The 144,179-nt window shown below is 45.0% G+C and overlaps 1 protein-coding gene across 1 annotated transcript; it reads left to right on the plus strand.

Annotated features, from left to right (window-relative positions):
• The first annotated feature begins 6,972 nt into the window (after positions 1–6,972).
• Positions 6,973–112,350, plus strand: LOC144769716 (uncharacterized). Its single transcript, XM_078653898.1, has 4 exons — positions 6,973–7,129; positions 51,547–51,741; positions 65,617–65,736; positions 112,169–112,350. The coding sequence occupies exons 2-4, from the start codon at positions 51,690–51,692 to the stop codon at positions 112,348–112,350; spliced, it is 354 nt and encodes a 117-aa protein (XP_078510024.1). The 5' UTR covers positions 6,973–7,129; positions 51,547–51,689.
• The last annotated feature ends 31,829 nt before the right edge of the window (positions 112,351–144,179 follow it).

Genomic DNA, 144,179 nt, shown 5'->3' on the forward strand with positions numbered 1-144,179 from the left:
CAAATCCACGTCTGCATTCAGTTTGGAAAGGTGATACTTAACCGCAGGTAATGTTGAATGTTTCAGCCAAGCTTGACATAACTTTCCCACAGAGTAAGAGGTGACTGTATGACTCAAATCAAAACGGGGATCCGATCTAACAGTCTTAAAACCGTCAGTTATATTTAAAAATCTTTTTTGGCAAGAATCAGCACTACGGTGCCAAAGCAGCCAACCCTTGGGATTTATACTGGAAATGTTAAAGGAGGAATTCAGAAGCAGAGCCTGTATATCTCTAATGGACAATTTAGTAAAATTACTCCAATCCTCATATTCCTCCAACTCTGGGAAAGACGGGGTGTTTAACCTTTTAGATGTAGCCAATCCAAAGCATGTGGTCTGGGAAATGGTTTCATTTAAAAACCACATATGATTTGGGATGAGACATGCACGGTGCAAAGCCTCAGTGCCTCGTACCTGCCAGGCCCTTGAACCCCAAACTGATTTAAGGTCTATTGTTTCCTTCCATAACTCATAGCCCCCAGTAACTAATTGATCTAGGAAGGCCTTCGAGTACAACAATTTTGTATCGGTGAGTCTAACCTTGGACAGTGGCTGTCTGCGAAATTTAAAATAAAAGGACTCGGGATTGGACTGGTTAAAGTCAGTGAAATAAGTATACTTTTTAAGAAACGTTTCTGAACTCCCTTGTGTAGGAGCTGGGCAATGTTCCCACTGAGTAAAATTAACCGCATCCCTTCGGGAAGATGTCTTGTGTAAGAAGTGATTGCCATAATGTTGGTAACAGAACAATTCACCATAATTAGCAGATTCTAAATATAAATCCTCAGCATCAAAAGCAGCATAGTATTTCAAATCAGAAAACAAACTTTCCACAGCATTAACATCCCAATCATCAGAACGAATGTTTTGTTTTACCACATCCCCCATATTAACTCTCAGTACATTAGGAACATTAACGACTTCCGTTGGACCATGAATCTGAAAACGAACTGCATCCCACGCGATTCCATCCAGAACAGGCCATGCTGTGATGTTAACCAAAGTCAAGTCTCTTTTTAATCTGTGTGTAGAATGTGAAGAGGAAAGTGGGGCCAATGTTCCATTTAAATGAGTAATGCAAGTTCTCTCCTCGACATAGTGTCCATTCATAATCCGAAAAAAATAAAACACAAAACCAATTGACATAAAAAGGTAAACCGAAAAAAGGACCAGCCAAATGTATATCCAAGGAGGTATCAAAAAATGTTTTTTAAACAGGCTAGCATATACTGCAATTTTAGAGGGTTTTTGCGAGGCAAGGGAAGCAGAGTCAAATGAAAATCTGGATTCCGTGGCTAAACGAGCTTGCAGGTCAGGCATGGACAAATCAGTGGGGTATGTATAGTCTGTCTCATCAAGGTTAGTTCCTGGTAAATTATTCAATAATGGACTGGAAACAGCAGGTAATTCGATGGCCACCGCAGGTTCATTATTAGAAGCAGTGGGCATAATTGAATTTCTCACAATGGAAGGACAGGAAACAGCCGGTGTCATGCTAAGAAGAATCGGCCACTCTGTGTATCTTGACATTGTCAATAGAAATAAACCTGTTTTCCTTACGACCTGGAAGCGGTGGTAAAATGACTGTTCTTGTGCCCTTCACTCCAAGCACTGGGACTGGAGCTCGATAGGAGGGACCAAACTCTTTCTTGTTGTCGATCTTCTCTCGAACCAGTTCGCCAACTTGGGGTAGCCAGCCAACTACCGGGATCTGCAACGCATCATCCGATGTGGAGGGCAAATGTTCCTTTGCAAGAGTGTCTCTGGACTTTTGTAGATTCTGTAAAACATTGCAATGTTCATCTGCGTCAAAGGAAGTGGCGCGAACCACTGAGTCTAGACCGTCAAGGTCAGGGACGAACATCTTGATGCCAAAGAGCATTTCGTATGGGGTCCGCCCACCCAGAGACCTTCTAGGGAGATTATTAAGAGCACGCTGCACGCCATAGAGGTGAGCCAGCCAGTTTCTGCCAGTGCCTATAACTCGGGCTGTCAAAGATTGCTTTAAATCACGGTTCATTCGTTCAACTACACTATTACCCTCAGGTCTGTAGGGTGACGAAAACTTGACTTGGACCCCCATCGAAGTCATGGCATCCTTATACGCCTTAGAGGCGAAAGCCGGACCCTGATCCGAATGGAAGGTACCACAGGCAAAAATCCCTATAAAGATACGCAAATCTCTAATGACAGTCCGTGAATCAGCGCTGCGATGTGGCCAAACCCACACAAAGCGTGTGCATGAGTCAACTGCTACTAAGATGTATTTATACGCAGTATCAGATGAAAATGGACCGCAGTGATCCAAATAAACACAGCCTAGCGGTTTATTAGAAATGTACAACTGAGTCTGAGGCGGACGCGTAGCAGTTGAAGGTTTAATCTGCTGGCATATGTCACAAAGAAGGACATAATCACGCGTCTGTTTGTACAGTCCCCGCCACCAGAAACGTAATTGTAATTGAGTTACAGTGGCCGAGACGCCCGCATGCGCAGACGCCACACCTTCATGAGCCGCTGTAATCAAGTCTGCTCTGCGATCCGAGTTGGGAATCAGCCGTTCCCCAACATCAGGAATTGTCACAAAAGGAACCTTTTCGGGACTTAAGTGGTATTTATACTTCGAAGGGAATCCCGAAGGATGTTTACTTCCCTTCTCAGAGGCAGCAATCGCTGCCAAGATGTCGCTATCAATCTTGGTTTTAGACCTAGTAACTGCTGCAACTAAGTATGTAGATACTGCTGATTTCGCCGCTTCATCAGCAAGCGAGTTGCCAACAGCGTGAACTCCTACGCGCTGATGACCGAGAGTATGAATCACATAAACGAGTGGCAACATAGCCTTAAGCTCTGCCACTCGAACCCAGATCATTTTATGTTTTATTGTGCTACCCTTGGAATCATGAAAATCATTTTGAATCCAAAAGAACAAGTTTTCATTGTAAGACTGGACACAGTAGTAAGAATCACTTACAATTAGAGTAGTAACACTTGGATCTGCGTACTCCAAAGCTAGTAAGAGAGCACGAAGCTCTGCCAATTGCGCGGTGCAATCGCCCAGGGGCAACGTGTGTACCTCCCTGGAAATGAACTCATCATTCAACATAGCACCGACCACAATGGCGCATGCGGAAACGTAGGCATGTTTAGAGCCATGCGCAACCTGCGCTGACCCATCAGTGTAAATGATGCAATGGAAGTCCTCCAAAGGTCGCATCGCCAGAGGAGCAGGGTGAACGAATTCATACTGCAAGTACTCCTGCGACCGTAAGGAAGCGTCAAAAATAAACATGACATCCGTGGATGACAATGACGCAGCCCACTGAATCCACCGAGGGTGCAAAGCCTTTGAATTTGGTACACTGGCTTTCGTGACTGCCTCCAAATGAGGACAGGGTGTTACCACTAGCATGCGTTTCCCCTGTGACAGAGCTCGTTCCTTTAGAATAGCCATCTGTACAGCAGTTAAAACCTTTTCTATGGTGGGAAACCGCATCTCAGCCGAGGTGTACAAGTGTGACTTGTAAGCAATAGGTACTGTGTCACCTTCATTAAAAGTGAGGTAGGTGAAACCCACCGTCCCAGGAATTATTCTTATTACCAGGTTGGTGTGGTTATCACGAGTCAGTAAATATTTAGAAGCGAGCAGATCAGCCTGCAAGGATTGCAAAATGGCTGAATGCTCAGGCAGCCAGCATGATTTTGAGAAAGTTGGTTGTATCAAAGCATACAAAGGCTTGATACGCTGGGCATATTCCGGAATGTAAGTTCTGCCGAAATTCAAAAAGCCCAGTAAAGATTCGGCTGGGTGAAGGTGCTCTTTCTGGCATCAACCTTCTTTGGCCTGAGTTCAATGCCAATGGCTGCTTCTAGATTCTGCGCAGAAATACCCTCCAAGATGGACTCCCCAGCCCAGCACCCCTCCGAGTCGAGGATACATGAAAAGTAAGCGAAAACAAATTAATACATGGAAGTGACGGTATGAAAAACACATCATTGGTCTTGTACTTCAAACTTATCATTATAAAAATATACTATGCAGTTTAAATGATAGCAACATATACACTGTCACAAGAGCATCACCACGTTATTCACGAAAGCTGTGTATTACGCATTCGCACCCTTTCCCACCAAACTTATAACTACGTCAGGTCACGTGAGTGTGACTGACGCATGCGCAGAAGCAAATTTTCCAAGCGGCGGCCATGTTTTAGAGACATGGATTAGTTGTATTAGAAATACACGTACGCAAGCTTCCTCTACCTCGTTTGAATATAAAAATAAAAGATTAGTAAGACGTACAAATTCTATTAATTGATTACACACAGGCGAGGTTCTTGACTCGAGCAAGTCGCGATGCGAAGCTTGCTCTATCACCAATAAAAGGTATATTAATTGAACTGGTTTCCATCTTTACAATTGGAGACGAAGGGGATTCGACCAACTTGGACATCTTCATGTATGGTGATTATTTTTTTGGGGGGAATTCGTTTTTTTTACTCGGCATTGGGAATTACAAAAAAAAAAGAAGAATGTGCATATTCATCGACGTAATGCTCCGTGAGGGAATGGTCGTCTGAAAAGGAAAATTTGGCGATTTGTTCAGTCTGGTAAGATTACCTTCATTGGTAGCATAAAGAGTGACTGTTGGAAATCACCGCCTCGGCTGCATTTTTCGAGCAGCGGCGGGATTCTGTGCGTGCTGCTTGTGACGTTGTGGATTCTTCTTTCCCTCAACACTGGATGCGTCAGGGAATTGTCTCCGTCATGAAGTAGAACGTCAGAGCGTCAATACGCGAGGTCACGCAGCGTGACCTTGCAAGGCGGCCATTTTGGTGGCATTATACCAGAGTTACCGGTACACTTTCAACTATTTACATGAGGGAAATATATACTTATATATTTAAAGACATTTATACATAAATAATACCGCCAAGTTGAGAGCAACCTCTTGTAGTCAAACAGGAATCTGGAATTGGCTGAATTTACAGGATACAGGTGAGGTGGTCGGGTGAGCCATTTTTTGGGATTTTAAAAGTTGTGGTAGTACTATTGAGAAGATTATTTTCATATCTATATTTACACTGTTTATGGAAGAAGGTGACTGCAGTGTAAACAAGGAAAAAGACATGGCTCAACAGAATTTTTCAATCAGCGCTCCAGAGCCATTTTGGGCTACAGGTTCACAACCTGGCATGAAATGGATTGAGTTGAAAGAGTATTTCACGAATTATATAGAGGCTATTGACGAAGCTAACATGATGAAAGCAGAGCAAAAGAAAAGAATTTGATTACATTCTTTGGGGCCTATTGGATTGAAAACACATTCACGCATGAGTAAAGCAGTGAATTCGGAAAGGGATGTGTTTGAGAATACTCTTAAGGATATGGATAAATATTTTGCTCCAAAGGTCTGTATAGGAGTCATTAGACATAAGTTCTTCCAAAGTAAACAGACAAAAGAGGAGGCGGTTGATGATTGGGTTGATGACTTAAAGAGGCTAGCTATTGACTGCAAATTTGGAGGTCTACACGATGACTTGATACGTGACCAGTTGGTTATGCATAACAATAATTCGTCATTGCAGGATCGGTTGTGGGTGAACGGTGATGCACCTTTAGATAATGTAATGGCAATTATGAGGAACTCGGAAATGTCAGGCAGGTGTGCTACAATTGTTAAGGAGGCGGATCCAGTTAAAACATCTGGGCTGTGTGCAAAATTCAACCACAGGTCAAGTATCGCCAGCAAGGGAAATGGACAACTCAACCCGCAAAATATCAATCTAAAGATTGGAAGATGGAGGAGAGAAGGTGCTATCGTTGCGACAGCAAAGAACATTTGGCTTTTAGTAGAAATTGTCCAGCATTAAAGAAGAAGTGTGAGATTTGTGGACTTATAGGCCATTTTAGTAAAATGTGCCATAGGCGCAGTAATGTAAAGTACATTTGGGATAAGGATGGTGGTGTGATGGATGAGGAAGTGTTGGAGGATGAGTGCATTAAAACTATAAGGAGAATTATGTTAATAACATCACTGAAAGTTCCTTGCAAGGTAAACCGGTGTGTGAGATATCCTTAGGTGGAGTCATAGTGGAGGTTTACGCTGATTCGGGCTCTCCATAGACCATTGTCAATGAGGAGGTTTGGAAGAAGGAATTCATGGGAAGTAATTGGAAGTCATTTGAATGTATCTGTTGTTTTCCCTGTGAGTTACACTGGTCAAAGAAATGAAATGTTGGGTTTCAGATGACTTATCTTTCTCTTCAAAGGGAGGACCACTAGGGGGAAGTTATATGTGGCAAAACTGGGACCATCGGTACTTGGGTGGTTAGATCAAAAGAATTTGAATATAATTTTGAACCCCAATAGTGTAGAAAAAGTTTTGATTTTGGACGAATGCAGCAAGCTGGGTGATGAGATGTGTAAACATTTTCCTGGAGTTTTTGGAAAAGAATTGGGAATGTTGAAGGGGTTTGAACATAGGATTGTTCTGAAAGCGAATTGTTGTAACTTACTCTGATTTCCCCTTGTTTACCTTTTCCCCCCGCCCCCTTGCCCTATTGGTACTTCCCATGGAATGTTGGAGTGAAGGCTGCGGTGGAATGTTGGGCAACTTCACTGAGAACCCAGGCACCACCGGCTTAGGGTGCGTCTGTATTTGTAGTAATAAACTTGACGTTTATGACAACCTGTACGTGGTCTACTTACCTCACATGGCGACGAGGACGGGATGCTGTGACAGGGACAGCGGCGCACTCCTCCCTGTAGCTTTCCTGCTGGCTGGTGACCTGTGGCACTGTTTGGTCGACTGGGTGCTCACCTCGAGTGAGGCATCGGACCAAGACTTCGCACTCTTTGGTGCAATTTCCTGCTTATCGATTCAAGAGGGTGCTAGCTTCCTGCTTCTCCTGGCGTTTCCCAGTCCTTCTGAGGCGACGGTGAATGGCGAGGGTGCCCTGAGGTCGTGAAGGCACTTCAACGGTGGACAGGCTATCGTAGGACCTGGTGCGGTGGCGATTCCCCGCTGTGACACCCATGGTGGCACTGAAGCGCCGCAAGGCTCCGACACCAGGCAGCTAAGGAGGTGAGGCGTCCAGCGGTGTGGGTTCTCAAGAAGGTTTTTTGGCCCAGCAGCTGTCGCGCTGTCAGAAAGCGCCGTGGTGTGTGGAAGAAATTCCGATGTAATGCACTTTCAAGTGATTTAAGGCCTTATTGTGTGAGAGACGGAAGGCTATCTCCTCATTAGCGCATGAAGGGGAGTTGGGAGGTTGGATTTCGAGCGCGCTGAGGCATTCTACGCCAACGCGCTGACAAACTCAATGTTTTGCTCTTCAGTCAGCTGTGTTCCTTCCAGGTGGGGCAGGCGCGGTAGCGTGTTCTCAGCACAAGAGGGCAGCCTTACCTCACTCAAGTGATTAATCTTTACAAATTTGACCGCAGTTGCAGTTTTTTTTTCTCTGGAGCTACACGAGTCCATAAGATTGTGTCTACATTATAGAGCTGCCGGTTTAAAGGAAGGAAAAAATTGAAAGTTTGCACTTGCGCAGACAAGCACTGCTTTTCAGTTTTCATAGATTGTCACTTGTATTTAACCGGCTGTCAGTGGATGAGACTGGTTCAAAGTAAGATAATAAGGTGGAATTACAAGAGGCTCTGTAATTTACATTCAAGTCGCTGACAGGCTCAGCTTTTCATTAAATTAAGCTTGTCTGCTGTTCTGAACTCCTAGCAATATACATCTATTTTTTCAACTTAGTAGGTGTTTAAGTTTAACAGTTTGTGTTATTGCAGTTCCTAGGGTGGCTAAACTCTTTCGTTTATGCAATTCAATCTGCAACTGTACTGTGTTTTCCTCAGGTAATTGTCCTTTGTGTTATTATCCTTCTCTCATTTGCTCTAAACACCACCTGACATGGCAGGGGCAGGCATGAACCAACCACCCCCATTTCTAAATGAACAAGGGGAGCCTGACATACCGTGGAAGAGGTGGGAAGGTATTTTTAAATCTTACTTAATAGCAATAGGACGTGGGAATTTCTCTAGTTTCAGGAAACAACACATCTTGTTGCACAATTTAGGAACAGAGGGAAGGAACATTTTTGAAGATAACCCTGGGAGGTCAGTTGAGGATGAAGGGCCTGCGGAAGAAGGTGGGGGTGATGCATATGAGTACACTTTAAGAAAACTTGAAACACATTTTAAGATTAAGGTTAACGTAGTATTAGAGAGACATGAGTTTTACAAAAGAGTGCAAAAGAAAGAGGAAAAGGTGTCATCTTATATAGCTGTACTTAGAGGAATGTCAGCAACTTGCGAATTTGGAGGTCTGACGGATTCCATGATTAGGGATCAGTTAGTCAGGTGTACTAATGACCAGAAGGTACAGGAGGAGCTACTTACCAGGAATCTGGACTTGGATGAAGCTATTAACATAGCAAAAGGTCTGGAGCACACAGCCATGTGTGTGAAAGAAATGAGAATATCTGAATATGTTAAGGATAAGGGAGAGTCCAAAGGGTCTAGTAGTGAGGAAGCAGTGTGCAAGGTGAGTTTGAAAAGCAAGGTGGAAGCTAAGAAAAATAGTGAAAGTTTTCAATGCTTTAGGTGTGGCAGTGGAAATCATTTAGCCAATAGTTGGAAATGCCCAGCTAGGAACATGATGTGCAGAAAGTGCAACAGAAGGGGACATTTCTCTAAAGTATGCAATGTCTTCGGATCAAAAGTACACTGGGTAGAAAGTCCAGAGGAAGAGTGGGATGAAGACAAAAGTTTCATTTTTCAGATTAAGGAGTCAGAGGCTGAAGAAGCTACTCAATACCCCACATGTGACGTGAGCTTAGATGGTCAAAGTATTGTCATGTATGCTGATTCTTGCTCACCATTCACATTAGTTGATGAGGGAGTTTTTGAGAAAATGTTTCCTAGTGCTTACCCAGAGATGGAAAAGCCAGACATTAATCCTGCAGGGTACAATAAGGAACGCATACCATTAGTAGGCATGGCTAGAATGAGAATAGCGTTCAAAGACAGACAAACGGTGGGAAAAGATATATAACAAAACAAGGTTCATGTTTACTTGGGTGGAGACATCAGAGGGATTTAGGTATCATTTTAGATCCTAAAAGGCAAAGGAGTACTGAGTTCCCCAGGGAAAAGAAAAGAAAGGTATGGAGGTATAAGAAAAATGGAGAGGGAACAAACGCAGGGAACAAGGTGTTCCCTTATTGGAACTAGGAGACCTCACACACCCAGAAACCTAGGTGTCAGGCTTCATCATCGGTCTCCTGCTCCTCGTCAGACTGGCGCTGCAATGTCCGACGGGCGCCAAAAGGCGCTCTTTGTTGGAGATCTTTTGTTCCAGCCAATGGTTTGAGTGCGTGTGAGGGGTCTGGTGGAGTGTAGTCGTGAAGGTAAGGAGTGAGGTTAAAAAGGGTAAGTCAGTCCACACAGGACTTTTATTCGAGTGGCTGACTCCCTATTTAAAAGGGGTGAGAGGGGAGAAAGGGAACTGCCTAAATTACAGTGTGCTAACTCAACCCTCTAGAAGGTCGACATGTTTCATGCCTCTCTGGCAATTCTTCAGGACCTCAAATGTTTAGTACTACACAGTGAAAAAAATTAAATTAAATGAAGAGTATATTTATAAGGATACAACCTCACTGGGTCAATCAGGGAGTAGGCCGTCCGGTCCTACTCTAGAAGGGAACCTAGAAAAAGCATGTAGAGGATAGCCAATTTAACATGAATAATGGCAATGCATCCTATAACTAGGTTCCGTCAAGTACTCCATACAGCTTATACCTAGCATACATCAAAAGCTTTCCTTGAATCACACACAGGAAGACAATTGGTTGATAGAACTTCTAATCATAACATTTTAGCAGTGTGCTGCAGGTTTGCTGAAATTGTGAACTGCAATATGTCAGAACAATTATATTCAATAGCAAAAATAGTGAGAATAATGAGACAAGGAGGTCAAAACAACATTACAAGGTAACTGGTCTAATGCTTACCCTAACAAAAACCCTAATGGGCCCCGCAGACTGTTCTCGTGGGACTGTCCAGAAAGGTAAGATACCTGTCATAGAGAGACACAAACACAGGCACCCAGGGGGTATATAATCATGTCAGGTGGATTATACTGGTCATGGCGAGGCAAGGTGGAGATGTGAACACCAAGCCTCGCAGCGACCAAAGGAAGTAAGTGGGTGAGGAGACCAGGGAGAGCCATGACAGTCCCCCCTCTCCCCCCGTCCCATGATACGTCCCTCTCAGTCGTGAATCCTGAGCGGGTATCGAGAAGACCGCGCTGTACACCGCGCACAATGGTTAGAGCCCCGGCGGCCAGGCGGGTCCGCCAGGATCACACCCGCCCATACACCGGCACAAGTGCCTGGGCGGAGAGACAATACACGGCCCCATCGTACCACCAATCGCCGCAGGGCACCCGACCGATGTGGGCATACCTGATGGAACTGGGTTGGAGGGGAACATGTAGAGGAGCCCGCAAGGAGGACCCCATCATAACATCGTCGTGGGGGGCTGCTGTACAACCGGGATTACCGCCAAAAGAGCTTACCTGCAGCAGTGGACAGCCTGGGTGGAAACCTACCCAACACGCGAGGCGCCCCAGCCGGTGGCGCAGAACAGCTGGTCCCGTCTCAAAACCGCTCTCGGGATTAAGAGCTGTTTGGTCTGGTCGCCGCAGCGCGGCACCCCACCCGTGGGCGTGGCTACCGTAACCCTAGCCGCACATGCGCAGTGTCATTTTAGCATGTAATGTGGCCGGAGTGAATGGGAGCCCTATGACTGTGGCGGCCATCTTGGAGTGGAGTACAACAAAAGGAGATCTATACAAGAATAATGAGGGTAAAGGTACTACACCCTCCACCATGTGAATGGCGTGTCTGCCGCGGTATACGGCTGTAAGAAAATGAGCCACTATTAAGCGGGGATGTCGTCCCTGGAGGGTCTGTAAACTAGTAGATCCAGGGGCAAGCTACTGTGCCTGTTTTTAAAACCGATCCTTATTTAGACAACCCATAATAGCCCAATCCGCTGAGTCCTGTTGTTCTAACTGAATAGGATAGTGCCTAAGCGATTGCATCTAGTGGACGGTGTCCTGTGCGGTGGGGTGCTTGTTAGTAGGCTAAGCCCCTGGTATTACTGGGAACAAGACTGGTGGCACCATGCAAGGCGTAATGACCTGGGCAATGGATAGTCTTCAGGGAGTGGGCAGGGGTACGGAATGGCTAGAAAGTCGTAACGGAATGTTAGTGTGCCAATAGTCCTTCCCCATGGTAACCAGTAGTGTACGAATGCTTAATGGGCCAAATGTTGTAGTCTGTAAAGTTGATAAAATGACAACTTGTGGTGTACCCCAAAATATAGTACACTTATGGTAGTTCACAGGGGCTCTCACAGTTGTGGAGGTGAAAGTGGACCATTACCCAAAACTATTAGGAGTCTTTTCTGTCAGGGAATGGTGTTAAGAATGACGTAACCAAAAGTGGAGGGTACCCCATGTTAGAGGGTCCGGTTATCTTGCTAATGATGTCCAAGGCACTGAGTCATTCAGGCCCCTGGTGTCCAACCGGAGACGATGTACCCATCGCTGTTCAATTCTGAACAGAGCTTGGTTAGTGATGGAGGAGTGGGACTCAATAACCAGCCATTTGATGTCATCTGCTTGGTGGCCATGCTGCACATAGTGTTCGTATAGTCTGGTGTGGGTCTTGGAACAGCGAATGTTGCTTTTATGTTCCATAATTCTGAGTTTAACTTGTCTCATCGTCATGCCAATGTAATGGATGTCACAAGGGCATGTCAGCAGGTAGATACATTTTGAGCTGTTGCAGTTCGTGTGTTTGTTCATGTGCCAGGTGAAATTGTCTGAGAATTTAATCTCCTTACATTGTGTCGTTTGTTGACATACAACACAACCCCCACAAGGATAATGTCCGACCACCGGTGAAAGCCTCCACAATGTACTGTGGTTGATCGTCATTTGTTTTTTTGGGCGAGTGTGAATGAGGGAGTCTTTTAGGTTTGCCGTACGTTTGAAGGCAAACCGAGGGCGCGGTATTTCCAGGTACCCTGAGTTTAAAAGATTCCAGTGTTTATTAATTATTTTCTTCAGACCGGTGGAGTTCTGTGTGAAGCAAGTCACGCAGGTGATCACATCGTCTGGTTCTTTTAAGCGTGGCACAAGCAAGGCCTCTCTTGGGTTATTGAGGGCTCTTTTGCGTGAGTTGCTGATCAGTCTGGAGGGATAGCCTCTATCTTGTAATTTATGTTGAAGTATCATTGATTCCCTTTTGTAATCAGAAGTTACGGTACAGTTCCTTCGAATCCTCAGGAATTGTCCGAAGGGGAGGTTCTCCCTTAGGGATCTGGGATGATGGCTCCCAAAGAGCAGTAAGCTGTTCCTATCTGTCTCTTTCCTATACAAGGAGGTGCTCAGTCCCTCCTCATTGAGGTTGATTGTGAGATCAAGAAATGGTATTTTGACGTCTGATATTGTGGCTGTGAACTTGAGAAATAGGTTTTGGTTGTTGATCCACACACAGAAGGCTTCACAGCTCTCCCGGTTACCATGCCACAGGACCAGGATATCGTCAATATACCTGCGCCACATAATGATGTTCTGGTTATAGGGATTGTTATCTGAGTAGATGTGGTGGTTCTCAAAGGTGGCCATATATATGCAGGCTAGGCTAGGAGCAAAAGTCGAACCCATAGAGGTCCCCTGGATCTGGTGGTATATCTGGGACTCATATTGGAAGAAATTTTCAGTCAACGCTATGCTTGCACATGCCATGATGAAAGAAATTGGTGTCGGTGAGCTCCAATCCTCCAGCCGGAGGGTGTGCTCAACTGCATCCAGAGTGGCTTGCTGTGGAATGTTTGTGTAAAGGGCCTCCACATCTAATGTTAGCAGGAGGTCCACATTCTCTTTACCCTCGATGGAATCGATGAGGCGAAGTACATCCCTGGTATCTTGGAGGAAGGATGGTATCTTTTTTACTATGGGTTGTAAGAATACATCGGAGAATTTGGATAATGGTTCGAGAAGTGAACCAATGCCAGACACTATTGGTCTCCCGGGAACTGGCATCGTTCCCTTATGTATTTTAGGAAGGGTGTAAAAGTAAGGGACGACCGGATCTTTTGTGAGCAGGAAATCAGCCTCGTTTTTCGAAATCCATTCGTTGGTTTCTCCTTCCATCACTAGACTAGTGATGGCGATGGTAAGTCTAGGGGTGGGATCTGATGTTAGTGGTCTGTAATGCCTGGTGTTGGCAAGCTGACGTCTGCATTCAGAATCATAGTCCGTGGTGTTTTGAATCACAGTGGCACCCCCTTTGTCAGCTTGTTTGATAACAATAGAGCTGTCGTTGCCCAGACTATGGACAGCTAATTTTTCCATTTTGGTCAAGTTATTGAAAACAGGTTTTTGGGGCCTCATCTCCAAGGATTTGAGAACTGCCTTCTCAAAGACTAGAATCTCCGGAGGAACCATGCCATCGGTGGGGGTAAACGTAGATGGTTTACGCAACCCAGTGTCCAATGAGTCATTTCTAGGGCTCTCTCCGAAGTATGCGCGCAGACGAATCTTTCTGAAAAGCTGTTTAATCTCACAGATTTCGTTGAAGTTATCAGGGGTGGGAGTGGGGACAAACCCTAAACCCTTTTCCAGGACTATCGTCTCTGTGGGGGTCAGTGGTCTCTGAGAGAGGTTCACTATTAAACTCTTCTCCCTCGAGTCGTGCTCCTCGTCTCCACTGATGTTGATGCTGTTTGTTGATCTTGGAATTGTACACCTTTCTGATTTCCTCGCCTCCGCCCTCTTCCTCTGCCCCAACCTCTGTCGTGAAAAGGAGGGTTCATGGGGAAGAACTGGGGTGGAGGTCCCTGGGGATAGAACGGATATTGCCAAGGAGGTATCATTTGAGGTGGCCCTTGGTACATTTGGTTTGGATTATAACCTTGGTTCCATTTTTGCTGTTGCTGATTTCTTTTGGGATTAGTTTGGTGGCCTCCACTGGAGTCACTACTGGAGGAGCCCCTCCGGTTACTAAAATCAGAGTTCTCGTCAGATGAGTAACCCGTCTTTTTATTAGTGTAGCCATCTCTGAGATAGGGATAAACCTTCTCTTTATCAAATTTAGAAATATCCTTTTGTAGTTTAGTCATTTTTTGTTTTAGCAAGAATTCCTGACTATCGGAAATTTCTTGGTTGATTTCTGCCAGCTTGGTGGTAAAGGGAGTTTTAGTCAGGGTACCCCTGATGGCAGTTTCCAGAGCTGTGATCTTAGCCAGCAGTATGTCCGCCAATCTCTTGGCTGTTTTAACTATTAGAAACAAAAGGTCCTTGGTGCACTTCCAAGACACCTGACACCATTCGCCCTTAAACTGGCTATCCTCAAGGAAGAGTCTTGGTAAGATAGTTACCAGAAGACCCTGTGGTGCTATTTTGGCCCTGAGGTATTCCGTCATCATGATACCATGGACAGTTATCCTCAACCATTCCTTTTTTAATCCGGTTAGTGTAGACCAGTCATCATTAGTAGAATTAGAAGCAGTAGCTCCTCCAGCACCAAAGGGTGGAGCAGCCGATCTTAAAACCTCAGCTATAGCCTCCTCGTCAAAACTCAAACCTGGAACGTCCTCCATATTAGGAAGTACCGCTGCCGGTAAATGTGAGTTGATATTAAACTTCGGACAATATTGGAAGTTTAGACTGAATAACAGGCGGCCTAATTGGGTAACCAGTGATGGTTCCACAGGCAGCTGGTCCTCACAGTGAGGTTGTCACTGTAGGTAACCCTAAAAGGTTCCGTGGGATAAACCCATGCTCAGAATACAGTACAAAATTGGGAACCAATAGTGGACAATATTTAACGGGGTCCACAGTACGTGTCCAGACAACTAAAAGGCAAAGGAGTACTGAGTTCCCCAGGGAAAAGAAAAGAAAGGTATGGAGGTATAAGAAAAATGGAGAGGGAACAAACGCAGGGAACAAGGTGTTCCCTTATTGGAACTAGGAGACCTCACACACCCAGAAACCTAGGTGTCAGGCTTCATCATCGGTCTCCTGCTCCTCGTCAGACTGGCGCTGCAATGTCCGACGGGCGCCAAAAGGCGCTCTTTGTTGGAGATCTTTTGTTCCAGCCAATGGTTTGAGTGCGTGGGACACTGAATGACCAAACGCTGAGACGCTGATACCTTTTTGCAGTCGGAGGAACTGAATCCGTGCAGCCTGCCCTCTCCCCCTTGCTGGGGGACACCGCCGCTTCCGCGCTACAACTCGCAGCACCCGCTTCGCGGGTGCCGCTTCACGGCTAGCGGTGAGGGGCAGAGGCTGCCTTTGTGGTAAAAGGAAGACCGGAGGAGCCTGGGAGGCGGAGCGCGAGCAGGGACTCTCTAGACCAGGAGTCCCTGCGCTGACCAGGTGTTGCTGTTGGACGCGCCCCCTGGGAGACACGCCCCACGCTTGCAACGGCGCCTATATAACGCTTAGACCAACGCTCAGCGGGACGCGAGCGGGACGCCGGGCGAAGCCCGGGCAAAGGGCGGGCCCTCTACAGCCCTCATCGGCCAGAGGAGGCTGGGCTGGGCCACCCCCCTAAGAGGCAGCACAACCATCAAACCATCGAGTTCACAAGGTAACTGCTCGTGCAACAAACCATTCATATCGCATTGCCTAGTGCTCTATTATGAGGAAACGGGCTAAAAAGTCCAAAATGCCCACATTAAGATCAAGAACAAAACCTAAATCAGACCCCCCACAATCAGCACCTACACTAACTGCCATTGACATTATGTTGAAACAAACAATAGGGGCTGTAACTAATGCTATAGCTAATACGGAGAGAAGGATGTCCTTACCACCTATGACTATTGTTCAAGATACACAGGAAGCTGCAATCAACCTCTCTGTAGTTACCATAGACCCCACAGAGGATCTTGATACTAGCCTGGCTGTTACCTCCTCCTCCTTTGTTGATCTCCCGTGCGCCCAGGCCCCCACCAAAAATAGGAGGGAGTCAATGGACACACATACAAAAAAGATGATATCAAACACCAAGGAGAACAAATGGCCCAAAGAATGTTCGAAACGCGGGGGGAAAAAAGGCCAAAGTAATACCAAAAATCACAACTTGGTGACACCTATAAATCCACTCACACCTGGAATACCCTGTTGGATTACTAATATGGTGGCTGATTTAAAAGCGGATCTAGAAGTAACCATCACGGCATCGATTAAACCCCTCATGGCCAAAATTGATAGGCTAACCTCTTTGATAAATAATAAGGGTGTTGGCCCAAAAAGCCAACCAGCACAAGATAATGCTTCTATAAAAGCAAGACAGGACGGGGGCTCAACCAAAAATCCAACAAAAGACAAGGCAAGCCCAACAACTGAACTGGCATCAAATAACCCCCCGGAAGCCCCACAAACGAATATAAAAGATGTACAAAATGTCACAATACCATAAAGTACTGGCAATAATAGTAGGCAAACAAACGCCCAAATAAAACAATCATGTCAAGGAACTGCCCAAACACCATACGGAAACAAAGATCAAACCTCAAAAGATAAACCTAAGGCAAACTCCACCCCACCAACAAAGGCCACAGAAAATAAAACTTCATCTCGATTCAGGTCCATTAATCTACCCCCTGAAGCTCTGCCTTTTGTAGTCGTGTTGACGGGAGTGCCCCCCTTAAGAGAGGGTAAAAGGGAAACACAAGTGGAATTAAAAAACAAATGTGCACAGTGGTTACAAATACATAGACCGCTACCCCCTAATATTCATGGACAAATTCTCTCAGTAAGAAGGGGGGAGTGGATTGGGAGAGGAACAAAAACAATAGCAGGGGACATAATAACAGTGAACTTCAGAGACATTGCAGCAGTAAATTTTATTTGCAACGCACCCCCTAGCATTGCCCACTCACAAATCCACCCTCTACATTTATCATACTTTTACCCTTATGCTCCCCAAAGACCTGTGCAGAGAAATAAAATTCCGATGAACAGGTTCTATCAGACGGAACGCCAATATAGATCGGCCCAGTGGCAAATGCCATACCATGCGACCCCAAATTATGATTCTTATTTTTTAATGCAGCATGCACATTGGAATAGGTTCAGTGTACTCGAAGAGGTTGATTGACACGTCCAGAGATACCCTTCTTATACACCCATAAGACCAAGGGAGGAAGGGCCGAAGATAACAGGAATGGGCACCGAGAATAGTATAGGACTCACGGACAGGAAAGGGGGTGGTAAAAAGAGTCTAAAAACTCAAAAGGGAAGGTGTAAATTGTTAAAATATCCAGATCATAGGATAACCACTGAACAAAGTACACCGGCTAGCAACACCATCCCACATCCCCGTACCAATATATCAACTACAGAAGTAGTCCAGGAAGTACACCCATTAAGAGGCTTATTAGAACAACCTAGAGTGGATACCCATGAAAACCTTCGAATTATATCCTGGAATATCGCAGGCCTAGCAGCCAAATTTGAATCTCAAGAATGGCACGACTATATAAATAAATTTCAAATTGTATGCTTGCAAGAAACATGGGTGGTCGAGCCAAATGACTACAGTCTTGAGGGATATAAATCTTTTTCTGTCCCGGCCACAAAGGTATCATCGGGGAGAGCCGGTGGGGGACTTACAATTTACGTAAATTTACATATTCAGGGAGTATGGTCAAAATTCAATTGGGACTCACATAATTTACAAGTAGAAAGGTTTCGTTCTAAAAGATTAAACCTCTTCCTACTCAATTGGTATAACGCTGTCAACTCAATAGCAACGGGAGCCGCCGTTAATGAATTGGACTCCTGTCTAGAAAAATTGTTTTCCTTAAATAAGACACCAAACCCTCCAAGTTTAATACTTTTAGGGGATTTTAATTGTCACCTTTGTGACAAATTAAAACCATTTAATAAAGATTGGTCTAGATGCACCATAATGAAAGGGCCACATTTTGTTCATGTAAGAGAGGGATGGGATCTCGAGAAATTAACCAAAAGGCATAACTTGGTCCACAATTTGGATCTTGCCAAATTGGGCGACAACGGAGACCTCAACCCAACATTTAGAGGCAGAGGTTGCCAGTCCTATATTGACTATATACTAGTCTCGCCTCTATTAAAAAGAAACATCAGTAATATGGCCATAGATGCAAGCATCTTCAGTGACCACAACCCTGTGACACTCACATTAAAAGGGTTTGATTTTAAAACAATCTCAAAGAAAATAGATGTGATAGAAAAGGCAGTGGATCAAGGAAGGAGAATTAAGTGGGCTAGGACTGACGGGTGGGTACTCTGCTGGGTATTTTTCTAAATTAGTGGAGGAAGTATCCCCATATGAGTCATGGGAAGACAATCACGAGTTTAAACGAGTCAAAAACTCGAACTGATGGCCGCCCGGGGAGTTTCTTGCCCATGAACACAATAGTTCAGTACGGCAATTACCGCTAAAGCAAACCCGAGCTCCGAGCCACCAGCAGAGTACGGATCCTAGTGACCTACACCTAGCTGGGCTACCCAAGGATCTTATTAAGACAAGGGTAACCGGTGGATCCTACTGCGACAGTCCTGAAGAAGACCAGGGTGACCTTTTGGGGTACATATCTATGGTCGAAACATGTTGACTCGAGCAGTGGTAGGAGGGAAGTCTTGAGAAACCTTATTTTCTCAATAAGGCATTTTCCCATCCTTTCTTTTCTTTTAATCCTGATAAGGGTACCATAATTGGTTCTAATAAAGTAATTCTTTCTTTTGGCACCCCTAATCAGTTTTAACACACGTCCTTACTGCACTTATTTGTGTCGCACTTTTGATCCACGAGGTGTTCATCTACTCACGGTATCACTTATGTATGTTACTCATTGTACGTATTTACGTATTGTTTTGTACGTCTTGTAATGTGGAAATGTATTATTTTTTCCCCTCCCTAATGCTCCGCCCTGGATGTGGCTACACCAGGGCGTTTGTAGCAGGCCCTATGATGAAGCATGTCACATACCTCGGTATGTGAGTGAGGGCAGTTTTTTCCAAATTGGGAATTTCCCTTTACCCTTTTTTGAAAAACTCTGTATATCCACTGTTGTTGCAAACATCTTACCTTTCTGGACAGTCCCACGAGAACAGTCTGCGGGGCCCATTAGGGTTTTTGTTAGGGTAAGCATTAGACCAGTTACCTTGTAATGTTGTTTTAACCTCCTTGTCTCATTATTCTCACTATTTTTGCTATTGAATATAATTGTTCTGACATATTGCAGTTCACAATTTCAGCAAACCTGCAGCACACTGCTAAAATGTTATGATTAGAAGTTCTATCAACCAATTGTCTTCCTGTGTGTGATTCAAGGAAAGCTTTTGATGTATGCTAGGTAGAAGTTGTATGGAGTACTTGACGGAACCTAGTTATAGGAGGCATTTCCATTATTCATGTTAAATTGGCTATCCTCTACATGCTTTTTCTAGGTTCCCTTCTAGAGTAGGACCGGACGGCCCACTCCCTGATTGACCCAGTGAGGTTGTATCCTTATAAATATACTCTTCATTTAATTTAATTTTTTTCACTGTGTAGTACTAAACATTTGAGGTCCTGAAGAATTGCCAGAGAGGCATGAAACATGTCGACCTTCTAGAGGGTTGAGTTAGCACACTGTAATTTAGGCAGTTACCTTTCTCCCCTCTCACCCCTTTTAAATAGGGAGTCAGCCACTCGAATAAAAGTCCTGTGTGGACTGACTTACCCTTTTTAACCTCACTCCTTACCTTCACGACTACACTCCACCAGACCCCTCACACGCACTCAAACCATTGGCTGGAACAAAAGATCTCCAACAAAGAGCGCCTTTTGGCGCCCGTCGGACATTGCAGCGCCAGTCTGACGAGGAGCAGGAGACCGATGATGAAGCCTGACACCTAGGTTTCTGGGTGTGTGAGGTCTCCTAGTTCCAATAAGGGAACACCTTGTTCCCTGCGTTTGTTCCCTCTCCATTTTTCTTATACCTCCATACCTTTCTTTTCTTTTCCCTGGGGAACTCAGTACTCCTTTGCCTTTTAGTTGTCTGGACACGTACTGTGGACCCCGTTAAATATTGTCCACTATTGGTTCCCAATTTTGTACTGTATCATTTTAGATCCTAACAACAAGGAGCACGTTTTGTTGATTGAACCACCGGTGATTGGTACTAGCTTATTAGACGAATTCCCAGATGTATTTAATGACAAGCTAGGATTGTTAAAGAATTACATGCATAGAATTGTTTTAAAGGAAGGGGCAGTACCTGTGGTTCACAAAACCCGTTCTATTCCTTTGATGATGAGAGAGCCTCTGAGACTGGAAATCGAGAAGTTGAAGGATCAAGGCGTAATTCTAGAAAAAGAGAGCTCTGCATGGTTGGCGCCCATTGTCATCACAACTAAGGATGGTGGGTGGAGCATAAGACTATGTGTAGATTTTAGGTCTCTTAACTCAAACATTCAAGTAGACAGACATCCCCTCCCGCAGATAAACGAAATGTTGAGCACAATTGAGGGTGCCAAATTGTTCAGTGTCCTGGATTTATCCTCGGCCTATTATCAGATCAAATTGCATCCAGATTCACAACATCTGACAGCCTTCACCACCCCATTTGGAAACTTCAATTTTCTGAGGATGTCGTTTGGCCTTGCCTCGGCAGCCTCAGCTTTTCAGAGGGTGATGCAGCATGTCTTAAAGGATTGCAAGAAGACTTTATGCTTTCAGGACGACATACTTCTTTACGGATCAAGTGAAAGTGAACACAACTTAAATGCGAGTAATGTGCTGAAGGAACTGAGAAAGGTTGGGTTCACGACAAAAAAGAGTAAATGCAAGCTAGGGGTGTCCTCAGTGGATTATCTCGGACATACTATATCTGAAGAGGGAATAAAACCTAAGATAGACTTAGTGGAGGCAGTCAAAAGAGCCCCTGTTACAACTAACAAAGAGGAAATCCTTGCGTTCCTTGGACTGGCAGAATACATGTCAAAGTACATTAAGGACTTTGCTATGATTTCACAACCACTCAGAGATCTTATAAAGAAAGAGGTGGAATTTACATGGGGAGAGAACCAAGAGAAGGCTCTTAGTAAGATCAAGGAAGCCATTGTTGCAGCGCCATATATTGGCAAGTTCAATGTAGAAAAAGACACTATAATAACAACAGACGCGAGTGCAAACGTTATTGGGGCAACCCTGGCACAAAGGCAGGGGTCTAAGTCTAACATTGTGGCATTCGCGTCTAGGGCTGAACTGAATTATTCAACTGTTGAAAAAGCGGCTCTAGCTGTGTTCTGGGCAGTTAAACATTTCAGTTTCTATATATGGGGTCTGCCTTTTGAAATTCACACAGATCACAAGCCTCTCCTGTCAATGTTCAGTAAAAAGGAGGTTGAAAATATGACGCCAAGGTTTGCCAGGTGGTCCATTGGCCTTCAAGGTTATAACTTTGTGATGGTACATGTTCCAGGACAACAGAACAGGGTAGCTGATTTTTTGTCGAGAGCTCCCATCCAAATGGGTGCAGGAGAGATCAAAGTAGTGGACCAAATATTGGAAATAAGACCTCCAGCAATCGACAAAGAACTTTGGATGGAGAGTTTGGAAAAAGACATGGTGATCAAAGAAGTTAAGAAATGCATAATTGAAGGGTGCCTGACAAATTTAAAGACCTCTCAGGTGTTTTGCAGCCATTTTGGAATGTTAAAGATGATCTGTCCATTGTGGGGGATAATCTGTACAAAGCTGGGAGAATTGTTCCTCCCGAAAGTTTACAAGGTAAAATAATTGACCTCACCCACGAGGGACATTTAGGCAGGAGTCTATGCAAGGCGAGATTGAGATCAGATTATTGGTTTCCGAAAATGGATCAGTTGATGGAAGAGAAAGTTAATGAATGTTATGCATGCAGTCAGAGTGACAAAACTAGAATTGTAAGAAAGTCTCCACTTAGCCCTGTGCAGATCTCTGAGGCACCGTGGGACAAGGTGGGATTTGACATTATGGGTCCTATACATATTAAGGGATCCCTTGATTGGTATTTGTTGGTGATGGTAGATTATTATTCCAACCGGGTATTCTGCAAATTTGTAAATAATATCAACACAAAAGCCATCATAGAGTTCCTTAGTGACACTTTCTCTAAAGAAGGCATTCCATCTACCATTGTGACAGACAAGGGGGTACAGTTAGTATCTGAGGAAATGAGAGAATTCCTCAAAGACATGGTTGTAAGCCATATACGCACTCCCCTATACTGTCCCAAGGCCAATGGGAAGGTAGAAAGGGCCAACAGAATGTTGAAGGAGTCTATCCAATTGGCAGTAAAATCTGGTAAAAAAGTGGAAGTGGCCGTTAGAGACATGTTATGGGCGTATCACACCACACCCTGTCTCAGTACAGGGTACTCACCTTTTGAACTGTTAAGAGGAAGGAAAGCAGGCTCAAAGGTCTCTCCCAACTGGTTGTGTCCTAAAGAGCCAGTAGTGGTCGATGGGGAGGAGTTTAAGAGAAAAGTTAGGACATGCCAAGAGAAATACAAAATGTGGTACGATCAAAAGTGGGATACCAAAGAGAAGGGTTTTAGACCGGGCCAGATGGTTCACATAAGGAAACCTGTAGGTCTAGGTAGAAAAGGAGACAAGTTCTTTGCCCCAGAAAGGATTAAAGAGGTAAGAAAAAATGTAGTCATCATGGAAGATGGTAAAATGTGGAGTATGGACAGAGTGACCTCAGGTGCCTCTAGAGCCACCAAGGACAGAAGAGAGGTCACTGGAAGAAATGTCAGAGAGGCGTCCCAGGAAGGGCAAGAAGAGGGGTCACCTTTGAGTAGAGGGTTTAGGCCATGCCAACCTCCCCGGTGGCAGAGAGAATATCACACAGAGTGACCTTCTATTTCTTCCCTTCCCATTGATTTACATTTCACCTTGTCAAGGGTGCTCTCCGTTATCCCCTGGGTACCTCATATCTGTACTATGTTTCCTCTTTTCCTCAGAAAGGAAGAGGTGTTGTAACTTACTCTGATTTCCCCTTGTTTACCTTTCCCCCCCGCCCCCTTGCCACTTCCCATGGAATGTTGGAGTGAAGGCTGCAGTGAAAACTTCACTGAGAACCCAGGCACCACCGGCTTAGGGTGCGTCTGTATTTGTAGTAATAAACTTGACGTTTATGACAACCTGTACGTGGTCTACTTACCTCACGAATGCAGAACCTAAGGTGCATAAAGTAAGGCCTGTCCCCATGTTAATTAGAGAAGAAGTTAAGAAGGAGTTACATGCGTTACTGACCAAGGGGATAATTGAGGAAGTGGAAACATCGGAGTGGATTTCTTCGATTGTAGTCGCGCGGAAACCCAATGGCAAGACTCGGCTCTGCATTGATCTTCGCCATTTGAACAATAATATTATAGTTGAAAAGTTTCCGCTGCCAAAAATTAACGAAATGGTATCTTTGTTAAGGGGTGCCACATGGTTCTAAACAATTGATCTCTCTGCTGCTTACCACCAGGTAGAGTTGGAGCCCGAATCTAGGAGACTCACGGCATTTATCACACCATTTAGTTGCTACCAGTTTAGGCGTATGCAGTTCGGGCTGGCGTCAGCTGCGGCTGTATTCCAGTGGTTGATGCACAGATTATTTGGGGAAATGGATATGGTTTCATTCTTTCAGGATGATATTTTGGTGGCAGCAGCAAACAAGACTGAACATGACTCTAGGCTGAAATAGGTTCTTGGTACATTACAAATGGCTGGATTAACGGTAGAATTGTCAAAATGTAAATCTGGTCAAAGAAGTGTGTCTTATTTGGGCCACATTATTAGTGAGGAAGGTGTTAGACCTAAGCCTGCACTGATAGAGAGTATTATAAATTCTACTGCACCCAGCACTAAAGAGGAAGTGACACTCACCTGTATCTAAGGACTACCTTATACCAATAAAAGGTATATTAATTGAACTCGTTTCCATCTTTACAGGGATGCTGATAAAATGTATCACCTCACAGCTAACTTGATGCTTAATAAAACCTCATGGTTCTTAAACATTTAATGAACCTGATCCTACATTACTTAAGCCTTATTTAATTGACTATGCTGATTTATTTGCTGTTAAACTGTTATCTGTAGGGATACATGTCCTCATATTTTCTTGCGGTTAACCCTGATCTGATAAAAGAGTGTCAACATTGGCAATGATTGCACTCTATTACACATTGAAATAAAGTGTATTAAAATAAACAGGGGAGATAATATGTCCCCAACATTCAAATACTACAACCACTTCATGGAAAAAGATATAGAACATCTGATAAAAAACGATGTTAAAAATTAGACAAGAAAAACAGAGTGTTTTGGCCCCTTCAGTCCTTTGGTGTTATAGTGAGCTTTCTTCCAGTGGGTGGTCAGCTGAGAATGCTTCATTAAAGACAGAATAAGTGAGGATTCCAATTGGAATTTAGAATCACTGCTGCCCTGAGGTTTGTTCAGATGAGCTGGAGAACACAGGACTGTGAGTACTGGACTCCATGAAGGTATGTCTATCTATATCATGAGATGTAGTACATATTCACACCACATTACAACTTTGTCAAGTCCTTTCATTGGAGCATCCTGCCACAATGAGCACCAAGGGATAACTCCTCGGAAACACCGCTTGAATCTCGAACCAACATTCAAATACAAACCACACATAACAACAGTTCCTAGAACATTGGTCATGCATTGAAATATTGGAACACACAAAAGAGAACACTCCAATATTCGAACACAATAGAAATAAAGAACTACTACTACACGAGACTCCTCGGAGACACTTGGGTAGGGTTTACGAAGAACCCGATCCTTCAATCTAATAATAAACCAATAGATTGTGAATACCTGTGAATAACACAGAAATAACTGTCCCTGTTCCAGATACTCCAGTTTCAACCGAAAGGCAAAGGCCTGATTTTAAAGCCCAAAGTGCGAAGTGTCACCTAAGGGGAAAGGTATTTTCCAGGTCTGATAAACAGGTCTGATTCGTAGTATTTCATCACCAAATTCTATATGTATCAAAATGTAAGCTATAGTCTTGCCTGTAAAAATGTCCTGGGGTGTGTGGTATTTTTAGCATAATTTACAACCAGATTTCTCTATTATGCAGGGATCAGAAGTTATGGTCCCACACTGATATAGTGCAGAAAAACTCTTAACAGTGATGTTTTAAACAGACTGAAAGCCAGTAGATTTCACAAAAATAATTTGTGCCCGTTGAGAACTTAGGGCACATGGGTTACTACATCACAATGGTGATAGATATTCCTTCGGCTGAAATATAAATTCCTTAGAATATAATATGATTAAAGTTTTGGCAGACAGGATATTTGTCACAGTTGTGATGAAGTAATCTGTCCACTAGGATCTAAATCAGGCGCTTTGTCTTGATTACTGATATATGCCTGCAAACTGGAGAAGCATATGCTTCTGTAAGTTACTCCATATGTACCAAGGTTAAACAAACGTACATATCTGTTTGTTATTTACATACTGTCTTAAAAGGCTCCAAAGTGTGCAGGAGATGTGGTCAGAGAAATTCCAGAGACCTCTTGTTAAAAATGTGCCAATTATACTAAGGGCTTGGGATGACCTTACATCACACAAGGTAATGCAAACCTTTGAATGGGATTTACTAAGCCATGCAAAGCCACCTTGCGTGGCTCTGCGTGGTTTAGTAAATTTAAGGAAATGCAAAGCAGTACATTTTGCTGCCTTACATTACTTTGCATCAGGGAGGAGTTCCCTGGGTGGAGTTTGGGGTTCCCATGCATCCACCCATGGATTTTGGCACATTCATAAATTTACAAAGAGTTGTAGCCTGGAAATGTGTCAAAATGATATGCCTCCTAGACCCAGGCATGAAGGAGACATTTCTCCTTGTTGATTCCTTTTCTAAGTGTGATGCATTCAGCAATGTTACAAAAGCACCTTGCACCATGGTGGAAGGGTGAATGTGTTGGTACGAGACAACACACAGTGACCCATTGCAGGGAGGCAGCAAAAATGTTGCATATCTTGGGTCTTGGGCTCAATGTCCTCGGACCCGATAATTCTTGCCTCAGTGCCTACTCTAATCACGGATTCCACTCTGCAACTCTGGGCAATAGCTTGCTTAATCTCCACACCGGCCCTAACAACGCAAGGATGCCTGGCTTCACCTTGGGGGTGCCCAGGAGTGGACACCTCACAGGAACAGGCCAGGAAGGGTTCCACAGCGGTATTCGTACGGCGCTTAGAGACCCCTGGGTGATAGGCACTATACAAGTGCAAATTACATTTACATTTACATTTACATATCTTTGTAAATATGACACATTTCTGATATCTCCCTTTCACGCAATGCAGCACCGCAAGTTGTCTTGCTGCACTGCGTATAGTGAAATGTTAGTAAATTTGCCCAGCGGAGTATACCCTCCATTGTATAGTTTCTGCTTACACCAACAATTGTAAGTGTATTTCAAAGAGTTATGTGCACTATTAATTTGCAAATAAGTTCCAGGTGATGCATTTCACCTCTCTTACAGCTAATAGTGAGAAGTCCGAAGGGCTGGGGTGCAATAGGAGGTGCGAGACAGTTTTCACAGTTCACATCCTACTTTTCAGCCCTGGTCTGTGAAATGAGGCTGCATTCTTGGCAGACAGCGGTATTACTGAAGTACATAGGCACATTTACTTCTTATATTACCGTCCTTTATCTATGCAAACAGATGCAGTAAGGTGAAACGTTGCTCCACACACCACCAATACTAGCACATTTTCCTAGCAGTCACCTATTACGAGGTTGGTAGGATTTGGCATCTCCTGCTGAAAAAATGCTTCATCTAGAACCCACTTGGAGATATTACAAAATGCATCAATGAGGATGTTCATATTCCTTTCAGTATCCAACTTGCTAAACAAGTACAGGCACCAAAACGTTTGCCTCTACATTTCTTAAGCAAAGGTCAGGCATGACTCCAAAGGCTTCTGCTAAGAAACCGTCCTTTCACAAGCAGTCAGAGGTATCCTGGCCTTCGTCCAAAACTAAATTTAGGAAGCGATTAAAAGATTAAGCAAAAATCAATTACCAGCATTGCCGTGTTATTAGTTTCAAAGGAAGGGAGCGAGCCCGAGACCAGCAGTGCCTGGAAGAGAGAGGGTGCATTATCGTCCTACCTCTTTACAACTGTATGCTTCATTTCATTTGTAAATAAGATAACGTCAATTTGTTACGCACACATTCACCGAAGGGTATCTTGGCGCTGAATAACATATGTTTATTGTTTGACTTGGCCCTTTTTGCAGGGTCATCCCTGAACTTTTTGTCTTCCTCCTGTATTTTTTCTGACCTGTTGTTGCCTGTTTTAGTACTCTGGGCACTTTACCACTGCTGATCACTGCTAAAGTGCATATGCTCTCCCTATTGTAAATTGATGTATGGATTAGTGACTCCATGATTGGCTGGTTTGGGTAACTTGTCAGACCTTAGTACAGTGCACTGCGGGAGCGCAGGGCTAGTAAATCAAATGCTGCTGGTGGGCTTGCAGCACTGGTTGTGCCACCCACAGAAGCAGCCTCTAAAGTGTGTCTCAGGTCTGCCATTGCAGAACCTGTGTGCAGTCTGGTACTGCCATGATGACTGGGCAAGTGCACCCACTTGCCAGTCCCTAAACCTTCCCTTTTCTGCATATTAGTCACCCCTATGGTAGGCCCAAGGGCAGGGTGCATTGTAGGTAAAAGGTAGAACATGTCCTGATGTGTGTGGCATGTCCTGATAGTGAATTACAGCCATTTTCGTTTTTCACTATTGCATGACTACCTGTTCCCCGTAGTCCAGAATAGGCAGTTTGATTTTAACATCTCATAATCCTAACTGACTCAGGGAACTGGGTAGAAGTTCGGGTTTAGTTTGCCTGAACTCAGAATGATAAAAAACATCTTTTAGTGAAGTTGGTTTTAACATTCTGTGTTTGAAAATGCCATTTTTAGAATGTAGGTATTTTCTTGCCTAACTATACAATCCTGCCTCTGCTAGGTTGTGTATTCCTTGTCTGGAGTTTGAGTAACAGGGGCTGGGGGATTCCAGGAGACAGGGTGAGTCAGCACAGGGCTAATTAGAGCTATCTGCATGTAGATGGGTGGGAGGAATTGCACCTGGGACCTGAATTGGGCTGGACCTGCCTTCCACAATGCTGGCTCCACCTCCTGTGGTGCATCTGATGTTCCTGGCCAACACTGTCAAAGGAAAAAAGGAGTCTTGTCAACAAAGTGCTCCAGGACTGCACATAATTGCCTTCAGAGGACAAAGGATTTGCTAGTATAAACATGGGGACACAGACCCCAGAATTGTAGATCCCTTTGTTGAGGAGAGGAACCAGAGAAACTGAGGAGGAGACTATCCCTAAGCTGAGTACTGTTTGGGGGATTGGCCGGCAGTGGTTGCCTGACTGCCAAAGAAAGGAGAGAGAACTATGTACTACTTTCAAATCAACTTGTAAACGATCTCCAAGGATTTGAGATAGAGCTTGCCTCCTGCTGAAGTCTCAGAAACAACAGACTTTACCAACCAGCTTTCTTGCCTTCCCTTGCTGGGAATTGAAGTGCATGCTGTTGAGCTGGGCCTTCTGAGAGACTGCATGCCGCTGAGAGCTGGAAGCGCGACTCAAGACAAAGAAGAGAGTTGCCACCGCAGCCGTCGCATCACCGGAGAAGCGTGCAGTCGCTGCCGCTGTCGCCATCGCATCACCCGAAGTGCCTCACATCACCGAAGCAGAGTGTTGCCGTCACAGCAGATGCAGTCGCATCGCCGGATAAGCGTGTCGCAGGGCCCGTCGCGGCTCAGAAGAATTGTTGAGTCGCTGCACAGCCGTCGGGCATTCACGCATCGTTGTCGCATCAAAAAGAAGACGCCATTTTGTTTCATTGCAACGGATCTTCATTGCATCACGGCTCTGCGGGTCGCATCACAACAGAAGAGCAGTAATAAACCGAGGCATCACCTCCCACGCAGAGAAGAACCAACGCATCCCCTATGCAGCAGTAGTGAACAGAAGCATCACCGTTCTTGCGTGTAAGCAACCGACCCATCACCTCCCCTGCAACACTTTCATTGTATAGTGTTACGCATCCAAAGGTACATTGAACTCAATGTGTAGAATTTTACATCTAAAGAGAACTAAGCTATTTCTACAATTTTTAAAGTACAGTATTGTGTATCTTTGTTTTTGTGACCTTCTGTTAAGTCTCTATAAAAATACTTATTTTTATGCTACAACTTGTGTGGTTTCCATCTGTAGTGTTGTCACTGGGTTAATGTATGTGTTCACAAATGCTTTACACACTGCCTCTGAGATAAGCCTGTCTGCTCGTGCCAAGCTACCTAGGGGGTGAGCAGGGGTTATTTTAGGAGTGTACCCCCTTACCCTGACTAGACGCAAGGGTCCCTATTTGGTCAAAGGTACCTACCTCTGCCAACTAGAGACCCCAAAAAACGAACATTTATTGTTACCCAACTTAATGGTACTCATTTTATTGACCTCAGAATTATGAGTAGGCCCACTGGGATTTGAATCTGTGACCCCCTACAGTGGATGCATTAGTCCACTAAGAAGACCAGACCTGGTAAATATCTCAAATATAAATTATATTCCAAGAAATGTCATGTGTCATAGTTAAATGGGATAGTACATTGAAGAACAAGCCGTTCTTACATTAGCAACCAGGCCATTCTCTGACTCTGCATGTGACTTATAAGTTAAATCAGTTTTGTTTGGCTTTTGGTTTGCGGTATGGGACATCTGTGGCAGTCCAGAACCATGATGGAGTTTTCCATTCAGATCTCCAGAAAAACTCCATACAATGTTTAAAAAGTTAAGGAATATGCAGAGATGAGCTGAACTCTCATATTTGTATTAAAATGGCATGGTGCTGGCCAAGGCTGGCACAACAAGCATTGGCAATGACAATAGGCCTGGCTTCTAGATGAATGTACCTTGTGTCTCAATAGGTTCTCAAACATGTACTCTCTCACTCATCGTTACACCCATGCATCCACTTATCCATCCACTGACTCATTCTTGCATTCACCTTCTAACACAATCACAATAATCCACACTCAAATCTAACAACATCTTCTCAATAAATTAAAAACATACAAGTTGAAAAAAGAAAACACTGTGGGCATATGCTTGTAATAAGTAGGCATGGGCAGAGCTCTTGTTTTACCCTACAGAATTCCGAAGAGATACTGAAAAAAGCTGAGTTTTGTGAGAAGTCTGAGTATTGCGAGGCCACCCCTAATATAGTCACCTTGGCTGTAGAAGGTAGTATGGGGCCAAGTGTTAGATTTGAAACTCCCTTTCCCATAATCTGAGGTACTCTTTTTTGGATGCAGCGCGGATCCAGAGTGGCAGGAATGGTGGCCGAAGAACATGTTTCCACCTTCAGGTTCATCTCAGGTGGCCAAGAAGCTGGGTATTAAGATCGACAAGGACCTGTCTTTGCGTTCTCAGGTAATTGGGCTCACTGGCACCTGTTTCGGTTTGCTTCGGATGCTCCGCAAGTTTCTTCCCATCCTATCAGAAGACCATAGGAAGGTAACGGTACAGGCGATAATCGGTTCTAGACTAGATTACGCCAACATCTTGTACCTTGGCCTACCGGAGTATCTGTTACAACGATTACAGGTGGTCCAGAATTCGGCAGCTCGGGCCATTTTTGGTCTGTCAGGCCGGGCTCGAACCTCGGGTCTCCTGCAGGCTCTGCACTGGCTCCCTATTCGGAAGCGAATAACTTTCAAGGCCCTGACCTTGGCTCATAAAGCTCTCTATGGGTCAGGAGCCAAATACCTCCGGGAAAGGGTAGCTTTTTATCACCCTACAAGATCCCTGAGGTCTGGATCTTTGTTTCTTGCGGCGGTCCCTCGGATCAAGAGGGCCCGCATAGGTGGCCGCTCTTTCAGACTGTTGGCACCCCAGCTCTGGAATTCTTTACCACTGGCGCTGCGCAGCACATCCAACTTACTGATGTTCAGGAAGGGCCTCAAAACCTGGCTTTTTTCTACTTAGCTTTGGTTTCTTAGGCGAGTCTGTATCTTTCTGTTTTTCTCCTCCTTTTGCCCTGCTTCTTTTAACTGTGTTATGTTTTCAGTATGTAGCGAAAAGCGCCGGGACACTCTCTGAGTAGCCGTGCGCTATATAAAACAATTATAACATAACATAACATAACATAATGCACTTGTTATGTTATATTAGGTTAGCGTTGTGTGGCTAAAATACATGCATCTGTACCCGCGCTATGTAACCCACTGAGTTATCCCTGCAGCATGGAGGCCTTCAATTAGCAAGCCTGCCTCCATTTTGTATTTTGTAATCCTTATTAGACTGCCTGGGCTGTGCTCGTATTAGGCCTCAGTATTTAGAATTGCTTGTCTCAGCAGAACACTGCACTTTGTTATTATTTTCTTTTCTGTTCAAGGCTGCAACTCGACTTACTAATCTGCTTTTGCATTACATTGTATAAATGTAGCTCTGCTCTAACGTTAGGAGATGCTGAGACTCTGCTCAGTGGCCTTGGGCCGCTGTTAAGGTGCACAACTGGCAGGTGTTGGTTTTCATTCTCTACTGTCTGACCGACTCTTCATTTGGGAAGGCATAACAGGTGGTCGTAAGAACCCGCTAGGCTCTAGAGAGCCCATCCTTCATAAGAAGAACAATTTCTGCAACTAGTAGATCTCCGACAGTGGAATTGGTGAGACATCATCGGGGGCCCCACCCATTTCCTCAGCTACTATGCATAGGGGCCTTCTGGCACACTTCTGGTTGGGGGATGAAGTCCCTTTGGCTGATGAGGGCCATTGACGGCCAAGATTCCCTATTGTTATAACAAGTAAGTCCCTAACAGCGGGACTGATGACACGTTGTCAGAGGTCCCCAACCCCTTTTTCAATCAATCTTCAAAGGGGCTTCCTGGCACAATACTGGTTGGGTGATGTAGTGCCCTTGGCTACTGAGAGTCGTGGAGTCCAATAACCGCTATTGTTGCCACAAATAGGTTCCCACAGCGGAATTGCTGAGACATCATCAGAGGCTCCGCCTCCTTTCTCAACCAGGTGCACTACTGACTGGGGGTTGAACTTCTCTTGGCTTCTGATGGTTGCGGGGGCCAAGAACCCCTAAGATTGTCACAAGTGTGTCCCCCACAGTGGGATTGCTGAAATGTCATCGGAGGCTGCACACCTGTTCTCAACCATTTTGCAAAAGGGCCTCCTGGTGAACTATTGGTTGGTGGATGGAGTCCGCTAGGCTGCTGAAGGTTGTTGGGGGCCAAGAGCCCCTATTGTTGCAACAAGAAAGTCCCCCACAGTGGGATTGTTGAGATGTCGCCTGAGGCCCCCCTTTCTCAACCACTCTGCAAAGGGGCCTCTTGAGTGATGAAGTCCCCTTGGCTGCTGAGGGTCATTGGAGGCCAAGAACCCCTAATATTGCCACAAGCAAGTCCCCCTCAGTGGGATTGTTGAGACGTCGACAAAGGCACTGTCCCCTCTCTCAACCATTCTGCAAAGGGGCCTCTTGGCGCACTACTTGTTGGGGGATGAAGTCCTCTTGGCTACTGTGGGTCATTGGGAGTCAAGAACCCCTATTGTTGCCACAAGTAAGTCCCCCACAGCGGGATTGCTGAGACGTCAGAGGCATCCTGGTGATCTACTGGTTTGGGCTATTAAGTCTCCTTGGCTGCTGAGGGTGGTTGGGGGTCAAGAACCCCTATTGTTGCCACAAGTAAGTCCCCCACAGTTGGATTGCTGAGACGTCATTTGAGGACATGCCTCTTTCTCAACCGCTCTGCAAAGGGGCCTCATAGTGCAATGCTAGTTGGGGGATGAAGTCCCCTTTGCTGCTGAGGGTCTTTGGGGCCAAGAACCCCTATTGTTGCCGCAGCAAGTCCCCTCCAGCAAGATTGCTGAGACATTTATTTATTTATTTAAAGGTTTTATATAGCGCTGGCTAGACCCAGGGGTATCAGTGCGCTTTACATGAGTATGAATATAGTACAGGAATAACACAATTGTTCATAATGTGGAAATCAAACAGTGTTAGACTAAGAAGGGCAAATAGAATAAATATAATTTACATATGTCAGAGGACTATCTACATAAATAAAATGGATACATGTAAACATATTGTGTACAGTAACACAAGAAGAAGGTAAGCTTAGTGGTGGGAGGAGTAGAACAATTGGAAAATAGAAAGGATGATGGACCCCAATATTTGGTGAGCAGGTGCAGTTTGAGGTCTTTTTTAAAGCAGATGTAGGAGGGTTTACAATCCAGGTCCTTTGGGTGGGGATTCCAGATGTTAGGGGCGTTTTTGGAGAAAGAGTGAGATTGTGTGGTTTTCTTTTTTAACAGAGGTGGGACAAGGATGAGAGCATTGGTGCTTCTCAGTAATCTGGAGCAGCCCGCTTTTTAAGTTTTTTTGTGAGATACAGCGGGCATTTTGATGAAAGGCTTTGTGTGCAATGCATGCAATCTTGTAAGAGGATCTGCCTTTGCTGGGAAGCCATTTAAGGGCTTTAAGCAGCCATGGTCGTTAGGGGAGTACCTGCCGGGGCGGTGACGTGGGGAGGGGGAGGGTCAGGGTGGGGGTTAGTAATGTATGGATAATGGAGGTTTTTAGGTAAGTAAACATTTAAGTAAATCAAACGAATTTCGTTGCGCGCACTGCATCCCCAAATGCAATGCAGTGCGCGCAACGAAATTCGAACTATGTTGAACAGCTCTCTTGGTTTGTGTTCTGCCCGATCGAGTTGTGTGCGGAAGAGGGAGGAGTTTTCAGAGAAAATGTGTTTCGTGTAAGTGGATCTAGCGGATCTGAGGCGGGCAAGACGGGCAGCAGATGGGTTTTCTCTCCATGTTCTTTCAGTTATTATAAGAGTGAGTCTTTCGTTGTTGAGATTTGAATTGAAACACAATTTGGAAGGAATATTTCTTAGAGTTTTTAGTTTAGAAGGAGCAATTTGGTCTAAGACAGTTTTATTAAAATGCCCAGTGAGTTTGTTAGCGTTTTAGGAGAAAGGGGTGCAAGGAAGTTCTGATTGGAGTTTAGATTCCAGTTCACCGGGGGGGATACGATTAAGATTTCTGACCCATTTCTTGGATTGGATGTTTTTGGTGGGAAGGTGGAGTGGTGGAGGTGATTGAGTACTGAATGAGGTGATAAACAGACCAGTCTATGGGGATGATGTTGGAACAGGAGGCCAAGTCATTGTTGACAATGATGGCGTCAAGAGTGCCCCCTTGGTGTGGGTTGGAGAATGGCAGAGTTGTTTGAGGGCACTGATCTCTCTAGAAAATTATTGAGGAGGTTGACTGTGGAATCTTCGGTCTCATTCCACTGGAGGTGAAAATCTCCTAGGATGAGATTTTTAGAGTTAGAAAGTGAGGATCGAGTAAGAAGGTCAGATAGTTCCTCAGAGAAGGAAAGAGGATCACCAGGAGGATGGTATATATTATGTAGTTGAATCCGAGGAGAACCTTGAAACTTAAGTTCAGCTTCAAGGTATTCAAAGATTGAGCGGTCAGAGTTCCTAACAAAGGAAAGTTGAAGCTCATTCTGAAAGATTATAGCTAATCCACCCTCTTTTCTCTCTTTCTGAGGATAGAGTAACCGGTGGGTGAGATTAAGTCAAGGCTGGATATTGAGTGGTCATTTAGCCAGGTTTCCGTGAGGAAGACAATGTCAATAGCTCCGCTAAGGATAGCTTCAGAAATTTTGATAGCATGTCGGAAAGCTGATCATCAGTTCACAAGTATGCAGGAGAGGGGTTTAGAGTTGTCTTTGGGGACAAAGCTCGAATGGATGGTGGTAAGTTGGGGAGGGGATCTGGTGGAGAGGGGAAAGGAGGGTATTCGGTTAGTCCCCAGAAGAACAGGAAAGCTGGAGTGAGGAGGGAGGATCATTAATGGATGAATTAGGAAGGTAAGAATTGCAAGGGTCAAGAAGGTTGGTGGAGGAGAGATGACTAAAAGCGCGGAGGGACCTATGAGTACGGCAGCAGAGGGGAGTAGTACTCCAATGGTTTAGGATTAGAGATGCATGGTAAGAAAGAACCAGGGGATAATGGGGGAATCTGGAGTTGAGGTAGTTGAAATCTTCTCACAGTCATGAGATTTCGGTCGTCAGGGTTGAGAAATTGCATTCTATGTTGGACAGTGTCTTGGTAAAAAGAAAGAAAGGAGAGGCGGTTAGGAAAGAGGGGGGATAGGGTGTGTTCACTGTTGATCAGGGTAGTGCATCTGATGTGCGGAGGGGGTGAGAGGCCGGGAGGGGGGTAAGAGGAGTGCTATTGGAGGAAGGGAGTGCCTAGGAGAAGGATGGGACATTCATTGAGTCAGGAGGAGTGGTTTCAGGTGATAAGGGGCATGAGGGGAGAGGGGAGAGACGACATCAGGTGTAGGGGGTGGAATGCAGTTCAGAGAGGGAGAAATTAGGGCCAGGAGGGGAATATTAGGGAATTCCAAGAGGGGGGCTGGGCGGTAGGAGCAAGGTTCAGAGTTGCATTGGGGGTTGGAGGGAGTCGAACATTGGGGGCAAGTGAGTTCGGGAGACATAGTGTGAAGTTTAAATGCTGGGGAGAGGGAGGGATGCAAGAGAGGGAGAATATTTGGATGTCGTGTTTTGGGAGACAGCATTAGCAGTAGGGAGATCTAGGGGAGGGATGATTATAGTAAGGGAAGAGGAGGAGAACAAAAGGGTGTCAAGAGGTTGAGTAGATAAAGTGTTAGGAGAAGATTTGGATAGTTGGTATGACAAAGTATTGAATTGTAGCTCAAAGATGGTTAGGTGGGTTTCGGAGGCTTGTCTGAGGATATTACCAGTTTTAAATATGGAGATGTCAATTTCACTGCGAAAAGCCTAATTGGAGTCCTTGCCTGTTTTTTCAACCACTTTCATTAGGGAACTGGTGGCACACGGCTGGGAGATGAAGTCCCCTTAGCTGCTGAGGGTCGTTGGGGGCCAAGAACCCCTATTGTTTCCACAAATAAGTCACCAACAGCAGGATTGCTGAGATATCGTCAGAGACCTTGCCCCCATTCTCAACCACTCTGCAAAAGGGCATCCTGGTGCATTGCCAGTTGGGGGATCAAGTCCCTTTGGCTGCTGAGGGTCATTATGGGCCAAGAACCACTACTGTTGCCTCACGTCGGCCCCCCACAGCAGGATTGCTGAGACATCATTGGAGGCCTGCACCCTTTTCTCAACCACTCTGCAAAGGAGCCTCCTGGTGCACTATTTGTTGGGGGCTGTTATTTTCTAGGACAATGTAAAGAATAGGCTGCCCCGCTGCATGGGCCTAACTTGGGAATATAACACGCACTCCTCATTCTAAGAGTTGATATTTAAAAAGCTATCTCAAAAAAGCCAGCATATCAGCTTATCATAAAATGGAATAAAAGGTAACAACTACTCTTAACACCATCTAAAAGCAAGCTTCCCTTTAAAATATTCTTAAAAGCCTTAAAGTCATTATAATGACTAAGAACCTAAGCACTCTGAAAGGCATGGTGCCTAGAAAAAGAAAAACAAAAAACTATCCAAATTGTTCCCACACTGAAAAAGGACAATTATTTCATGTGGTGTTGGTGGCAGAACCAACATTGTTGTTGTCCATAACCGCCAATGACAGTCCCTTAGGTGCAGCTCAAAGCAGATTTATCGAGCAAAGGTGATTCTATCCAATTCCCAAAGCAGCCGCTGAGGGAGAGACTGCATCCTGTATTCGGATTGTAGAGCCATTGTCCTAATCACTAGGTGCCAAAGCACCCAGGGTGGTCCTAGAAATGCATTCATCAGCAATGAAAGACATTGGGGACAACAATACCCATGGGCCATTAACAGGTCCAGCAGTGCATCAAAGTCTAATGGCGCAACCAGTTGTGATCCCAGGCATATGTCTAATAAGTGTTTGTGGCAGAAAAGCAGGCAGTAGAATACATGTTGTATGCAGTTATGCCAAACAGGCCTGAAGGACAAGAATCAGTGCTCATCTAGTTCTCGAAGTCGAAGTGTGCCAAACGTGTAAACCATGTGCTCATAGCATTGTAGCACAAGCAGTGCTGTCTCCATTCCAAATCGAACTGGGATGTCCATTGCGGAACAAAACATTTTAAATCAGGATTCCCGCCTAAAGTAGCAGGACAAGCGGGAGCCCTACAAAAATGGTTCCCAGCACAGAGTGTATGAATGATGGAACAACTCATAATATTGTCTGAAAGGTGCTAACCAGTCCTGTGCCGACACATTTAAAAAATGCTCTATTCCCCTAAGATCAGAAATGGTAAAGATACAATGGACTTGCTCTTTAAAATGCAACAGGAGGTTACTGTGGCGTAGTGTCTGTATCTACGACTGGGACCTTGCAACCTGGAAATCAAACGTCTTTGTGGCCGAAGTTAAGGCCACATCCTGTTGAAAAAGCATGGCTTTAAGTCTGCTAAGGTAATCAAAGTGTATGTTGGAAACATTTATCGAAGGCCACAGCGCTGCCTCCCTTATTTTGCGGGCGGGTGAAACAGTACTTGTATATGACAAGTGACTAAGGAATCAACCATCCCTTGCTAAGCAATGCCCCTTTCCATTCCACAGCAGCCTTAATCATTCAGCCTCAAGTAGCTTACATTCGAGAGAGGTTTGAAAACCAGGCATACCACGGCTCCTGTGGAACCCTTTGGATAAGAGGACAAGTTTGCAACAGAAGCCTTGCATGCCCATGAAGAGAAATATCTTTGCAAATCAAGGACCTGCTTAAGGCTTCCTCGCAGTCAGAACCACTAAGAAAAACTTCTGTGGCTCCTTTCCTGCACTCAAACCTGAGAGGTAATTCCCAATGCACATGCACATAACCTTACCCTAGCACATCGTATATGCCAACCTGTTGGTATTTGAGACAATATTGGAATTGGAAAATCGGGACCCGTAGGGTGATATAAACATGGATAATGCAGCCTGTGGATGGTGTCGCTGTCACAGTGAAAGGCAATTGGTCTAATAATTCAATGTGCAACGTGGTGTATTTCGCATGGCTCTGTGAACGAACTCCGGACAGCCACGCAGCCCACAAGAACGCCACCCGCAGACACCATCACCTCATCAGATCTAACAAAAGAGCCTCCTTCAAAGACCGCCTAGACAACAACACGCACAAGAGCAAAGAGCTCTTCAACATCGTGAAGGAACTCTCCAACCCCAGCTCCAACACCAACAACGTCCCACCCTCGCAAGACCAGTGCGACATGCTGGCTACCTTCTTCCATCGCAAGATCGCAGACATCTAAGACAGCTTCAACGCCACGACCGCCCAACAACCACTGAGACCTCTGCCACTACGACCACCATCCGCACCAACCGCCTGCTCTCCTGGACCAACATCAACAATGACGACATCATCAGGATCACGAACACCATCCACTCCGATCTCCATCATACCATGCCCACACCACATCTTCAACCAAGCCAGCACATCCATCGCACCCCATCTCCGGAAAGTCATCAACACCTCCTTCGAGACAGCAACCTTCCCGGAGAGCTGGAAGAACGCCAAGATCAACGCCGTACTCAAGAAACCCAAAGCGGCCCATCTCCCTGCTCCCGGTCTTCGAGAAGACCATCAACAAACAACTGACCCACTACCTTGAGGAGAACAACATCCTGGACCCTTCCCAGTCGGTGTACCGCAATAACCACAGCACCGGGACTGCCCTCATCACTGCCACCGATGACATCAAGTCCCTGCTGGACAACAGAGAAACGGCGGCCCTCATCCTTCTGGACCTGTCAGCCGCCTTCGACACGATCTGCCACCACACATTACAAGCACACCTCCACAGTGCCGGGATCCTGGACTGGACCACCTCCTTCCTCTCCGGCAGAACACAGAGCGTCCGCCTTCCCCACTTCCGCTCCGAAGCCACTGAGATCATCTGTGGCGTACACCAGAGCACATCCCTCAGCCCAACTCTGTTTAACATCTACATGGCACCGCTCGCCCACGTTGCCCATCGGAAAATCCTCAAAATCATCCCCTACGCCAATGACACCCAGCTGATCCTCTCCCTCACCAAGGACCCCCACACTGCCAAAAACAACCTACACGAAAGAATGAAGGCCGTCGCTGAATGGATGAGGAACAGCTGACTGAAGCTGAACTCGTACTAGACAGAGGTCCTCATCCTCGGATCCACCCCTTCAGCCTGGGACGACTCCTGATGGCCGACCTCACTGGGAACCGCTCCAACACTGACCGACCATGCACGTAACCTAGGGGTCATCCTCAACTCCACCGTCTCCATGACTAAACAGGTCAACGCCGTCTCCTCTTCCTGCTTCAATACCCTCTGCATGCTCCGCAGGATCTACAAGTGGATCCCCACTGAAACGAGAAGAACGGTCACCCAGGCCCTCGTCAGCAGCAGGTTGGACTACAGAAACGCCCTCTACTCCTGAGACGGCTCCAACGCATCCAGAACCCCTCTGCACGCCTGATCCTTGACATCCCTCGCCGCAGCCACCTCACACCCCACCTGAGAGACCTGCACTGGCTCCCGGTCAACAAGAGGATAACCTTCAAATTCCTCACCCACACACACAAGGCACTCCACAACAACAGACCAACGTACCTCAACAGACGACTTCAGCTTCTACACCCCCACCGGCCAGCTCCTCTGTTCTGACCTTGCCCTTGCCACAGCCCCCCGCTTCCGAAGAGCAACCTTCAGCAGCAGATCGTTCTCCCACCTCGCCACCAAGACCTGGAGCACTCTCCCCATCCACCTACATCAGACCCAAGACCTATTGACCTTCAGAAAACTCCTCAAGACCTGTCTTTTCGAGCACTAGCAGCATTCCCCACCCCAGCGCTTTGAGACCCTCACGGGTGAGTAGTGCGCTTTACAAATGATATGATTGATTGATTGATGGATGTCTGCATCTCATTGTTATCTGTCTTTCTGTCCGATCATATTCAGAAAACAGACTGGTAGTGTTGATGTAACGCTACGGCATATGGGCAGAACGTAGTGTGCGCAACGTCCAGCTCAGCATTAAGATCGAACCTAATTGTGACTGTCCATGTTATAAAATAGACATGTCCTGCTGTATTATGTCGATTGCAGAAGAAACAATGTTGCCCAGTAAATAAATTCTGGATGATAAAGTTGTTATTCAGTTGTCAACCACATCCAAAGCCTTTTCCATATTGATGCTGTTGATTCTGCGCAATCTCTCTGCAGCTCCCTGCTGATCAATCTTCCATAGCTCGTTGTATATTATATACAAGAAGCGCATTTTGCATAGTGTGCACATTTCTGCTGCTCTTGACCTTTGAATGTCTGGGTGTGGTGTATATGAAGCTAAGAGCGGCCATGTCGATCCTTCTTTACTGAGCGGACCAATTCTCACATTTTCTATGGTGTGGGGGAGGGTGCCTTCGAACCAATTTATGTGCTCTTGGTAAGTTAACTGGACTTCTATGTCCATGTATGGAAAGTATTCCACTGGTGTCTCTTCTTCAATGTAAGTGTGAAACAATTGTGTGCGTGCTTCTGCAGCTGGAAATGTAACTCAAGAATAAACTACTTCTGTCCTGAATACTTCATGTGCCTCAACCACGAACATAACATCTCCACCTGTTGCCTAGAGGCCATATTGTAATATTTTCATACTAACTGCCTGTCTGCAGTTTTCTGAAACATTTTGAGTAGCTTCTTGTACTTTAACGTCCTCTCAATGTTCGGACATTGTAAAAGTAAAAAAATGTTTTTTATGAAAATCAATTTATTGAGATTCTGTTTGTACAATATGTGAATATTTTTTAATCCTTCAAGTTTGATAAAACCTATAATCAATATATAGGACGTACTTATTCAGCCGAGTTGGATTACCTTTTCCCACTACAAACGTCTCTGATTTATTTGTGAGTAGGGGTCTCTGAAAAAACACGACTGAACTACTCAGATTTGACCTTTAAATAGGTGCCTAACCAACGTTGGTGATGCCATGTCGTGTAGTTCCTACTAATCCATGGGATCTGCATATTGTTTGGACAACATAAACTAAGGGCTTGGTGTCAAGACTGATTCCGGACACCCCGGCAGGATATGTGGGTCTATACACCAGCTAGCTCACAGTGCCAGTGTAAGCCGCCTAACCCACCAGGAAGCAAACAGTTTCTGGCAACCACTAAACATGACAACCCTGGTTCCTCAGGAATTGTAGAAAAAGTACAGAACCTTTCTCTCAGTCACTCATTCCCACTTGATCACAGAGAAATATACAGAGAATATACAGTGGAACGTTTTCAATAATTATTGAGTCAACATTATTCTTGCATAAAATACGTTTGCTGCAATGATTAGGAGACAGAAGCAAATAAAGAAGATTATAAGCACCAAAAGAGTGAACAGTTGATATTTTCTACCATGGTACTGAAGCAATGAATATATGCAGGCATATGCAATATGGTGATCTATCGAACTCCTACGATGCAAACCCTACTCTAAGTTTACCTAGAGTGTGTGTAGGTTTAGAGCCAAGCATCCTCCCGAGGAACATTCCAACCCCATTACCTGATGGGAGGAAATTAGGGACCCTGTCTTTGTCTCGAGTTGGACAGCCCTCTCCAAATGCCAGGTGATTTCTCAGCATGCAGGGATCTTTGCTGTCAGCAGACATTCCCCACAACCAATCTATCGGGATGCCTATAATTTATCATGAAAAACAGCCTTCAGGATGTGCATGCTAGATTGGTAATGTTATGGATATGTAGATAGCGCTGTCGCCCGTGGATGAAGATGGGAAGACTTTTGTTCCTAGTGCGTAGAGATGCCTGACACATGATGTTCAGGGCGTTGACATGATGTTGTGCGAAGCTGGATGTGTAAACAAAGTAGTTTCAGAGAAACTAATCCAACATTGTTAAAGCATGAAAATGTGTGAAAAAGGTCAATGCTGAAATGTTATTTTCTAGGACAGTGTAAGGAGTAAGCTGACTCGCTACACGGGGCTAATTCGGGAACATAACAATAATTAATGTAGCCCTGGGTATTCCATACTGCTTTCAAACACAAAAATGCCCTCTAAAGTCTAAGGTTAATACTGGAAGAGTATGGTGATGGGACTGCTTTGCATTCCTTATTGCTGCACCCTCCCATCTGTGCTGCTTCCATAGAAAATCCCACACCACACATTATTTAGTTATTTTAGACACCTTTGCAGCATTACAATGTCATGTGCATGTACCAGGCTAATGCAAATGGATAAATTCACAAAATGAACACAGCTGCGTGAAAGCACACTACTACTGTCCAATCAAAACATGTATTCCTGCCTCCCAACATGTGGGCGGAGCTAAAGCACTTCTCCAATGATGACAAGCAAGACTCTAAAGATGACCCTCAGCAGAACCTGATCACTTACTTCAAGGGAAGTCTAAAGTCAAGAGAGAATGGCATACTACGATTTGAATGTGCTCCTAATTAACAAGCTAACTAGAGACAGTGTTGCCCTTTTATTGGGTAAGTGCATTCTTTTCTTTATGTAAAAAGTTCTTAAACATATGCTCCTTTAAATTTGATGTGTCAATGCCTACATGGACAGTAGAACCTTTGACATGAAATATCGTCTGTCCTAGTGAATGTGTTTTGTTTCACTAGCAGTGTTAGTTTCACAGATCAGAGTTTGGCTTACCATCTTTGAGCTTATCATCAGTATACAAGTTGGGCGTATGAAAATGCTGAGTCATAGATAAAACCTTGTTCAGCAAATAACTATCCTTAAGAGAATCACTGCTGAGCTGACTTCTTGTTTTCCTACTCGGAATATTGCGATTAGCATTTCCTGAGTTCTTGATAAAAACAGTTTTCCAAGTCACGCAGCACAATAAGCAACTAGACTGTTGCACCAAAGAACACCATTTACCCAGGCAGGCATTTGCTGGCAAGGTGGCTCTGTGAATATAATGATTGCCAATAACATATAGCCTGGCTTGCCCTTCACAAGGTTGAATTAAGGCCAATACAACTATCTGTAAGCTACTCACATTGGTGAAAGGAGTACCATTACATTGGGTAATATTAGCACATGATATTTACAGTGCTTAGAAACAGCGGCCTAGCATTCCACGGTGAATTCTTCATCCACTGATTATACTTGCCAGGCCTCATTACATAAGGTGCTGGTTCAGGTCTTAAACATTTTTAACAAAGAATTGTGTGCAGATTTGGTCACTTTGTCTTTTCCAGAAAATGCCCTTTGAAAATCAAGGTTCAGAGGGGTTACTACATGGTTACCATCCAATTGTCAAAGAAATCTGAACTCATGCTGACTTGGACTTTAAAAATGTTTATTAACAAAAGAAAACTAGTCTGTGAATTACAGAGGCCGGGTGCTCATGCGTTGAAACTGAAGCAAAGCATTGTGGGATAGTACACAATGAGTCTTCTTACTGATACACACATGTAAACATTTAGAGCTACTCATGCTATTCCAAAATGTTGTGCCTTTACACAGAATAGTCAGGTCAAGCTAGGTAGCATTAGTTAGCTCTCAGCAAAAATATTGGCAGTAGCTATTTCAGTTATATGAAGGAAATATTGTGTATTCCACCGTTGACATGTGAGAACCTACCCTCCACTCTCAGAAGCCTTTTATTTTCCACAACTGAGGAAAATATTGTAGTACAGCACATTGGCATTCATTTCCCAACCTGGATTTGGAGAAGCTGGATACACTCAATAAAGTATTGAGGGCTGAATGCCCTGAGCGAAACATGTGTCAGCTAAATGTCATATTGACTGAATTGAAAGAAATCAGCTTTGATCAAACTTTATGTAAGAAGAATAGTTAACAATTAAGGAGTTTTAATGTTTCACAGTTTGTCTTGTGTGTTATTAGAATAAGAAGGCATCTAGATGCATCATATCTTTTAATATTACAATTATAATGGGACAGAGAATTACCCCAACAGGGATATTTTGCACCTGAAATCCTTCTTGGAAAATCACATTGTGTAACATCTAAGGCTGGGGTGATAACTCTGTGAGACCTAGTAAAAACTTTCACCATCTTAATCATCACTTCATAAGCAGTTGATTGTCAATGTTACTCTTACAACTGAAATGTTCTACCTATCAGTTTTTGGCACCTATAAGATTGGCGTGGAAGACATGCATTTGATATTTTATTGACTTCCTCAGCAATTCACAGCTTTAAACTTGTAAGTAAACCGTTGGAATCAGGAGGGGTAATATGTACTATTCCCACTCAAGTATGTGTAACTGTAGGGAAAGCATTGGACTCGGGAGGGGTACACATTCCTACTCCCAGTTTAGTGTGTGAAACAGTACGGTAAGCATTGAATTGCAGAGAGGTACTTCTCCAGTCGGTGCAACAGTAGGGAAAGGGTTGTACTCAGGAATGGTAAAATGTACTATAACGATTAAATTCAGTGCAACAGTAGAGAGGGAGTAGTTCAGTTCAAACATATAACATATTTAAGCAACTCTATTAAATAAAATATATACATATGAATGTTCATGAAGAACTGGGGGTCCAGTATGTCAGTGACATTTTTTCTCTCCGCCCACTGTCTTGTTGGTTAAAATTATGGTTAAACCATGATATTCCCCTGACGCATATGATTTTAAAAGATTGCATGTCCATGGATAATTCATCCTCTATACCCTGGCTGAAATACTTGCAGAAAAGCTTCCTGAGCCTAGTGCGGAATGAGCTATTTGAAACCCCTGATTGTATTACTATGAAGGACGGGGAGGCAATCAAAATGGCATTCCTCTTGGAAAGGAGAACATCGAGGGAAGCCATCGAGGTCCAGAAATCGAGTGTTAGAACATATGTTATGTTAAAAACAACTCCACTGATTGAACCTTATTTAATGGGTTCATTGACCTCTTATGAGAAATTCTTATTAACCCGATTCCGAATGAATCATCTTTATTATTTGCTTGTTAGGCCACGAATAATCACTTTTAATAAAGAAGCAGCTCCCTGCGGCTGCGACGGAAAGTCTCCGCAAGACATGCTGCATTTAATGTTTTTATGTAAATTTTATGAATTGCCCCGTAAACGCTATCTGGTACTGCTTTTAAAGAAGTTGAATTTTTGTCAGAACAGACCCGCCATGATGTATTTACAATTATAGCGATAGTATTCTTTTTGTATTAACATTTTTTAAATCAATTGTAAAGTACAGAAAATGCTTGGATTTGCATGGATTTGCAATGATTTTTATTTAAATCCTTTTGCACATGCACGTATAACCAGTGCTGCTATAAATTGCTGCTAGCCAGGTATTATTGTACCTTATTAAGGATTCTTATTTGTTTTCTTAAATAATGCATTTTGGATTGCTGTATTTGTACTTTTGTGGTTTGCAAACTAAACCGAAATAAAGTTTTATTGATGATGATGATATACATTTAAATATTTAAATAAAAAATGCATTTCTACATTTAGAAATGATAATAAACAAATTGCATTATTATTACAATGTTTAATAATTGTTATCAATTAAAATGAATAATAATAATGTAATTAAAACACCACAATAGATTCTCACAACCACAAAAACCAACAAATAAAATGTAATTGAAATTAAAAACAAATAGCAAAATTAGCATATACCATATAACATATAAATACCACCATTTTAATACATTTATTATTTATTATTATCACTTAACTAACCTCCCACCCAATCTCTATATAAACTAAACAACATACACCTAAAATATATCTTAACAAATACGATAATTTCACAATTATAAATTATATATTAAATCATGAGAAAATTAGCAACACAATAATGAATTATCAAAAATTGTTTTATTAATTAACTTACCACACTGTATCTTGTACATAAAATATATCTAAACAATTATGATAATTACTCAATTTACAAAATTAGCTGTCAATTAAACGGTGAATAATAATTGACTAATTATTAATTAGATTTAATTAACTACCCACTCTTTACCCCTACAAACCCAACAACGCAAACCTAATATATAACTTAAAATTATGTAATTTGCACAGCTTACATAAATAATTGTCAAATAATAATGATTACCTTGTAATTAATTAATTGTGTTTCATTAACTACGCACACATTAATCATACAAACCCAAGAGCCAACACATGATATATAACTACAAAAAATATCCTAATTACACAATTCACATAATTAATTATTGATTAAATATTTATTAACATTAATTAATCATTAATTATAAATAAATAACCCCACAACCCACACCAAAATATAAATTAAAAATTGCATTAACTACACAAATTACATAAAAAATATTCACTTGAATAATTAGTAATGCTTAAAAATTAATTATTAGTTGATTATAATTAATTTTCTTCCCACCCTGTACCCCTACAATCCTCACAACGCACACCTAAAAGTAAAGTGTATTAGTTGCACAATGTACATGATTATTTATTAAATAAGTAATACTTAAAAAATACTTTTTTAATAAATATAATTTACTTACTTCCTATCCTGTACCTCTACAAACCCCACAACCCACTAAAATGCTAAAGATAACAATAAATAATGGTGTTACATTTAAATACAGCAGAACATTTACAAACTATACTAAAAAACATTAACAGCAATTATACAAACGATTTATAACATATACAGTTAAAACACATACTAAAATACCTAAGAAAATTATAAAATTATATTATTAACAACCTCATTTTTGTATTTTTAACATCGATATTAACAACATGGATATTTTTGTAAACGACAATAATAACAGATATTTTTGACATCAATAAGACTTACCTTTGAAAATCGATATTTTTATCAAGAATATTCTTGCATCATAATATTTGTGTATCACGATATTAAAAACTCAATAATTCTGCATCTTGATATTTTTTACTCAATATTTTGTCTGATTACCATAGCAGAGGTTTTTGTGTTCTGTTGAGATGTCAATCACCAGAGAGGTGGATATTGTGTTACTGTCATGACATGTTAAAATTGCAGCAGAGATTATTGTTGCTTGTGTTTCAGTTGAGTATTTACCTGTGGTCATGTTGTGCATTCAGTATGGGGGGTGAAATGGCAATTTACCCTGGTCCTGTTGTTGTATACAGAAGAAAAACAGTGAAGCAGTGATGATTGAGTTTGTATTTTTGTACTTACCCCTAGTCATGTTATACAGGCAGTAGGGGTTGGTCTGTGTTTTGGGAACTATAATTTGATGACGATGTTGTTGGGGCCTTATGGGTTGAACCCTAAATTTGTTGAGTCCTTTCTAAAGGGTTAAGGATTAGTGTGTGCAGTAGAGGGCATTAGTAGCCCCAGGTCCTGCATTTTACATAGTAGGTTTACAAAGGTGTGCAGTAGAAAGCTGTGAGTAGTCACTGGCCTATGTGCAGTAGCCCCTGGTCCTGCCATTTATATGGTAGGTTTACAAATGTGTGAAGAAGAAAGCGGTGAATAGTCCCTGGTCCTATGTGCAGTGGAGGGCATGAGTAGACCCTGGTACTGCCTTTTATATAGTAGGTTTACACAGATTTACATAGAGATCTTTAAATAGTCCCTGGTCCTGTTTAGTCCATCCAGGTTTAAGAATTAAGGGCCTCATTTATGAGGTTTTGCTGTGGGGCAGCACAGCAGGCCTTCCTACAGAGCTGCACTACGGCAAAAGAAAAGGGCAGATACGGCGCATTCCTGTCCTTTTCTCCTGCGCCGGCTCACTATGGGCTGCCGGGCGCATAGGCAGGCACCTTTGCACCACGGTGCAAGGGTGCCAGCGTTGCAGGGATGAATATTTTTGTACAGGAAAGGAAACCTTCCTGTACAAAAATAATCACAAGGGTCTTTCTCCTCTTTCTATTTGTGTTGCAGAATACAGCACACATAGAAAAAAGGAAAAACAAGGAGAAATAAAGATATTGCTGCTACCTCAGAGATAGGATTTCTCGTAAATCTGGGTCAGTGTCAAAAGGCCATGGATGTTGCTGGGAACGCACCCACCAACACCCATTGCATGCCCCTTTAAAAACTGTGTTAAAGGGACCACTATTTATCAGGCAGCATTAAGCCAAAAAAAGTGGCTTAGTGCTGCTTGATAAATACCACAAGGGCTACTGCGCCAGGGAATGTTACAAAAAGTGACGTTCCGGCTGTGCAAGGGGCCTCACAAGTGAGGCCCTAAGTGTGTGCAGTAGAGGGTATGGGAAGTTCCCTAGTCCTGCCATACAGTGTTCAAGTAAGCTTTATTCAGTTTGGCAAGAACCATCAAAGCTCACACATACAAAAATATTTAAACAAAATGTAAAAAAATATATAATTAATGCAATATAAAAGGTAAAGTGACTAGAGGAAGTCATTAAACATTTCTCACTGGTTTAAAAGAGCTAATCAATTAAATTACCCAAGGTACAGCGGTATTCTTCTGAAATTGCATCTGTTCAAATCTGCCAAATCTAGCAGAGGACAAATGTATCCTTACTTAACTCAGTGAATTTATAGTATTATTATCTAATTGAATAGAGTCACGCAAACCCCAACTATCAGAATACAGTTCTTGCCATGTATTCCACAGTCTTGATATTTTATGAGTGGTGTGGTGATTGTATTGACAATGATAGTTTGATATATTGTATTTACCTGTCTTTAAGAATTAAGCGGCTTATTACTGTGTCGGTCGGAGTTGCCTCCAACTAGCACGTCTCAGGATTGACCGACCTCTGGTCGGCGGTTCCAACCGCCTTATTAAGATGCGACCAAACACTGTTCGGTCATATACTCACTATTCTCTATGGGGGTTGGTGTTACAGCCGTAAACTGGCTGTAATACAGGCTCTCATCAAGAAAGGGGTGTGTGTGCAAAACCCTGCACCCGGTGGCAGTTCAGGGTTTTACAGGGGGGTACCCCCTCAACCACCAACCAAAGGCCGTAGAGGCAGGGGGATCCTGCTAGGGGCCCCTAAAGTCACTTTCTGACAGACTGTCCGCGTTGGACAGGTGGCACGGAAAGGCTGTGGATAACCAACATCGTAATCCCGATGGCGGAAGTGCCATCCATAGGGGATTTCAGTACAGTTCTGACCGGCAGGAAGACTGTGAGAGCCTGAATGACTGGCCAGTTGACATTTCGATCACCGACATCGAAATCGGGCGGTCGGACCGCAAACCGACCGTGTCAGTCTGAAAGCCTCTGACAGTGGTCAGAGGCTTTCCGACCGACAACAGAATCGGCCCCTAAGACTCTGAGAGCTTTCCGACCTACAACAGAATCGTGAATTGGAGGGTGTGAGAGGTTCCCTGGCCCTGCCATGCACTCCATAGTCTTGATAATTTATGAGTTTATTGTTCTATCTTCCACTTTACATCCTGTTGTGTTTTAATATATTTCTCTATGGGGAGCTGTGTTGTAACTTGATAGTTGTAACTTGAAGTGTTGTAACTTGATAGTTCCTCAGTTCCCTGCTTCTAACCCAGTGTGTGGGATGTGATGGAATGTCGGTGGATGCCTAACCTGTAAGAGTGTCAGTGGTGAGTGTGAGCTGAGCTGTGTGGATGTTGCTACTGGTGAAGCATTAACCTATAACCTGTAACTTAAGATGTAATCTTCTACAATGAATCTATATCGTGTAACCTACATGACCTGACTCCTGTTTACTAGGAAGGAATCTTGTATTTACAATATTTGTACTCATTAGGATGTCAGTCCGAGTTCCCTCCGACCGACATTGCCGCAGATGCGGAACCGACCGACCTCCAGTTAGCGGTCCTGAAAGCGCAATTAGGATGCAACTGCACAAGCTTCCGTTGTGAAATGGATGTTTTTGCACATCCCTGCACTGTGTGGCAGGCACTTTCAGGGGCCTGCCAAAAAGAGATGTGAAGGGGGGCACCATAGGTGCCACCCAAGGCCTCAACCATAAAGCCAGGGGAGGTTGCTAGAGGTCCCCAAAGTCGCTCTCCAACAGACTTTCCATGTCAGAAAGGCCGACATGGGAAGGCTGTCGGTAACTGACATCATTATCCTGATGATGGAAATACATCCAGTAGGGATTATGTGTGGCTTCAAACTGGCTGACGAGCTTCTTGAGTCCGTCAGAACCCAGTCAGTTTGACCGGCCGGTTTACACTCCTGCCGACATTATATTTCGGTGGTCAGAATGTAACCCAACCATGTTGGTCGGTAAGCCTCTGATGAGCGGTCAGAGACTTACCGACCAACATCGTAATTAGGAGCATTGTGTGCTGTAGACATCTTGGACTAAAAGCCAAAGCCTGCCACTGCCAGTCTTTGTGTACTTTCACAGTACGGACCACAACGCCAAACTCCCACTTTATATAGCAGCAGTTCTCAACAAGGGAGTCCACAACACCATCTCAGGGGGTCTGTGACTGCTTGGAAAATTAAATTATATGAACAGATTAATATGTGGTTCCACATTATCAACAAGGTGTGTAAAATGTTGGGATCTTCGGAGGACCAACAGTAGATTTCTGGAGGGTTCATTCATCCTTGTTTTAAATGTAAACTGTAGTTTTCGTTCTATGAAAGTGAACCTTGGAAGAAAACTAAAGAATTGGCTCAAGTGAACAGCTACGCCTTTCCCCCAGATTCATCATTGTCCCGTTTTGCGAGTCCTTAATAGCGATTATTAAGGAATCGCTATTAAGGACTTGCAAAACGGGATTTATGTAGAAATCGCAATTTTATTTGTGATTTCTACAGCTTCCTTATTTGCGATTAGCAAATTGCTAATCGCAAATCGCAAATAAGGAATGACTCCCCACTAAAGGCCCATAGGAATGAATGGGGAGTCATTCCTTATTTGCGATTAGCAATTTGCTAATCGCAAATAAGGATGCGATTTCAAGGGTGCCAGGGGTGTCCAAAGGACACCCTGTAGCACCCCTGAAATGTAAATGTAGACTGATGATGCGCACACACATGTCCAAAGGACATGTGTGTGTGTAACATCCAACTTAGAAAAATGCACTAAAGTGCATTTTTCTAAGTTTTCGCTATTTACCACGAAGTCAGACTTCGCGGTAAATAGCGGCCATAAATAGCGATTTCGCAATTCAGAAATGGTTCATAAATTGCATTTAAGGAATCTCAAATAGAGATTCCTTAAATGCAATTCCTCGCAATTTAGCGTTTTCGCAATTAGCGATTTTTGCATTTGGGATGATGAATCCCAAATGCAAAAATTGCGCTCACAAAGTGCCAGATTTTGAGAATCTGGCCCTTTGCGAGCTGATTTTTCGTTGATGAATCTGCCTGTTTCACCTTATCTTTTGGGAGTCTTTAACCTTGTTTCTCTCTTGCTAGCATTCATGACTTTTTCGCATTTATTTCTTAGATAATATCCAGCACCAACAAACCTTTGAGGGTTTTACAAGCCCCTGAGAAATGGTTCAAGCATGCACTTCTCAAAGAATTGTCATCAAGGATTCAGAGATATTCTAGGATAGTGAGCTAGAGGATTCACCACTGTCAATAACCATGACGGATTCATTCACCTTGGCATGCATCCTGGTTGCGAGCATGGCTTTAGGTAAGATCAAAGTTTATCATTTTTGTAGGTGATAATGTGTGCACTTTTCATGCAGTTCTCTCATAAATTTTGTGTTGTTTATGTGTCATGATGAGGATGCATAAACCCTGTAACAACCACAAAGCTATGGTGATACGGTGGACAGTGGTACTACATATGGAGATGGCCAGGAGGTGAAAGTAAAAAGAAACAACACACACATAATGTTTTATTTAGCATTAAAACTGTTACCTTTAGTCAGTGATTTTTCAGTGCCCAGTAAAGGCAGTCCTACGGATTACTTTGGTACCTCAAGGTGTAGTGTTCAGAAAAGTCTCAAGGATGCACCCCATCCTCCTGAACATGTGCAGCCGGATAGAAGAGGAATAATCAATGTTAATCCTGACATCCTTGCTGATGTCTTGCCCCAAATCCTTTGCCTTCACTCCTTCTGGTTTGTGAGACTAGCTTCCTGTTGGCATTAGTTCTCCATGCATTTTACACCTGCTAACCAGTGCTTAGTTGCTTGTGTTCTCTCCCATAAGATATGGAAAAATTGGCTCACGCCAAAGTGTCACATTTTATTGACTTATAAGCCCCTAGTCAATGGTACTACATGCACCCATGGTCGGTATAATGCTGCTAGTGGGCCGGCAGCACTTATTGTGCCACCCACTTAGTAGCCCTTTAAAACATGTCTCAGACAGGCCATTGAAGCCTGGCAAAATAAACCTGTTGTTAGTCTAAACTTTCCTTTTTAATTCATTTAAATCACTGTTAAGGTAGGCCCTAAACAACCCGAAGGGCAGTGCATTTAAAAAGTTGGACATGTACATTTAAGGTTTACCATCCTGGTAGTGAAAAACTCACCAATTTGTTTTTCTCTACTGTGAAGGCCACCTCTCTCATAGGATTTCATTTGGTCATCCTATTACATTTAATTGCAATCAGGTGAAAATGCTCTGTTTGGTGTCTACGGAATTTTAATGTATAATCTTCTTTGTGGAAAAATTGGATTTTAAGTTACAAATCTTAAAATGGCACTTTTAAAAAGTTATAACAACAATTTGTACTGGAGGGTCTAACAAGAAAAAGTACGCAAAATGCACAAAAACACTGAAGGCTAACTATCAATCTGTGTATCTCTAACCAAGGTCATCCCCACAATGATCAATAGAGGATGCCCATCAGTCACCACACGGAACCGCCCTTCATCATTTGGGTTGCCTATAAGACCATAAGCAAGGTAGCCCTTAAACTTTCACAAACGGGGGTCCAGATAGTGTACAGGAAACCCACCGCCGATCAGTTGGGTCACACAGAGGTCTCGCCACTCAGATAGTGAGGAGCATATTCTAGAAAAAAGGTGGTGACTAATGTTGCAGTGCTCAAAAAAAGTGTAAACAGAAAAGTGATTCGGATGCCGAATGAAGAAGTACCGACGGAGAGAGCGGTGCTTCCCTTCTCCTGAGCCGTGGCCAGGTGGGGTGAGGTGTTTCCCTCTTACAAGCTTGTAAATACTTGAGGGGAGGTCCGGAGTACGGAGAACGATATGAACACCTAGTTGATCAGGTGATCTCTGTATCTTTTGTCAATTTTTCTATATTTGATTATCACTTTAATATGCAGTAGCCATCAGTCCTCTTTTTTGGTCCTGAAGAAAGCATTGACAAGTTAGTCTTTGAGTGCTGAAACATGTCGACCACCACAAAACTCTCAGGCAGCCCATAATATAGTGGCTGTTACTGACTACTTTTTAAGCTGGGACAAGTGGGTAACACCAGAATAAAGTTATTAGTACCCCCTTATCCTATTTTAGAATCACTTTTCTGTTTACACTTTTTTTGAGCACTGCAACATTAGTCACCACCTTTTTTCCAGAATATGCTCCTCACTATCCTCTCTGTGACCCAACTGATCGGCGGTGGGTTTCCTGTACACCATCTGGACCCCCGTTCGTGAAAGTTTAAGGGCTACCTTGCTTATGGTCTTATAGGGAACCCAAATGATGAAGGGCGGTTCCGTGTGGTGACTGATGGGCATCCTCTATTGATCATTGTGGGGATGACCTTGGTTAGAGATACACAGATTGATAGTTAGCCTTCAGTGTTTTTGTGCATTTTGCGTACTTTTTCTTGTTAGACCCTCCAGTACAATTTGTTGTTATAAGTATTTAGGGAACATATTGGAGCTTGGTCTATAAATTTCCCTGAGGTCCCAACCACTGGTTTGTTTTTGTTACTTTTAAAAAGTTAGCATTTTCTTGTCCTAATTATTTGGTGTCTGCAGTCTGTTTCCTGGGTCACATGGCTAGATGTAGTTGACATTTGGCTTTTGGGTATTCCTCCCAGACAGCCACATGATAAGTGCTCTGGCAATTAATGTACCAGTCTTAAGTATACGGCATACCACTTTACAATGGACTTATAAGTAAACTAAATATGCCAATCAGTTGTAAACCAATTTCTCATGTTTCAGGGAGTGCACTGGTTAGCAGTGGTAAAGTGCACAGAGTCTTAAGGCCAACACAAACAAATGCAGTAAAACAGGCGTGGAGAAGGCAACACACTTGGGGGAAGACCTTCCAAATGCTGACAAGTCTAACAAATAATATGTATAAGCCATTTGGCAACAATTCTAAATAATAGTATTGGCCTTAAACATGAGCAGTTCATGCAAGTTAGCCACAAAAACATATAAGGAAATGTATATTGTTCATTTGCATGCACTGGCTGTTGACACATTTTTTATGTGGAGTCCAGAGAATAAAAAAACCTATGTTTAGCTTCTAAATGTAGAGGACTCTTACTATGTTTGGGGAAATTCCTAATTAGGAGTTATAAATATGATTCTTTTTGCCATGGACCTGGAAGAAAGAGAGGTCTACGTTCACAGAAGACATTGAAAACGTATGTGGGGCTGAATACATCATGTCGCATAAAAGCAGCATATATGACAGGATTCTGTAGACTGTTTGACATTTTATTTGAATTCTCACTGTTCTCACTTTCCTGTGTTAGTACTTGTTATAGAAAATGTTTTCCATGCTTGCTACCCTATAATATAGCCTTATAGCCCGCCATAGCAGGCTATACGGGCTATTAAAGACCCGCTCGAGCATTAAAGGCCTGAGCCCAAAGCTAGGGACTTTAACAAGGGAGCGGGACTTCAATAGCCATATAGACCAGCTACGAAGGCCCATAAGGATATTAGAACATTCTGCCACTAGAGGGCAGAATGTTCCAACAAATAAAACAAAGGCCTCTTGGAGTTCGAGGGTTTAAATTCCCTCGGGCTCTGAGAGGCCATTGAAAACAACATTGGAATGTTGCTTTGCGGGTCTTTCCCGTCCCGTAAAAGCATGGAGCGCACTCCATTGTCTTCAATTGAGCTCCCAACATTCCAATGATCCAATATAGAAAAATAAAGATTTGTAGGTACAATCTAGGTGTGTTTCTTGTTTCCTCAGAAGCAAAGTAGGTGACCCATCTGAAATACTAATGCTAGGGTCTCAGGGAGGTCTCCGAAGTCTTCATGTGTAATATTCCTGGGTCAGCGAGATCCCTGACTCTCTCTCCTCTCCTGGCTCATAGGTTGTTATCACAAGTCTGGGGGCCAAGAGAGATATACCATGAGTACTGACTTTGCATCTTACAGCCCCATCCACAGCCAATTCCTTTTAATTGCTGCTTGTTGGGTTTGGAGCGCATTGGGATAGAGTGACTGCCACCGCCAACCAGATCATATTGAGGCCGATGTTCTTTATCCTTTAGGCATATTTATAAAGTTCTTGCACTACAATCTCCTCTGCTTTCTCTGGTTAATAGTCGTGAGCTCAGCAGTGCTACCGAAGAAAAGCCAAAGGATCTGGTTTTGTCAGCGCACAAAACCAGACAGCAGCTTTTCTCTTCCTCAGCCTGTCCTGCACATTTTCTATGACAACTAATATCAATACTAGATAAATGCTGCGCTTCTACTTCTTTACTACTACTACTACTGCTACTCCTACCATGTCTGCTGTTGCTAATGCTGCAGGTACACCGTCTTCTACTAACACTACTGATACCTCTAATAACCATAACTGTAATGTTAATTGTAACCGAAATAAATATAATGATTATATATAATGATTATAATACTAATATTACTCTTTTTATTTTTATTATTATTGTTATTATTATTACAAGTAGTGGCAGTGGTCTGAATGATACCGAATCATTATTATCACTGTTAGTATTATTATTGGACAATGGCAATATGATAATAATACTGCCAGGATCATAATTAGGGTTTATGACATCAAGGTGTTGTTATTATTATTGGTAGTAGTAGTAGTAATATTATTGCTATCATCGACATCATTACCAATATTTTCATAATTAGTAGATACGCACACAGAGTTTTAGTTTTCTTATTGGACAACAACAATAAGAACAAAACGTAATAGAAAACCAATTACAACAATATTACTAACTTCTATCACCTAACTTCTTTCAGCAGCAGTCTTTTGTCTCAAGCTAAGATAGTTTCATGCCACTAGGTGGCATATTCTTGCCTCCCCATCATCTAAACATCAACTCCTAGACAATGTTACATGGTGCCTGTGGTGGGAGTGCTGCTGGGCGCTGGGCGCTGAGGTGGGGCGGGGGAGGGGCAGGGTGGGGCGTAGTAAACTACGGATTACGTCCGATTAGAGGTAAGTAAACATATAAATAAATAAAATGAATTTTGTTGCGCGCACTGCATCGCCCAGCAACACTCACACCGTGGGCTACTACTGGGTGAGAACCCCACACCATTGTTAGAGTGAACTACACAATGTCACTAAATAAACCTGTGCTTAACCCTCTCTTAGTAAAGATTCTCTTAGAGGCAATGGGTAAAGTATTTATGCAGTACACAAACAGTAAGAAAGTGGCAACACCACACAAGAAAAATCACAAACTGATTTTGAAATATAGAGTAAAGTTGTATACGTGAAATGATACCTGAACAACAAAAATCCAATCATTGGTACTAGGATATTAATTTCTAAAGGTTTACATACAAATCCCGCACAAAGTGCTACTTGTAGTTATCTGGTCGTCATATACCAAGGGAAAGTTATAACCGGGATGGCGCTGGTCGGATATAGGGGCTATGCTAGTCCCGCCGAAGAAGTACTTTCTCAAGTCCGGCACAGAGACTTCCATTCAAAATAGTGGAGCCTGCAAGGAGTGGACTTTTAGCATAAGAAGCAGGTCAAGTATTATTTTGCACATAAGGCCGGTCGCCGCTGGAGTTTTGTGTTGGTTAATCGTTGCAGGCAGTAGCAGTTGGCATGAAAATCAGGCTTCACTTTGCCAGTCATTGCGGACTGTCTTTTTTGGTGCATCAAGTAATTCCTCTGGAGACATCATTGGCAGATGACTCTAGGCACAGAGAGGTCACTCCGCGGTGACAAGCATCCGCAACCATCAGATTTTTACCTTTTTTTTGAGAAGTTTAAACAGATGCCAGCCATGGGTTCAGGACCTGGGGCAGCACCTCTTTGGGATCAGGGCTCACTCTGGCAGAAACCAGCAGCAGAGGTCTGGCATGTCAAGACAGGTCCAGCATGTGCTGATCTGCTGGGAGGCATCTGGGAGCTTGTTGTGTTACTGTAGAGCACACAGGAAGTCCTCCAACTGACCCTTACAGTCAATTTGGGTGGGTTGGGATCCAGGCAGGCAGAACCAAGATTTTTTAGTCAGACAGTTGGGCAGTCATTTTAGCAGCGGGGCAGTTCTTCTGGAAGCAGGCCAGTCCTTCTTCAGAATCTTGCACAGGTCCAGGAGTGTCTGATGAAAGGTTCTGAAGATGCTGCATATATACCTGGCATACCTTGTATGAACAATTCCCTGGCTTGCCCACAAAACTGGTTCTGGTCAGTTCTTCTCATTTCCATGGTCTAGCTCTAAAATGTCTAGGGTGACAAAGGCAAGGGCAGGCCTAATGTCTAGTTATTTTGTGTGTGCGGCAGGCAGGGCCCTTTGAAATGTAATCAAGGCAGGGTATAGCCATCCAGCTGGGTAGACCCTCCCCCTATCAGAAGCAATACACAAACTGCAACAACAGGGCCATTCACAGGTGACCCAAGATAGTGGTAAAATGGCACATTTGGTTTGGGCAAGAACATCCTATCCGTCTAAAAGTGACGTTTATAAAATTGTTACATATAATCGGACTACACCATTAATGAGCCTTTATTAAATGACATTCCATTTGAGTGTAAACTGCATATCTCTATCTGCCCTTAATCGAAAGTTATTACTTAAGTGTATTAAGATAATGCAGTGTTAAGGAGAGAGGCCCTACTACAGTGAAAGTGACTTTAGGAGATATACATATTCTATTTTCTAAATACCATACAACCTGCAATGTGAGCCTTTAGGGTCTACATTAGGAGTGCCTTATAAGTATTAAAAGGGTAGGTTTAGGTTTGGCAAAGGGTTTATTTTGCCAGGTTAAAATGGCAGTTTAAAACAGCACTACAGGTTGCAGAGGCAGCCATGAGACATGTGCTACAGTGCTACTTTAGTGGGTGGCACAATGAGTGATGCAGTCCACTGTTAGCATTTAATTTATAGGCCTGGGGTTCATGTGGCACCATTTACTAGGGACTTACGAGTAAATTAAATGTGCCATTTACATGCATTTAGATGTAAGCCTATTTAACCATGTTTTGAGGAGAGAGCAAAAGTACTTTAGCTCTGGTTAGCTTGGGTAAAGAGTACAGAGTTCTAGTGCCAAAAACACGACTTTAGCTAAGTAAGGGGTTGAAGGCAAAAGGTTTTAGGGAATACCATCCTCCTAGAAGTTATGCTTGCAAGTCAGAGCCCTACTCTTAGGTATTTTAAGTACACGAGTTTCACAGGTAAGTTGAAAATTCAACCACAGATCTTAGATTATCCCATAGTAAATGACCTTTGTACCCAACTTCCCTGGCATTACCTAGAGAAATATTTTAGGGAGAACAGTTTGAGAACAAGAATTGCATGCAGTTTTACCAGTCTCAAAACTAAAAAACACGCCTATTCAAAGAACACTTCAAAGAACACTATTTCATAAAGCAGTAGAAGTATATTTTCTCTCCTTTAGAATCAGCTACCACTCTCATCACACTGTGACTGTGTTTTTGCCTCTGATCCTCTACTGCACTCTGAGGTCTTTCAGCTATGTTCACACTATACACATACAACATACCTACATATATTGCATATACATGAAGGACAATATGGGCAAACATGGGTACCAAATTGGTTTTGAAGTAGAATTTACTATCATTGTTAGAAATGGAATTGCTGGTTGGCTAAGACTTGGCCAAAGCCAGGCAGGAACCACCACTCTAGTCAGGACCCAAACCTCTGTGGACAGGGAAAGTGATGGGGCACTGCCCCCGGCACTGGATCCAACATGGGACTCCCTATCTATGGGATCCTCCCCACCTACCGGCGTCCCAGCACTGTCATTTTCTCTCTTCTGTCACCAAAATAAAAGAGCAGAAAATACCATTTAAAAATGACACTCTTGAGGAGAAAACAAAATCAGGAAAAATAATCCCCAAACACGTGATTATCTAAATGCAGAGCTTGTAGTGCAACCAGTTGTTGCTGTGGTACTGCACAAACGCAAGTCCTATCCTCACCGCTGAATGAATGAATGAATGAATGAATGAATGAATAAAGTATTTAATAAAGCGCACGGTGGCCGAGCGGCTTCCTGGCGCTGGGGACCTGATCAGAACTCAACAGAGGGAATCCAAGGAGATTAGGAAGGGAATGCCTGAGAAAAGAGGAAGGTTTTAAGAGCTTTGCGGAAGTGAGTGTAGATGGGAATGGAACGGATAGAGAGAGGAAGACTGTTCCAGAACTGGGGAGCCAGGACTGAGAACCGAGTGCCCCCCGTTCTGGATTTACGGAAGCGAGGGATATGAAGAAGAGACAGAGAGGAAGAGCGAAGAGTGCGGACCGGGGCATGAGAAGAGACAAGAGAAGTGATGAACCGGGGCGCAGAACGGGAATGAGCCCGAAAAGCTAAACAGGCCAATTTGAAAAAGGATCTGAAGCGAACAGGAAGCCAATGAAGTGATTTGAGAACCGGGGTGATATGAGAAGATTTAGGGAGGGAGAGGATAAGACGAGCAGCTTGATTTTGAATGGCCTGTAGGCGGCGGGGTTCGTAAGCAGGTATGCCCACGTACAAGCCATTCCCATAGTCGAGGCGGGAGATGACAAGGGCCATGACTATGGATTTAAGTGCATCGGTAGAAAAAAACATGAAATTTTCCGAATTAAACGAAGAGAGAGAAAGCAAGAAGACACGACGGAGCTGATCTGACTGTGCATAGATAAGTCATGACTGACTTTAATACCAAGAGTGCGGACAGAGGAAGCGGGCACCGGGGGGGAACCAAAAGAAAAGGGCCAATGTGCAGGGGACCAAGGGTTGGAGGGGCCACCAGTGAGAACAAGTTCCGTCTTGTCTGGATTGAGCTTCAAATGGTTAGCGCTCATCCAGTCAGAAATAAAAACTAAAGTGGAGCAGAACTTGGGAAGAGAATCAGGGGTAGAAGAAAGATCAAAGACGAGCTGGAGGTCATCTGCGTAGTTGTACACAGAGACCCCCAGCTCAAGGAGAGAGGTGATGAGAGGGTGAATATAAAGATTGAAAAGGAGGGGGGAAAGAGAGGAACCTTGGGGAACGCCACAAGTGACTGGGCGAAGAGGAGCAGAGAAACCGGGGAGATGAACTGCTTGGGACCTATCCCGAAGGAAGAACGCCAGCCAGGAAAAGTCCGCGCCCCGAATGCCCGCTGCACTGACACGGTCGAGAAGGATGGAATGGTCAACCGTGTCAAACGCAGCGGACAGATCGAGAAGGACCAGGGCTTGAGGGAGGTTAGAGTCGGCCTTCCCCTTGAGCTCGTCCAAGACTGCGAGGACCACCATCTCCGTGGAGTGGCCCGGGCGGAATCCCGCCTGATGGGATGCAAGGAGGCCGTTCTCCTCTATATAAGTGGAGAGGCAGGAAGTAACATGAGCTTCAAGGATCTTGCCGAGGTAGGGAAGAAGAGAAATGGGACGGAAATTGGAAGGAAGAGAGGGATCAAGACCGTTTTTTTTTTAGAATAGGGAGGACTATAGTGGATTTAAAGGAAGAGGGGACAGATCCGAGAGCCAAAGAGGAATTAAGAAGAGCAAGAGGGGGAGCAGGACAGTTGGTGAAGAGAGTTTTAAGAATGCATGCAGGCGCGCAATCCACGGGAGAGCCGGACTTGATTTTGACCAAAAGTTTTAAAAATAAATCGGTGGAGATGGGAGGGAAAAGAGCGAAAGAGAACGAGGGACAGATGGAGGGACAAGTGGGACGGGGTTGAGGCACTGTAGGAATGTTGGCTTTAATCTTCACGATCTGACAATCAATGTTAGAAATGGGATTTCTGGTTGGCTCAGGTTTGTGCCAAAGCCAGGCAGAAACCACCACTCTAGTCAGGACAAGGGAGTTACACACTGATGATAACCCCTGCTCACCCCCTTGTTAGCTTGGCACGAGCAGTCAGTCTTATCCCAGAGGCAATTTGTAAAGCATTTGCGCAACACACACACATAGCAGCAACACACTAGGCACACTATAAAAGAAACTCCACACAAGGGTACATAAAAAATAGCCTTTGTATTATCTGAAACACGTTAGAAACACAATCACACATTTACACTGTGCCAACTGGCACTGGCAATATTCACAGGGGATTAAATACAGGACCAGGCCAAGCGGGCCACTGTCAGAACCATCAGAACAGGTAAGTAAATGCAAAACACAACCAGTAACCAATGGTACCATGATGACCTAAGCATTATCACATTAGCATTAGACACCATCCTAAAAGATCATAGTGTGACATTTAGCATAACCACACTAGCTTGAACACATTACGTACTCGGCCTTACCAGCATACACACAGTATGCAATGACCTCATAACCATAAACATCATTAGAGGCATCGATCAGGGTGCATAAATTACATTATAAAAATCAAATTATGCGATCACAATCACATTACGGCCTGGCGCCCTATCAGCATAACTGTCCCCCTGGCCAACGCGCCTTCTCAGAGGACTCAAATGCCCCATGTCCCAAATGTCATGGCGGCTGCCAATGCAGCAGAATTAGCAAGTGCAGAATTGCGCCGGGGCAGAGGAGTGTACCTCACTCCTGTCTCACTAAAAATGCCCCCAAAGAAATGTCAGCCTAAATGTTGCAGCTGCCACTAATTACCGTGCAGCTTTGATGAGGAAAACTAGGCATGAGCACAGATTGTTCCCGGAGAGCCCTGAGGCCCAACACGTTGCAGCTGCCCATTGTCAAGCGGGGCAGCTGTGTACAAATTAGCCCTGGCACCAATGTGCCCTTCTGGTCCCACTCCTGGGAACAGAACTTGGAAATGCCCTCTTCAACAAATGAGGCCTACCAATGGGCCCCATAAGGAACTGGCACTCTTTGAGCCTGGGGAGCCCCGTTCAGGGACTCCTACAAAGTCCCCTATGTCAGGACTCTATCAATCAAAGTGCCCCATTCACCAGGTCACCCTTGGTGCAAACCTTGGCACCAACAAAGCTGGAAGGCAGCCCCACTCACCGGGCTCTTGGTCGTTGCTCTCTCGTGTGGCTCAAAAACAAAGGGGGGCGCACTGTAGGCGTTGACAAAAGTCTTGTGGGGGCCTCACTCACTGGGCTGCTGCTTGCAGACTCCGTCTCCTCTTCTCTCCTCCAGTGCGGCAGGGCAGGGGCAGGCTCGGCGGTGTCTGGATATCCCCCCTCCTCGAGGACTCTGAAGCAAGTGGGGCTCTCTCGTGATCACAGGAGCCCTGCTCACCACGCCGCCTTCCTCGCTCTTCACCCTGGGCACCCACCAGCTCAAGGGAGCCACCTCTGCTGCCTAAAGCGACTTCCTGTCTCCACGGCAGGACACGCCCATGTCCAGACAAGGTTGCCTGACTTCCTCCTTTGGCGCTCCTCTTCCCTAAGCTGCGGCGGTGATTTCCTTTGTGAACAGAGAGCGGGCTAGGCACCCGCCGTACATAAAGCACCAGTGCGGGGTGGGCTCCCGCTAAGCAGGCAAAATGCAGTGTGGGCTCCCGTTTCTCTCCCCTCCATTAGGGGGAATCCCTACATCAGGATTCCCTCTGGAAAGTTCGCAGCTTAGAGCTGCGGAGCCCTCGTGATCCTTTTCTTTTGGAAAACTAAAATAAAGCGGTCACAGGGCGCAAGATGCCCCAAAAAGTCCTTAGAGATGAAGGAGCAATGCTGGGCCCCGGGAGGCAAGCCCTCATGGCGGTTCCTCCTGGGACCCGGCAGCAGCACGCCCCGCAGGTACAGGAACAAGCACAAGCACAAGCACAGAACATGGTGTCACAACCCCTATATTTATATTACACTATCTCTTTGTCTGCAGTACAGGGCATAGGGGAACCAGATGCAACTGGTTCAGGTGGGATTTGAGCACTTTGTTTTCCAAGCACCTCTTCCCCTGTGTCAGGTGGGGGCTAGGTGATCAAACACACCACAGGGGGCGGAGCCAGCATTGTCCAGGCTGGGCACAGTCCTATTCAGAATCAGGGGATTATTCGGAACCCATTACTCCCCATGCAGATGTCCCATTCAGCCTAGTGCTGACTCACCCTGCCCCTCCTGGAGCCACACACACCTCCCAGACCCTGTCATTCACAGGCCAGACATGCAATTCACATCAGGCAGGCAGACACATAGCACACAGAAATGCCAACTTCTAAAAGTGGCATTTCTAAAATAGCCATATTAAATCTGCGCACCCCATTGTGTAGCATTTATTTTTACTATTTCAAACATACCAAACTTGACCACGCTGCTCCTCTCATATCAGGAATTACCACTGAAACACTTATCAGGGAATCCCTAATGCATTCATATGGGAGGGAGCTCCACGGTAGTGAGAAACCAAAATGACTGTTTGTCACTACCAGGACATGTCACACACTTAAGGTACAAGTCCTATATTTTACCTACAATAACCACTGCCCATAGGGCTAGCTAGGGCCTACCTTAGGGGTGACTGATATGCAGTAAAAGGGGGGTCACGGACATGTCACACACTTTAGGTGCCATGTCACAGCAGCAGTAACACTGCGCGCACAGGCCCTTCCATGGCAGAGGCCTGAGATATATTTGAACGGCTACTTTGGTGGCTGGCACAATCAGCGCTGCAAGTCCACTAGTAGCCCTGGATATATGGGATCCCACATTACAAGGTACTGACACGTAAAATAAATAGGCCAAACAGTTGTAGACCAATCCTACCATATTTAACACAGAGAGCACACGCACTTTGCACTGAACAGCAGTGCTAAAGTGCCCAGAGTCCTAAAACCACCAATGCCATGTCAGAAAAAAAGGCTAGGAGAAAGGCAAAACGTTTAGGGATGACCCTGCAACAAGGGCCAAGTCCAACAATCATGTTGTCCTAAATATTGTTTATAAAACTATTGCCCATTGGTGTAAATAACAGGAAATCTACACCCAATGGGGCAATACCTTTGTAAACAATATTTAGACTAAGGCAATTAGCCCATCGTTCATCAGTGTGGCTATGGTCTTTTTCTCTGCCACTCAGGCTGAGCTACCACCCACCCTATTTTAACATCTCGGCTGGCCTTGCAGAAATCTCTATGCCTTAAAATTAATGACCATCACAGCTCCACAGAAGACACTGAACATTCGATGAGTGGCTGCCATGTTTCAGGCAGTCAATAATCAAACTTTTTTGTTTTCCAAGAACAGGAAGTTATTATTGAAAAAGTAAAGCTAATGACCTCAGTATGTTTTCTCTCAGGCTGTGGGGGTAATTTTTATTTTTTTTCTGTTCGAGATCACCAGGCTTTCTGTGGCAGTCCCAAACAGAAAATGTTGGGAGACAGTCTGATGTACCCACACCGACTGCCCCAACTTTGTTGGGCTATCAGTTTAGAGTGTCTGATGGGGATGGTAGCTGGGGCAATGACATGGGAGCAATTATACTGTGACCGACTCTCAATACATTGGGCAGCTCATTAGTTTCGCGGACAGGGTACTCCATGTTTGTGGCGGAGAATACTACCCACCAAACTCGCTCTTCATACCCCATGATATTTGGGACTCATTTTAGAGATTTGTGGACAAGGATTACTGGCACGGTTGATATGGAGAATGGAATATCTGTCACATTTATAACGGAGTGACCCATCAGCTGAAATCTAAATCAGACCCTTAGTATTTTCTGTGGACCATATTGTTTTAAAAGGCCAAAAATAACTAATACAAGCCATGTCTGACATCGACATTTCTCACTTAAGGTTTGCCATACTCTCTGCTGCATCAAACCCAATATAATTTAAAACCCATAAATACATTTCATAAGGCCACGCATGCATTGTTCAGTCTTTCATTGAAATGTACTGAAGAGGAGATTGTAGGGGAGGAGCCTACATGAAAGACTTCATCTGTAAAAGTTGTATGGATTTTTTTGCCATACTAATTGACAGAACTTCTAAAAGAGGTACTCCAATGTCGCAATCCCACTGGTCTATAGGTATCATTTTGTACCGAAATTAGGCTGTGATTAGAGATAATAATGTTTGTTACTTAGTATCACGTTCTTCTTTCAGTCTTTTCTCTTGCACCTTATTAAATTGTGCCACTTGTGGCTTTGTATACTTGTGATCTACTTTCATTTTAATGCAGTGAGTAATTGGGGTTTCTCAGTATCTTGGAAACACCTTTGTTTGTGGAATAAACAACCCATTTCCCTGGCATTACACCGGCCTTGCAGGATATGTCAATGACTTTCTTTGTTGCTGTCACTTAGGTAAGACCCTTAACTGCAACAGCTGTACTGCAAGGAGCAGCACCACCTGCAGCGGGACCTCAGTTATGTGCTCAGGGGCCTCCACCGCCTGCTTGACTAGCTCAGAGCTATCTGGACAGGGTAAGTACCTGTGTCTAAAGTAGTGACATAGTGGTAGCCAGAGACAGAAGAAACAATGGATGGGTGAAAAAAGAGTGAAAAAAGAGGCAAACAGTCAAAGACGCATAAAATAGAATAGCCGAGAAAATAGAATAAGCCTTGCCAAAGCTAATACGTCTTGTCTCTGAAAGGCCAAGCTGTTGGTTGTGCTTATGCTTTTCGTAAATATCACCATGTTAGAGCTGGGAGTCTCTAGTTGGCAATGGTTTGCACTTTTGTCCCAATAGGGACCCTTGCTTCAAGTCAGGGTAAGGGGGTACACTCCTAAAATAAACCCTGCTCAACCCTGTTGTAGCTTGGCACGAGCAGGAAGGCTTATCTCAGAGGCAGTGTGTTAAGCATTTGTGAACACATAGAGTAATACAGTGAAAACACTACAGATGGACACTACACTTGTTTTATTAAAAAAAAGTATTCTTTATATAGACTTAACACAAGACCCAAATGAAAAAAATCCACAATACAGTATTACAAAAATAACTTTTAGATGGTTGAAAGATGATGGTAAATGTGACACGTTTCTCACAAAGTACCTTTGGATGGGTAACGCAAGATAAATAAAAGGTTCACAGGGAGAGCGATGCGTCGGTTCCTTGCTTCGAGGGATGCTATGCGTCTGTTCCTCAGTGCTTGCGCAAAGTAGGCAATGCGTCTGTTCCTTACCAGAGAGGAGGTGATGCGTCGATCTCGTATTGCGTTCCGGTTGCGATGCGACAAGATGGCGCCTCAATACGATGGGATGATCTGGTGCGATGCGATAAGATGGCATCTTTGATGCGATGTGACAGTGTAATGACGATGCTGGTGGTGAAGTCTTGTATCCCTGAGACTTCAACAGGAAACAAGCACAGTTCAAGCACTTGGAGATTCTTCTTCAAGATAATGAAAGTTCAATAAAAGTTCCTTCTCCTTTCCTTGGCAAATAAGTAACCACTGCCGGCAAACCCCAGAAAATAGCACACTGACACAGGGGCAGTCAACTCAATCAGCTTATTTTGGTTCCTCACCTTGGCAAAGGTTTTTCTTGATTCCCAGAAGTGATCTAAAGTCTTGGGGTCTGGGCCCCAATATGTATACTACTAATTTTGTTGTTCTCTGAAGGCAGAGAGTGTCTGTATCTGGCCAAAACCAGTTCTGTCTTCACTGGTGCAGCTTCCAGGCAGGAGGTGGAGAGAGCATTGTTGAAAGCAGACCTGGCCTAGGTAGCTGAAAGGAAATCTCCTCCCCCTACTCTCTATTCAGCTACGGTCCTATTCAGCCCAGCCCTCACTCATCAGACTGCTGGAGCCCAAGCCCTCCTGTCATTCACAAACCAGTCATGCAATACACAACCTAGCAGAGGCAGGCTGGATGGTTAGGTAAGAAAATACCTACTTTATAAAAGTAAACATCACCTCCACTAAAAGATGTATTTTAACATTCTGAGTTCAGGTATACTAAATTTGTTTTTCTACCATTTTCCCTGGGTCGGTTAGGATTATAAGATGTTATAATCAAACTGCCCATTCTGGCCTTTGGGGACAGGTAGCCTTGCAATAGTGAAAAACAAAATTGGCTTCTAATTCACTATCAGGACATGCCACACACACCAGGGCATGTCCTACATTTTACTTACAATGCACCCTGCCATTTGGCCTACCTTAGGGGTGGCTAACATGTAGAAAAGGCAAAGTTTAGGGACTGGTAAGTGGGTGAACTTACTAAATTGACATGGCAGTACTAGACTGCACACAGGCTCTGCAATGGCAGGCCTGAGACACACTTTACAAGCTGCTACTGTGGGTGGCAAGCCCACTAGCAGCATTTGATCTACAGGCTCTGAGCACACAGGGTGCACTGTACTAGGGTCTGACAAGTAAATCAAACAAGCCAATCATGCAGTCACTAATCCATTACAACACTTTACAATAGGGAGCACTTGCATTGTGGCACTGAATAGCAATGACTCAGTGCCCAAAGGACGTAAACCAGCGAAAACATATAAAAAACAGAGGAGACCACAGTGAAAAATGGAAGGGAAACTCACGACAATGGTACCAGGTCTAATAGACTAATATTGAAATCCTAACGAAAACCCATTCTAAGGTTGCAACATATGGCACACGTTTGGTGACGATCATGCATGGGTGCCTCATTACAGGTGATCACTTGTGCATCAGGACATCTGCATGCACAACGGTAATGATCTACGGTTGGCATTTTTTAATTTACCATTATGGTGAAAAGACATGTGAGAATGGTCAATTCAAATGTCTTTTAAAAAAATGTAAAGATTGCATGGGAAATGAAAAACAAATATGAAGCGAGTGGCCCCATGGCACATTTTGGATGCCGGACTCTTGTAAATAAGAATAAAAACATTTAATAATTAAAACGCAGAAGGCATCATTGGCAGCAGGAGCAACACGTAGAGCAAATCCTGAGGTACACTGTGGTGGAAGAAGTGAAAAATGGAGTTGGCGGGGAAACAAATGTGCTCCTAATCGGGGCTTAAAGTAAAATAAACAAGGATTGTGAAAGTCATTAGGTCTGGCCTTGCTAATCAAGATCCTATGTGGATAAGCGAGTGGGTAAAATGATGAATCATTCAGACTCTCACATGCCCATTAGCACATCAATTGAGCCAGCAATCATATAGATAATATATTGCTCTGGCAAAGAAATATATGCACAAAAGGGGAGAATGCACTGGCACATTTCTGGTATGCCAATAGGTTCTCTTTATAAGGAGAATAAGTGATTGTAGTTCATCAATGGGTCAAGTGCATAATTAAAGCAATCACTGACAGAGCTCATCCTTCTGGCTCTTGTATAGTGACAATGAATTTTTCCTGTTTCAATGAAAAATCACACAGGTGGTACATAGCAGTAACAAGGCAAGGGCCCACGCAACAAGTAACAAGCACAGAGCAGGTGCAGGAATGCAAGGTTCCCTCACACACACAGAGAAGAGTGCAACACATGCAGTAACAGAGGGTGTTTCCTTACACCCACAGAAAGTGTACATTTCCTTCACAGCCACAGACTTGTTCCAGCAGATAGTATTAGTAGTACACGCTTCCCTCGCAGTGTGTGTGTGCGCATGTGCCTGCAGTGGCCCCCTGCAGAATGTGATGAGGGAGCCTGGTGTCTCCCAGATCACATGGATATTCATCGGTCTTGGGCTCAGTATGGACCCTTTTAGTGGGTGCCCCACACTGCAGGGGCCTGCTTGGCAGTGGCGGCTGGTGAGATTTTCCATTGGTGAGGCATAAAACTTGTGGTGGAGCGCACTGTGGTGAGCGTGACTTAAGAGGGTTCGGGTTCCACTCCCATAAAAAATGTTTTTAGAAGAGTAGGCAAATGGTGCATTTTCAATCAAATTTGAGAAAGAAAGAAAGAACATTAATAAAGCAATTGTGAAAGTGCCAATCCTGTATCAGGGCCTTCTGCTCCAAAACAGATTGAGAGTTTATGTACCTACTACACATCCGGTTAACCTGAGTGCTTGTAGAACCCTATCTGCCCCGTCACTCTGATCTGCTTGGCTAGTCCACCGTCCACCTTTTCTTTATGCTCTAATTCCACAATAGAGCAGGCCTACACCAACTGGAAACAAAGTACGTCAAATTCCTTTTCTAATTTCCTTTTACATTGTAAAGCCCCAGCTGCAGCATGTGGAGGAAGTTGTGGTGGGGAAGAGAGGCGGGGTGAGGGAGGGGCAGGGTGGGGGGTGCCAAAAAAACCAAATATGGATAATTGGAGGTAAGTAAACAATTTAATTAATAAAACGAATTTCGTAGTGCGCGCTGCATCGCATTTTGCGATGCAGGGCACGCTACGAAATGCTGCAGCTGGGGCTTTACAATGTGAAAGGATATTAGAAAAGGAATTTGACGTACTTTGTTTCCAGTTGGTGTAGGCCTGCTCTATTGTGGAATTAGAGCATAAAGAAAAGGTGGACGGTGCCCCACCGCAACTCCCTCCACGGGCCGTGGCTGTAAAGCACCCTGCAATCTGAATCATCTTGAAAACTTTACACTTTACAGAAGATGTGACCTAGCTAAAGCTGCTGAATATGCAACTGGGGAACAAAGTATGAATCCAACCCCAGTTCAGCAGCTTGTTATTGTGGGCACAATCTGTAATCTCCCTGTGCCTGAAAACTTGTAACAGCTGGCACGGAGGATTTATGCTTTTCAGAGGTGTGTGCAAGCAGAGCAGGGCCGAGCTTCAGAAACATAACTTTTCTTGTAGAAAGAATTTGATTTCTATCTACAAGAATAGTTATGTTTCTGAAGCTCTGCACTGCTCTGCCACACACCTCGAAAAGCATACCTATAATGGACATCTTGGTTCCTCCCGACTACCACATTATCAGGCTCGACAGAACAGGCAAAATAGGTGGTGGAATCGCATGCATCTACAGGAACAACCTCTCTGTTCAAAAAGTCAATTCCTCCTCCCTAACATCCCCAACATCCTGGGAATACATATGCCTTGACATTATTAGTGAGGGCAAGCCGATATGCTCGCTCCACAGCATTTACCACCCACCCAGGGACAACTTAACCTTCTCCCAAGAAATAATGGAGTTGATCTCAACTAATTCCGGATGGCAACTCACCCAAATATACCTTGGTGACTTCAACCTCCACTGGAACGATCGCAACGACGCAGTGGTAAATAGTTTAAAAAATTTCCTCGATGCCCTTAACCTCACCCAAATATGCAACAGCCCGACCCACGAGAAAGGTTCTACCCTCGACCTGATCATCTCCAAAGAGGACTCTATCCAACTTGAGTCCATCCAACCCTGTGACTGGTCAGATCATCATATTGTCACATTTTTTATCAATGAAAAAGTCAAAGTTAACCCGGCTCAACTCTCCAAGCCCAAAGTCTGGAAAAGAGACTTGAAAAAGCTCAACCCAGGCTCTTTGCCCCCCAACAGTTGCAACCTCCTACTGCCTCCGACAGGCGTTACAGACGTACAAACTCTGACGGACCACTACCTCAACACTATGACCTCTATAATCAATGAGGCTGCTCCTATGGAGCTGAAAAGAGTCTCTACTAAAATCTCCAAACCATGGTATGACGGGAGTCTCAATGAGGATAGACGAGACATGCGAATGGCAGAGCGTACCTGGAGATCAGCTCCCTCTGCAATGCACCTAAAAGAGCTGAAGAAAAAGAGAAACGCCTACTTCAGGAAAATAAAACGCTCAAAATCTTCTTCAGCCTCCAACTCGACCAAGCAAAAAACCGCCCAAGAAAACTGTTTGAGCTAATCAGAACACAATCCAAGGAACAACCCCAACCGCTCAACACTGGGCATGAGGCACCCTCCTGTGAAGACTTCGCTGCTTTCTTCATCCAAAAAACTGACAAAATAAAAAACGATCTCCTCATGGACGCAAGCCTCTACTCCAAACCCCAATGCCTAGCACCCACTGAACCAAAAAACAATGCTACATGGTCAACCTTCGGCACATACTCGGAAGAAGAAATTGGCAAACTGCTCAGCACCCTGAAACCTTCCAATCACCTCACGGACCCCCTCCCTGCCTCCGCAGTAAAAGACTTTACCCCTTTGCTTCTCCCTCTCTGGACTAAAATTATCAACAGCTCTCTCCAACAAGGAAGCATACCTGACTCCCTCAAAGTTGGTCAGGTCACACCTCTACTAAAAAACCCCACAGCTGACCCCTCTGATCTCAACAATTACCGTCCCATCACCAATATTCCTACTCTCGCCAAACTGTTGGAAAAATGCGCACAACTACAATTGACTAAACACATTGAGCAATTTGATCTCCTCAACACCCACCAGTCAGGCTTCCGAGCAGGACACAGCACAGAAACTGCCATGACTCACATAATTGACGACGCACTTCAAATGCTAGACCAAAACGACACCTGCCTCCTCATCCTACTAGATCTCTCTTCAGCATTCGACACCGTTAAACATGAGAATCTACTAGAACTACTAAACACAAGAATGGGTTTATCTGGAACTGTCCTCAAGTGGTTCACTTCCTTTCTTCACAACAGGTCGCAGAAATTCAAGAGCAATAACCTGATGTCCTCGCCAATACCTGTAACGCTAGGCGTCCCCCAAGGATCCTCTCTATCCCCAACTTTGTTCAACCTAGTCATGGAACCTCTCACCTCCCTGCTACATGCATCCAACGTAAACTTTCACATGTACGCCGATGACACTCAGCTATATCTCAAGCTACAATCCCCCAAAGACATCTTGCGTCTGAACTCAACGATCAGAAGCACCCAATCTTGGTTGGCTGATAACCACCTCAAACTCAACGCTATGAAGACTGAGTTCCTTCTGATCTCACCTCCCACGAAAATATCTACCACACAAACATGGCTTAAGCACCTAACAGCACTCAATGTCCAACCGACCATAGTGGATTCAGCAAAATCCTTAGGCATAACACTTGACACCAACCTCAACATGCAGCAACATATCAGCAAGGCAACAAAGGGAGCGAACTTCCAGATCAATACTCTGAGGAAACTTAAACCCTACCTCCCAGCCAAAGACTTCCAAACAGCAGTACAAGCGCTAGTCATCCCACGTATTGAATACGGCAGCACCGCCCTCTGCGGACTCCCCCTAACTACTACCGCACCACTAAGAGCTTCTCTGAATGCTGCAGCGAGACTCATCACTGGGTCAAAAAAGCACTCCCATATTACCCCCGACTTGAAATCCCTGAACTGGCTGCCTTTTGAAGCCAGAATACATCTGAAAATCGCCTGCATGACACACAAGGCGGTACACCTAAACTCACCCGGCTACCTCGCTCAGAAACTGACAATCTCTGGGGGTATCAGAAACACTAGAGGCACAAAGAATCTTCTGCTGAAACCTCGAAGATTCAGGAAGGAAAAAACATACAAGCGCTCCTTCTCTGAGTTCCCGCTATATAAACACTAACACTCTTTGAAGTGCAGAGTCACTCTGCACTTCAAAGAGTGTTAATTTTTAGGTCTCGCCTTCCCGTTGCTTTGGATTTTCAGCCAAGCACGTGCACGCGTTCCATTGCCTTCAATGACAAAGCATGCATGTCAGGAGATTCACTCGCAGGGGCGCGCCACCATCTGGCAGCAATTATCACTCCCACGAGTGAATCGCGCCCACCCCCCGCCTCTCCCCCTCACCGTGCGAGGTGCGCGTGTTTGTGCTTGTTGTCACTGGGAGCCGGTTTTACTGCATAGCTGCACTATTGGCCCCCTGTATCCAAAGCTGCTGTTTTGTCTTCGTACAGAGCCCCCACCAACACCCCCTCCCGCTCCCCACAAGCCAGTCCTGCTCAATTCCCTGGGCTGGCTTGCGTTCCCAGTCCGGCCATTTCTTATGAGACCCGTGTTGCTTCGGTGCCCTCCTTCATGTTGCTTCCACCTGTCCCTGCCCGCTCCCATCTTGATTTCACTCCCGTGGATGCTTTCACATCCCCTCTCACTTTTTATTCTTTTTTTAGGTACCAATCCAACTAGGATCAGTAACTAACAAGAAAAGAAAAAAAAATTTGTAGCTTTCGCAAATGCCATATTAGATCAAGCAGATTTTTTTCTCCATGGCAGCTGCTTAAGTCAACCTAGAAAGTCCTGCACTCCAGATTAGAATATGTTCAGGAAAAATTGCCAAAGTTTTTCGCACTTTTTTTTTTTTGCTAACCAGTATCGTCTGACAGCTGGCTGCAGGGCAAAGACTGCACACATTGTGTACTCTTCTTGGTCGAGTAATCCTATTGAATTAGGTAAAAGGCTTCCATGCTGCTTTTTAGGTATTGCCTACCAGACAGCGCCAGTGGTGTTTGTGAAAGGCCAGTTTTAAGCTTATAGAGTTAGAGCCCACCTACTGCTTACCATGAGTTGACTTTGTTGCCAGTGTTCTTCTCTCCTGCCACCCTCCATGTTGTATCCACCCTAATGTGCTTCTCCCACCATGTATTTTTGATGCCCGTGTGCCTGTTCCCTGCCTGCTGCATGTTGCTCTCTGTTGCCAGTGTTGCGTTGCCTCTGCCCCACGCCCTCTGTGTCGCTTCCCCCTGCCCTCACGTTTGCTACCATCCCCACCCACGCTGTGCACTCCTTGCTGTTTACCCTACCCACTTGTTCTGCTTTGTTCTGGTTTCCATGATGCTGCTAGGAGAGCCTCGAGTCTCTGAACTTAGTCCGTCAAAGGCACGAGTTGTGAGGTACCAATGTCAGGACTCGGCGGCAGGAACAGCAGCACATTTCCCTTTTTACAGCAGCGGAAAAACTAAAGCAGCTGTTCAAGGCAACAAAGGGCCCAGGGAGAAGCCAAGGCTTGGGGGAGACAGGCTCAGGTGCTCACAGCGACCCTGCGGCCTACTAATGTGATCTGCTGGAATGAGGCAGCAGCACCAGGGTGTGGACGTGTGTAGTTTCAGGTAACACATGCTCCACTCCAGCAAGGAGTCCAGGGGGGAACACATGCCGAGCTCTGTGTGGGGAGGAGGGAACATAGGAACGATGTATTATGTATTATAAAGGACTGCATGCCACAATGTTGTATTGTAGTGTATTGTAATTGCATTTATATAGCGCTTACCACCCCTGACGAGGCGTCAAAGCGCTTTTTTGGCGAGTAGCACGCTACTCCGGGACTCATAGAGGATTAATGTTGAATTAGTATAGCGAAACATGCAAGTACATTTTAAGTAGTGGATAGGTTAGTCAGTTATTTGGATTTGGAATAATAGCAGAAGGATAGAGGAGGACAAAGGTTTGTATATATATATAGCGCTTGTTGACACACGCTATTCAGGAAGCCTACAAAGGATTAGTGGTGAATTAACATGGTGAAATATGAAGTAATTTCAGTGGTGGATATTAGTCAGTTACTTGGAGTGAGAAGGATAGCGGAGGGATAAAAGGGGAAAAAAGATTTACATTCATGTAGCACTTGTTACCCCTGATGGGTGTTGAATCGCTTTTCCGGTGAGCAGCACGCCACTCCGGAACCCACAAAGGACCAAAAAAATATGAAGGATATGTTACTCAGTTATTTGGGTAGTATATCAGTTTAGTTTAATATGGAATTTGAGAAGTGAACATGTTAGTCTGTTAATTTCGATTGAAACGGATAGTGGAGGGATAAAAGAGTGAACGATTTTTTTATTTTTTTTTAGGTGTTATCAATAGGAGGAGGCTTTTGGATGAGTAAAAAGGACTTTTGGAGGGGAGGACTCAGAGGAAAGAGTTTAGAAAGGTTTGTCTTAGGGAATCGGCACAGCAAAAGAGGTGTCAGACGATACAAGGAGGGGCAGAGTAGGAGAGAGTCCAGAAAGGCCCATCCCGGCAATCACAGTAGTGGCGTGGGGCCTGGGATAAATGAGAGAGTGGATGTAGAGGACATACCGATAGATGTATAGGATGAGAGATAGGGTAGTGCATTGGAAGGAGTAGTAGAAGAAGTTTGAGGTGAGTCAGAAGGTTGGGCTAGAAGATATATTGACCGAAGTATAGGCTGAGAAACAGGGCAGTGCATTGGAAATGCTAAACTAGAAGAAAGTGACAAATACGTAGATCCACAACTACTTTGAAAGTATATGTGTTGCAAGAGTTGCAAAGTGTCGTTGTGTGTGCAGTGTGTGTGTTGTGCGTTAGTGTTCTTATGGTAGAAGGGAGAGGAGGGTGTTTGTAGGACAACTGATGGAAGGTCTGTTAGGTGTAATTACAGCAGGGAGAGTGTGTCTGAATGGGATGCAGTTATGTATGGTGTTGATTGGTTTTGTGTTAGTGATGAGTGTATTGTTAGTGGTATTGGATAGAGTTGTGTACTGTTTGTAGGTGATGGTGGATATGTGTGGTAGTTGGGATAGTAGGGTGTGTAGATGTGGTTTGGTTGGGTTTGTAGTGCAGGCTGGTATATTAATCTGTGCATAGTGTTGTGCGTGGTGTACATTTGGTGTGAGTGTGTTGCTCTGTTTGTGGATATGGATGGTGTGGGCTGGGTATTGCTAAATGAGAAAAAGGGCAGCATTTCTATCCCTAGTCCCGAACAGGCTCAAACAGGAAACTGCCCTTGTCCTCCCTGCCCTTAGCCTCAATACCCGGGCCGAGACGCCCTAAGCCTGGCCCTTCTATCGCCTCAGCAATCAGGTGACCACCTCAGCCAATGGAAACCCCAGCCCCAACACCAGCTCCAAAATCTAGGAACCAATAGGAGACCAGGACCCCACAGCCAATCTTAGCCCCAGTCCAAGCACCCAATCAGTTAAAAAAAAACCTGATCTCTACATCCAGTAAAGGTCCCAGCTCTACCAGTAGTCCCAAAACAAGTCCACGCAACCAATGGCACAGGTAGCCCCAGTCCCCACTTCCAATAGAAATCCCAACCCCATTCCAAATCCCACACCCAGCCCAGCAGCCAATCACACCAGACGCCCCAATCGTCAACCTCAATCAAAGGTCCAACCCTAGCCCCAGGCCCACCCCACTCCCAAAAACCAACAACATAGGAAGCCCCAGTCCCTACTTCCACCAGAAATCCCAACCTCAACCCTAGTCCCAAACCTACAACGGCCGAATCAAAGACCCAGAAACCAATCAGAACCATCAAACACTCAACCAATGAGGACAACAACCCCAATCCAACAGAAACACCAGACACAACCACCAATCAGTGTAGACATGTACCAACCACTAGCAGACCACATAAGGTCCCAGCTACCCCAGACAAGGCCTGCTGGCCAGGGAGTTGGAAGCTGCTTCTCCTGTTCAGAATCTTCTAGGAGACAGACAGGCTCAATCCACACTTTGGACTTCAGCAGGTAAGGGCCTCACTAACTTGAAATCTAACAAAACAGTTTAAACAGCTCTCAGAAGCACCCTCTGATGTAGAAAAAATCCCTGTTGCTGGGGTGGGGCAGGGGGGCTGATTTCACTGGCTTGTGAACACAAAATGGTGGCTGGGAGTGCACTACTCTAACATACAGGTCTAAGCACAGAGCAAAGGAGAAATTTGGATGGAAAACAGAATTGTCACCAAGGAAGGAGAGGGACACACTACAGAGGTTGGACTGCAAATCCCACAATTCAACACACCAAATGGAGGCAATCATGGGCAGGGAAAACCACAAATTTAAAACACAACACAGGTGATAAAATATGCAATTACAGGCAGGCTAAAACTACAATTTTTAACTGTAACCACCACAGGCATAGACAGTAAACGCAGAAAGCAAAAATAGTTTTTTAAACAACTTTTTGTCTTGGGAACAAAGTGGGCCTATTGTTCAGTTCTGAAGTTTCTATTGGCTACTTTTGTGGGAGAACTCTGAATATTAGGCAATTGTCGAATAAAATAGTGTGGGTGGTGTAAGGTGTTCACATTTTGAGAAGGAGGTAGGTAGCATTACCAGGGCTTTAAGTGGGATGAAATAACTGAGGGGGGGTTTCTGTTGATGACATACCTCCACCTAGAATGGCTGTAGCAGGAGTTGGAGCAATTGCTGGCCGTCAAAGAAGGACAGAGATTACACAAAATTATTTTTAGGTAAGAAAAGCCAAACTACAGACTCATGTTTACAATTGTTGCTTTAATCCACAACAGACAAACCATAGTGCATTGTGTAAAAATCATAAATTTCAAATGAGGGAAATGAAAATAGCCATACGTGGAACATAAAGACAGCTTCCACAATGCAGTTATGCAGAATAAGTTGCTATTTCAAATGTTATTTCTTGCGCTGGCGGCTTGAAGCAGGTTGCTCCTGTGATTTCATTGCTTCTTGTTCTGGTCCTGTACTAGCACGCCTTCCACTTCTGCGTTGTGTCACTTGGGTTGTTGGAGTGGGGTTCCTACTGCTCCTACTGGAGGTGTCCTCACTATCATCTGAGCCAAGGAGAGCGCTTGCCCTAGAGTTTGATGTTTGCATGATTTCTAACACAGAGGTCATTTTGTCCAAACTCTTAGCCATTTCACGTGTGCAGTCGCTCATTTCACGCTGCATGTTAATGCTGCGCCTGGTGAAATTGCTAGTGACAGCACAAAGCCTGTTAATTGCCTTTGTGTAACTAAGCATCCTCACATGTGCTGTCTGTGCAGCCCTGTTGCGAGCACTTTCTGTTTGCGCGAGGGTCAGGCAGAGTTTTTCAATTGATGCAGCCATGACTTCTTGATTTTTATTTGATTTCAATAGCTGCCTATTGATTGACCTGAGGGCCTTGTGTTGCAGGCGCTGTACATGAAGCATATCCTGCTCAAGGCCAGCAAAAACAGTGCCTCCTTCAATTGGCCCACTGCTGCTCCTACATGTCTCCAACCGGAATGACCGTGGTCTCCTTGGTATTTGTGGTTGGTCTTGTGAGTCTTGAGGGAACAGTGTGTCAGTCTCACTGGGTACTGTACCTCCATCTACAATATCATCATCTTCCATTGCTGGCAGAGGAGCAACATGTCTGCGCTTTCTGTGTATATTTTGATTGAGGGCAGTGGCATCAGTGCCTCCTTCTTCTGTATCAGTGGTAACATGTGGAGGTGAATTATCCAACTCACTTTCTGCCCTGAATTCCCTTGATTGTTCTGTGTATGTAGAGTGTGATAAATGAGTTTGTGTTTCTAACAAATAAATTGTTTTCATTGATGACAATAACTTGTACTACACTGTTTTTATATCCTTCATTATTAATTGTAACCAACTCATGTGTTTCTATGATGATAAGTGTGACAATCATTATTGCACTACAACTCCCATCATGCATTGCTTGCTACAGGTTTAACAATCTCACTAGATTACTACCTTTCTCAAACTGAGTATAAGCACAGGACACACACACATTCATTACACACATTCTATGGACTTCTTTGCAAGCATCTTACCTTGTGTAGTTGCTGTAGGGTCAGAGCTATCAATGTTAGCCACTCCACTCACACTCTCTGGAAGCAGGGTGGATTAAATTAATTCCTCATGGGGTGTCGGTTGGTCTGCAGATGAAGTACCACCACCTGTTTTATTCGCATCTTTAATCCTTTCTGGAAGCCTCTCTTTGGATCTTAGTCGCATGTCATACCATCTCTTCTTTATTTCATCGGTGGAACAAGTGGTACTTTTTAGAATTTACTTTTTCCTGGATCTCCAACCAGATTTTCCATTTCCTAGATTCAGGAACTTTTAGTGCTTTCTTGCCAAATAGAACCTCATGGTTGCAAACCATTTCTTCAATGAGGATTTCTTGCTCCTTTTCAGATAATTTTTGCTTCCTTTTCCTCTTTTCAGCTGACATTTCCTCCTGTGCCTTTTGGGACTCTATTGCTCTCCAAACAGGTCTGCTCTGCCTCACTACAGTCTTCCAACTGCCACTGGGTGTGGCTCAGGCAAGCAGGTGCAAGCAATCAATGAAACTTCCTGGTTGTGATGTCATCAGGCTGTTCCTGCATTGCATTTTCCAGTTTTTGCGATTTCTTAATTTTCAAAATTCGCTAATTAAGGAATCGTAGAAAATTCGCAAATTTTTCTGCGATTTTTAAGAAATCGCTACTTTATCGCAAAAATGTACATACATCCCATTTTGCGATTCCGAAATTGTGATTCTCAAAAAATCGCAATTAAGGACTCGCAAAAGAGATTGTTGATACATCTGCCCCTCTGCCCGTAGTACTAGTGTTGTGCCGCTCTTGCGCCCTCTATGCACCAGCCGCCAATGCTGCTTGGAAAAGGCAGTGTGGCTTTCCCGAGCGTTTAACTATTTCTTGTTCCATGCCATTGCACGCATTCTGCAAGGCATGCCGTGGCGTGGCTTAGACAATGAGGGGGTGCCCTCAAAAACAAGAAACCTTGGGGTGCCCCCACTCTGCAGGGGCTGTGTGAGCCTCTGTTACACCTCTTTGTGTGTGTGTGTGTGTGTGTGTGTGTGTGTACATGTATGGGTGTGTGTGAGCACGCACGTGCGCCTCTATGCTGGCACAAACATACGGTGTATATGCAATATTGCACAGGCGGGAGCTTGAGGGCGAGGTTGCGTATAATAAGAGTGTGTGGTGGTATGCAGCAGCTGTCCGTGCAGGTTGAGGGAATTTCAAAGGATGATGCCGTGGGAAAATTAAAGAAATAATACATTTTAACTCAGCATCGTCTGTCAAAATACCCCCCACCCGGCCCCACCACCCCACCGCCCCACTGCCCCACTGCTGTTACCTGCACGGACAACGGCTGGTGGTATGCCTCTGATACTGCAATACAGTGCAGATTGCCTTTTATTGTTTATGGTACTTCAACTGAAAGCGGAAAAAGGGTTTCATCTGAGTAATGAAAAAGAGTGAAAACTTTGGAAACATGTGGGACAATTCTACTCACAAAAATCCTAGAAATACATGTAACTGGGACCAATAGGAATTGAAACCCTGTAAGGTAATATATAGAATAACAATACAAATTTGCATTGCGTTAAAAAGTAGCAACTCGCTGTAAACAAGCTATTCTTCTGCCTCTCAAGCCCTATTGCCTGCCGTCCCCCACCCATTATCACTGATGTCACTAGGCCTGGGTTAATGCCAGCTGAAGAGAACTCTGACCAAAGTCATCTTTGATAGGTACTATGAACGGCAAATGAATAAAGAAACTTTGTGAAGCACTGTGTCGCCCAGTGCGCTGCCATTCATGACTGTAAGGAGAAACGCTGGAAAGCATGAATATGAAATGCTTTTATCTGTGTTTGTAAGTTTTTTAAATATTTGCCCAGTTTTTAGTTGTTGAAAAAGCATCGTTTGCACTTCTTATGACCCATAAGTCAGAGTTGGTCAGCCATTTTGTTTGACACTCTAGTTTTTTGGAGGGGGGCCATAAATGAGCAGCATGACGTGACCATGCAGCTTAGTCCCAGGAAAAATGCCTGCGCTACGATATTCCAGCCAATACCTCCTTGCACTGGACCTAAATGGTACCGGACTGTGTTATGTCAAAGCCAGATTTTGGATTTAATAGGATGAAAATGACCCACTTGTATGCTGTCTCTTACCCATAAAGCAGCTCAGAATACTCAGTGCAAGAATTCTGAGTCAGGCCATCATCTGACATCTCAGGATTATGTTTTCAAATGTTCTTTATTAAATGCCAGGTAGTTGACTAAACCTGAAATTGAGTTTGTACATTTTTTAAGATTCTCATGGTTTGGCATAATTTGCATCATCGAAACATGGGCAGATAAGACATCAGGGCCCAGACCTGGTCCAAGCAATACCACCGGGGTACACAAAAAAGTAGGCATATAAAGGGAGGGATCATTGGTACCCGTGATCAGTTTGTCAAAAGGTACCTACCAGGTTCAGATAACTTAATTTGTGAAAATGTCTCCTTCCAAATTAAATTAACAAAACATTACTCATTCAGCACACTTTCTATCAAACTTGAGTCCACTGATAGAGCACAGTATTAACATGTCAAATTTCTCAGTGCTGAGTGATTTTAAATTCCATTTAGAGAAGATGGAGGATAATGATACTAAGGATAATAAACATCTTTATTGATTGGTTAAAAAAAACATTTACAATTTACAACTTGACAAGGATTAATAGAAATGACTATGATAAAAGCTTTTAAAACAATTAATTTAAAATAATTTAAAATTCGGGAGCCAATAAGATCTGATAATGTTCTGGTACAGTACATAAATCTGGGTTTCTTGTAGTCTCTGATTTGTATGTATGTATAAACTATTTTGTAGCGCGCTCCGTTACTTGAGAGTATCCTGGCGCGAGGGGAAAGGCGGGAAACAGAACCGCAGAGAAAACAACTTATATTAAACTCTTGAATAGGTGTGTTTTTACATTTTTCTTAAATAGCGCCACAGTTTGGGAGGAACGCAGATAAAGAGGTAGAGCGTTCCACGCCCTGGCCACAATCACAGAGATTGACTGGCCACCAAGTCTGGCACATTTGAAACGGGGAAGGTACAGTTTCAGCTGCGTGGATGATCTAAGAGTTGGCACATAACAAATAAATCTCTTTCTCAGATAAACGGGGCCTTGGTCGTGAATGGCTCTAAACGCCAGCACCAGAGATTTAAACAAAATGCGCTGCGCAACCGGGAGCCAATGAATGGTGCTCATCTCAGCACGTACGCTCCTCCATCTGGGGATGTTAAAAATCAGACGGACGGCCGCGTACTGGATGATTTGCAGGCGCTTCACCAGGTAGGCCGGAATACCGCTGAACAAAGCATTCGCGTAGTCCAGCCTTGCCAGTATAAGAGCTCGGGCAACCGTCTCCTTAGCTTCATTAGGGAGCAGAGGGAAAAACTTGCGGAGCATTTTCAGTGTGGCAAAGCAGGTGCCTGTCAGTTTTTTTATATGCTCCTCAAATCTGAGGTCCTCTGCAAACCAGATGCCCAGGTTTTTAGCCGGTCTTCCCATCTCTTTCGGACTAGGGATGTTAGGGGGCCACAGTGTATTCTTAAACAGAGGGGGGAAGGAACCGTAAAAAAGCACCTCCGACTTGTCCTCATTGCACTTCAGCTGGGCCTGAGTCAGCCAGCGAAATACAGAGGACAGACACCGATGAACTACTGATGTATCCAATTGATCATCAGGCCAGGTGAACAGCAGTTGGGTATCGTCCGCATACCCAATTATCTTAGCCCCACACTGTTCCGCTAGATAGACCAGGGGGGTGATGTAAATATTGAACAGTAAGGGGCTAAGAGTGGAGCCCTGGGGGACCCCCGTGAGAAGTGGTTTAGAATTCGAAACATGGGGGGGCATCCAAACCTGCTGGGACCTGTCGGAGAGAAACGAAGACAGCCAGGACAGCACCGTTCCCCCAATGCCAATAGAGGACAGCCTAGCGAGAAGGAGTTCGTAGGGGACGGTATCGAACGCGGCAGAGAGGTCCAATAAAATTAGGACCGCTCTACCGCCTCCGTCCAAACAGTCCCGAATCGCCTCAGTCATCTCCACTAGCGCTGTCTCAGTGCTATAAGTAGCTCTGAAACCCGATTGGGCAGAATGGAGGGCATTGGAAGATTCAACAAAATTCTCCAATTGTTGAAGCACCACCTTCTCACAAACTTTCGTAAGTGCTGGTAAAAGAGATATTGGACGATAGTTCCCAGGAACCGTAGCGTCCAGTCCTGGTTTCTTCAAAAGCGGCAGAAGTTTGGCTTGTTTCCACCCAAGCGGCACCTCCCCTGAAGCCAAGGAGAGGTTCACTATCTGAGTGATCTCAGAACAAACCAAATCCGCCACCTCCGAAAGCACCCGGGCCGGGCACGGGTCAGCGGGAGAGCCCGATTTCAGAGATTGCAAGAGGGGCAAAATATCACCCTCAGTAACTTGGCCAAAGTTCAGAAGCTGTTGTCCAGAATAGGGACAAAGTATGGGACACATGTCAGTCACTACACAGTCAGCAGACATAGCCACCATAAGGTCCTGCTGGATCCTCGCTATTTTACTGATAAAAAAGGTGGACAAGTCCTCACACCATTGCGCAGAGGACGGAAGGGCAACTGCATCAGCTACCGGCGCAACAAAGCTCTTAACAATAGCAAAGATCTCTCTGCTATTGTTATCTGCTTTTGCAATACGCCCTGCGTAGTAGTTCCCCTTTGCTCCCTTGATGGCTGCATAATAACTTTTCTGTGCTAAACGTAGAGCAGCTTTAGCCTCTGGGCTATAGCTGCATCTCCACGCACGTTCTAATTTTTTACAGCCAAGTTTCATCACCCTCAGTTCAGGAGAGAACCATGGTTGGGAGGGAGAGTGTCGTACCCTAGACACAGTTGTACGTTTGATAGAAGCAGAGGCCGCCTGCCGCACCCACTCGCTAAATTCGCCGACGGCCTTGTCCAGAAGCATCGTAATTTTCGGGCGAGCTCTGGACAGGGCCTGTCTGAACACGGGCAAGTTGATCTTTTGGGCGTGATAGATAGTGGGCGTGGGACCAGGTTCCTCCGATACCCATTCAAACCTGACCAGGTCATGGTCAGACCAAGTTGTTTTTTCCACTGACACAGATTGAATCGGGAAATTGGAGCAGACCAAATCAAGCAGATGACCACCCTCATGAGTTGGGACAGTAACCCATTGACTGAGCTGCGCCAGGGCAAGAATTTCGCCGAGCCTGCGGGCATCCGGTGAGTCAGGGGTATCTACATGAATATTAAGGTCGCCAACCAAAAGGAACCTAGGGAAGCTTAAGGCCCGCGGCACTATATATTCTTCTAAGGAGTCAAGGAAATGATTTGCCTGGCCAGGGGGCCTATAGATCACGGAACCACCTAAGGTGAAGTGCGGGGATAATTTTATAGCAAAGTGAAGAACCTCGCCATCAACACCCGCAATCGGAGGCTCAGCAACAAAGGACCACCCCTCCCTGTAAATGGCAGCCAGTCCACCCCCTCTCCCCTGGGATCTGTCTACCCTCGCAATCTTAAAGCCTCTGGGGACAGCAAGTTCCACACTCGGAGCGGAGGTGCTGGTCATCCACGTCTCCGTGACGAACAGCACATCCAGCTGGCCATCCACCAGAAGATCGAAGATATCCGCAGCATGTTTAACCATCGATCTAGCATTAATCAGTCCCGCCCTAATGGTAGCAACACCGGCGTTCCTGACCAAGCGTGGGGGTAAGACAGGTTGGGGGAGGAAGCCACAGCTAGGGCACTCAACCCAAGGTCCACCAAGATCAACACGTCGACATGGCAGTCCTACACAGGGGGGGGGCAAGCTTCACAAGATCGTGGCGAGAATACATACGTTTCTCTGGATTTGCCATCCCTGCAGGAAGTCGGGCAGAATGGCTGGCCCTGGGCCCGTCCGGGGCACGGACGGGCACAGACGGGCCCTCCTTAGGCGCTCCTTCGGCGCGAAGACGGCGTGCCCGCTGCGCGCGGCCGCTGCGCGCCCTATGAGGAACCATTATTTAACCCCCAAGCCCCTCCCCGAGCTGGACCGCTACCTCCCGACCAGCCAGGGACCGGACCTCACTCAAAATGGCGCCGCCCGACCTGGCCCTCCACAACAATCGGCACAGAGCAGCCGCGGTGGAACGGGGCGCAGGGGAACCGGGACAGCAGCACAAAGGTTAAAAACGGGTCCAAATTGTTAAAAATACATACATCAGAATTTTCTAATCAATTAGATGTAAAAGTGCAAATTCGGTTTTTAAAAGCGCTAAAAGATGAATGCAGGAAAGCGAGTAGGCAGAAGAGTAAACTCGCAGTCTGCCTTTCTTTCCCCAGCGGAATCTCACAGTGCTGCCACCACTATGATCAGCCACGAGGGTCAGGGAAGCACCAAATCTATTTAACCCCCAAGCCCCTCCCCGAGCTGGACCGCTACCTCCCGACCAGCCAGGGACCGGACCTCACTCAAAATGGCGCCGCCCGACCTGGCCCTCCACAACAATCGGCACAGAGCAGCCGCGGTGGAACGGGGCGCAGGGGAACCGGGACAACAGCACAAAGGTTAAAAACGGGTCCAAATTGTTAAAAATACATACATCAGAATTTTCTAATCAATTAGATGTAAAAGTGCAAATTCGGTTTTTAAAAGCGCTAAAAGATGAATGCAGGAAAGCGAGTAGGCAGAAGAGTAAACTCGCAGTCTGCCTTTCTTTCCCCAGCGGAATCTCACAGTGCTGCCACCACTATGATCAGCCACGAGGGTCAGGGAAGCACCAAATCTATTTAACCCCCAAGCCCCTCCCCGAGCTGGACCGCTACCTCCCGACCAGCCAGGGACCGGACCTCACTCAAAATGGCGCCGCCCGACCTGGCCCTCCACAACAATCGGCACAGAGCAGCCGCGGTGGAACGGGGCGCAGGGGAACCGGGACAACAGCACAAAGGTTAAAAACGGGTCCAAATTGTTAAAAATACATACATCAGAATTTTCTAATCAATTAGATGTAAAAGTGCAAATTCGGTTTTTAAAAGCGCTAAAAGATGAATGCAGGAAAGCGAGTAGGCAGAAGAGTGAACTCGCAGTCTGCCTTTCTTTCCCCAGCGGAATCTCACAGTGCTGCCACCACTATGATCAGCCACGAGGGTCAGGGAAGCACCAAATCTATTTAACCCCCAAGCCCCTCCCCGAGCTGGACCGCTACCTCCCGACCAGCCAGGGACCGGACCTCACTCAAAATGGCGCCGCCCGACCTGGCCCTCCACAACAATCGGCACAGAGCAGCCGCGGTGGAACGGGGCGCAGGGGAACCGGGACAACAGCACAAAGGTTAAAAACGGGTCCAAATTGTTAAAAATACATACATCAGAATTTTCTAATCAATTAGATGTAAAAGTGCAAATTCGGTTTTTAAAAGCGCTAAAAGATGAATGCAGGAAAGCGAGTAGGCAGAAGAGTAAACTCGCAGTCTGCCTTTCTTTCCCCAGCGGAATCTCACAGTGCTGCCACCACTATGATGGACGTTGTGTCTCTTAACTTAACCGCTCTACTATGGTGGTGGGGCTTTCGGTTGGTGAGTGGCTTCAAGGAGTTTTAACACTTTATGGACAAATTTCGAAAGGCCAATGTTTAGCTTGGTGTTGTCAGGGTCGAGAGCGGCCATTATTGCTTGGCGGCAAGATCGGACTCCCAGCATAATACATTGGCCTCGCAAAAGTGACCGTCTGGCTATGAGCAGTGCAGGGCATGCACAGACGATTTGTTCCATTGATTCTGAATGGTAGCCACACAATCTGCATTCCGTGCTACTACACGGCTGCCGCCATTTCGGAAGGTTCTTCAGAAAGGGCCATTCTCCCATCCTCAGGGCTAAAAACTTGCGTTTCCAATAAAGTGCGTATGTGCTTGACAAATAGAGCGGCTGAGCAAACACTTTCAAATTGGCAATTACAGCCCTTGCGTGCCTCCTCTTTGAGAGTATCGCCCTGTCCGAGTGAAAGGACAACAATCTAACGGATTTTTTGATGGCGGACTTTAGCACAGGAAGAGATGGATTAATATCCCAGAGATCTTTTGCGCCTAGTAACTGTAGGCTGTAGTCCAGGAGCTGCCGATGCTTGTGGCTGGTCTGTTTTTGCTGAATTTCCTGCCAAAGTCGGGCCTCCAAGAAACCCTCCTGTGCGTGGCGCAGTCTATGACAAAGCTTAATGAATGCACCTGCCTCCAATCCATGCTGATCTTGGAGACCCAGTTCAAGTCTCCCTTGGACTGGCGAGGCAGATTTTGGCAACCCAAAGGCTCTTTTAAAAATGTTTGTTGTTAACTTGTTTATTAATATACTAGTTGTGCCTTTGGTGATCTCATGGCCATACGTTAGGGAGGTGATTACTTTGGCTTTCATTACTTTCAGCATGGGTGTTAAGCTGGGACCTAGTAGCTGTTTTGCCAACTTTGCAGCAACCACGTCTAACGACAGAGCTTTGATTTTCAATGCTTCTTTGTGCTTGATAAAGGAGCCTCTTCTATCCAGAAAGATGCCCAGATATTTGTAACAGGGAGTTGAATCTAACTTTGTTTTGTTGAAATACCACCTTTCTGTTGACCTTTTTTGCTTCCCAAAGGAGATAGTTTTTGTTTTTGACAAATTAAGCTCTATTTATTTAGTGTGTCTTATATAGTGCACGGCTACCCCAACGGGGTGTCCCGGCACTTCTGAGAGTGTAAATGAATCTTACTCCTGAGGGACTCAGCAAAAGAGGAGTGTTTTAAGTGCCTTACAGAAGGGGAGCTCGTCGGGGATCATCCTGATGGAAAGAGGAAGTTTATTCCAGTGAGAGGCGGCACAGACCTGGAAGGTTTTCCCTCCAGAGCGAGTTTTGTTGAATCTAGGAGTGATAAGAAGATTTTTGGTTTCAGAACGAAGAGATCTCATATTTTTGTAGGGGTGCAGACAGGATGACAAATAAGCAGAGCCTTGTCCTTTCATAGCCCTGTGAGCCAATGTGAGGGCTTTGAATTCAACTCTCTTCTGTATTGGCAACCAATGAAGCGAGCGCCGGTGAAAGGAAATACGCTCTCTTACGGAAAGGCCACATACTAATCTGACCGCTGAGTTTTGAACTGTCTGTAATCGATGGCATAGCGCTGCGGACAAACCGGTGTACAGACCGTTGGCATAATCCAAGTGAGAGGTAATCAGCGCTTGGACTATAGCTCTCCTGGTGTTATTAGGGAGGAAGTTGATGAATTTTTTTACCATCCTAATTTTGGAGAAGCAAGCCGCAGATACTGTCTGTACTTGGTTATGAAAAGAGAGGTTGGGGTCCCATCTGACACCCAGGTTTTTTACGGATTCCTTAGGTGAAGGGGGGGAACTCAAATCAAGTGGCTACTAAAGGTTGGGGTCCAGGGGGGAAGGCTGATGGAAAAAAATGACCTCGGTTTTCCCTGCGTTGAGACGGAGGCAGTTGTTGTCCATCCAAAGTGATATTTTACGCAGGCAGTCTTTTAAAGGATCGAAGGTGGAATGGGAGAGTTTGTCATAGGCGAACAAAAGTTGGATATCGTCCGCGTATGAAGTGGCTTTGATTCCGGACTGGGCGACCATCTCGGCAAGCGGGGAAAAATAAACATTAAAAAGAAGGGGGCTCAAGGAGGAGCCCTGAGGGACTCCCCACTTAAGCGGCCGGCTGTTGGACGTGTACGGGGGGGTGAAGACCGCCTGAGTCCTATTGGACAGAAAAGAAGATAGCCACTTCAAGGCCTGGCCTTGAATACCCTTGGAGTGGAGTCAATCCAGCAGGACAGAGTGAGAGAAGGTGTCGAATGCTGCCGACAAGTCCAGCAGCACCAACACCGCCTTTGAACCTCCATCGAGTTTCCAGCGAACAGCATCGGCCATCTCAATCAGAGCTGATTCCGTACTGTAGCCATGTCTGAATGCATGTTGTGAGTCGTGGAAGGACCCGTAGGATTCCAGGAAGTTTGCAAGTTGTTTTTGTACTAGTTTTTCCAATACCTTGGCTGGAGCCGGCAGCAGAGATATGGGTCTATAGTTAGCCGAATCGTTGGGATCAGCATTAGCTTTTTTAAGGATTGGAACTAGTCGTGCATGCTTCCACGAGTCTGGAAAGATGCCAGTCTGGAGAGAATCATTCCAAATGCTGTTCAAGATAGGATTCAGAAGAGGGGCCAAGGCTTTATATTGTTTTGCCGGCCATGGATCGGTCGGCGAACCCGATCTGCATTTAGACAATTCTGCCAGAGAAAGATCAAGGGAGATTTCCTCAAAGTTGGTAAGGATCTTGGAAGGTGCTGAGTTGGGGGTAGTGATCAATGTGGACTTATAGAAGGGGTCAGGGTGATTTTTACTGGGAAAGGAATCATGGATGGTGACAATTTTGTCCTCAAAATAGTCGGATAAATGATTGCAAAGGGATTGAGAGACAGGAGACTGACGTTTGAGGGCCAAAGGATCGGTAAATGATCTTACCGTCTGAAAAATCTCTCTTGCAGAACCATGAGCTTTGCTAATTTTTTCCTCAAGGTGAGTTCTTTTATGATCTATGATCTTTTTCCTGTACCTTTTGAGTGCTAGTTTATATTCTATTTTGCTATCGGGAGAATATGAGAGTCTCCAGCGCCTTTCCAAAAGTTTACAGGCCGACTTACATTTACGTAGTTCCTCGGAGAACCACGGTGCAGAGCGGGCAGAACGAAAGGTTTTAATTGGCCTGATGGGAGCAATTAAGTCGATAGCAGATGAAATCCAACTATTAAAATTGTTCAGCCTGGAGTCTAGGTCGATGGCCTCCCTCGGGGCTGTGGTGCCCAACTGAGCTCCAAGGCTGTCTGGAGAGATATTGCTCCAGTTACGCCCGAGGGTTTTGGCCTGAACACAAGGTCGTTTTTGATGGGATAAACAGAGAGAAAACGGAATAAAGAAATGGTCGGACCAGTCACTGGGTACGATTGACCAATGATCACGTCAGGCAGATTAGAACAAATCAGATCGAGAGTATGTCCCACCTTGTGAGTGGGGCAACGGATCCATTGTTTTAGACCACCGTCAAGAAGTGTGGAAAGGAAATTGGAACTGGTCAGATCCGAGGCATCCTCCGCATGGAGGTTAAAGTCTCCAAGTAGGGTGAAATTTGCGTAGCGCGAGCTGGCCTGAAGAATGTAGTCTAAAAAGTCCGGCAGGGAAGAAGTCTTGGACTTGGGAGGTCGGTAGACTAGCAGGCCTGAAAGGGTGATATTAGCCAGAAAATGAATAGAAAAAGGGAGGGCCTCAATAGAGTCAATTTGAGTGTAGGGAAATGAGGAAATGTTCCATGCTGATCTATAGATTATGGCAATGCCACCGCCGTGGGTCCTACTGTTCCTGTTCTCGCAGTAAATGTTGTATTCTACAGGGATGGCTAGGGCTAGGGCAGGGTTGGAATCTTCCCCAAGCCAAGTTTACGTTAGGAAGAGAATGTCCCAGTCTGATAGGGATAATGCTATGTCAAGAGAATGTTTTACCAAAGAGCGACAGTTAATGAGGCCTGCTTTAATGCTGACATTTTTATTAAAGCTCTAGATGGTTTCTTTTTGTATAGGGTAGCAATTCATCCAGTAGTCTCTGGAGACCCACTTTTGTGTGGCTTAAAAGCACCAGATCATCGGCGTAAAGCAAGTTGGTGATGCGAGTCCCATTGAGTTGAGGAGGGTGGCAGTTTAAGCTGTCAAGAACCGGAGAGAGCTCAGATATAAACAAGTTGAAGAGAAGTGGGGCCAATACACACCCTTGTTTGACTCCGGTTTAAGTTTGGATCTTCCTGGAGATATGGCAGCCTTACCCTAGCTTGATTCTTATCCACGTTTCCATGTGGAGTTGAATTATTGCCTGAAGAAGAGGCTGTGGAATGCCCCACAATTTTAATTTCTGCCATAACAGGCCCCTGGGCACACAATCAAAAGCTGCTTTGAAGTCTACAAAGCAGCAGTGCAGCTGAGTATGTTGGCAGGTCGCTTTTTCCATCAAGACGGTTAGCGGTATTAGCCACAAGGCCCGTCTGGTGAAAAGGAAGGCGTGCAGTTGATTCGGTCCAAGCCTGTAGCTCCTCCAATAGAATGTTTGCAAAGTACTTAGACTCCACATCAAGAAGCGCTACCATTCGGTAATTTTTTGGCTCATTTCTCTTCCCGCCTTTGTATATTGGGTGGATGACTGCACCTCGCCAGGATTCTGGGACCGTGTTGTTTAGACTGCAGTAGAGAAATAAAGGAGTCAGGTATTCTGACCATAGGCTAATGTCAGATTTGAACAGAGCTTGAGGGAGGCCGTTCGGGCCTGGGGCTCCGTCGGCTCTGGCTTTCCTTATGAAGCTTGAGATCTTATTTTTTAAGGCATCCAGCGACACCGTGGGCTCTAGTGAAGTATCACTCCATTTTATTGGTTCTTTATATGTCTGATCTTCAGGTGGAATGACTATGGGCAAAGCCCGCCTTGAACTCTCCAGTCCCAGAAGAAATCTCGTGGGGTTGACAGGGCCGTCAGTGTCGGTGCAGGTTTCGTTTATATTTGTGTCTCTGAAATGAAGAGATAAAAAATTACACCAAACTGCTTCGCTGATGTTTGCGTTGCCATGTCCACCTGCACTTTGTTTACTCCTATTTACGAGAGACCAGAATTGCTTCGGATTAGGATTTTTACTTTCATGGATGAGCTTCAGCCAGAATTGATCCGAGGCCGCTCGTTTTTCCTTTTGTATGGCGATTCTGAAGGCAGCTTGAGCTTGCTTATTGTTGTTGAAATAAGTTTTATTGCTGGGGATCTTTCTTGATTGGCGGAGTGCTCGATTCCTCTCGGTTCTTAATTTCCTTGTGGCTTTTGAGATGTGGAATTGAGAAATTTGATTTCTCTTGCCCCTCTTTGTTGGAAGCTCATTGAGAAGGAGGTTTGTAAGAGAGGTCCAGCCACTGACAACATGAGGATTTAGCTCTAAAGAATTTTGTAATAAGGCTCTGCTTTTTGCCGTCAGGGATGTGGCTGAGGGTCTGACCACTTTATCCGCTTTAAGTCCTCTGTGTGGCTGCCTAAATGGGAGTGGGCTAGTTTTTGGTGATATGGGATGCTGGTGGAAAGAGTTATGATAATGATACTACCTTTTTAGCAGAAACTATGAGAAGTTTAGGGTTGCATCAAATGGTTGAGGGCGCCACACACTGCAGGGAATACACTGGATGCCAATGCCAATGATACACAAATTGTGGTTACAATATCCAACAATCATGAAGAGGCTGCACATAAGTTTAGTTCATGCATGTCCCAGATAGAACAATGGTTGATACCACAATGCAGGAAAGTTGAGGTTCTTCTTTTTGGTAAAGGCAAGTGTTTTTTGTCACCAAGGTGGTGGCCACAGGACATGGGGGTCCCACCTACACCAGAAAGGAAAGGAAGTAATTTAGGAATCTTCTTTGATGATACACTTTACTATGTAAACCAGGTCAACACCCTCGTCTCATCAGTGCAGAAACGACCAAGCTTTAGAAAGAGTGGCTTCAGAGTCCACCTCTGAACCCTAGCTAGAGAAACAGAAACCGGATATCTAAGTCTGACTGCAAGCGGTATACCAGTGATCAAATTACCATGTGGTCTGCAAGCAAAATACAATTGAATTGAATACTTGCTGTGCTCTCACAAACTTTTATCCTTCCTAGATCATTACAATGAGTACAATTGGGTCAGGTAGAAAAAGCATTTACCATTACATGCAAAACATAATTTAGTATATATTGGGAGTGATATAAGATTGCCGTATTAATATAAGTTATACAAAGACAACTTCATATATATAACAATTTATGTTGTGTACATGACATCCAATTCACAATGTCATTTCCTGCCACAAACAAATGTTTCTGGGAAAGCAGCTGTTGTTTTATGTCTGCTTGGGATCAACACAAGGATTCCTGGTAGCTGTAACTGCCTATACCTCTGTGTAATTGTCTGTCAAGATGACATACCATTAGGCAGTGGTTGTCCCCAGGATGAGGATGATCAGGTTGCAGTTTGCCTTGTGCATCTGTGAACATTCACGAACTCCTCTCCAACCTTTTTGATCCTCAAAATGGACAGAAATGTGCTCTTCTAAATGTCTCTCATGGTGGGAAAGTAAACCCCACATACCCACACTTGAAAAGATGTCGTAGAAGTAGCTTCTCAACCAGAAACATATTTTGCCTGTAGATTTTAAAAAAACTAGCAAAAAAGTGCAATTCCATATTGTGGCTAGCTGTTGCCAGTGCACAATTGCACTGTTCATTCATATCCCTTTTGGTAAATGTTAATGACTGAAAATGCCACATGACTTTTTGCAGGAGTATGTCTGAAAATCTACACAGTGGCGTAGCTGGGGGGGGAGGGGGCACTGTTTTTGTGGGCGGCGGAGCTGAGCAAGTCATGTTTGTCAATTACCACCATCCCCCTGCCCTAGAGAACAAGTCATCCGCCATACCCCTCCCAAAACCCCTACCCTCCTGCGAAACAACTCATCCGTCAGCCACCCTGCTGCCCTTACCGGCACCAGACGGCAAACTTAGGGTCCGCCACGGGTGGTGGTAGGTGTAACTACACCACAGAATCTACAACTGTAGCTTTCCAGTCTTACTCTTTGAAAGATTTGTGGAGTGCAAATGTAGTTATTATTTGAATCTTTATTTCGCCCAATTGCAGCCAGATCTTCATAAAACACAGTTTAAAATAATTATCATACGTACAAGTAAAGTTAAAAAAACAGGCTATTTACAATAGCGCCAATAGTTTAAACAAGAGTAAATAAACATACTTAAAACGAGGCAGGGGTAGATCTTGCCCCACAATAGGTACAATCCAATGTATCCTATTATGAATTGCATATAAAAAGCAAATCTAGTCATGCGTGTCCTAAGGAAACATTAAAATAAAATAAACTTTAAACTACTTCATAACTGCCTCGTGCATATTAAAATGTGTCAAAATCATATGTATTGATCGTCAATTCTTTAAATTCATCTTAAGTGCATAATTACTCTGCACAGAACTTGTGTCTTAACCTCCAGGCGTTGTACAAGTATTTGGCCATAGCATACACATATAAATCAGTATTATCTGTTGTTAAAATCCTGAGGGCATTTACAAAGTTCCTCACCCCCAACCTTATGCACGGAGGGACCAACCAAGACTTCTTGATGCCAGCATACACTGGGCAGAAGATCATAAAGTCTGCAACTGTTGCAAGAAAGGAAGCACAAGTTGGACATTTTGGGTTCAGCCCTCCAACTGCTCCTGAACATGTTCTCAAGTAGAATTCTGTTGCTTCGAGTGGCTCAATTTTATCAACAAACTCCTCAAAAAGCAATGAGCATTTTACACCAATAAGGTTTCTGTCAACTGCCTAAAGGAGGCTTTAGATAACACCTTTTACTTTCAAATGCTCAATATCTGGTCCTCAGTTGTTCTACCATCCCCTTGCTACTTAGGGAGTGCCTATCTCGAAGCTCACTCATGTCAAGATTAATGAACCAGGTCTTGATAGATTTGAGCCAGTGTATCCATTCCCCTAAATCTAGGTCTTTAACCTTCTTGAGCGATACATGATACTAGACAAGAACTTTACTCGACCACAGCCTTATCCAATACAAAAGAGGTTTGAAGTTTGCAATACGTGAGATGTTTTGTTGCATCAAATATAATCTTAATAGAATAAAAAGGGCGTTTTGTGTAAGGCCAGTAAGAGGTCGAATGAGGCTATTCTCAAATGTTGCCAAATGAGATACACTGCTAAAACCCTAAAGCTCAGAATCATAAAGTGCTCTGCTAACTGCTTTTACACAATAGATCTCCAATGCTAGCGATAGGGGGCGATTGATGGCAGATTCTACTGCCCTCAATACAGTCCTAGCCCTATGTTGCAGAAGTGCTTTACTTTTCATGGTCTACACAGACCAAGAAAGAGTATTTGTCAGTCGATCCGCCAGGTAATCAAACTCCTTCACTCCCTCTAGAGCACGGGTACTCATAGTACGGCCCGCAGGCCTCTGGCGGCCCGGCAAGCCTTCCGGGGTGGCCCGCGGACCTTGAGACATCGTACCCGTGTTTTTAAAGTGTGTCTGCAGCAGCGTGAGAGACTCTGCTTCTCTGTGGGGGCAGGGCAATCCTAGAGATAGCCAGAGTAAAGCTGCAGGGGTCTAAGAAGAGGTGAAATACATCAGAGCCTCATTAACATGCAGATGGTCTTTTAAAGACCTGTGAAGTGTTCGGGTGCGGCTGTGAGTGTGTGTGCGCCTCGGCTGACACACAGGCAGGGTTAGATGAGAGGGAATGAGAGGGAGGGAGAGTGGGAGGGAGGGAAAGGGAGGGAGACAAAGAGGGAGTGAGAGGGAGGAAAAGAGATGGAGAGGGAGTGAGAGGAAGGAAAAGGGAGGGAATGGGAGTGAGAGGGAGGGAAAGGGAGGGAGACAGAGAGGGAGTGAGAGGGAGGAAAAGGGAGTGAGGGTGGGAAAGGGAGCGAGATGGAGTGGGAGTGAGAGGGAGGGAAAGAGGGAGACGGAGAGGGAGTGAGAGGGAGGAAAAGGGAGGGAAAGGGAGTCAGAGGGAGGGAAAGAGATTGAGAGGGAGTGAGAGGGAGGGAAAGGGAGGGAGACGGAGAGGGAGTGAGAGGGAGGGAAAGGTAGGGGGAGGGAGGGAAAGGGAGAGGGAGGGAAAGGGAGGGAAAGGGAGATAGAGAAAGGGAGAGGGAGTGAGAGTGAGAGGGAGGGAAAGGGAGGGAGACTGAAAGGGAGGGAGATGGAGGGAAAGGGAGGGAGAGGGAGAGAGAGGGAGGGAAAGGGAGTGAGAGGGAGTGAGAGGGAGGGAACGGGAATGAGAGGGATGGAAATGGAGGGAGACGGAGAGGGAGTGAGATGGAGAAAAAGGAGGGAAAGGGAGTGAGAGGGAGGGAAAGAGAGTGAGAGGGAGGGAAAGGGAGTGCGACGGAGAGGGAGTGAGAGGGAGGGAAAGAGAGGGAGGCAGAGAGGGAGTGAGAGGGAGGGAAAGGGAGGGAAAGGGAGGGAGACAGAGAGGGAATGAGAGGTAGGGAAAGGGAGGGAGAGGGAGGGAAAGGGAGAGAGAGGGAGGGAAATGGAAGGAGAGGGAGTGAGAGTGAGGGGAAGGGAAGGGGATGAGATGGAGAGGGAGTGAGAGGGAGTGAGAGGGTGGGAAAGGGAGGGAGACAGAGAGGGAGAGAGAGGGAGGGAAAGGGAGTGAGAGGGAGTGAGAGGGAGTGAGAGGGAGGGAAAGGGAATGAGAGGGATGGAAAGGGAGGGAGACGGAGAGGGAGTGAGATGGAGAAAAAAGGAGGGAAAGGGAGTGAGAGGGAGGGAAAGGGAGTGAGAGGGAGGGAAAGGGAGTGAGACGGAGAGGGAGTGAGAGGGAGGGAAAGAGAGGGAGGTGGAGAGGGAGTGAGAGGGGGGAAAGGGAGGGAGACAGAGAGGGAATGAGAGGTAGGGAAAGGGAAGGAGAGGGAGGGAAAGGGAGAGAGAGGGAGGGAAATGGAGGGAAAAGGAGAGGGAGTGAGAGGGAGGGGGAGGGAAGAAGAGGGAGTGAGAGGGAGTGAGAGGGAGGGAAAGGGAGGGAGACAGAGAGGGAAAGGGAGGGAGAGGGAGGGAAAGGGAGGGAGAGGGAGGGAAAGGGAGAGAGAGGGAGGGAAATGGAGGGAGACGGAGAGGGAGTGAGAGGGAGGGAGATGGAGAGGGAGGGAGAGGGAGGGAAAGGGAGGAAGACGGAGAGGGAGGGAGGGAAAGGGAGGGCGACTGAGAGGGAGGGAAAGTGAGGGAGAGGGAGAGGGAGTGAGAGGGAGGGAGACGGAGAGGGAGGGAAAGGGAGGGAGATGGAGAGGGAGTGAAAGGGAGGGAGACGGAGGGAAAGGGAGTGAGACGGAGAGGGAGTGAGAGGGAGGGAAAGGGAGGGAGATGTAGAGGGAGGGAGAGGGAGTGAGAGGGAGGGAAAGAGAGGGAGGCGGAGAGGGAGTGAGAGGGAGGGAAAGGGAGGGAGACAGAGAGGGAGTGAGAGGGAGGGACAGGGAAGGAGAGGGAGGGAAAGGGAGAGTGAGGGAGGGAAATGGAGGGAGATGGAGAGGGAGTGAGAGGGGGGGAAAGGGAGGGAGATGGAGAGGGAGTGAGAGTGAGAGGGAGGGAGAGGGAGGGAAAGGGAGGGAGACGGAGAGGGAGTGAGAGGGAGGGAAAGGGAGGGAGACAGAGAAGGAGTGAGAGGGAGGGAAAGGGAGGGAGATGGAGAGGGAGTGAGAGGGAGGGAGACGGAGAGGGAGGGAAAGGTAGGGAGACGGAGGGAGGGAAAGGGAGTGAGAGGGAGGGAAAGGGAGTGAGACGGAGAGGGAGGGACAGGGAGGGAGACGGAGAGGGAGTGAGAGGGAGTGAAAGGGAGGGAGAGGGAGTGAGACGGAGGGAGGGAAAGGGCGGGAAAGGGAGGGAGAGGGAAAGGGAGAGAGAGGGAGAGGGAGAGAGAGAGAGAGGGACGGAGGGAGAGAGAGAGAGAGAGGGAGTGAGACAGTAAATGAGACAGAGGGAGTGAGAGAGAGTGAGAGGGAGTGAGAGAGAGGGAGTGAGACTGAGGGATACAGGGAGAGAGACAGAAAGAGAGAAAGAGAGAGAGAGATGTGTGTATGCTGGGTCTGGTGGCTCAGTGGACGAAGGTGTCCGCTGCAGGGACCAGTGATCAACTTCATGGTCAGTTTTTTGTATTGCTCTAGCCCCGCCCCCTCCCCCACTGACACCGCTCCCACCAGTGCGGCCCTCGGACACAAACCAAACTGTAAATTTGGCCCCCAAGAGAATGTTTGTGAGTACCAATGCTCTAGAGGGACAACATGCATATATATTTTACCTCTGAAGCACCTGGGTAGGTTAAAAGTCATGAAGTTTGTTTTATTAATATTCATTTCTAGCCCATATGAATCAAAGATTCCTAGCGGAATTTGCAGACCACCTGCAGTTTTTGATAGTGATAGTCTGCCCGCCCAGTTTGGGGGAGTCATTATTACAGTTGTAAAAATACTCAATTACCCATTGATGTGGAGAGTCAAAAAGGTTTAAATTCTATCCATTAATTATCCTCTGTCCAGCCATCTGGCCTATGCGTGGTTATTACAGTACAATCATATGATTAAAGACAGCAGTGGTTCGCGCAAACCCGTTTTTTTGAGAACCATCCACACTGTCTCCTGGGAACCAGGCTGAAAGCTGCCCTTAAATCTACAAACGCCATGTACAGGTGCTCTCGCCTCAACCAGACATCATCCAAACCAAGAGGTAGAAGCAAAAAACGTAGTTGATCATACTGGTATTCTCCCTATATCCAACCTGCAAATGGGAGAGAACCCTTACTTCTTGTGTTCAGTCTTGGACTCTGGCTAGGATCTATCTGTTGAACATTTTTTTGTACTCCATTGATGAGGCTAATAGGTCGATAATTAGCCGGATGGCCCCTAGTGTCTTTCTTGAAAATTTGCCCCTCTTCAGGTGGCAGGATTATCTGAGCCTGGTGCCATTGCATTTGAGAGCAGATTGATGATGTACGGACCCCAGATAAACGGTTCAGAGCAATGTAGGTTTGCCACGATTTTGTCCAACCCTACCACTCTGCCCTCCTTCATTGAGTCAATAGACATCCGTGTCGCATCTAAGGTGAAAACAATATATTTCAGATTGTCCTCCTCTGCACTCCATGAGACCCTAGTAGTGTTATTGTGGGAATCAAAATCCCGATTAGCTGACAGGTACCATGGACCATACCTCTGGTTAGTATGAAACTCGTCTACCTTGGAAAGAATTCAACTATCATTTGCAAAAAGGTGAAAGAACTCCTTTTTCTTCTTATGTTTCAAGTTATTGGCTGATTGCTTCATTTTGACTCATCTCACTCCCTCTTACTGGTAATCTGGATGAGCTCGTACATTTTCCTAGCAACTGCTATTGCATCCCCCCCCTTAACCACTTGATTAGATCAAACTTGGCCTTCCTGCACGAAAGATTACACCAGCTAGTTTCAGCAGCTGCACATTTTTGGGAGGATGCAAGCTTGGAAAAATGATAATTTAGGCGATCGACCATGCAACAGATAATAAATAGCATGGAGGTCGTGTTAGGAGAGAGTTGGGAATGGGAAACAGCCATCACATTGGATGTGTTACAATTCATGCGATTACAACATGGTCATTACAACGACCGCTTTGTTACATCGCAGTACCATAACAATGCAAGTTGTTACAGCGACTTGCTCCAGGGGGTGCTCTAAACTAAGGAATAGTACAATTTACTATTCCAACACCTTCCCTACTGTTGCACACACTGGAGTTGGAATAGTAAATTATACTATTCCTAAGTCCCGCATGCGCCCTAGAGCAAGTCATTGTAACGACTTGCGTTGTAATGGTACCACAATGTAACAACTCGGTCGTTGTAACGACCGCGTTGTAATTGCATGTGCTGTAAACGCATGCGATGTAACCAGCTATATTCTGTGGGAATATGGCTCTAATAATTCAGCAGCAGTTTCATATATTTCAGCATATTTTTTAGGGCAGTCTTTAATACGTGGTCATTAATTGCTTCTTCTGTTATTAGATTGAAAACTAGCTGCTGACCGAATGGCAGTCACCACCTTGCCTTAAACAGGAATGCCTGTCTGTGTTAACTAGAGGGCAATATGATCACTATCTGCTCTCTCTATACCCCTCATATCCCTCATGTTTACCCATAAGCGCAAGTCCAGCAGGATATAATCAGTATTACTTTTAATCATGGCCCTCTTGAAGGTGTGCCAAGGGGTGCGATCAGTGAGTGACCATTCCATGCCCGCAACCCATGTGCAAGAGCAAATAATTCTAGTTGGGATGCTGGCAAAGATATCTTTTTTTATTTAAGGGGTTGTTAGTTTAATGTTCTTCCAGACTCTGTCCTCCTCTTTCTTCAGATTGCATATAGTTTTTTGGAGTTCAAAGAACGTATTGAAGTCGCCTGCAACTAAAAAAGGATGACTAACAACATCATGATCCAAATAATCATCCAGAACATGCATGGCATGGTTGCAGAGTCCTTTTTTGCATTTTGAACAAAGATTATACACATTAAAACGTTTCACAGAGAGGAACATGGAGGAAAATGAGAAGACCCAGCATCAACCAATCAATCAATTAATCAATCAATCAATCAGAGTACTTGTAAAGAGTGCTACTTACCCGTGAGGGTCTCAAGGCGCAGCATATCCAGGGATCTTATGTCTTATAGCTTGATCTTTATATCAAGTGAAACTTTCATCCAGATGGTTAAACCCCCCGTTCGCAGATGCAAGACCAGAGGTAGATAGTACTACAGCTACACTGAAATTAAGAAAATCAGGTCTATGAAGTGGCAAAACTGCCCACGTTTCCTGGAAAAAGCACACATAAAAATAATCAACCAAACTGCCCCAGCTTAGGTCCCCAGACTTTGAGTTCAGTCCTGCTACGTTCAAGGAGAGTAGTCTCAATACACCCTGGTCCAGCAAATGGGCATTCCCAATAGGACGATCAAGATTCAGGGAAACACACAATCTTAGATCTGGCTGCCCTGTCTCACTAGAGGTATTCTCGGGTTTCCCAAATCCCACCAACATTTTCCTAGGGGAAGGACAGTCAACCTCATGTTGGTTGGGTAATGGACAGTCAACTGGTGATACTGGGTGATAAGTAAGTCAATCCCTACCTTATTTTGATGACAATATGGTAATAAGGGTCATTCATAGGAGATAATAGTTCAACATGCAAAACATCTGCATTACAGAAAGACAATAAACTCAGTCCCTGATCTAGTGTATTACCTTGTTTTTCATAGATGTGTTGTCCTCTCTAGAGGCAGAAGAAATCTTTGGGACATTTTTCATAAGCAGAGTCTGTCCACCAAGATTATCCGGCACATAGTGAGGAACTGTATTATCAAATTGTGGTCTATAACTGGCCAGTCATTGATGGTTACATTGAGAGGACTTCCTGTTTCCTAGGTCAAAGAACTGTAGCAAGCTCGAATTTGTAAATTTGGGAGGGGGGGCTTGCAACTATATGTGCAACTAAAGGGGCACCTATAACCCTATAAACCACATCCGATCCTACCTTGCCACGGGAGTCCCTCCAGCCAAAGACTACTCTCTTCGTTGCAGGCGGTGCTTTATAGTCTCTCTTCCAAGGGCAGGGTTAACTATCCATACCTTCCTCTGCTCTAAATGAAAGAACTAAAGATTGTAGGGAAACAACCTTTAAAGGTAAATCCTGCACCTGGGCTCTTGACTGCTTTACCTCTTCCCTTAGCGAGAATAGTATGTCTTTAACCTCCTCTCTGAAAGTATCATTATTGTTAACACCAGTCAAAGACATGCATGGGGGTAAAAATCCTTTAGTTCTACCTTTATTGATAAATCTAATGGTTAAAGAAGCACTAACAGCTGGTTCAGATGGCGAAAGAGGATTGAAGATAAAATGGCATTCTACCGCAGGAACACTTGTTTTTAATTGTGGTTGCGAAGGATCCCTTTGCAGGCTCTATGAGCTTTTCCATTATTTCAAAGTTGGGAACATTGGGCGGATATGTTAAATCACTACTGGGTCCTGGAGTCTGTGGATTCGTGAGAGGACCAAGTGTTTGCTTTCGAGACACACGCTTCATTTTTTCAAACATAGCCAGGACCTTGGAGACAGTTTGGGAAGATATTACCTGTTTACTGAGCTTTAAAATTGATACCACCTCTTATATCAAGTAAGCAATTGCTTCATGTGTACAGCTGGACACAACATGACTCATAGATTTTTTAATGCAAACACAAAGAGATGATGGACCAAGTGCTGAAACTTTTCAAACACTCACCCCCAGTCACAGATCTGAGTTGAATCCATCATCGTTCTTTAGCTCACTTCACCACCTCCGTTCAGGACCAGCTATATGCAAATCAGTCTTGACCCTGTGCCTCATGGGAACAGTCCAGCCCGAAACAAGCATCCTGGGACCGGTTTCGGGTGACACCCCTCTTCAGACAGGCTAGCTTGAATCCAGTGGCAAAGTCAGCAAGGGACCCACGTGTCAGCGCTCCGTCCAACATCTCTTTGTGTTTCCATAGATTTGTTTCGTCTCCCCGTCCCGCGAGGACTATCAGCGGCTTTTCTCTTCCACATCATAAAGGCGCAACCATGTTTTACTCTTCCAGTCAGTGAGTGAAAATAAGAAGTCTATAAGTACAATCTATTGAGGGAAAAGACAACCAAGTTATATTTATAACCTATACTGGAAATGAAAGAGACATTTGCAGACCATGCGGCCAACAGGGTGGTCCGGCCTGGCATATTCTAAGTGATGGTGGCCCTAGTCATGTCCCGGGCTTGTGCCCAGGAACGCCCAGTGCTGGTCCCGTGCCACTTGGAACCCAAAACGCTTATAAGAATGAGTTATGCTTTGCCCCCTGCTCCTCCTAACTGTGGCCTTCAAGGGCTGCTGTGGATGTAGTCCCAACACAGCAACACATAACATACATGTACGGCTAAGTTTGTGGTGCTAATCTGTGCTCATTTGTTGCAGGTGAAGATTTACTCCTTTCTTGTGAATCAGAGCAGTGCGCTTTGAGAAGATATATTTTTTTATATTGCATGTATTGATGAAAGGATGCAACATATCTTGCAGCAGCCATTTGACATTTAAATACCACCATTTTTTAAAGTGGAGAGCTACCTCTGGAGAGGTGTACCAGCGCTGGGGGCCGTTGGGAAGACAAAGCGAGCTATTGCCCAGAGTCACATGGTGCTGGGCTAACCTGTCGACAGCACCAGGGATTAAACTGTCAACCCTGTGGTCGGGAGTCAGGCACCCTGGCTGCTGTGCCACACCTCTTCCATTGCTGCTGCTGTTTAACCATTTCTTCTTTCTAATACAATCATACATTTTCTTTAAAAACCTTTACATTTTCAGAGATCACAGACAGAAAGCTAAATAGTTAATTAACTCTTGGCAACTTTTTCACACAGTTTAGCTTAACCACCAAATGAACCCCTACTCCATTCCCACAGGCAAGGTGTGAGTTTGCAGCTGGGCTAACCTTTCACTCCTTAGCAAAAGGCTTTCCCGATTATCTTTCTTTTACAGATCTTAATACTGTTTGTATGGAAAAGTTTGCACAAAGCAATCAATTTAAGCTGTATAAAATGCACTGCTGGTCCACATTGTGTTCAATTTTCCATATGTTGGATAAGCTAAATCTACATCAGCTTTTGGGCTTTTACATTCTGAGCAAAACATAGGGCCTTATTTATGAAGGTCTGCAACTCTTTTATGCCGCCGTTGCATCACATTTTGTGACACTGTGGTGGTGTAAATGATGTGCCATGTTGCACCACATTTACATTGTAAAGGCCTGCGCTACATTGTACCTGCATCAGCTATAACAAATGCAGGGTGGGCGTTCCCCTGCAATAAAAGATTTGTAGAAGTGGTGCCGTGAAATCCATGAGATTTCACTGCACCACTTCTAGGATGGTACTGCATCAATATCTTACGCCTGCCCTACAGCAGGTATAAGACTTACGCAGGCACTTTCACAGGCTTGCCCCATGTGAAAGGACAGTTTGCTGGAGTTGCGTCTGTTTTCAGACACACCGCAGAAATGCATCACTTTTGCGCCTACAGATACGCCAGTAATACCGACGTATCCATAACTCCTAGCGACATGGAGCGCCGTACATTAAATACTAGACCAGAAAGAAATGCCTTAACTGATGAAACAATTTTTAACAAACAAATTTACTCTGCAAGGAAGAAAGGCTCATTACTACCTGAGGCGTTGCTAATCGATAGCGATTTATTCATCAAATTCAAGTTATTATTTTTCAAAATTTTTCATTTTATATACAAATACTACACCATTATTAAAGACTCATTCACCTTATCAGACATGTCACAATCATTCAACATCAGACATACATATGTACACAAAACTGATAAATAAAGATTTTGGAGAATTACCTGGGAGGAAAAAACAACTTAAAGTGGTGGGAAAGGGAAAGTGAAGGGAGAAAGAAGAAACAAAGGTTGCTCAAACAGTAAACATCTGTGCTATACTCTATATATATATATGTACACTTGGAAATAAATCTCAATCGACTTGATTGATGGAACACACTGTATATACATAAATTAAAGCACTGGGTTTCTCAATTTTTAAATGTAATGCGAGCAACACTATGTACAACGGCCTACGCGTTTCGAGTCCCAATCAGTGGTTGAAAGGGGGACTCTCATCAGGGCCAAAGAAGTATCTGGAAAAAGAGAAAAATATCTCTATGAAAAAACTTAATTCAAGACCTTTTTAAGGAACTAAAGAGTAAACAACCATTCCTTCAAACAGCTTACCCCACTGGTCTCCTGGGCCACTTGAAAGGTGTAGAGGTGTGTATAATGTTGAGGCGCAATCAGGGGCGCTCTACCTTTGGGCGTAATTTCACTGGAAGGTAAGGGAATTTAAACATTACCTTCCGTTCCTCTCACAGACACGGCGTGCACATAAAGGGAGGTTTTTGACTAGCTCTTACCTCGTTGTGTCCTCGCGGACCCACGGATGCGGGGAAAAGGATGTTTTCACTGCTCTGTAGGAAAGTTCAGGCGGGCGATGTCCGGAGTTTTAGCCTAAGAAGAACGAAGGACGTGTCAGGGGCGGTCTAAGTCCTGAAAACGGACTCGCTAATGCCCACAAATACAATTCACATGGCCGGCTGGTGAGCGAAGTTAGCCGGTTATCAGGTTCACAGACAGATGGTACAAATGTTTACCTGCAGTGAGGCGGTACCTTTGCTCGCCAATGGAATCAGAACCAGCAGCAACAGACCAATGTTCAGAATTCTTTTTTAGGAAGAGGTCAGACACGCCCGAGGGCGAAAGTGAGATGGGAAATGAAAACCCGACGTCAACACTATCAAAACCAGTAGTGTCACCCATTTTTAACCTCTCACCTAAAGTTTTGACTGCAGCAGAAGAGAGTGTCCTTTCCAAGGGACTCTCGTTTGTACCATCGAAACGCACTGACTTCACCAGAATGAAAACTGAATTTATTGAGTTCTGCCGCAAACTAAGGCTCCTAACTTTCTTTGCGGAGAATCCTACTACTATAACCCCTGAAGTCACAGGGCTCCGGAATAAATCTGCTTTTTGCCCCCCGGGGCATAAAACACCAAAGGAGATCATAGTCTTTGAAAAAACTGTGCTTTCTGCAATCACTGCTATGGAAACGCAGAAAAAATATGTCAAATTCAACACTACAAAAGAACAGACTAAAGCACTTATGGACTTACAGAATGACCCCACCATCACCATAAAGCAAGCCGATAAGGGCGGTGCCATAGTGGTGTGGGACACTGTCAATTACAACGAGGAAGTCCTAAGGCAACTTAACGATCAGGAATGTTACAAGAAAATTGGGAAAGATCCGACATCTGAATTACAGAATCAACTCTTCTCTATCATTAGGGAGGGCTACGAACAAGGTTTTGTAGGCCCAAAAGAATTTGAATTTCTACAGAAAAAACATCCTAAGATACCTTTATTCTATATCTTGCCAAAGGTACACAAAGATGAGAATAAACCCCCGGGCCGACCAATTGTGGCGGGCTGTGATTCACTACTGGAGCCCGTCGCCAAATATGTAGATGTGTTTCTTAAGGAATTTATGAGCCTAGTAAAATCATACTTGCAGGACACTACGGACTTCATTAATAAACTTGACACCATAGAGTTTTGTAAAGGCAGTGACATACTGGTCACCCTGGACGTCACTGCTCTCTACACTCAGATCCCACAGGACGAAGCAGTGGCGGTGCTCACACACTTCCTGGAGTTAAGAGCACGACCAGTACAGGTACCAACCAAATTTTTGATCGATCTGGCATCCTTTGCCTTAAAAAGGAATTATTTCTGTTTTGGGAATGATTTTTACTTCCAGATAAAAGGAGTAGCGATGGGGTGTCCCTTCGCCCCAGAATTGGCTGTTCTTTTTATGGCACTCTACGAGGACACTTTTGTCTATGACAATAACCCCTTCAAACATCACATTGGAGCGTGGCTACGCTTCATTGATGATGTTTTTATGGTGTGGAAAGGCAATGAGGACGAACTGGAATGTTTTTATAACTGGTTGAACGCACGGACATTGGACATTAAGTTCAGCATAACATCCTCCAAAGAAAAAATATCCTTTTTGGATGTGGAAGTTTTCCCAAATGAGGATAAATTGGCGACGTCTCTTTTTGTGAAACCAACGGATAGGAATAAAGCTCTTTTATTTTCAAGTAATCACCCGAGGAGTCTGCGAGAGAATTTACCGCTGGGTCAATTTCTTCGCATTCGAAGAAATTGTTCTAAGAACGATGATTATAAGCATCATGCTCATAATCTAGTGACAAAGGTATGTGACCGTGGATATCCCAAAAAGTTGGTATCAAATTGTATGAAAAGGGCACGTTGGACCCCAAGAGAAACCCTCTTGGAACGACGAAACAAACCACAATTGAAACGCCAGGTGTGCGTCACTACATTCTGTCCCAATGCCAACCAGCTAAAAAAAGTGATAAATCAAAATTGTCACCTTGTAAAAAACCTCGAACAACGCCTGAATGAACCCCCACTATTTGCGTTCAAAAAAGATAAGAGCGTAGCCAATTTTGTAGTAAGAGCAGCCACTCCAAAACAAGCACCTCCTACTATTAGACAAATGATGGGTTTAAATCCAATCACAGGGCACCACAAATGTGGTACCTGTGTGTGCTGTGAATCCACAATAGAGGGCCCCCTGTTCCAACACAGGGGTATATCGTGGAAACATGAGACACACAGCAATTGTAAATCTAAATATGTTGTGTACGGAATTGTGTGCCCCTGTGGACTACTGTACATCGGCAAAACCAATCAAGAGGCTCGCCAAAGAATTTCCCAACATAAATCCAGACTCAGGAATCGGGTGGAGACTGCACCATTGGTCAACCATTGGAACAGAATGTCCCATGAGATTAAGGATCTAAAATGGACTATCATCTCCAAGGTGGAGCGTGACCCCCGAGGAGGTGACTGGGATGCCAGGCTCTCCAAAAGGGAAGCACTCCTTATAGTGAAGTTCAACACTGCTGTCACTGGCCTTAATGAACTTTCAGAAATTTATAAACTCTAACTTATGGTTCCGGCCGCCTGCATCCTCTTGCTTTGCACAGACAAGGGGGAGATCATGAGGTCTGACTTTACCTTGCGTTTAAGCATGGTATCCATAATACAATTAATGGCCATATAACCTGGCGTCCAACCCTATAATATGGGTCACTCACAGACATTTGTCTAAATCTGGCTCGACAGCCTATCAAAAATCCGGCAAAAACACTCTCGCGTGCATGCGCAATGGCTCAGCTCCTCCCGCGGGCCCCACCACTTGCTCTACTGGCAGGTGATCCCTTCGGTGAAAAAACCACAGGGCGCATGCGCAAGGGAATAGTATCTCCCGTGCGCCTCATTATTTGTACAGGCAGTGGACACCGGATGACTTCCCCCCGGCGCATGCGCGAATGATTAGTGCTTTGCAGACGCCAGAACGGGCGCCCAGGAAACCATTGCCACTAGGTGAGCCCAGTCTAAATAGGGACGTTTTGTCCATTCCCGGTCTTCTATAACTCTGTCACTAATACTTAGACTCCCATTGCAGGAGTCAACCACTTGACGGCTGAATATTGACCCACACTTCTGTGACGCACTTCAACCGAGCGAAGGTACCGCCTCACTGCAGGTAAACATTTGTACCATCTGTCTGTGAACCTGATAACCGGCTAACTTCGCTCACCAGCCGGCCATGTGAATTGTATTTGTGGGCATTAGCGAGTCAGTTTTCAGGACTTAGACCGCCCCTGACACGTCCTTCGTTCTTCTTAGGCTAAAACTCCGGACATCGCCCGCCTGAACTTTCCTACAGAGCAGTGAAAACATCCTTTTCCCCGCATCCGTGGGTCCGCGAGGACACAACGAGGTAAGAGGTAGTCAAAAACCTCCCTTTATGTGCACGCCGTGTCTGTGAGAGGAACGGAAGGTAATGTTTAAATTCCCTTACCTTCCAGTGAAATTACGCCCAAAGGTAGAGCGCCCCTGATTGCGCCTCAACATTATACACACCTCTACACCTTTCAAGTGGCCCAGGAGACCAGTGGGGTAAGCTGTTTGAAGGAATGGTTGTTTACTCTTTAGTTCCTTAAAAAGGTCTTGAATTAAGTTTTTTCATAGAGATATTTTTCTCTTTTTCCAGATACTTCTTTGGCCCTGATGAGAGTCCCCCTTTCAACCACTGATTGGGACTCGAAACGCGTAGGCCGTTGTACATAGTGTTGCTCGCATTATATTTAAAAATTGAGAAACCCAGTGCTTTAATTTATGTATATACAGTGTGTTCCATCAATCAAGTCGATTGAGATTTATTTCCAAGTGTACATATATATATATAGAGTATAGCACAGATGTTTACTGTTTGAGCAACCTTTGTTTCTTCTTTCTCCCTTCACTTTCCCTTTCCCACCACTTTAAGTTGTTTTTTCCTCCCCGGTAATTCTCCAAAATCTTTATTTATCAGTTTTGTGTACATATGTATGTCTGATGTTGAATGATTGTGACATGTCTGATAAGGTGAATGAGTCTTTAATAATGGTGTAGTATTTGTATATAAAATGAAAAATTTTGAAAAATAATAACTTGAATTTGATGAATAAATCGCTATCGATTAGCAACGCCTCAGGTAGTAATGAGCCTTTCTTCCTTGCAGAGTAAATTTGTTTGTTAAAAATTGTTTCATCAGTTAAGGCATTTCTTTCTGGTCTAGTGTTATAAGTGCTCAGCCTAACTGATTAGAGCCAACTCTTTATTGTACATTAAATACGGCGCATCCATAGTGTCGCAAGGAGGGTGCAGTGAAAACTGTAGGATCACAGTTTTCACGCACCGATGCAACAGTTTCTATAAATGAGGCCCATAGTCTGGTCTACTCCAGAGAAGGAGACATTTTCTGTGGGCCACCTTGCCACCAATCTCTTCTGGATTGAGGAAATGCAGTAGTTATGCACAATCCCAAATCCTCAATGCTTCCTCTAAGGTCCAACCTTCATGTGATAGCTTGTTAAATGACCAGAGCCAATAAATCAGATTACATTACCCCATCTTAAGAGAATCTACTCTGGTTCCTTGTGCTATCTAGAATTAAATTCAAACTGGCTTGAATAAACCAAGATTTCTTTATGATGTCCCATTTCTTATCCAAAAGATGAGCTTCAGACCACAGGATGCTCAAGTCAATGAAGAGCAAACGCCCTAAATACTGGAGAAAGAATTAGCCAACAATATGAAAACATTAAACCATGTTTTTTGGTGTTAGGCCGCCAGATGGTGTGACATTCCTCTGCCAAAGGCAAGTCCGTCTGCGCCTGTCTGTGACCCAACCATAAGCAGTGCCGGGACCCTGTATCTCCAACCTACCACCACTACGAGTCAGCTGCCCTCCTCGCACTCAACCCCGCGAGGAAAAACATCTGCCAGCAGTCAATGCTTAACATCACCAGTTCCCCTGCAGACACTCCTGACAATCCATTACCATCCACAGCACCCGTGACTGCCCCACCCACACCAGACTCCCGCACCAGTGAAACCCTGGAGTGCATTCTCCACAATGTACACTCCCTAAACAGACATACCATTGAGATCTGGGACCTCCTCAACACCCTCTCGCCAGACAGCACCTTCTTCACAGAAACCTGGACAAACACCGCTTCCGCCCCCCACGTTGCCAGCACTATTCCCAACGGATAAAAGATCCAGAGGACGGCCGGCCCCACCACCCAAGAGGAGGACTCACCATTGCACATAAGAGCTCCCACTGACTCTCTACCTTCAGTACGAGCAACTCCCTCTCCAACACTGAGCACCTCCACCTCCACCTCCACTTCCAGATCCAGACCAGACCCAGAACCACGCTTCATGGCACCTTTGCTTGCAGACAACCGGGGCCTCGTGCTCCTTCACCACCACCATTGCCAACCTCATCGCACCCCACTCCATCGCCTCCATGGACTACATACTCATTGGAGACCTGAACTACCACCTCGACAACCACAGTGACCCCAAATCCATCGCCCTCCTGGACAACCTCGCCAACCTCGGATTGAAGCATCTCATCACCACCCCCCACCTACAAGGTCAGACACATCCTTGACCCCATCTTTGTGGGAGGGACCAACACCCACTTCAGCCACATCTTGCAGCTCCTATGGACAGAACATCACTGCATACACTTCTTTTCAACACCACCACTGTACACAAGCCGGCCCCACTGCCCCATGAAGGAACTGGAGCAAGGTCACAGAGGAGCACCTAAACTACACCCCTACCCATGACCCCCCTCCGCCACGACCAACTCCACAGCCACGGAACTACACCACTGGATCACTAGCTGCGCAGACAAGCTCGCGCCCCTCTGCCACCCAGACAAATAATGCCCCCTGAAGGCTGCCTGGTTCACCACCAATCTCCAAGAAGCCAGAAGCTCCTGCAGACATCTCAAAAAATGATGGAGAAACAGCAAAACCCCCAAAGACCAGACCACCCACAAGAAGTACGTGACAAAATACCACCAACACATAAGAGCCACCTAGAGGACCTGCATTCATAACAAAATTCTCACCAACACCAGAAATTCAAAGGAACTCTTCAACATCATCCAGCAGTTCATCAAGCTCCCCAGCGAAGCCACGGATGTCACGCCATCCCAGGAACTCTGCATCAAGTTCACCTCCAACTTCATCTGGACATCAAGGTTCTCTACAACAACTTCAGAGAGCATACTCCAGAAACCACCCTCCCCTCCAGCAATGACAGCAAGCCAACCATCACCACCGAAGATACCACCACCATGAAGAGAACCTACTCAGGAGCCCCTACAGAAAAATGCCCGACACACATATTCAACAGAGCCACCGCCGCAATAGCACCTGAACTACCCTGGACCATCAATGCCTCCTTCGAATCCGGCATTTTTCCCAATGTCTGGAAGCAGCCTCTCCTCAAGAAACCTCGGCTGACCCAACCTGACCTACCTGAAACTACCGGCCCATCTATCTCCTTCCATTCGCAGAAAAAGTCACTGAGAAGTTCGTCAACACCCAGCAGAGCACCTTCATTTAAGAGAACGCCATCCTTAACTCTTCCCAGTCCTCTCCCCAACCTCTCGACCGCCTTTGACACTGTCTCCCACTGCACTCTTGCAGCCAGACTCCACAACATTGGCATACGGGGTTCCGCCCTCGAATGGATCTGCTCCTTCCTCGCCAGCAGAACCCAATGGATCAGACTCCCACCCTTCCTCTCCGGACCCACAGAGGTCAACTGCAGAGTACCCCAAAACTCGTCGCTCAGCTCCACGCTCTTCAACATCTACATGGCTCCCCTTGCCGCCATTGGCAGACAGCATGGGCACAGCAAAGTATCCTACTCCGACAACAACCAGCTCATCCTCTCCCTCACAAAGAACCCAGAAGAGACCGGACTCAGCTTAATGGAAAGGAATAAAAGACGTTGCATCCTGGTTGAGCAACAGCTGCCTAAAACTCAACTCGAAGAAGACAGAGGGCCTCATCCTTGGACCCTCCCTTACCGCTTGGGACAACACCTGGTGGTCCTCTTCCCTCGGCCTTGACTCACCAGATCAACGCAGTAGACTCCAACTGCGTCAACTCCCTTCGTATCCTCCGCAAGACCTTCAAGTGGTCCCCCCCAAAGTCAGAAAGGCCTTCACGCATGCACTCATAACCAGCACTCTGTAATCAACAAATCCCTGCTACACATGCTCCAGACCATCCAGAACACTACAGCCAGACAACAAATCCCTCCACAACATCGGACCCAAATACCTCAAGGTAAGAGTCTCTTTCCATGTACCCAAAAGAATCCTCCGCTCTGCAGACCTCACCCTAGCAGAGACCCCGCACATCCGCAGAACCGGAGCAGGTGGAAGAGCCTTCTCTTATGTCGCGGCCAAGACCTGAAATGAGCTCCCAGTCAACATCAGACGCTCTCCTACCCTGCACACTTGATTGATTGAGCATATCTGATTGAATCGAATGTTCATGGCTTTCAGATAGGACTTAAAGACCCATTTTCTAGACTTTACCTCTTAAACTAGCGATCTGTTCTGCTTTAAACATCTTTCCTCTATGAAACCTGCTGTTTATCCTATGGCATCTGCTATTACCCGAGCCTCTGCTCTGCTGCCTCTGTGCCTAGGCTTGCTCTATCTACATTCTACAAACAGATAAAATTAATACCCTGGAAACCTGTGATAGAGTGGGGTTTGATTATTCAAGTTGTGCCCTCTGTAGTTTAAGTAATAAACGCCATTCCTGTATTTTGCATGTTGTATTATAGGTGGTAAAGTGTTCACAACATTCAGCAGGTCTTGTTCCATTATCCCAGAAGATTACTGTAACCAAATGTTCAGCGCTTCCAGTCATGAGGAGTACATTATTCGGGTTCACCTAGAATGCTGCAACTCTACAGATAACTGCAACAGAGGATCCTACAACAGTGAGTACAAATTGGGAGCCTAGTACTACAACAAGGGTGACAACTACATTGTACACCATCATGGAGCACAGTAGAGTACACTGGGGGGGTAGAAATGAGAGAGGATACAATACATCCTTCCCTGCAATACGGATGACTAAAGTTTAATATTTATTATAACCCTGACTGTTATCCTGAGTGGAGCTTGGGTAATCAGCCTTGCCACACATGTATTATTGTCTGCGTGCATTCTGAGTTTAACAAAAGTGAGACAGTACCCCATGCACCAGAAACATCTGTAATCTGCCTGTTTGTTCAAAGATTTAGAAAACCAATTTGAATAGCCTCAGTGTTCCCTCAGATTTTATTCGCTATTATTTAATTTGGATAGGGAACCATCATTTCAGGGGTTGCAGTTAATAGTGGTGGACATTGTACATTTTATTTTTTTTATTTAGTAATTTTTATGTTAGGATTGGGAATGTCCTCTAAATGGTAACATGTATGTGCAAGCATGCCATCAGTAACCCAGTTGCATGAAGTTTGGTACTTGTTTTTTTCCACACATCAATCATGCACGCACCCTGTGCTTTAGGTGATCCAGTAAGATGTGAGACCAACAACCTGGCTCGGTCATCAGAAGAATGTGCCAAGCATACCCTCAAGCTAACACAAGACTACTTGTGTACAATTTTGCTTGAATGTAGTGCCTAGGCTGTGCTCTGACATCTAGAGTCGATGTGTGTGGGTACTGTGCGTATGTGGTGCTGACAGCAGGGGCTCACAAGTGCATTCTTCACCAGATCACTGGATACATTTTAGTTAGCCCATGGTACAATGTAGCACAAAATGTTTATTGTGGCTTAGCCGCCCCAGAGAAGATAAACCATTGCTGGCTTTTCTGGATTAGAGGGAACAGCCACAGGCACTGAAGTGTGGGAGGAGGGAGGCAGGGCCGCTGCAGAAATACACCAGAGAACATTTTTCAAGGGTAGGCAGATTATGTCTCTCAAGAGCACTGCTATAAAGGCTTCTAGTGTTCTGCAGGTTTTTTTCAGGTGTAGAGGGAGTCTTTCAGGCAGGTCCTTCACTTTTGTCTTCCCTCAACTGCAACTCCTAAAAGGGCTGATGACAGCTTGGAGCAGAGATTCACACTTGATTGTGCTGTTGTGGGTGCTACAGCTGAGACACTAGAGACAAAGATTATGTCCGCTACATGGAGTTGATATAGAACTAATAGAACTGTTCCGGCCTTTGACCGTGAGACCTACATTAGCTGTCTGGTAAATGACAATAAAATTGGGGCCCAAACATTCCCACTTGGTTCCAGTTTCTTCCTTGACCAAGGGAGGAGTTATTCTCAAAAACATCCTAAGAGCCAGTGCAGATGTCTTGTACAGTAAGTGGCCCAGTTGTGGGTGGACATCACCAAAAGTTGCTGAGGGAGCTGCTGCCTGCCAATGATCTTGCAGCTGGTGGGACTAACAAACAATTGGAATGTTAATAGCTTAATCTTACTCATTTTAACATATCAATAATCAATAGAACATAAGTAGTAAAGAACCATTCGAAAAGTTAGTCAAATACCTTCAATCTAGGGAATTATGTCCAGAGAACCTCAGAAAGTGCAGCCAATACGTGTTTCGCTCATTATCAGCATGCAGTGTTGGTGCTTTTTCAAGGCTTGGTAAAGTTTCTGCATATACTGCTATGGTCCCAAGGTTGATCTGGGGGCAGTTGGTGTGGCATGATGAAATCAAGCTCTTATCCTGCTTGAGAAACCTAAACTGTCTATCCCCAGAGGGTCTGTATTTCCAAGGCTGTAGGGCAGTGTCAGTCCTTTAGGAGAGAAATCTTGATGCGGTCTGAGTGGTCCAAGTACAGTATAGCAGGTGGTATGCTATTGTCCATTCTGCTGCAGCCAGAGTGTGAAGCTGATGACCTGTTGAAAGAGGGAAGGGGTGCCTGACCCCTGCAAGGAATACATGCCAAGGAGGAAAACCCCAACTGCTGTGCTCTGTACCATTAAGTCAGTCACATAAATCACAGCATGGTTTGAGGATTGTAATCCATGCCAACTCGAGTTTGGCGTGGGTCTCCCAGCCTCTGAGACTTAACCTCAAGTCACCCATTCATCCCCTAGAGGAGCAACTGCTGCAGTTATGAGCAACTGTGACCTGAGATAGCTAGAGTAGTAAGCAACTATGGTCTGAAACACCAACAGCAAAGAGCAACAGCTAGATTCCCCAGAGGAGATAAATGCCAATTGCCAAAGTGACTGGTGCTGCCACTGATAACCAGCACAATCACCATACACTCATCCACATGTCCACAGAATCCCCTGCCTCGAGGAGGCCCTATGAGCTGAGGATCACCAAACAGATGTTCTGTGAGGATCTGTAAAAGGTGGGACTGTGCCTCTTTTAGCTTATGGACCCCAGACACACAGTGATCGCATACTGACTATTAATACCAAGGTAAATCCTGGAACTGTTGAACTCTCACAAGTGCCTCATGGATTGAACTAGAGTGAGGTGAGACAACACCTTAACTTTAAAGAATCTGAGATCTATTCACAAAGGCAACGTTTCCTATGTAGATTTACTCACATATAGATTTTGAGATTAAGGTTACTTTAACCCCTTAGCTGTGGCGGCTATTCCGCCGCAGCACTAAGGGGGAGGTGGGGCCGCACGGCGCTCCCGTACTCGTGACGGAACCACTCTGTCACGAGCCTCAGGTGGGCTGTTCTTGTGACGAAATGGTTCCGTCACGGCCCCACCCGCTCATCAGAACGCTGCGAGCGGGCCATGACCGAACCGTTCCGTCACCAGCACAACCCACCCGAGGCTCGTGACGGAACGGTTCGGTCACGAGCACGCAACGGGTTAAGGTTTAGACTTAATTGCCTCCAACCCCCTTATGCAAAGAATGGAGCCAACATTAGGAGTACCTTTTTCACATGTAGGCTAGGGCGTCCTTCACCAGGTCAAAGATCTCCCTATGGCAAAGCATGGGCAAAAGTAAAAAAAGTATAACAAAATATAATTTAAGTAAAATAATTTCAGTGTTAAATATTAATGTCAAATAAAACTAGAATAAAATTGATTTTTTACAGCCCTCAGTCCTTAAAAGTATAATGAGTAAGTAATTAATTGATTAATTATTTACGTTTTTTTAAATCCCACCTACAATAAAATATATTTTTTCATTTAGTATTTACTTACCATTTATTGAAATTTACTAACTGTTATGTATACGATGTATTTTCATTTCTTTTTTCAGAATTTAAAGGTTACATTGAATTAAAATATTTTAAAAAGTATTAATATTATGATACTATATTTAGTTTTTAAATATATATATTTTTATCATGAAATAAAAAAAAAATATATATATATATTGCCTAATGGCGGTCGCCAGTAGGTAGTTATAGTTAGGACCTAGTTTCCATAGGAAAAGCGTTTTTTCTTTTCCAAATAACTTTGGCGCCAGTTGACAAATCTTTGTGAAATTTCAAAAACTAGTGGCCCGCTCCGGTCAATTCCTGTCTTGAAAATTTCGGGGTGATCTGTCACGCGGGGGCTGAGAAAAACGGGGGGTCCCAAAACACGTTTTCCCCATGTTAATTTAACTTTAGACAAAGCTACAGCCCAAACTGCTGAACGGAATTACACCAAATTTGGCAAAAAGGTAGGTCCTGGTTCAGAAAGAGCCCTTTTTATTAAATTGTGTAAATACGTTCAGTAGTTCCTGAGAGAATAGAAAAAGAAAAAGTTTTGATACCTGCCCTCCATAGGAAACTTTAGACAAAGCTACAGCCCGAACTGCTGAACGGAATTACATCAAATTTAGCAAAAAGGTAATTCTTGGTTCAGAAAGAGCCCCTTTTTTAAATGGTGTAAATCCGTTCATTAGTTCCTGAGCTACACTCTGATTGAATGCCAGCACTCCAAACCAGGAAGTGTTGGCAGCCATCTTGTGACTCGGTAGAACTGAGTCACAAGAAAACAGTGGAGCAAAGTGAAAAATTAAGAAATGGGGGCAGGGTAGAAACACCCTGACCCCCTAGGCCTGGTCAGGGGGTCACATAAGGACCCCCTGGGCCCAAAAAAGCATTTTTTTAAAATAATTTCGGCGGAATTTGCATTGGGGTCATGAAACCCGCCTAATTTTTTTTTAAAAATGAAGCGTGGGCTCAAACAAGATGTGCCGCTTTCTCTTCGAGCAACCGTGTCAGTGAGCAAGGGTGAGGACGCCTGAAACGTTTGACAAATTGATGGCTGTTTTAATCAAGCTGTGCTGTAAGAAGTTTGCTGAAGTGCTGCCTGCAAATAAATAAGTTATAAAAGTCACGGCAGTGTGAGGCCTTCAAATTGTGGGTGCTTCTTCTTGTGGATATATATATATCCACTGAAAAAAACCATAGATTTCAGGGATGTTATATTTAGAAATTAGCATTTAAAAAACCTTAGAAATTCACTGAAAAAACCATAGGTTTCAGGCCTGTTATAGTTAGCAAATAGCATTTAAAAAACCTTAGAAATTCACTGAAAAAAACATAGATTTCAGGCCCCATATAGTTAGTTGGACATTTGACTCGTACAAAACCAGAGAATTTCACCCGTTATAGTTAGTAGAGCTAACTATAACCTGCTCCCCCGCAATGAGCTGCTGATAAGGTCACATATTATATCACTCATGACATGGTCAGTGACATCACTGATGACATCTCAAATGACATCACTGCTGAAAGTAGAGTTAACAGTCTAGTTCATTGGAACTGATATTGGCTATGCGAAAGGCACGAGTAACACATTTCAGGAGCATTACAGGGGTCTTCTCTAAGAGAAAGGATGCTGGATTTTTTACATAAATTCCTATGTAAGAATCATATCCTCACTCTTACAGAATCTTAGAACATTAGGAAATTGGCAGTATTTTTTTGGGTAAAATAAATGAAGGCTGTACTGTAGATCTGATTCTCACACATGAATGTTAGAAATTTTCAATATTTTTATTAAATAGCTATTAATAAAGAATTAAATTATAAACCTATTTCATGGGCAAAGACTGTTCACATGGGTAGTCCTTGAGACCCTACCGTACATGCGCACACTGGCGACAGGAAAAAAATGAAAAGGGCCCTAGAAGTGAGTTCAGTGATGCACTGTGGAGCTTTTCTCAAGACACACAATGCTTCCTGGTGTGCACCGCCAGGTGTCTACCCTCGGGCACAACCACTCTCTAGAGGTTCAACTACACCCCTGTTGAGGTTGATATGGCTCCACCTAGGCAACACAACTACTCTTGCCACTCCTTGAATCTCGGCACCCTCAGCACATACTTTAGAGCAGAGATGCATACCATCCAGGTAAGCGTTGGCACTGTGCACTGTAAGTAGTCGGTATTAAAAGAAGGTTACAGGGAAGGAGGGTCAACTGACCACGAATAGAAGAAATACTGGGGCAGCGAACAAATCTTTCAACCAATGAAACTTAGGACCTTGTTACCTTTTGAAAATCGTGTAGCTGTAAGGGTGAGTAGTTGCACGTTTGACATATCGTGCATCTCGGGAGAATAGTGATGAATGAGTTATGAATGATTACGTAGGAATCCTCCCTACTTGTTAAGGTTTCTGGATTATGTATTTGAGAATGGTCTTGGGACAGAGGGTTGAATATCCTATTACCATATTTTGCTAATATGTCACGTATCATTTTTGAAGCTAGAATGTTCTGCAAAGTAGAGGCTGTCATGCTGTCTCTCTAAGGTATGTGCAAGGTGGTTTGTACAAACTTAGCACTCTTGGAAAACTGTTATCAGTGTTGAAAGGATGGTTTACAGATTCTCAGACTGTTGTCTACATTTTTTTAGGGGTGGGCAGAACTTCACGAATTCTAGCGGAGTTGATATATAACTCTATGAAATTCCACGGAGTAAAACTCTGCGAGTTTCGTCATCCTATCATTTTTAGTGAGGCCACATTTAATGCTTTCACCAGAGAGATACTTTTTTTAGATGATTATTGTTAGAACTGGGGGTCTCTAAATGGCAGTGGTAGGTACCACTGTCCAAATAGGGACCCTTGCTTCTAGTCAGGGCAAGGAGGAAACCCTCTGAGATAACCCCTGCTCACCCTCTAGGTAGCTTGGCACGAGCAGTCAAGGCTAATCAGAAGGCAATGTGTAAAGTATTTGTACCAACACTCACAGTAACACAGTGAAAACACCACAAACAGATTCCACAACAGTTTAGAAAAATAAAGGTATTTAATCTAAACTACACAAGACCAAAAAGAAAAAAATCGAACATACACAGTTCAAGAATATGGTTTCAAAAGAGTTCTTAAGGTTGCGATAAAGTTCTTTAGGTTGCGATAAAAATCTTTAGGTTGCGATCAAAATCTTTAGGTTGCGGACACAGTTGCGTAAAAAGTTCACAGTTGCGACACGTTTAGCTCACAGTACCTTTAGTTGCGACAAAGTTCCAAAAGCAGAAGCTGGTGCGGTGAAAAACAAGCGATGCGTTGCTCCTGAGACCCTGGGGAGGTGTTTGCGACAGCCCCGCTGCAGCAGCTGGCATGTTGTGACGAATCCAGTCTGTATGGGGAGGAAGGCCACTTGTATGGATACCGGTGCGTAGGTTTCGTAGGAAGTTTGTTTTCAAAAAGGTACAATGCAACGATCTTTGGAGTTGCGACGATCTCCGGGGCGACGATGCGCGGACCAGCGGTGATTTTCTCTCTCGCAGCTCCTCGATGCGATGGCTTCGGCGATGACTCTCGCAGCAACGTGATGCGGTCCACAAGCAGGCGGTGCGGCGATCTCACCCAGCGACGACAGGCTCTGCGACGACACTCACAGCGATGTTAGACTTCCCACACCGATCGGGTGCGTCCCGCAAACGAAGGATGCAACGGCTCTGACAGCGGCAACAGGTGCTGTGACGATCTCGACCTTCGTAGCGGCGGGAACCAGACAGTCAATACACAAACAGGCCAAGGCACACAGGAAAGTCAGACAAGAGAATAGCAACTTTCTAACGTGCTGTTCTCAAACACAGGATTCAAAAACAACCTTTCCTAAAAGATGTGTTATTAAATTCTGAGTTCAGGGATACTAGACTCTTATGTCCTATCTTGTTCCTATGGGAAGAACTGCTGGTAGCCACTGTAGCCAGCATCCCCCATGTTAACCTATGGAGCAAGATAGCCTTACAATAGTGAAAAACGAAAATGGCTGTAATTCACTACCAGAACATGTCACCGGCACCAGTCCATGCTCTACCTTTCACATACACTGCACCCTGCCCAGGCGGGTACCTTGGGCCTTCCATGGGATGACCAATGTGCACAAAAAGGGAAGGGTTAGGCCTCGTCAGTGGGGACACTGACTAGGAGGACATGGCAGTTCACAGACTGCACACAAGCACTGCGGTGGCAGGCCTGAGACACCATTTTAGGGCTACTCCTGTGGGTGGCACAATCAGTGCTGCAGGCCCACTAGTAGCATTTGTCATCACTAGCCCTGGCACACCCAGTGCACTTTACTAGGGACTTCTTGGTGATACAAATATGCCAATCATGTATATCCAATCATAATAACAATTTACACAGGAAGCACTTACACTCTGGCACTGATCAGCAGTGGCAGAGTGTCCAAAGCATCTAAACAAGCAAAAACGAAATCCAGCACAGCATCATAAATACAGGAGGTAGAGGCCAAAAAGACAGGGGAAACCATGCCAAAGATGCCAGGTCTAACAAATATATTATCTCCAAAATGTGAACAAGGTACATTTCATATATCATAACAGCTGATTCCCCCCCCCCCGCCACCGTTGTCATTCCTATGTGATCGCCTGCTGGACTATGCCGTGCTGCATTGTGCCACTCTGCTTTACCCCCCACCAGCATACAATCGACCAGCACTCCAGTTTTGCATCAGGGAGCCAGAGCTGGAGTCCCCTCGAGACTTTCCAGTTGCTCTGTAGGAGCTCTTTAGGAGGGGGCTGGTGGCAGTGGTGGAAGGAGGCCTGGTAACACTATTGGCAGCAGTGGTGAACCCACAGAGAGGCTCCAGAGAGAGAGAGAGAGAGAGACAGAGAGGCTTCTGGCACAGGGATAGGGACAACAGGCAAGCCCCCCAGTGGTTTCTCCCCATAAAAAGGCATGGAGGCCAATAAAGCGGAGCTCTGGGTACTGAGCTGAAGAGGTGGGAAGTTGGCACTGAAACAAAGCTGTGAGAGTGAGGAGAACACTGAGAGAGGCCACCTTCACTTGTGCTAGGCTTCAGCCAGTGAGGTGAGGGGGTATCAGGAAGTTGAAATTGGAAGTTGTTGGCCTTACCCCAGTGCTGCTGTGTTACACTGCCCCAACCTCAGCCACTCATTCGAAATCAACATCACCATTTCCATTGAATTTACCATTTTTGCTACCCTTCTTTTACCCTTTACAGTGTCAGACACCAGCCTCAAGCCACCTTTTTAAAAATACAACAGCACAACACTTCAACTAGATTAAATATCAGTAGGAAAGCATGGAGGATATCAAACAATAAACCTGAAGAGCTCCCAGAGAACCCACCAAGACCTTCAGCATAGACGTCAGCAGTCCTATGTCAGTAATATCTCCATCCCCAAAAAGTCATACTACTGGAGACACCTTAGTAGTAAAGCAAAAGTTGTACGGCCTCATTATCACCTGCACTTCACTTATTTTCAGCTAGCAATCGTATGAAAAGTGATAAAGGACAGAGGATCTGGAAATGCTTCCTCATCGACCTCACACAGGTTGTATAACTTAATGCACACTTTCGCCATGAGCAAAAGGAAAGTAAAGCCCTAATATGACCTATCCTTAGGACACCCCCGCGCCGCACGGCCACCAGCTGCTGCGTGTGCGGTCCTCCCCCGCTGCTGTCTCAGCCTCGCTGAGCCCGCCCCGACGACCCCGCCCCCCGCCGCTGCTCTCGTGCTCGTAGCAGCCTGTGTGTCATAGTGTGTTTATAGCGTTTTTATCTCCCCACTGTACTGTTACTGCTCCCCACTCTGGTAGTGATTGTTGCCTGTTTCCCCTTGTTTGCCTCTCTGTTGCCTCTCTGCCCCTGTGCCCCGCTCCCTGATTCCCGCCGCCTGCGTGCGGCCACGCCCCCTTTTCCTTCTGTACCCTCCCCGCTCCCGCCTCCCTGCTGCTCCTCCCTCCCTCGCACTTCGCCATAAACGGCGAACGTGCGTACGCGCAGCGTTGACGCGCAGCGGGCGCGCCGATTGTGTGCCAAAGGCGCGCCAAAGGTAAGCCCGTCTGCGCCCGTCCGCGCCTGGACCGCGCCCAGCGCCAGACCCCCTGGCCCCCGCAGTCGCCAGCCCACCCGCCGGACCTACACCGCCACTGAACTCTACGCTCTCAACACCGGCCGATCCCTAGGCTGCTACCGTGCCACCCCGAGACGCACCCACGGACCCTTCTGCTGCAACTCCTGCAAGTTCACCTGCATCCGGACCTGCACTACTCCAGCACCAACCAAGACCAAGACGAGCAACGGCAGCAGCCACCTGAAATGCATCCTGCTCAACACCCGCTCCGTCCACAGACACACCGTCGAGCTCTGGAACCTGCTCGACACAACCTCACCAGACGTCGCCTTCCTCACGGAAACCTGGATGAACGCCTCTTCAGCGCCCGACATCGCCATCGCCATCCCAGACGGCTACAAGATCATCCGAAGGGACCGCATCAACCAGACCGGAGGAGGCATTGCCATCATCCACAGGAACACCATCCGCATCACGACCAACACCGACGACACCCTCGCACCCACCGAGCACCTGCACTTCCAGGTCCACATCAACCCCAAGACCACCCTGAGAGGCACCATCATCTACAGACCCCCGGGACCACGCACACAATTCAGCGAAGACATCGCCGACTTCATCAGCCCGCACGCCCTCCCCTCCGCTGACTACATCCTCCTCGGGGACCTCAACTTCCACCTGGAGAACAACAACGACCGTAACACCATCACCCTGCTGGACAACCTCGCAAACCTCGGACTCAAGCAACTGGTGACCACCCCCACCCACTACGCCGGACACACACTCGACCCCGTCTTCTCATCCAGCAAGGACATCGCCTTCAGCCACGCCACCGGACTCCACTGGACGGACCACAGCTGCGTTCACTTCAGCTTCAGAAGGACCACGACCCACCACCACCAGCAACAGGTTGCACGCAGAAGCTGGAACAAGATCACAGCCGACCAGCTCGCGACCTCCCTGAGCTTGAACCCTCCCACCAGCACAACGAACCCAAGCCAGGCGGCCACCAACCTCGCGAAGTGGATCAGCAACTGCGCAGACAACCTCGCCCCTCTGAAGACCCGGCCTAGCAGACCCGGTAGCAAGAAAGCCCCATGGTTCACCGACGAACTCAAGAGCTCCAAGAAGAACTGCCGAGCCCTCGAGAGAACCTGGCGCAGAGACCCAACACCGGACAACATGACTGCCCTCAAGCTCGCCACCCGAAAGCACCACCAACTCATCCACGCCACCAAGAAAACCGCATTCAAGGAACGACTGGACAACAACGCACACAACAGATAGGAACCCTTCAACATCGTTAAAGAGCTCTCCAACCCCAACGCCGGAAACAACGACATCACCCCTTCGCAAGACCTCTGCAACTCCCTCGCCTCCTACTTCCACAACAAGATCGGGGACATACACAACAGCTTCAGCACTCAACCGACGCACGCCACGACCGAACCACCGCCCCCCACCACCGCCCTCCGCGCCTGGACCCCGATCAGCACCGAAGACACCGTCCGCACGATGAACTCCATCCACTCCGGATCTCCTACCGACCCCTGCCCTCACCACGTCTTCAACAAGGCCGACGCTGTCATCGCACCCCACCTGCGGGACATCATCAACACCTCCTTCGACACCGCTACCTTCCCAGAGAGCTGGAAGCACGCCGAACTGAGCGCTCTACTAAAGAAGCCATCAGCCGACCCCACCGACCTCAAGAACTACCGCCCCATCTCGCTGCTCCAGTTTCCTGCTAAAGTCATCGAGAAGACCGTCAACAAGCAGCTGGCCGCCTTCCTCGAGACGAACGGATCCCTCGACCTCTCGCAGTCTGGCTTCCGGGCCAACCACAGCTCCGAGACCGCTCTGATCGCAGCCACCGACAACATCCGAGCACTGCTTGACATCGGAGAAACCGCAGCTCTCATATTCCTAGACCTCTCAGCGGCCTTCGACACTGTCTGCCACCGTACGCTAGTGCAGCGACTCAGCAACGTCGTAATCCAGGAGAAGGCATGGGATTGGATCATCTCCTTCCTCGCCGGAAGGACACAGAGAGTCCGCCTCCCCCCGTTCAGATCAGAAGCCACCGAAGTCATCTGCGGCGTTCCTCAAGGCTCCTCGCTCAGTCCAACCCTCTTCAACGTCTACATGAGCCCCCTCGCAGACATCGCACGCCAGCACAACCTCAACATCATCTCCTACGCCGACGACACCCAGCTGATTCTCTCCCTCACCAACGACCCCGCCACTGCCAGAGCCAACCTTCACGAAGGGATGAAAGAAGTAGCCGAATGGATGAAGATCAGCCGCCTGAAACTGAACTCGGACAAGACATAAGTCCTCATCCTGGGATCCTCACCCTCCGCCTGGGATGACTCCTGGTGGCCCCCCGCCCTAGGCAGCGCACCCAAACCAACAGACCACGCACGCAACCTGGGCTTCATCCTGGACTCCTCCCTCTCCATGACCAGACAAGTCAACGCCGTCTCCTCGTCGTGCTTCAACATCCTGCGCATGCTACGAAAGATCTTCCGGTGGATCCCCCCTGAGACCAGGAAGACGGTCACCCAGACCCTCGTCACCAGCCGTCTGGACTACGGCAACTCCCTCTACCCCGTAACCACCGCCAAACTCCAGAAGAGACTCCAGCGGATCCAGAACGCCTCAGCACGACTCATCCTGGACATCCCCCGTCGCAGCCACATCTCCGGACACCTGAGAGACCTGCACTGGCTTTCGGTCAACAAGAGAATCACCTTCCGACTCCTCACCCACGCACACAACGCCCTACACAACCAAGGCCCAGGATACCTCAACAGCCGCCTCAACTTCTACGCGCCCAGACGCCAGCTTCGATCGACCGGCCACGCCCTCGCCGCCGTCCCCCGCATCCGAAGAGCCACCACAGGAGGGCGGTCCTTCTCCTACCTCGCCGCCAAGACATGGAACTCCCTCCCGACCCACCTCCGCCTGACCCAGGACCACCTCGCCTTCAGGAAGCAACTCAAGACCTGGCTGTTTGAGCAGTAGCGGACCCCCCTCCCCTAGCGCCTTGAGACCCTCTGGGTGAGTAGTGCGCTATACAAATGCTTGATTGATTGATTGATATGAAGCCAACCGCAAGCAAGGATTACCTTGATTCCCAGAACATAAAAGCTCCAGGACTCAGGCCACTGTCCACTTTAATAAGTAAATATTTTACTAGAGCGGCAAGTTCCCAAAAGTAAAGATCTGAGAATCAAACATACAGCTACTTGATCCATGTGGCTGAACTTGCTCCAGCACAGCATGAGTGCAGCAGAGAAATGGGGGAAGGTCCAGAACATCTACCAGTCAATGTGATCTCGAAAGAAGACGCGCCAGCTCCTGTCCAAAATTAGCGGAGCAAATTTCAATAATTGAACTAATTGAGCTATCTTCCACATCCATTTTCATTGAGAACAAATAACATGACCTCTGGTTGATAGAAAATAAACCTGCCCAAAGCTTTTGTGCCCTCACTAAACCACATTGTCAACTCCACACCTAATACAGTTAACACCAGGAAGGCAGGTACACTGAGTGCACTAGCCCACCGGGAGGCTGCAGAGGTTGAGGCTGTTGGGGATTCTTACCTCCCTTAGAACAGCCTTGGACTACCAACTCAGAGGGATGAAGTGATTTATTTATGGAGCGCATGACTACACAGTGTAACCCCACTGATTGAACTAGCGGAGTGTCAGGACATTTGTCCGTTTCCGACACACCAAAGAAAAAACGGCAGGAGAATCTACTGCCCTGTGAGAGGTCACGTGAGACGCGAGCGAGCAAGCGGAGCAATCAGAGCCGCGGAGCGGAGCTGAGCCGTGAGCTGTGAGAACCGTGAGAACTGAGCAGAGCCGCAGGCTGAGCCGAGCCGAGCTGAGGGTCCCCCCCCCCGAAAGGTGCCGATTACCGGGTGATTGCCGGGCGGCGGTGGCGCCAGCGGGTCCTAGCACCGTCCTCTGCGCAGGCTCTGGCGGCGGCAGTGCAGGGGGTCACGGGCTGCTCACGTGCACCAGGAGCCCAGGAGGTACCTTGGCGGAGCCGGAGCAGGCTGGTGCAGGTTGGAGCGCAGGCGGGAGCAGGAGTTGGGGCGGAATACCACGGAGCATGTGAGCGTTTGGTACCATAGAAGGCACTGTTATGTTATGTTATGTTATGTTATGGAATATTTATATAGCGCCTATCACCGCCGGTCTCTAAGCGCTAAACAGAAAAAACACAACACACTGGTACCCATAGAACCCTCAACTGTTCTACCGACTAAACTGTCATGAATGCCTTTCTGAATAGATGGGTTTTCAGTTTTTTTCTGAAGGGTAATAGCTGTGATTCCTCCTTCAGGGTGGGCGGAAGCTCGTTCCACAGTTGCGGGAGAAGCACAGACAGGGCCCTGCCTCCTCTGGGTTTTAGTTTGAACCTGGGTTGAATCAGATTGGTGGTTGTTCCTGAACGCAAGGATCTCCCGGGAACATACCTTTTCAAACGTTGCTTGATGTACTCTGGGGCTTTCCCAAAGAGTGCCTTATGGGCCACACAGAGACATTTAAACTGGACTCGAAATTTCACTGGGAGCCAGTGCAACTTCTGAAGCAGGGGGGTTACGTGCAAGTTTCTAGGCAGGGAGTGGATCAGCCTAGCTGTATCGTTAAGAACTTCCTGCAACTTCCTCAACAGCTTCTGTGGCAGGCCAAGATATAAGGCATTGCCATAGTCAAGTCTCGAGATGACTGTGGCAGATACGATCGATTGCAGGGTGGAGGCAGATAGGATGGGAACTAGCTTACGTAGTTGCCTCAACACACCTATGCAGGTCCCAACGACAGCAGAGACTTGAGGGGCCACTGAGAGATCCGCATCGATCCTTAGCCCCAGGCTTTTTACCACAGCACCGGGAGAAGGGGTGGATCCCAACTCAGGGGGCCAATACAGGTCGCACCAGGGATCCTCTTTGTTGCTGATCACCAGCACCTCCGTTTTATCAGCATTCACTTTCAACAGATTGTTAGTCATCCAGTTGACCGTGAAGCTGAGCAGGTTCCTCACTGATTCCTGGGCCTCTTTGGTGTCATCCAGCTGGACCAATAGCTGGGTGTCGTCGGCGTAATTAAACATTTTGCAGTTTATACACGTGAGCTCCTCCACCAACGGTTGTAAATAGATATTAAAAAGCAGGGGGGATAGAGCTGACCCCTGGGGCACCCCCCAAGTCACCTCACTGATCCCGGACAGCTGGTCTCCTAACTGCACTCTCTGGGTTCGACCTGACAGGAAGGATTCTAGCCACTTTAGCACCTGGCCTATGATCCCCAATTTCGCGATACGGTCCAGCAAGATAGTGTGGCTGACCGTATCAAAAGCCGCCGATAAGTCTAAGAGAATCAGGGCGCATGGCTGTTTATTATCTGCCCTGACTCTCAGCTCATCGGCGACCGAGGCCATGACTAGTTCTGTGCTATGTTGGGGTCGAAACCCAGACTGCCTGGCATGAAGGAGATTGTTTTCCTCCAGATGGCCGGCTAGAGTGCTGAGGACGTGCTTTTCTAGGATCTTGCTAAGGAATGGTAACTGCGAAATAGGCCTGTAGTTTTTTAAGGATTTCGTATCCGTTCCTGCTTTCTTTAAAAGTGGGGAGACCCTGGCTTCTTTCATCTGAGTTGGCAGATAGCCTGTTTTCAGTGAGTTGTTCATTAAACTCAGCACCTGGGACTGAATGCCTGGCAGGGCCATTTTAACATTTTTTGGGGGACATGGATCTATATTTGAGCCTGACTTGATCTGTCCGACAAGTTCCGCTAGGCATGGATGGCACCTGAACAATCTGACTAGTCAGCATGGTTGTGGCTGGCCGTGCATTAATGTCAGTGATGATATCCTGTACCTTCTGAAGAAAGAAAGTTTGGAAGGAATCACAGTCTGGTTGATCACACGTGGAGATTTTCCCTTTTCGTTGTGTGAGTTCCCTTAATATCATAAAGGTCTCTCGCTGTATATTTATTGCCTCCCTAATTCTTCCCTCATTGAAAGCAGCCTTTCTTTCCAGGATATCTGCCTTATATTTTGAAAGCAAGGTTTTAAAAGTTTCAGCCTCTGTTTGACAGTAATGAAGTCTCCACCTTCTCTCTGCCTTGCGAAGGGCTTGCTTCTTCTGTTTCAAAGAGGAGTCAAACCATGGCGCTCCCTTCCCTTTAGTTCTAGTACCCTCCATCTGCTCAGGGACAAGTTTATCCAGAGCGGCGAGCATCCAGGTCTTTAGCGTCCTAGCATCATGGTCCAAATCAGTACCGCTCATTTTAGGGGGAGTAAAGGAGAGCAGGGTCGCGATTAGAAGGTCGGCTTCCACCTTGTTCCAAGGTTGAATTTTTCTCCGTGATTTATTTAGGGCAGGCCGCACAGGGTCACCTGGAACCCAGCACTTTATCATAAAGTGGTCCGACCAGATACAGGGACTGACCTCCGTTATTTCTGTGTTAGGCAAGGAGGACCAAACAAGGTCCAATGTATGGCCTTTCACGTGAGTCGGGCCTACCACTAACTGTTGTAGGTTGAGCAATGAGAGATTGGCTTCAAACTCAGTCTCCGTAGGGTCTCTGGGAACTTTATCCCAGTGGTAATTAAAATTGCCTACCACCAGAAGGGACTTGTATCTGGTGGCCAAGTCCGTCAGAAGTTCGAAAAGGATATAATTGAAATCCGGAGAACTTTGCGGCGGGCGATAGACTACCAGTATTATGATGCATGAGGATTTAAGCGAGACTTTTATCCCTAACAGCTCTGCACAGGCACAATTTTCTGCTATAATCTCTTTCACTACTAGACATTTTTTAAACAAAAAGGCCAAACCCCCCCCTTTGCAGTCATTTGGACGATTATATCAGATCGCATCGTAGTCTGGGGGAAGGGCAGCCAAAATGTCTGGCGTTGATGCAGAACCAAGCCATGTCTCTGAGAGGGCGAGTATATCAATTTCTCCATCAGACAGTAAGGAGATGACTTCTAGGTGATGCTTTTGCTAACAGCGCGTATTAAGTATAGCTATTCTTAGGCCATGTGACTGCCGGCCAGTAAGTGTGGGGAGAATCCTAGAGCCTGTACCTTTGGTCTGCACCAGGGCATCAGCTTGCAAGGTGGCCAGTGTGACTTCATCTAAACGAATGGAGTCTGTCTTTAGCGCCCATAAGGCATCAGGCGAATATGTGCGGGTTAGACCAGAGTTTGTGGCCCCTGGGCCCGTCCAGGCACGGACGGGCACAGACGGGCTTTCCTCAGGCGCTCCTCTGGCGCGATGCTGCGCGCGATCGCTGCGCGCCTGCATACTCGTGGGTATTTATGGTATATGGCTGAAAGGTACTCGCAAAGACTAGCCCGCTAGCCCCCAAAGCGTGGTGTCAGCGGCTCTAGCCCACACCCAAGATGGCGGACGGGCGTGAGGCGGCGAGAGAATCACCGAAGTGGTGAGAGGTGTTTTTAAATCCAACTATGGTGCAAGCAATGCGAGAGATGGGGGAGCGTGGGGTCAAAACAATATTCGGGCTAAAATTCGGTCTCTGAAGCAATTTTCAATTGTGAGCAAATTTTAAGAGCAACAACAGTTTAAAAGGAGCTAGCCTCCAACAGTATAAAAATAATGACGATTCTTAGGTTGCAGCAGCGGCAGGTCGTTCTGATTCTGATCGGCGCACTGGCCGAATTACCTCCTAAATAGCCTTGCCTAAGAGGTACTTGCAAAGACTAGCCCGCTAACCCCCAAAGCGTGGTGTCAGCGTCTCTAGCCCACACCCAAGATGGCGGACGGGCGTGAGCCGGCGAGAGAATCACCGAAGTGGTGAGAGGTGTTTTTAAATCAAATTATGGTGCAAGCAATGCGAAAGATGGGGGAGCGTGGGGTCAAAACAATATTCGGGCTAAAATTCGGTCTCTGAAGCAATTTTCAATTGTGAGCAAATTTTAACAGCAACAACAGTTTAAAAGGAGCTAGCCTCCAACAGTATAAAAATAATGACGATTCTTAGGTTGCAGCAGTGGCAGGTCATTCTGATACTGTAGTAGGAAGGTGGCAGATTGAGTAGCAGCTACCTACAGATGCTGCAACGCTCGGGCCTCTGCCTTGCCTTGTTTTGCCTTGTCTTACCTCTGTCTTGCCTCTGCTCTAGCTCTAGCTCCAGCACCAGCCTCATAGAATTTCAGACGCAATAACAGCCTTAGCCTCAGCCTCAGCCCCTAGCCCAAAACCCAATATCCAAACCCTTGAATGATTCAGCAACCTGCAACCTGTAACTTGCTAACCTGTTAAACAGTGCCACAACATCCAACATCCAAAAGAACCATTAAAAAACCTGCGAAAGGCTCAGGCAAGAGCTGTCACGCCTGGCTGGACTCCTTCCCTGGAATAGGAGGCGGAGGTGGAGGTAGAGGCGGCACAGGCAGGAGTAGCATTTTATTTGCCGAGGAGCAATGAGGAGTAGCGAGCGCGACTGCCATTAGTAAAGCAAGCGCCGGGGGCGCCTCCCAAACCAGCCCAGACCAGGCGTGGTAAGCGGCTTCCGCTCACAAGGAAGCAAACACAACATCAAGCCCAGCCCTGCCCCGGTATAAAAATCACCCAAATCATTCAAAACCACGAGCGAAAGAGGGCACTAGCCAAAGGTGCTTCGATCTGCAGGGAAATCATAAGATCAGGGAAAGTGCGGCAGGAGTTAATCGAAGAGTCAAAAAGAAATGATGAAGATAAAGATCAAGGGCCACTTAAGAACCAAAAAAAAAGAAGACCTCACAAGAGACTAGTGTCTGCACCCGAAATGTCGACAACTAGTCCAAAAAAAATCACTGGGATTAAAAAAAATATCTTTTTTAAAGGACCCAATGGCTGCCATTTATGCCCAAATGCAGGAACAAGCCCACCTGCCAAGCCCAATTACACCAGCATTTAGGGTTAATAACAGTGAATACCTGCCACCAAAGAGTAAGAAGGAGGAAAAGGACGCACAAAAAATTAATATTGAGAATAACCCCCTGACCAAACCAACAGAACAGCCTCAGATCTCTCAAACTTTTGCCAAGTCAAACTGTAAAACAGAAGGTTGTAAATCAGTTTTGGTAGTAGCTCAGATACATAAATACAGTTCTCCGGCAACTGAAAACTTCAAATAAACAGATAAAAGGAATAAGGAGAAGGATAGGAGTCCTACAAACAAAGAAAATAAAATCGGGGCTGAGCATATTACCACATAAGACGATGCGTGGTCAACCTCCTTTTTCTTACCAAATGAGATAAGTTTGGACCGATCTATGGAATCAAACATACAAACAGAAATGCAAACTCGATCCCAAACACAAGAAGACCTCAACAATAAACAAATTCCGCAAGGAAGATGCAGATTATCACTAGAGCAGGAAAAGGGCCTAGGCGGAGAAGAAAGGTTGAAATCTACACCACTATGTCCAGATAATAATCCTGACAAACTGGACGAGATGTATGAAGAAGATAAAGGATGGCCAAAAAAGTTAAACCTGACATCCCCAATAACGATTTCCTCTGTGAGTAGGCTAGAAGAAGTGTCTGAGGCTTTGGAAATACCGGCTGGAGAGGTTTATAAGGCCCCGTGGAGTGAAGCACTATTAAACACCTTGGAACAGGCAATAAGGGCCCTGAATTTTCAATCGGACAAAATGGATGTACAAATAAATTTAATAAACCTCATCGCTGGACATATTTCAGGCATAAATACCAAGCTGGAGCATATGGCAGCCCTTATACCCAGGAGGGTAGAAAGGGCACAACACACAGACACCTCACAAACTCAGCCAAGCTGTGTATGTGGTAAATTGGTTGACAAATTGTCAAACCTACCCGATATCCTAAAAGATATCCTAGGGGCAGTGCAGTCATCAATAGGGAACAACAAAAACATGAGCCCCAGTGGGGTCAAGGAGGCTGAAGAGGAAAACGGGAGCTTAAATGAATTCAAAGATCTAATTACAAACTACAACCCGTAACAAGAGGCAAAAAAGACAAACGAGAAATGTTTAGAGCAGAGAGTTCGCCAAAGTAATAACACACAAAGCGCAAATGATATTTTAAAAAATACAACACTAACAAAAAGACAAAGAAAACGCGCGAGAAAGGGCAGCGTCCAGCTCAAGGAGTCACTGCCGACAAATGATCATACTTACCCCATCTTTAATCAAACAACATCAAAGAAAGAGAAACGACCAATGGAAAAAGATTCATCAAACCTTTCATATAAGGCTCTAGATGACTCAAATCGGTCAAGAGTGGAGAACGGACGTTACTTGCTGAACGAATCATTGATCTCCCTAATTATTACAAAGTCAGATCACACACAAGGAAGAAAAAGTCTAAACTCACAAAAACGGAAAACCCCACAGCAATCAGGTAAAGACCGGACCCAAGTTAAAGGGGATACAAAGCCACCTAGCCAAGAGGATTTTGGAAAACGGGAAGTATCGATACAGATGGCAGATGAAAGCCCAATACCTAAAGATAAAGGAGCAAAGCGAGATATGGGGACCCAAAACTCGCCTAAGTATGAGGAAAAACAAACCATTGAAGGAGACAAAATCATGCCATGGCAAACCGCAAAAGAAAACAGCGAAGAACGAAGTGTAAGAATGCCTATAAAAATAAGGATAAATGAAAACGGGAGATCATGTAAGCTGCCACAAAAAGAACAGCACTTAGAGTCCACACAAGTATCAAAGTACACAAAGAGCGACAAACTGGAAGATGCCAAAGTAGACGGAAATAAGTTGAATACAGTTAGGCCTATTGCCCACATTGCTCAACCAAGCAGAACGACCAATACAAATAGAGGAATAACAAAAAACAACCAAGGGCAAAAAGTAAAAGAAGAAAATCCAGCAGCTCAAACACAAGGAGAAACCCCTGAATAACTGTCATTTGTACCAGAATACCATACATCTGGCGGACAAGACTTCTTGAATCGAGGTAACATAATGCGGCTTTTCAAAGAAATTCCAAAATTAGAAGAAATATCATCACAAGACCTTCTATCTGTAGAGTTTAAAACCAACGAAAATAACCCAGATGTAGAGGAGTCCTTGACAACCTGGTCCTCAAAGGCTGTAGTAGATAGGATATACGCCACAAGCTTGACCTTTGGAGCATGGGGCATTGGGCTGGGACGTCATGAACGTAAAAAATACCCATTTCCCCTTTTAAAAACCATTATAAATCAAAAGCAGGAAATTGAATTCGGAAACAACCTGAAGTCATGCCTAAAGAGCGTTTGTTCTGTAACTCCGCAAAAAACATCACAAGGAGTAAAGAGACAGGTAAGCTCAGAGGAACAAGAAAGCAGGCTGGAAAAGAGCATCGACTTGTCTTGGGTTCCTAAGGCCTTAAGCAATAAATGTTCCTAACCAGCATAAAAGGCCAACCGAGGACAATAAATCCCAGCAGCAGATAATACCTTGTAATAAACGGGAACCGGGGAAATTTCAAAGAGTTACGATGGATCCAGCGCGTCGAACTCACATACAATCCGTATCTGTTCTTGGATACAGATCATAAAACAGCGAAATTCCTGGAACAACATGATTTAATATTATTCCAAGAAACTTGGAACCTGAGCCCAGAATCAATCCCCGGAAACATAGAGTTTCATATTTTTGCTGAAAAATTCTCTAACTTTGGGCACCCGAGAGGAGGCCTAACAACATACATTACTCAACAGTATGGATGGCAAGTCGAAGAAATAGATACTGGGGTAAACTGGCTGCAAGCAACAAAACTCACAAAGAAAACCGATTCAAATTTACATAATCAAAACTTATTAGTGCTTAACGTCTATGTCCACCCAGATAAAAAACTGAAGAAGGAAAGACTTACAACATTAATGACCCTGCTCCGAGCGCTACAAAAGTCACATGAATTGTACTCCTTGATTATCTCTGGAGATTTTAACAGCAACTTAAAAAAGGATAATTATATAATTCAAGAACTCGGAGAGTTGGGTCTGTCAATCTTGAATGGAAATGCTAACGAGGATAGACCTACACCAATAACTTTTTTAAGTGGTAAAAGGCAATCACCAATAGACTATGCAATAATCAGAAGCAACCTGGTGCCGAAAGTAACCACATTTGCGGTCAGGCAACTCATAGAAGGTGACCATTTTCCACTAATTACTAAAATCAAAATCTTTGCTAACAAAACTCAAAAAATAAACACCGTAATTCAATATACTGAAAAATTCAACCTACGGAAACTGAAATGGGGTGGAAAAGATATAAAATCAATAATGGATATATTTAAAGAATACTTGCTTGCAATGACAACCAAAGACTAAGAAAATCCCACAAAAACTTGAGAACATCTATGTAATGCCTTAACAAGAAATCCTCCAGCCCTGAATTCGAATTATGGAAGAATCGATACCGGGAAGAAGCCATGGTTCAATCTCACCCTCCGGGAGGAAAAAAGGAAAATCTCACGCGAAGTCCGAAAGCAAGTAATAGCGATGAAAAATGGAAAGAAAGCAGATGAGGCGAAATTAAAGGCCCTACAAAAAAATTATAAGATTCTACTGGGTAAAGCAAAAAAATTATACCAAGAAGGATTTTGGACAAAACTACTAATTGCCGGTAAAATCAAAAATGGCCGGTCATTTTGGGTCATAATCAATAAACTGACTAAGGGCAACCAACTAAGACAAGAGGCAGGAATTGGAGAAAGCAATATGATCCAGTATGTCAAAAACATGTTCACTGGCAGGGAGCAGGAACAAAAGTGGCATAGTAAAAAAGAGTGCGAAATATGTGTCAAAAACTTGGAACACGCAAAAACTTTTCTCACTACAAAAGAAATTCTGCTGGAAGTATGCCACTACAGGGCAACGAGAACCTGCCCAAAGAAAACATTGGTAACAATAATGCTACACCATCAAAAACATCAGAAGAAACAGTTCCAATCCCAGACCATTAAACAGTTAAAGGGAATAATAAAACGTCTAAAAACAGAGGGTGCGGCAGGCCCAAATGGGCTTTCAAATGCTCTTTTCAAATACTGTTTCTATAGTTCTGGGCTGAATATTTAACACCACTTTTCAACTTGATTTACAGTCAAAACAAAATGCCCAAGTCCTGGAAAGGGAATTTCATACATCTGATTTGTAAGCAAGGTGATCATTACGAGCCGGGAAACTACAGGCTGATATCGTTGATTGACGTGGATGCGAAACTATACGGATCATGTTTGTTGCTGCTCCTCCAAGATTGGATGGAGGAAACAAACATAATTCCCATGTTCCAAACGGGTTTCAGGCCAAGGACAGGCACATTAACAAATTTGACAACCTTGGTAAGCATGGGCGGATTTTACGAATTGGCAATCCGCGAACTTGCGTATTTACGGATTCGCAATTCGCAAAATCCGCGAACTCTCGCGAATTTGCGGATTTTTTATTTTTTGTGTTCGCAAGGATTTCTGCCAGTTCGCGAGGGTTCTGTACCAGTTCGCAATTGCGAACTTACTTGTCGGCTCGCAACGGCCGCGACTATGTTGTTTCTACATCTGGTTCATCATCACAGGTTCACAGCACCCTCTATTTCACCACTGCCACCCTCTGGTACACCCATGCCACCCTCTGGTACATCACTGCCACCCTCTGGTTGGTTTATCACTGTAGATTATGGGGGTGAAAAAAAGCAAGCACACCTGCCCTGCTTCAACTGACATGAATTAATTTGGGGTTGATTAATGTGCCACTGAATTTAAACTTCCAGTCTGGCTGGCACCTGCTTCCTTATCTGTAATTTGATGAACTCTGAAGGGGCCCCTCAGGAAGCACTACAGGGAATGGTTACTAATGATAAGATTGAACTTTTGCACCTGCTGAGTGCTTTCAGTTTTGTCTGTAATTGCTTTCTGTTGCAGTGTAATTTTTTTAACAGGACCTCTGTTGTATACTTGTAGCTATTCTCTGAGCCTGCTGTGAGGGTCAGAGCAGGGTCATAGAATAGTTGCAAGTAGGCAAATGAACTCTGAAGGGGCCCCTCAGGAAGCACTACAGGGAATGGTTACTAATGATAAGATTGAACTTTTGCGCCTGCTGAGTGCTTTCAGTTTTGCAAAAATCCAAATATCCAGCAGAATCCACAAAAGTAATCCTTCCAGGTCAAGATCCAAATCAAAGTGACCAGCACATGAAGAAAGCACTGGGAGGAGCCTGGTGAACAGGAACAGGAAGTTGGAGACTGTGGGGCACTTCCTTCCTCCCACCCCCACCCCCAAAATGGACTCCTTGCAAAGAAAAAGTGCAGGCAAATGTCAACCTGAGGAGTTATTCTGATAAAAATCATAATTTTCAAGGTTTATGCTGCCTGCTGGTGGATTTCTTGTGCGAAATTACAAATTTTGCAATCTTGCAATTGCGAGATTGTCGCTGCCCGCCGCATCTACGTGTTCGCAAGTATTTACTCCCGCGAAATTGTATAGTATTCTAGTTGGCAAGTGCGACCAAGCAAAAAATCCGCTTACACGGATTTTACGAATTTTCGGCAAGTTTGCGAGAGTTCGCGGATTGCGAATTTACCGAAAATCCGCAAAATCCGCAAGCGGAACGGATTTTACGCCCATGCTTAAACCTTGGCGCTCCTAAAGGAAAAAGCAGAAACAAAGAAGATCAGATTGTTTGCATGTTTTTTAGATCTGCGAGCAGCTTTCGACAGGGTGAATCGAAACCAATTATGGGAAAAATTAAGATCATGGGGCCTTCCGAAGAACCTACTGGAGGCAATAATAGGCTTGTACAGTGACACCTGGGCAAGAGTCAAACTGGGAGACGGTTGCAGCATTACTGACGAAATCACCATGCAACAGGGCTTAAAACAAGGCTGCGTCCTGGCCCCCAGCTTGTTTAATCTTTACATGGCAGACATTGTCAAACATATGCAGGTAGGGAAAGGACATCCACCGAACCTTGCAAACACTCCGATTCCCTTTTTACAATATGCTGACGATATTGTCGTTCTGAGCCTAACCCCAATAGGCCTTCAAAGAATGATTAATAACCTTGTAACTTACCTGGAGCACAAACGTTTGGAACTGAATAAAGAGAAGACCAAGGTGGTCCGCTTATTAGACCCCAAATAATCGAATTTTAGATGGTATGCAAATGGAACGGAAATAAAGGAGGAAGCGTCTTACAAATATCTAGGTCTAAAATTGGGGCGAGGACCGACCCACAAAGAACACAAAATAGAGGCGAAAACACATTCCTTGATCTATGCACAAAGATTACTATATAAAAAATTGAGTTGTCCAAACTACACGCATCTTTTAAAGGTGATGGAATCACAGACCTTACCCACCTTGTCATATGCATTGGTCACCTGGTGTGGAAAAGAGGCTGGGCTGTTAAACAATCTTCAAACAAAGGTATACAAAGTGGTTATAACCTCCCAAAATCAGGCTGGCCTGCACAGGTTCGTCTAGAATTTGGCCTGCAGAACCAGAAATTTTGGGGCATGAGTAGTTTTGTGAAACTATGCCATAAAATACGTCTGTCAGAAGAAGGTTCACTAGACAGCCTGTGTTGGAAAGAAATTGAAAACCAGCTGAAACAAACCACCCTAAGTGGTTGGGGAGACTGTGTAATCAAATCCTTGATGGGGTTAGGAATTCAATCGACATGGGATTCTATCCCAGACAGAACCAGCTTTGACAAAATAACAAATAATGCTGCTAAATGGAAATCCTTCATGGAAGACAAAGCAATAACGTCCAAACGTCGACATGGGTGGACAGTGATCAATTCATACTCCTTGATAAAGTCCCAGCGATATTTAGAAAGTCACTTTAACATGACACTAAAGCAGAGATATATAGAACATGGGCTGGGCTTACATCTTTTGAAGTATCTGTAATCATCCTGGAAAGGCAGTCACACGGACCTTCATTGTCGCCTATGCGGTTACCAAAAAGAAACGCTACCCCACCTGCTATGCGTTTACCCACCTCTTACGGACCTAAGGAGACGGCATTTAAAAGATATAAGTTGAACATTCGTACATGCAGGCAAGCCGTAATTAGATGGTTGGAGGGATCATCTCCCATGTTGGCTTGTAGGGGGGTCAAATACATGAGAAAAGTACAATCTCTACTACAACAAGCGGAACTTGGGGAAAGAAGTAAACTTGAAATCGGTAAACCCAACGCGTGACAGCTACATTTCAGCAAGGGTGAAGACATGTCATTAAAGAGCAGGAAAAATATACTGATTTCAGACGACCAGTAAAAAAAAAAAATGTAGGGAAAAAAAACAACTTAATGGATCCGCCAAAGTCAACTTTGTATCAAATAACCCTTCCAAATGAATGCTATGATTTTAAATACATGATAATGGGTACAAGTTACTAGATGAAATGCCTTACGCCATACGTATTACAAAGTATGTGAAAATTTTAAGGAATATTTTTCTACTGATTTTTGTAATGATTTTAAATAATTTGAAACAATAAAATATGTTGATTTAATTTGATTGAACTAGCTATAACCAAAAGGAAAGGGACAATTGTAATGAAGGGTTACAGAATAATCACACAGAAACAATGAGCATCACCTCCAAACTAGCCTCTTTCACCACAACACAATATTAACATTAATACATTTGACACTGGCCTAATGCCCTTACATGGCAATCACACAACACAATATTAACATCAATAAATTTGACACTGGCCTAATGCCCTTACATGCCAGTCACACAACTTAGAGCTACAACTGGATATCATTCAGACTACTATAGCAATTGTAGACATGGTAATGAAAATAAATAGGCTGAAAGTAAAGCTTGGGTCAGTAGGTGACACACATGTACTGCTATTCTTTGAGAAACATAGCTCTCTACCTGAAATATTTAACTCACTGGTCACTGACCTAAAGAACATCCAACACCACGACTTTGAACCACCTGGTCAGTCAACAAGGGAGCAGCAGTAAACCACAAGATACAGTGGCTGTGATGCCTGATGTAGCAACGGTAAATAACATAGTCACCCCAACCAGAACAAAGAGCTATAATCCATCAGTAGCAGGAATACACTGCACTGGCTCCAAACACCCTGGTACAAACATTGAAAGTGTATACACTGAGGCCCAAGGTATCCACAAACCACTATCTCGAAAAGCACAGAAACACTTGAAAAATCCCAAAATAATTCTCAAGGACCAGCAACTCTGATTTGTAAGAGGATTATATAGACAACTAGGATCTCCCCTCAAGAACAAGGAGGGCAGTGATTGCAAGGTCCTTAATGCCTCAAATGCAGACCAGCTAAAAGGCTGTTTCCAGTCTTGCACACAAATTACCAGCAAATGAGGTCTACCGAATGAGTTTTTCCATTGTGAAGAAATCCCACTTAATCAGGAGATACCGGCATGAGGAGCTGCCCCCTCACCAAACCTGAACAGGCAATGCATAAGATCAAGAACAACAGCAATCAAAGAAGACAGGACACATCTAATATTTAATAACACTAAAAGGGCTGGTAATTTCCCCGTCACCCATATTGCTGCACCAAACCAAAAGAGACCAGCTCAGACCGGGAACAATGGCCCAAGTCTGCCCAGTGACATCAACATCAGTGTTCCTAAAAAACAATGTAAAGGTATTCATGCCCGAATATACACCTCGTGGGAACATTGATATTCTAAACAGGTCCAACAATCTGCAAATCCTGAAACACATCCCAGAACTGTCACAGTGTGCATCTGATGACATAATGCGAATCCAATTCAGGACAAGAAGTTGCATCAAAATAGTCCATGGTAGTCACTTGGAAACACTGTGAACAAGCCCAGAAGATTCTGGTGGTGAAGGCTTAGTTAGATTTCATGGGGATCATGGTCCAGACACTCCAACAAGGAAGGTACCCGCACATACTGATGAAAAAAACAAGCACACAGCCAGCTCATCAAGGACGGGGTGGATTTAGAGGAACAAACAGCCCAGCTATTCCTTGACCACTAAGTCATCTACAACACTTTCAACTCCATAAGACTTTGGGAATATCAAAAGTAGGCAGGCATAACTGGACATGCATTCTCATGAATCCAATTATGTTGTTCCAAATGCGGCCAAAAAAATCAAGATCATGTCAAGTGAATCTTTCAATCTCCAGGTGCGCTGTGGCCTGTCCCAAGTATTCTCCGTCATGAATTACATTTGAAAACCACTGAAACATAGCATACAGAATCACAATCAGACCCCAGAATATGAGAATATTTTCCTTGAGATATGCACAAACACATCTGCTGTTACATTCAAGATGGATTAAAATCTAATCTGATGCGCAGACCTGTACCTGATTGAGCGTCCCTGCATTAGTAACTCTCAGCTCTCAGTTTCCCAACAAGTCCTAGTCCAACCCTACATGCTACAGGATGGGGGCATTCATGACAGTATTCCAAAATTGTGGGGCACCATCGTTTGAAATTTCCAGGGCAACCTCCTTTCCAACTTAAAGCACAGCGAAGATTATAGATTTAAAGAGAGATGTATTTAATTTATACACGGGATACATTAATAGAAACACATATAAATAAAAAATTGGAAATGAAAAAAGAAAAGACTGGGATAAAGAAAGATAGAAACAAGGGGTAAGGAAGGGAGGAGGATGACTTAAGTACAAATGAAACAACATTGCATACATGTCTGACTGTAAGTAAAAGCATGGAAATATGAATCAAACAGTAATAGTTAGATAAGAAAAATGTTGCATTAATAAAGGAAAGGGGGGGTTTAAGCACTTCTTGAGTGACAGGTGAAAGTTTAGAAGATCTTTTGGCAGAGGCATCTAAAAACGGAGTAATTCGTGTCCAGTGTTTTTGACTTTTTAAAACAAGTGACATAGGGTGCATACAGACAGCATCTAATATATGATTGTAACTGACTGCGTACTCCCATGCTTTTGACGACAACAGCCTAGGATCCTTCCAATGCTTAGTGATTTGTTGAAATGCAACTGCCAACAAAAGGTCTATTATTTGCACATTAATTGAAACATTAGCCAACACAGTAGAGACACCTCCTATGAAAACATTTAAAACAGAGTAAGGAGTATTTAAACAAAATATGGAATTAATTTGATTCCAAACTTGGTTCTGGAAAGTGGAACATAGGGACAGGTAAAGATTAGGGGCCAGCTGTATCAAGCCTTTTTGCGTTCCCAAATGGGCAGATTTGCAGAATCTGCCCATTTGCAAATGCAAAACATGCTTTTCCGATGTAGCAAAGCCAAGTTTGCGATTGGGTAACCTGTTACCAAATCGCAAAATGGGTTTGCGATTCGGTATCAGGAAGTGGCGTGTTTAGGGCGTCTCTTCCTAATACCGAATAGCATAGGTATGTATTGTGACCCTAAATGCTGTTGCAAAACATTCACAATTTTACCACCTACTTCAAGTATGTGGTGACTCATTTGCAAATGGGAAGGGGTCCCCAAGGGAGCCCTTCCATTTGTGAATGTTTGTAAAACCATTTTTAAGAGCAGGCAGTGGTCCCAGGGACCACTGCCTGGTCTTAAAAAATGAAAAGAAAACTTCATTTTTCTTTTTGTAAAGCATCTTGTTTTTCTCTAGGGAAAACAGGCTGCTTTACAAAAAAAACATTTTATTTAAAAGCAATCACAGACATGGTGGTCTGCTGATCTCACCAGGCTGTGATTTTTAAGATTCCTAGGGGGTCGCAAATTGCGACCTACCTCATTATTGTTCATGATGTAGATCATTTGCAACACCCTAGGAATCGCAAAATGTGACTACAGATTTTCACACATTCCATTTTGTGATTTCCTAATTGCGAATCCTTGGAAATCCCAAAATGGTATCTTCATATATCTGGCCCTAAATGTTTAGGGTCAGCCTGTGGTGCGGAGCATGTCCAGCATGTGTTGAAATTATCTGGATGAATCCTATAAAGAAGAACAGGCATTATAAAAAGTCTATTATAAACAAAAAAATTGTTTGTGTAGTATTAGCTGCACAAGACGATTTCCTAATTTTCATCCAAACCTGTTTCCATATAGAGATAGGCAAGGTGACTTGAGGGTCAGTTTACCAAGCAAGTTCTACTGGTAATTTAGGACAATTACTAATTGTATGTTGGAGGAATAAATATATAGAAGAGTTTTTTTTTCGATTTTTATATAGAAGGTTGGTTAAATTAGTGGAGGATGGTGGATTAGTGCGGTCAACGACTGAAAAAAAAAGTATATGATTGAGCTATGGTATTTTGGAGGAGCCTACATTTAAAGGAAGAAGTAGATGATAAACCAAATATTGTTGAAGCTTCTGAGAAATAAAGAAAATAATCATTATTATACAGTTGTTTAACCCAAAGTAGCCCTTTAGTTCTCCAAGATGGCCAGGGGAGAGGCCTATTCTTTAGTTGCATAAAATGATTGTGCCAGATTGGAGACTCCCAAAAAGCTTCTAGATGTGCACAGTGATTTGGAATGAAAGAAGTCAATAGTTTACATGTATGTTGAAAAATCGGGGTATATGGCTTCCGAGGAGTGTGCATAAATGTAATGATTTCAATAAATGAAAATGGAGAGAGAAACTCTCATTCTAAGTCTAGCCATAATGGAGTAAATAAAGAAAAAGACGAAATCCAATGAACAGTTTGCTTTAAAATAAATGCTTTATGATAGTTGGCAAAATCTGGAAAATTAATTCCCCTCCCCCCTCAGTTTTAGAATGCGTCAGTTTGGATAAGGGCATACAATGGTTTTTGTTAATCCAAAGAAAAGAGGATATAATAGAATGCATCTTTTTATATTATTTAAACAGAATATTTAGTGGAATACTGGAAATAGTAAATAAAACAATAGGGGTTAACATTATTTGAACTGTAACTTACCTGCCCCACCAAGATACGTATAAAGGGTGCCATCTATAAGTTAAGGAGGCAATCTTATGACTGCACACATCTAAAGTAATGGAAATAGAAGTAGTAAGAGATTGAGTGAATTGGAGACCCAGATATTTAATTTGAGTAGGGCACCATCTAAAATTGTAAGAAGAGAAGTTGTGTTTAAAAGTGGATTTATTTAAATCCCTCATCTGTCAGTATTTTATTTATAACCAGAAAGCAGATTATAAGAAGCAACCTCAGATGAAAAAGCAAGGAGGGAGGAATGAGGTTTGGACATAAATAACAAAATACTATCTGCAAATTGCGGCTAGTTTGATATTTGAGCATTGTAGGAAAAAACGTTGATAAGGGAGTTTAGTCTCATTCTGGAAAAAAGGTTCAAGTGCTGGATTAAAGAGAAATAGAGATAGAGGGAATCCCTGCCTAACTCCCCTATACAGAGGAAAGACAGGAGAAGTAAGACCATTAGCGCAAACAGCAGTTTGTGGTGACGAATACAAAAGAGAGAATACATTATTGATTTTTGGAGCAAACCAAACTAATGGAGAGTATGTATTAAAAAAAAGACCAATTAACACTGTCAAAAGTCTTCTGAGCATCTAAAGCGATGGCTGTCAAGGTTTCAAGGAGGTCAGCAGACTTAGATATATTAGACAAGTGTTGTCTGAAAGGTAATTTGGCAAACTTGTATAATCTAAATTGACCAAAGAAATGGGTCTGTAATTTTAGCAGTGCAAATCTTTACCATCTTTCAGGATAAGACAAATAAGTGGTTCGAGAAAAGAACCAGAAGACATGGAAGAATCAGAGAAAGATTTAATTAAGTTAAGTAATTTGGGTAAAAGAATATGAGAAAAATGAATGTACAATTCTGCAGTAAAGCCATCTGGTCTAAGAACTTTATTTTCTTTAAGTGAAAGCATACCAAAATGTAACTCCGAAAGCAATAGTTCCTTTTCCAAAATGGAAACATCGATTTGGGAATAATCTGGTTTTTGAATAGAAGAAAGATAATGTATAATGTTTTGATCTGAAGATGAATGTTCAGTGGTATGTAAATTAGCATAAAAATAACTAAATTGATTCAGAATATCCGAGTCAATGGAGTAATTATGACTAATATCGGCTGTAATGGATTCCATAAATAGTCTGTTTTGTTTTTTAAAGATAATTTGCTAGCAACTTGCCAGATTTATTTTGACCACCATAATATTTGGAGCTAGACGTAAGAAGATAAGATGAGGCAGACTCAGTGGATACTTAGTTAAAAGATAATTTAGCTTTAATAAGTTGCTGCAAGAAAGGCTGTGTACGAGAAGTATAGTAAGTATGTTCAAGGTGTTTGATGTTCTGAAGTAATATTTTGGAGTGAGCCTGGGATGCTTTCTGTTTTTTGAGACAACATTTACAATAAAGTCTCGGGCTGAGGTTTAAAAGCATCCCAAATGGTACAGAAGGAAATGGTATCTGAAATATTAAAATGAAAGTATTCATGAAAAAAGGAAGTGAAGGAGGAATCAAAATTAGTATCCATCTCCGCTTTGCCCGTAATCTGGACCCACCCATACAGAGGCTTTTGAGTGATGTCACACACTGGAGGTCCCTAACCTTTCGATGTT

The sequence above is a fragment of the Lissotriton helveticus genome, chromosome 7, assembly GCF_964261635.1.
Source record: "Lissotriton helveticus chromosome 7, aLisHel1.1, whole genome shotgun sequence".
Lineage (NCBI taxonomy): Eukaryota > Metazoa > Chordata > Amphibia > Caudata > Salamandridae > Lissotriton > Lissotriton helveticus.

Coding starts and splice junctions, on each gene's coding strand:
- LOC144769716 (XM_078653898.1), top strand. CDS start 51,690: ATGACGGATTCATTCACCTTGGCATGCATCCTGGTTGCGAGCATGGCT. Junction 51,742..65,616: donor GGTTGCGAGCATGGCTTTAG/GTAAGATCAAAG, acceptor GCTGTCACTTAG/GTAAGACCCTTAACTGCAAC. Junction 65,737..112,168: donor CTCAGAGCTATCTGGACAGG/GTAAGTACCTGT, acceptor GTTGTATTATAG/GTGGTAAAGTGTTCACAACA.